Consider the following 143,999-nt stretch of genomic DNA (forward strand, 5'->3'; position numbering starts at 1 on the left):
GCAAAAGATAGATGAAAAGGTAGAGAAATTGCTAAAGGCCAAGTTCATCCGGGAAATCCGATACCTTAAATGGATATCCAATGTGGTAATGGTCCCAAAGGCAAACAAAAAATGGAGATATGCATCGACTTCACGGAATTGAACAAGGCCTACCCAAAGGACAGCTATCCCCTGCCGAAGAAAGACCTTCTCATCAATGCCACATCAGGGCATGAGGCATTAAGCTTTATGGATACGTACTCAAGGTATAATCAGATCAAGATGTGTGAGGCTGATATCCTGAAGACATCCTTTATAACTAAAAGGGAATTGTATTGCTATGAAGTAATGCCCTTCGGGCTAAAAAATGCAGGAGCCACTTACCAAAGGTTAGTGAATAAGATCATTAAGGAGATGATCAACAAGACTATAGAGGTACACATGGATGACATGCTTGTGAAAATCCTGAAGGCGGAACATCATATCCAGGACCTAGAGTGAGCATTCCAAGTACTGAGGGAATATGGAATGAAGCTAAACCCAACAAAGTTCGGGTTCGGAGTAACATCAGGAAAGTTTCTCGGCATCATCATCTCGGAAAGGGGGATTGAAGCCAACCCGATGAAAATATAGGTCATCCGAGAGATGAATTCCCCGCAGAGTGTGAGGCAAGTCCAGGAGCTAATGGGAAGAATCATCGCCTTGGGTTGATTTATGTCTCAATCAGCTGACAAGTGCCTCCCTTTTTTCAAAACCCTGAAAGGATCCAAGAAGTTTAAATGGACAGAGGAGTGCGAGAAGTCTTCGAACAGCTGAAGGAATACCTAGTGACACTCCCGCTGCTGACAAAGCCAAACACTGGGGATACTTTGCAGCTATAGCTAGTTGTATCAGTAGTGGCAGTAAGTGCAATACTGATAAAAGAAGAGGAAAGTCAACAACGACCAATATACTATGTCAGCCAAACCTTGCTATATGCAGAAACAAGGTATAGGAAGATGGAGAAGGTGGCATATGCCCTCGTGATAGCGGCCAGGAAGCTAAGACCCTATTTCCAATCGCACACGATATGTGAGCTCACGGACCAACCTCTGAAGAAGATACTGTAGAAATCGGATATGTCCGATAGATTGGTAAACTGGGCCATAGAGTTGGGGGAATTCGACATCCAATACAAACTAAGGACCACATTTAAAGCACAAGCCCTAACAGACTTCATAGCCAAGACAACGCTCCCACATGAACCACAGGAGCCTGCCGAGGCTTAGACAGACAAGGCTTGGGTATTGTATGTGAATGGAGCATCTAACAGGATGGGAAGTGGCGCAGGAATCATATTAATTAGTCCCAAAGGTTTCAAAATTGAATACGCCCTATGGTTCGACTTTAGTGCCTTCAACAATGAAGCCGAATATGAAGCACTAATAGCTGGAATTATTCTGGCACAAGCTTTGATGGTACAAGAGCTAGTGGTGCACAGTGACTCGTAGCTTATAGTACGACAAGTGAATGGTGACTATGAAGCAAAGGAACAGAGGATGACAGAATACTTGAAGAAGGTGCGAGAAAAAGTGGTAGCTTTCAGGGAATTCGAGGTAAAGCAAGTACCATGGTTAGAAAATGCTAGCACAAATGCATTGTCGCAATTAGCTACCTCAGACTACATAGAACTAGGACACTCGGTATATTTTGAAGCATTACCTCAACCAAGTACCAAGAGTCCCCAAGAGGTATTGCCCGTTAACGAGAACGGCCCCAGCTAGATGGATCCCATAGTATAGTACTTGAAGGAGGGAGTGCTCCCAGAGGATAGGGACAAAGCAAGAAAGGTACGCATAAGATCAGCACGATTCTTACTGAAGGACGAAACGCTATAAAAAATAGGGTTCACCACACCATACCTCAAGTGCTTAGACCCTATCGATGCAGAATATCCTCTCAAAGAGGTGCATAAAGGAATATATGACCAACATCTGGGGGCCTAGGCCTTGGCCCACAAAGTGTTGCAGCAAGACTTATTCTGGCCGACCATGAGGAAAGATGTCAAAGACTTCATCAGGAAGTGCGTGAAGTGCCAAATGTTTGCCCCATCCCTCGACAACATCCCACCGAGTTTTCCTCCCTATCAAGTCCTATGCCATTCACCATGTGGGGAATGGCCATCCTGGGACCATTCCTGCTGGCTATGAGGCAAAGAAAATTTATTGTGGTGATAGACTATTTCACCAAATGGGCAGAAGCCCAAGCACTAGCCACAATAATAGAAAAGAATGTACGAGACTTCTTCGAAAGGGCGGTGGTTTACCGATTCGGCATACCCAGAGTGATAGTGATAGACAATGGAACCCAATTTGCCAATCCAAATTTTGCCTCATTTTGTGAAGCCCTCAGAATCCAGCACAGGAAGACATCTGTCGGTTATCCCTCGACCAACAGACTGACAAAGGTAACAAATCGTATATTGCTCCAAGGAATAAAGAAAAGATTGGATACTACAAAGGGACTATGGGCAGACGAACTACACAGCATCCTCTGGGCTTACCAAACAGCAGAAAGGTTAGCCACCGGAGAAACACCCTTCAATTTAACCTACGGCACAAAAGTTGTACTCCCAGTTGAGATCGGTGTTATGACTCACTGAATTCAGTACTACGACGAAGGCAAAAATAATGAGGCACTTTGGGCCAACCTAGACCTCTTATATGAAGTACGAGAGGACTCACAGAAAGGATTGTAGCTTACCAACAAAAGGTGGCAAGGCATTACAATTCCAAAGTCCGAAGAAACGAGTTTAGAATGGGAGACCTCATCTTAAGAAGGGTAGAGATGTCGGACCTGAAGCATCAAGGGAATTAGCTCCAAATTGGGAAGGACCTTACAGAGTCACCAAGATAATATGACCAAGCTCCTATCACTTGGAGACTACGGGGGGAGAAAGGGTACCCCAGTTATGGAACTCAAAGAACCTGAGGAAATTCTACCAGTAGTAGTAGCATGAATATTTACTTATAGTTATTTTTTGAATTTTTAAATTCTTAGTATTTTTTGCTTTTTAAGCACTCCCAACTTATGGTTTCTCATCCCGAACTGTTTCGGAGGATTTACATATAAAAAAAAAGTTAGTTCACGGTAATCGATTCTGGGTAATGGCTACTACTAAAAAACATACCCTCGGTTGGGAGCTCAGGCCAAAGCCGAGCAAACTTGATCGAAGGGTCTTCCCTCGGTTGGGTTCAGGCCAAGGCTAAGCAGACCCAACCGAAGGGTCCTCCCTCGGTTGGGGGCTCAGTCCAAGGCCAAGCAAATATGATCAAAGGGTCCATCCTCGGTTGGGGGCTCAGGTCAAGACCAAGCAGACCTAACCAAAGGACCCTCCTTCTACTGGGAGCTCAGGCTAAGGCTGAGCAGACCTGGCTGAAGCCACAACTTGGTCCTACACTTTAGGAATTCCCTTCATTCACAGGCTTTGAGATAGCCGGAGGGTTCATCTGAAGTTGCACAAATAGGGAAAAGGTTGTCAACACAACAAGTACCTTTCAACCTTCAGGCAAGATAAATGCTTCTACGGTTGAAGCCAAAGGGTAATACAACACAGAAAAATCTACCTGTGTAAAAGCTTCAGCCTTCATGATCCTACCATCGGGCTAGATGCATTCCTAGGTCATACCTCATACTCAGGATTGGCCGAAGCACATATTACACTTGGAAAAATTACTTGCATGAGAGCTTTGGCCTTCATACCCGCCTTTGGGCCAAAAACTCCTTGGTCGTCCCTCAGATTCGGGACTAGTCATTAGGATTACGAAGAAGGAAAAAGTGAAGTTACTATGAGAAGAAAAAGAATCCAAAGGGAAAAAGGTGTTCATTCATCAAAAAAGGCCAGAAGGCCAAAGTTACATAAAAAAGGCCCGAAAGGCCACAGTTAGGAGAAAGAAAGAGAGGCCAAAGGCCTCAGATTACATAATTAGGCCCAAAGGCTGAAAAAAAAAACCAAAAGAAGAGTTTTATAGAACATCCCTCAGTAGAATAGCCTCATCCTTGGCGGGGTTGGGGATGTCTCGGTCAGAGCCATCGTGGCCTGCGATTGGAGGAACCTCATATGGCAGCTGAACCTCCTCCTCCGCATTATTGTTCTCCTCCTCACTGGCCACCTTGGTAGTGGCGGGAGTTGCTTCATCACCCTCATCCTAAAAAATGAGGACACTCCCTTCAAAGGAAATCTCAGAATGATGTTCAAGTATCTAGTCTCGAACCTCGATGGTGCCCATAGTGTACCCAGGAGCAGCGGCACGCTTGACTTCCTCCTGAAACTCCTTAAAACCCTTGTACCAATTGACCCCTCGAGCTTCGACTTCCTGAAGCCTCACAGTCCTTTGCGCCTTCAGCTCAAAAAGCTTATAGTCGCAATCCTGACGAGTCTAAAGGAGGTCAGCCTCCAGATGCTCCACCTTCTCGAGGATGGCATGCTCATTCTCGAGAGATGACTTCTCACGTTCAGACGCCTCGAGGTCACTGGCCAGTGCCTCGGCTCGGATAGTTAGCTGGCCCACTTAGTTCTGAGCCTGAGTAGAACACCCACATAGTCAATTGTAAAAAAAAATGAGGCAAAAAAAAGAGGGAGAGAATATAACAGAAGGTCGAAGGTTACCCCCCGCCATATAAATGCAGGCGCTGGTGATCATAGCAGCGGTCCCTTGACCCTGGGCATCGACGGCATCCCTCGAAAGGCTACCCTTCTACACTAACTCACGGGCTACCCGCCCAACTGCCAAGGTGACATCCTCCTTGACAGACCACCAAGGGATGAAGTCTACTTTGGCTCAAACTCAGCTCACCCCCGGACTTTGAAAGTCGGCCTCAGGAGAAGCTACGCGAGCAGGCGACACTATACGACTTGGGGTAGCAAGGGCCTGGATAGCATCGGGAATTGAATCCTCAACCCTGGATCTCTTCCTAGAGGGGCCCTCGGAGGTTGAAGCTCCCTTCTTCTTTTTCTCCTTCCTCCTCTACTTCAACTGCGCCTCACATGCCTTGGCTTCCTCCACCTAGGCCTGCCTCTCAACGGCAGCGGCCTCAAATTCAGCCCTAGAACGTTGCACTATAGTAGGAAATGGAGAAAATTAGTACGAAGCACGAAGGATCAAATTCGGGCAAGCCTAGGACTCACCCAGGATAAGCCCGAATCGAAACAAGATGGCATCCGACTGAAGGCTATCAGACTCGACGGGCGGACTCCGAGGCTTGTGTTTGGCCATCACCAAGGACTTTCCATCTGTCCCGAAGAGGGCTGGCATGCAGTTCACATCCCTAAGGTTAAGGATGTCCCAGACATTACCAAAGAGAAACCCCTCTGACGAGCCCACATAGAAGAATTTGAACTTCCAGCCATGGATCGATGTGGGGTACCCATTCAGTAGCCTGATATCTTTCCGAGGGCTAAAGTAATACTAGCCCGGCTCCCCCTTACTGGCGCCAAGGCACAGATAGTTGATGAAGAGAGGGAGGGAAAGAGAACTCCACAGCCAAGACAAGTAGACAATGAAACTTAGAATCTGTCGCCACCCGTTCGGAGTTAGCTAGGTGGGACAGATACCATAGTGCCGAAACACTTGGTAGAAGAAAGGATGGAAAGGGAGCTGAAGGCCGGCCTTAAAAGCCTGCTTGTAAAGACAGAGCTCCCCAAGGTTCCTATAGCTAGCCCTGTCTATGGGTTTTGGGACCCGAAGGGTAAAGGCCTTTGAGATACCACAGGAAGCCCTCAACTCCCCGAGCTCCGCCTTGGTAATGGAGGATACGATGTTTCGAGCCTCCATAACAAGGGCATCTTTGTTTTAGGCTTAGGATTCCAGAATAGCCTCCCTGAAACCCCATCGTTAGAACTACCTTCGGACCCCCAGGGGGTGGTGGAGGGGGAGGAGTCCCGAGAAGAGGGTGAATCAGAGGACATTCCTCGGACACGACCTGGACTAATAACCCTAGGGTTTGATACAGTCCCCTCGAAGGACGAAGCCTCACTACTGAAAGAACTTGACATCGGAACTTACTTATGACCCTTGAACCGAAGATGAAGGGGAGAAAAGGAAGACCGAAGGATGAAGGCTCTGGTAGGAAAGTAAAATGGCCAAATTAGGGGAGCACACACTATTTATAAGCAAGAAGGCATCGATCTGACACCCTAAAGCTCATTAATGAGTAGGACACGTCATCAATTGGGGTTCCCGAGGCCCACTCGAGTCAGACGCATGAGTAAAACACCAAGTCTTGGGGCTACTCTCTGTTAGGGGCTCAGGCCAAGGCCAAGCAGACCTGACCGAAGGGTCCCCCCTCAGTTGGGGGCTCAGGCCAAGGTCGAGCAGACCTAACCGAAGGGTCCTCCCTTGGTTGGAAGCTCAGGCCCAGGCTAAGCAGACCCGACCGAAGGTCATTCCTTCGGTTGGAGGTTCAAGCCAAAGCTGAGCATACCTAACCGAAGGGGCTCCCCTTGGTCAGAACGAAGGCTGAAGCCGAACAGAAAGGACCGAAGGAGCATTAAAAAAAAAAAGGAAGAAAGCCGTGGTTACTCCTACTGGAAGGGCTTCCCAGTGGCAGTAAGGGGGCTTCTGATATGCTCAAATTGGCCACCCAATAGGGTGAAGATGCGTGGTACCCAACTATAAGGATATGCACAAATACCCACTATAACCACGAGTCTGGAGATCAGTAAAGTGGGGAGACTTGAGTATTCTTCAGGTGGTAGAGACGCACTAGGACTTTAACTACTTGAAGAGGAGAAGATACCCGAATAGGGAATATTCCCCATGGAGGTAGGGAGACGTGAGGAGAGGGTGCCTCCAAAATCGCCTTACGTTCGTGAAGGAGAAGGAAGATGTATCCCAGTGGGACTCGACAAAGAGGTAATCCTATAAGAAGGAACCCAGAAGACAAAGCGAGGTAAGTCAATACGTTCACACCATTACTCTTCTAGAAAAACTGTTGTGCAAGTCTCTAACTTGGGCGTTGAAGGACTAATCCCAGAGCCACCTCCGGGCCTCTGCTTTCTGTGCTTGTGCAAGATCAACGCTCAGCCTTCCATAGATTCTCGGTAGCAACACTTCCCAATCGTAGTGTTTTGGGGATTTATAATCTCTTTGAGACACTTAATCCCAACAACTTCTTGTGTGGCTAATCCCTTTAATGACTAGTGTCCCAATCAGTCCCTTTAATGACAAGTATCCATCTATGATGTATCCTTGCATACTAGTCTCTTCGTAAAACAATATAACGGACTATAAAGCATGTAATTTTACAAGACGAGGATCCTCTCCTATCTATCTGATGAGGGTATTTCTTCCCAACCACGGCACTGGCAGAGATCGTCCTGACCAATGATGCACCTCGGCCCTCCATCTGGCAGTGCTACCTCCTCGGCATCCCGACAGGCCATGCTGCCACCTCGACATCTCATTAGGCTATGCTGCCACCTCGACATCTCATCAAGCCGTGCTACTACCTCAGCCCTCTATCAGGCCGTGCTGCCACATTGACCCTCCATTAGGCTGTGCTGTCACCTCTGCCCTCCATCAGGTCGTGCTACCACCTTGGCCCTCCATCAGGCTGTGCTGTCACCTCAGCATCCCATCAGGCCATGCTACTACTATGGCCCTTCATCAGGCCGTGCTACGGCCTCAGCCCTCCATCAGGCCGTGCTGCCACCTCGGCCCTCAATCAGGCCATGCTGTCACTTCTGCGCTCCATCAAGCCGTGCTACTGCCTCGACCCTCCATCAGGCCGTGCTTCCACCTCGGCCCCCCATCAAGCCGTGCTACCACCTCAGCATTTCATCAGGCTGTGCTGCAACCTCGGTATCTCCTCAGGCCGTGCTACTACCTCGCCCTCCATCAGGTCGTGCTACTACCTCGGCCCTCAATCAGGCCATGCTGCCACCTCGGCCCTTAATCAGGCCTTGCTGCCACCTCAACCCTCCAACAGGCCATGCTGCCACCTCAGCCCTCAATCAGGTTATGCTACCAGTCACCTCTGATCGACCAACCTATCACCTCGGCTCGGCACAGTCAAGTAAGGCACCCAGAAACATGCACGCATCCACTCCTACATTTAAGGGACGTGATCCCTAATCACGGGGGCAAGACTTTATCCACTACACATCATCAGAGGCGTCCACCCCTCTCATGACTTGCACTTTCGAGATCAATGGAAAATATTCTCAGAATATGCCCTGGAACCCAGAATATTCCCAGAATTATGAAGCCACTCCCCTCAAGGACTCTATGCCTAAACAGGACTCTCCACAAATGCCCTTCCTTCTCTCTCCATCAGCAGCCTATAAATACCAAGGTAAGCCTCCATCATAAAGGGATGGATCACTCACTCCTTTTACTGGAAAAGCTCTCTTGAGCATTTTCTGTGGAAAGATCTGACTTAGGCATCAGAGAGTCTCCTATCGCATCAGCCTGGCTCTCCCCTGTCATATCTTCTGTGCAGGTCGCTGGAGCACCAGGACCTGCAGGGAAGGTCATTCGGTCAATTTTTATCACATCAGATTGGTGCCGTCTGTGGGAATCGATTACACAAAGTCACCTTGGACCAATGCAATTAAGGAGTGAGAAGGTCATTTTTTCTACGACCCGCGAGTTACCACTTGGAAGTCCCCATTCACCACCAATGGCAGAGCATGAGAATGTCCCAGTAGAGACCCCTCCATAAGGACCCTAACAAACCAGGCATGATGCGCAAGTTGCCCAAGGAGAGGGGGATCAGCGCGAGCAGAACCCTCATGTCACACCCCGTTCACACTGAACCGGGCCAGTGACCGGGTTAACCCAAACCTGCCAGGATCATCTGATACCGTATTCCACCACAGCATACACACAACTAATAAAAGCTTATCAGATCAACGGAAGACTAGGTTTACCTGTGAATATTCCCATAATACTTGATACCCGAATTGTGATACAATAGTTATATACATTGTGGGCCCGAGGGCATGATATTTACACAATAAAAGTACAATTCACATATCAAGTACATAAAGGAAACCATCAAAATAATCATAGTACACAGCTCGGCTCGGTATCAAAGGCTAGAGCTCAGCTCGGCATCAAGGTTTTGAGCCCAGCTTGGCATCACATGGTAGAGCTCAGCTCAGCCTCAAAGTGGAGCTCAGCTCGACATCAAAACTGCGGTCCCGCAGCACAACACTCACACGGGCAATCAGTGTCGTGCCCTAACTCCTCATGGGCCCACCAGTCCTCTTCAGGGAACTCGACTGTGGGACCCATCCCATGCTCCTCAGATGTATGATCTGCAAAATCATCTAAAAAGGGGGTGCACATGTGGGATGAGCTCACTAGCTCAGTAAGTGGTAAGATGGACCACACAGCAGTCCACACAGCAAAACACATCATATGCACTACATGCTATGCAATACATTTTAAATCACATCCACCTAAATAACATTACTAAGTCTTCGGTTTAGTGCTACTACAGCCACAGTGCGCGTATACTCCGGGTACAAGCCGCGAACTCCATCCTGCGATACGCTCATAGGGCTGTGGGAGAAGGCCCACCGTGAGTACTCAGAAAAGTAAAGACAAGGCCGTCCATCGGCTCTCAACAGAAAAGTAAATGACTGAAATTAAAGGTGCTGACTCCAGCAATTTAAAAGCAGTACGATTGGCCCTCTTGAATGTACCATCGGGGTTGCCGACTGTCCTATTGACCCGCCGGGCGTTATGTCTAACCGCCACAGTGACCCGACAACCGTGACCACTGCTTCCCCCTAAATGGTAACCCAACACCTTAACCCCTGTTGGGAAGGGTCGTAGCACGGGATGGTGAAAATCCTAAACCGCATGCTCCTATATGACAATAGTACGATTGCATAGTGCCTCTGCGTCCCATACCACGGGCCACCAATGCACTCGTTTCCAAGCAAGCTACGGCATCTAGTCTATCAATGCGTTATGCACAATGATGTCAACATTCAATCACATAAGCATCTCATCAATTGGCATGTAGAAAGTAAACATAGCACACATGCATAACAATGTGAGGATGACTAATCTACATAGCATATACATGATGGCATGACTAGACTAGATACATTTAAATAAATGCCAAACAATGCCTTGAAACAAGGCCAAACATCCTCTCCCCACTTACCTGTAGCGTACAAGGATTCCCGTTCGGTACGGGAGAGATCCGGTGCGAAACGTATAGGATTTGGTGAACCTAACATGATATAGCGGGGTTAGTACTTCACCATTTTGGAATCAAAATTAACACGATCCGATGACAAAATCATGTTTAGAACGTTAAAAGAAGGTCGCACGTCTGATTTGGGTCCAATCGGACGTAAGAATCACCTTCGGGGCCACACAGGTGGGTCAGACAGGTGGGCTGTCTGGCCCACCGGTTCTACCCACAGGTTTGGACCGGCGGGTAGGCTGGCCCACCGATTGGTCCGTCGGTCTGGCCTGCTGATTGGGCTAGGGGGCCCTGCTAAGACCGGTGGGCAAGGTGGCCCGCCGGTGTGGCCCGCCGGTGTGGCCCGCCGGTGTGGCCCGTCGGTTGTGCCCAAAGGCCCTGTCCTCTCAGGTGGGTGCTCACAGGCGGGCCAGATGGCCCACCGGTCCTACCCACCGGTTTTGGCGGGAAAACTGCTATTTCTTCCCAACTTCCTCCATTCTTTGGGGATTCAAATGGGGGCTTTTCCCAACCCATTCTTCACACTTTCAAGTCTTATAGGATGGCTCTAACCTAGATCTAGGTTAGATTCAAGTGATGGGAAACCATCTTACCTTCTTTGCTCAAGAACAACTTCAACCCTCTAAATCACTTCAAACCCACAATGCTTCTTCCACCTTGTCAATACCTCTTCAAATCCTTCAAGATCAACACATAAATCATCTATTAAACCTTAGATTCATCATTTCAAAGGGGATTTACAAGATCTCAAGAAACCCTACTCGAATCAAGGGTTTNCAACTTTAAACCCTCCAAATCACTTCAAACCCACAATGCTTCTTCCACCTTGTCAATACCTCTTCAAATCCTTCAAGATCAACACATAAATCATATATTAAACCTTAGATTCATCATTTCAAAGGGGATTTACAAGATCTCAAGAAACCCTACTCGAATCAAGGGTTTAAGCTTGGGTATGGTGAATGTTCAAGGAACCCAACTTTGCTTACCTCTAAATGTAGATCTAGAGTTGAAGATCACTCTCCCGGCGCCGGAATGGGAAGATCAAGCTTCGGCGCCACTGAAATCCTTCTCTTCTTCCTCTTCCTTCTCTTCCCTTCTTCTTCCCTTTCTTTTCTCTCTCCTCTTTACTATCCTCACCAACGTACGGGTGTCATAAATGAAAAGAAAAGAAAATCATAAATGCTATATATATACTTCCTAAATAACTAAATAGTGCACATGGATGGGTCACTCAGGTGGGTGGGTGCGCCCACCTGTCCGCCCACCTGAGGGCCAAAACTTGGGATTTTGATAGAGTTCGGGCCTCGGCGCGAACCCCACCCTAGCATACGATGTAGTATACGTATATACCTTAATATACGGCTACAATACCTACTTTATCAGTACATGGCCTTATGGTAGGTGCATGTACACGGCTTGGGCACTCTTGTCTCTTCTGGCACTGGCTCGGACTTGTCGGGCCAGCCAGTGTTTAAGGTCACCCTTGCCATCATAGCCCATAAGGAACCCGCTCTAACTCCCTCTGGTTCGGTTCTTGCATGGTTAAACCGGGTCAACCGCGTAATCAGACCGGGTTTAAGAAGTAGGATATTACACTAGAGGTAGCTTAAACAGCTCAGAGTGATCCGATTGGTTGAAGATGGCATCAGGTGTTTGGTTCTGTAAGTCTACTTCTGGAGCTTCTATTTTTAATGGATCAGATTTTATCTTTTAAAGAAAGTTATGAAGTCACATATTGGTTCATTAGGATATGATCTATGGAGTGCAGTGGCTAATGTGAGTGTAGACTCTAGCATTGACTCTAGGGTTAGAGAGATCATTTTGGATGGATTAACAGACAGTGTGAGTGTCAAAGTTAGTTCATGCATATCAGCTAAGGCGATGTGGGAGAGATTACACAACCTATATGGAGGTGAGCCAACTATATCATAGTCCACATTAGAGATTAAAAGCAGATGTTCAGATAAGTGCTACACTAGTGGATCTGAGTGTGTTGAGGCACATATTACTACAACTCAAGATGAGATCAGAAATGATTTGAGAACACATATAAAGGAGTGCAACTTCATTATTGCAGCATTAGAAACACAAGTCATCAATAGAGATGAGAGATGTAGAATCCTTGAAGAGGCAGTCACCGTGTTGAGAGCACAACTGTCAGAGCTTGATGCTTCTTGTATCTCATAGAACGATCGAGTCCAAAAATGACTCTCAGGTTATAAAATCTCTTGAAAATCAACTGAGAAAGCAAAGTGAGTTGTGTACTAGTCTTGAGTCAGAGAACTTTGTCTTGAGAGAGAAAATAGATGTGCAATCTTGAGTGATTAAAAGAGGTAATGAGATTTCAAATGATTTTAAGAAGTTAAACAAAGAATTATAAGTAGAGATCATTTCACTACAAACATAGTTGGCTAAGTTGCAGAGGAGACATTCAGCCACTCCACCTGTGGTTGTAGAGATGGATAGACATCTAGCTCAGTCTGCAGAATATCAGAGACTACCCATCATCAGCTTTGGTTCTATAACAGAGCAGGGTGAGTCATCAGGGAAGGCTATAGAGACAGTTGAGATCAGACCACAGAGACAAACTACAGGAAAAACATAGAAGAGAGCTCAGAGGAGACAGAGGAAGAGAGAGAAGAGACACAATAGTGAGATGAGATCTCCTACACATCAGGCACAATGTGGAGGTAGTCCACAAGATACAAAGAGTAAAGGCAGAGGCGAATAAATAGTCCAAACAGGGAATATAATCAGAGTTGGTGGTTATGACAGATTTTACCAACAGAGACCAGTTGAGCATGGCAGGTTCAACAAGTTCAATTATTAGAGGCCTATGCAGATGATTCCCAGGTAGAGTCAGATGGCTCCCACCAACAGACATAATGCTTCACCCAACTTGCATAGGCAACCAATGATGCAGTCATATTTTCATAGGTATTGCCACAAGTGCAGTGGGTATGGGCATAGGAGAGCAGAGTGTATATCTAGATTAGATTCCAGCTATAGAGGGAGGATTCCCATAGCATCACTGGGTAAACAACTAGTAGAATGTCTTAGATGCCACCATCATGGACATTGGGCCAAGCATTGCAAGGCATTGGTCTTCCCTCAGCTTGTACAAGAGGAGAGAGACTATCAAATCTCTAGAACCAGAAAGTTAAGAAGTGGTTGTAGAAAGTAAGTCAATGAAAGACAGTCTAAGAAGCATCAGTCATAATCTAGGGGTGAGTCTTAGGTGGCTTTGTATAGTGTATGAAAAGTGAAGGATATACAAAAGGCTGAGACATCAGTAAACAGAATCTGAAAAATAAAGGGAGATGTCAGTTCTACAGTTGTGCAGGAAAGATTTAGAAAGGGAAGACCATCAGTTGGGAAGGTAATAGAGAGGTCTACAATTGGGTTGGTTGGACAGAGGTAGAGACTGAAGAAGACAATAAGTGAGCAGAAAGGAAAACAGAGTAGTAGGAAAGCTTCTGGTGAGAAGCAAATGTATAAGACCAAGGCAAATGGTCAGTTAGTTTGGAGAGAGAAGTACATAGAGGTGTGTGCAGTCACAGTCACCACCCTCACACCACCTAAATAGGGTATAGGAGTGGGCACACCTCCCAGGCACTAGGTGTAGTCAGGTGCACAAGAATGGGGGAGCTCACTAGATGGATATTAGTGCCCCCAGTAGGACTCAGATTATGATAGTAAAGTTCCTACAATAGTGCTTGGATTGGAGATATCAGTTGAAACTTAGTGTAGTTCTCTTGAGTATTTGCATCTTGATGGAGCAATCACCAGATGAGCAGTTCAGTGTCAGTCAGAGGACAAAATAGTTGAAGATGTTAGTGATGGTCAGAGGTATGCAGTTGTGAGTATGGCAGCCAATAATTAGCTTTTGTATGTATCAGTATGGGTCAGAGATTCAGTTGGTATCAATCTCAATGGTAGTTGTTAGAGTGTAGTTTTGTATGATCATGGTGATTGTTTGACTTTGATAGAGTTAAATATTTCAGCACTAGTGACAGAGAGAATGATATGTTGACTAGATGCAGAGATTTATGACAGGAACCTGGTGAGTTGAGCAGTTGTATACTGTAATTTGTTGTTGATGATGTATATCCAGTTGAGGCAACACTTATCCAATGAGCAGTGTTGAAGCAGATATGAGGTCAGTTGAGTAATTGAGATTTCAACTCATAGGATAGGGAAGATGTGTATGGGCACTCCTATAGATGCTTGTATCCCACACTGGGAGAGATTGCTTTAGAGAGAGATATTATAGTTCTTTGATACTGAAGTCAAAGAGGGAGAGTTATTAAGTTGATGCATTGATTTTGAAGAAAATTTTAGCTATCAGAATATTCTTGGCTTTGTTAGTGTATAAAGGTTTCAAGGTCTATCAGATGGATGTCAAATCAATTATTCTGAATAGAAACTTGGAAGAGGAGGTTTACATAGAGCAACCTGATGAATTTTAGCTGAGTGAGGATCACACTCTTATTTACAGATTGAAGAAGGCCTTGTATGGTTTGAAACAAGCTGCAAGAGTATGATACTCTAGACTAGACTCTTACTTGTGCAAGTTGGTTTTTAAGAAATGCCTAGTGGATAGTAATCTCTATATCAGAATTGAAGAAAGCAATCATCTTGTGGTGGTTGTGTATGTAGATGACATCATCTTTGGGAGTCACTGTGAGTTGTGTAGAGATTTTGCAATGAGGATGCAACATAAGTTTGAGATGTTCATGTTGGGTGAACTATCATTTTTCTTGGGTTTGCAGATCAGTTAAAAGAAGGAAGGTACCTTTATATCTCAGTCTAACTATGTGAGGGAAATGTTGAAGAGATTCACTATGGAGGATTGCAAGCAAATCAGTACACCTATGATGACTGGTGTGAGTTGTGTAAGAAAGATGACTCTCCATTAGTTGATCATACCTTGTATAGGTCAATGATTGGTAGCTTATTATATCAGCTAGTAGGCTTGACATCTTATAAGATGTGTGCATGGTAGTCAAATTCCAAGCAGGACCAAAGGAGACACACGTGGCAGCAGTGAAGAGAATTTTTAGATATCTGAAGAGGACTAGTGAGTTTGGGTTATAGTATCCGAAGGTTAAGAGCTTCAGTTTGTCAGCTTTTTTAGATGTAGATTGGGCCGGATGTGTGGATGACAGGAAAAGCACCAGTGGTGGTGCATTCTATTTGAGGAGCAGCTTGGTGGCATGGCACAATAAGAAACAAGAGTCAGTCTCTCTTTCAACTTTAGAGGTAGATACGCTGCAGCTACGTCCTGTTGTACACAAGTATTGTGGATGAAGCAGATGTTAAAGGATTTGAGTGTGGAGGTTGAGCAGGCAGTGCCAGTGTATTGTGACAATACGAGTGTTATCAATATTTCTAAGAATCTGATGGTGCATTCTAGAATGAATCACATTGTCATCCAGTATCATTTCTTGAGAGACAAAGTGATGGAAGGTGAAGTAAGGATGGAATTTATTCCCACAGCAAAACAGGTGCCTGATATCTTCACTGAACCACTTTTCAAAGATCAATTTGAGTTCCTTAGATAGAAGATGGGATTGGTGGTTCTTCCCAAGCACTAGGGGATTTGGGAGAGGGGGAGCAAGTTGCTTGATGTTGCTACCCCTATATTAGACTCAAGGGGAGTCCATTGGTTTCACCCTTTGTACTTGTTGTCAAAGGGGAAGAGAGTTACTCATCGAAGCTTTGGAGTGTATTAGTGATGAGGTGGTTGCCAACAACTCCAAAGGGGGAGATTGTTGTTTTATAGTTGTCCTTGTTGGTAACCCGGCCACGTGGCGATGATGACGTGGTCAATTTGGGTGACATAGATGAAAATGATGACATGGCAATGTCCAGTATCACCGATGAGATAACAGAGCCGCTTGGTATACATGGAGTGGTTTGATACATCCTTAGTATGTGATGCGGGTTTCTGGGTCAAAACTGGTAAAATTAGCCTACTTACACTCAGGGGTATTTTTGGTAGTAAAAATGACATTTTTGAAAGACCATTTCCTCATGAAAAAGATAGATTGTAATTTATCTAGTCCAGTGCATTTGATTTCGTCGTATTTTGATCCCGTATGAAGAAGTTACGACATTTGTGATAGTTAAGAGTAATTTTGGCATTGAAGATGAATTTTTTAAAAGAAGTGTTCTCTATGTAACAATATGAAAAAAATCATATCTTTCCAAAGATTCTGATTTCATCGTATTCCAATACCGTATGAGGAAGATACGTCATTTGAAAGGTCTAGGGGCATTTTGATCATTTTATATGGTTGAATCAGATATCAGTTCTTCCGGAAAGTTTTGAGCGTTCAATCGCAGATCCAACGCACTTTGTTTCATCTCGATCGGATATCGTATGAAAAAGTTATGTGTTTCCGTGAAGCCGGTTCAAAAATCCGAACCAAAAATCAACAGACTGCTCTCAGTGATGGGTGGATTTTCCAGAATTTATTTTTGAAATTTCAGGGCCTTTGTGCAATTTTAATATCTTGAAGGTTTGAGTTGATAAGGGGTTTCTGGCATTGAAGTTTATGGGAGTAGGGGCTTAACTGCCATTTAAAAGAATCAGTAAGATCCTTAATAGACGGCTCAGAGTAAGCCACGTAGGCTTGATTCCCATCTAAGGATGCTCACGATTTGGTGCTGGATCGGACGCTTAATATGCTTGCATGAGGTTTTTCATTGGTCGGATTTATCAAGAACCATATGCTAGCGCTTTACAGGATCAAGTTACTACAATGTTACGCACATGTAAAAAGTGGCAATGATAGATGTTGTTTCCAATGATCTCATGAGATCTGATTTAAACCTGATCTAAAGATCTCAATCCAAGGGCTGGAAAGCCGCATTAACTTTATGAGACGTAGTCGACAATCCACCGTGAATCGCGCCGATCGAACCAATAGGATGTCGACAACGCTTCTGACCACTGATGCAAGCATTGACTGATGACGTCATCTGATCCTAGATCTACGGTTCCTGTTCACTATCTGTTATCAGAATTCAACGGCTCAAATTATTAGATGCTCTTTGATGAGATCTACGACAAGATTTGAGCCCCTATTGCGCGCGCCGCCGGTGTAGCATACTCCTCTCCTCTGAAGATTCCATTTCTTGCTTTCTGGTTAGCCCAACTTCAAAGGGCTATATCTCCCTCATCCTAACTCCGATTTGGGCGATTCAAGTTGAAGATTCTTCATCTCTCCAAGCTCTACATGCCTAAGGGGAGAAAACAAAGAGGAGAGTTGCAGAGGTAATAAAATATTTGAGTTGAAACTCAAAGAAGGCTTAGGCATTGAATGCAAAACCTATAATCTCTTGTACTTGATCCATAGCCTCCATTAGAGACTTGAGAAGCTGTTGGAAGCCACAGTAGCAAGCTTCATTGGTGCTAGCCAAGAAAATGGAAGAGAAAAGAGAAGGAGGAAGAAGAAAGGGAAAAGAGAAAAGAAGCCCATTCATACTTGTGTGAACCATTGTTGAGCCATTAGAGCTATAACAAAGGAAGAGAGGAAGTGGAAAGAAAGAAGAGGAGAGATGGTGTGCCTTGATGAAGCTAAAGAAGCTCATTCATGCTTGTGTGAGCCATTGTTGAGCCATTAGAGCTCTAACAAAGGAAGAGAGGAAGTAGAAAGAAAGAAGAAAGTAGAGAAGTGGTGTGACTTGATGAAGCTAGGGTGAGCTTCCACAAAAGGAGGAAAGAAAAAGAAAAGAAAGGAAAGGAAAGGAAAGAAGAAGGAAAGTATCTGTATCACACACTCACTGCCAGAGTGTTTCAAATACAAACTGATTTAGTTCTACAGTGCACTTGAAGATTCCAATTTCTTCATCAACTTAGGGGAGATTGAAGATTCTAGTGGACCATCAGAGTTCTCGGTCCCATCTTCAGAAACTAGTGATCGGAGACATTACAGAGTTGTAAGCTATTCTACACTCATTGACCTACGCTTTTGATTTATTGTATTTCCATATGCTTAGCTAGGTTATAATGCCATAGACCTATGCTATGTAGGATATCATTGTAGGGCATTGTTATAAGCCCAACCTTATCTATGTAATTGGTGTTCAGTGGGTGCTGGACATAGGGACAGTATGTTCCTTGGTAGTTACCACTACCTAAACATATCTGCCATGGGTGTGGCCTCTCAGGTTATTTTGGAAAAATTGGGGTGAAGACCTAGCCTTTGTAAGTCAAGGGTGGAAACTGGGAACGTGTTCCCTTGGCTGCGGGTGCAGTCATAATTAGTATTGAGTAAATACTGAGCTCGAAAGTGGGCATTACTCCGAGCATGTAGGCAACTAGCCGAAGCACATATTTCTTGTGTTGTGATTGTGCATGCTAGTATTGTATTGTAGATTGAAGTGTATGCCTACAGGATGGGTGTGTACATCTGGTAGAGCTAACCACTTGGTGGTGCAGTGTGGATGCACATACGACTATGTGTATGTAACAGTGATTGTTGTGTGGGGTTTGTGAGTCAGCTTTCAGCAGCAATACATGTTATGTGAGTAAGCTTCATGCAGCAATGAGAGTTATCAAGAGTTCACATAGTACCTCTGGGCAGCATCAGTCGACTGTGATTGAGAGTGAGCCACATCAGCTAGTGACTTGGTAAAGAACCAGCTGAGGGAAAGTATCTGGACACACTGATTCACCCCCTCTCAGTGTCAGCCGGGACCCAACACTTCTAACCAGGGTAGACCTTCACATCACATGGCCACTGTGCCATTCCTAAGATATCCCAGATGGCTTTATCCTAATGCTCTTGCTCCTATTGTCCCGAAAGTGTTGCCACAGACTCTAGAACACAACATGGACCTTGGCCACCCTATACAGTTTGACTGTGTGAGTGTCTTTGACCTTCCTTCTATTATTTGATTTGAGTTTCTTTTCTTTCAATTGATGTGATCTTTTCCATGTGTCCCCCAAGGCCTATGCTGATCTCTACCGGGTGCATCACGATCTCTACATACGGTTATATGAGGTGACCACGAAGATGGTGGCTTAGGTATCCCATCTTCCCCTTGTCAGTTAAATGGCCAGAGTACCTAAAAGATCATCTCTATTTCATTCCCCCAAGTGCCATTTGGTGTTTGGTCATTAGGTCACTTTCTTCCACCTGTGATCCTTCAAATCTATTCCCCCAAATTCAACCCTGTCAAGAATCACCACCCAGCAGCAGTTATCAAGGCTAGTTCATTCCCCATCCTTGATTTGTCTAAATAATAGTCTCAGTGCAATGAATTTGTAGAGGTAGGATGACCAAGTTAGGTTTGGTTATACTCATGTGTGTGCACGCACGCACACACACACACACACACACACACATATACGGGTGTCAAAATTGGAATCGGAAACAAAAAAAGAAACTAGTTTCGGACCGAATACCTTGAACCGAACCAAACCAATTATAATATGGATACATCCTGGATCTAAAATGAGTGTTTATAATTCGGTTTGATCTAGATTTGGATATATGTCAAGAACCAAAGGTTGTAATTGAAACCAAACCAAATAACTTGATGTAACTTTTTTCGCTTTTTAAAAACTAAACATCTGACTTAACTAAAATAGAAATCTGACGTAATTAATCATTTAAATTGTTTTATACAGTTATTGTGATACTCTACTTTTTAAACCCAGTCTAATTACAGGGTTGACCCGGTTTAACCATGCAGGACCCGAACCGGAGGGGGTTAAGGCGGGTTCCTTATGGACCATGATGGCAATGGTAACTTTGAACACCGGTTGGCCGGACAAGTCCGAGTCAGTGCCAGAGGAGACAGGTGTACCCAAGCCGTGTACATACACATATCATAAGGCCATGTACGGATAAAGCAAGTATGTAGTCGTATTCTAAAGCACATACATACAATATACCTTATGCCGAGAGTGAGATTCATGCCGAGAGTCGAATCCCATCAAAATCCCACTTGTTGGCCAATTTTTGGCCCTCAGGTGGACCGTCACAGGTGGGCGCATCCGCCCACCTGAGTGACCCACCCATGTGTCACTAATGATTTTAAGAAAGTATAAATAGTAGGATCTGTGTTTTTTTTCAATATCTCATTTATTACACTGAATAGTTGGTGAGAAGATTTAAGAGGAGAGAGAAAAGAAGAGAGGAAAGAGAACGAAGAAGAAAGGGGAAGGAAGAGGAAGAAGAAATGGATTTCAGCGGCGCCAAGGTTTGATTTTCCCATTCTGACGCCGGAAGAGTGATCTCCAACACGAGATCTACGTTTAGAGGTGAGCAAAGGCTAGGTTCCTTAAACTTTCACCATACCCAAGTAAAACCCTTGATTTGGATAGTTGTTCTTGAGGTCTTGTAAATCTCCTTCGAGATGATGAATCTAAGGTTTAATAGATGGTTTATGTGTTGATTTTGAAGGATTTGAAGAAGTGTTTCCACGGTTGGAGGAGCATTGGTGATTTTGGGGTTTTTTAAAGAGTTCTTGGGCAAAGAAGGTAAGATGGCTTCCATTCCTTAAATCTAACCTAGATCTAGGTTAGAATCCTCTTATGAGACTTTGAATGTGTGGAAAATGGGTTTGAAAAAGCCCCATTTGATTCCCCAAAGGTTGGGGAAGGGTTCAGGGAAAATGGCATTTTTTCTACCAAGACCGGTGGGCCAAGTGGCCCGCCTGAGAGGGCAGGCCCTTGGGGCCAACCGGCGGGCCCAACCAGTGGGCCGACCGACGGGCCAACCTGCCCGTCGGTCTTAGTAGGCCCTCGGGACCAACCGACAGGCCCAATCGGTGGGCCGACCTGCCCATCGATCATGACCAGTGGGTCGACCTACCCGCTGGTCATGACTGGTGGGTCAAGATAGGTGGGCTATCCGACCCACCCGAGAGACTCCCAACGTGATTTCTACGTCCGAACAGACCCAAAACTGATGTACGACCTTCTTTTAGGATTCTAAACATGATTTTGTCATCAAATCTTGTTAGTTTTGACCCCAAAGTGGTAAAATGCTAACCCCGTTCACTTATGATAGGTTCACCAAAACTTACGCTTCTCGCACCAGATCTCACCCGTACCGGGCGTGAGTCTTTGTACACTACAGGTAAGTGGGGAGAGGACGTTTGATCTTGTTTCAAGGCTTGTTTGGCATTCATTTAATTGTATCTAGACTAGCTATGTCATCATGCAAATGCTATGTAGCTTAGCCATCCTCATATTTTTATGCCATGCGTGTTGTGTTTATTTTCTCAATGTCAAATGGTAATGTGCTTATGTGATGAATGTTGACATCATTGTGCATAATGCATTAATAGACTAGATGCCGTAGTCGGCTTGGAAACAAGTGCAATGGTGGCCCATGGAATGGGGTGCAGAGGCACTATGCAATCGTACTATGTCATATAGGAGCATGCGGTGTAGGATTATCATCTTCCCGTGCTACGACCCTTCCCAACAGGGGTTGAGGTGTTGGGTTACCATTTGGGGGGAAGCAGTGGTTTCAGTTGTCGGGTCACTGTGGCGGTTAGACCTACGCCCGACTGGTCATTAGGACAGTCGACAACCCCGGTGGTATATTCAAGAGGGCCAATCGTACTGCTTTTAAATTGCTGGAGTCAGCACCTTTATTTTCTGTCATTTACTTTTATGTTGAGAGTCGATGGTCGGTATGCTTTACTGTTCCGAGTACTCACGGTGGGCCTTCTCCGACAGCCCTATGGGCGTATCGCGGGATGGAGTTCGCGTCTCGTACCCGGAGTACACGTGCACTGTGGTTGTAGTAGCACTAAACCAAAGACTTAATAATGTTGTTAGGTGGATGTGATTAAAAATGAATTGCATAGCATATAGTGCATATGGTTGTGGTTGTTATGTGGACTACTGTGTGGTCCTTTTCACTTATTGAGCTAGTGAGTTCATCCCACGTGTGCACCTCTTTTACATGATTTTGCAGGTCATCAACTTGAAGAGCACGGGTCGGGCCCCACAGTTGAATTCCCAGAAGAGGATTGGTAGGTCCCCGAAGAATTAGAGCACGGCACGGATTACTCGTGCGAGGGCTGTGCTGCAGGACCGCAGTTTTGATACCGAGCTAAGATTTCTCTTTGAATTTTTGGCGATCCCTTTTGTGTACTTGATATGTAAATTGTATTCTTTTTGTGTAAATATCATGCCTGTGGGCCCATATGTACTTTACTATGTATTACAATTTGGGTATCAAGTATATTGGGGGAAATTACAAGTAAATTAAGTCTTCCGCTGAACTCTTGAATGATTTTCTTAGTTGTGTATATGTTGTGGTTGGTTACTATATCAGATGATCCTAGCAGGTTTGGGTTAACCGGAGTTAACCCAGTCACCGGTCCGGTTCTGTTTGAACGGGGTGTGACAACGGTGGTATCAGAGCGTGATGCTCTATTCACTCACAGCATACCATATAGACCCCATAGAATCTATAATAGGAAATGGGATTGGGTAAATGTAAAAACTTTAAAGAGTTAAAAGCCAAAGAAAGAAAGTAATAATAATAGTTGCATTTAGCTAACGCATTTCATGGCATGCATTAGAGAAGGTTTATTTGGAATAAACAAAAGATTAGTTATTTGATTCCATAACCCATTGAGTACGTATTTAACGAAATTTCGGTAGCATAACGACACTACAACAAGATTTCCAAAAATTTTTCACACACAAGCTCCTGATAGACAACAGATATATATATATATATACTAATAAGCAAAATCAATACAAAACCAACCACAAGTCACCAAACATCATCACAACACCATACTAGCAAGTCCAATTACAGAGAAGGAAAAAGTACAAAGAAAAATAATAATATGAACCAAATAGAGACAAGTGAAGAGCTGATGTAGACGGGTGAGCTAAGTTCTCAAAGACCCTCGTCATTGTCCAACTCTACTACTCCGTCCCTCCTAGGTCTTGATCTAACATTGAGCTGACGGTCGTAGTAATCAAACCTTGAGTTCACCAGCTGTACATCCCTTCGGAGTCAGGAAAAATCCGTTGAAATGGCGTTGGCCATTGTATCCAAGTCCTCGCCCAATCTTAGGAAGGAACTCTCTAAGGTAGCCTGCCTTTCTAAGATGTTTTCCTCTCTAGAAGCACTCTCATCTAGTCTCCTTAGCAGTTGATCTTGCCTTTCCTTCAAGGCCCTCATGGTAGTCATCATGCCCTCAAAATCAAAGGTACCACTCTCAGGTGGTGGGGCTCTATGTTGTGGGCCCGCAGCCCTAGTGAAGCCAGGATCAGCTCCTCTCGACTCAAGAGGCTCCTCCTCAAGGATGTCCTCGTCCACAAAATCATCCTCCTCACCCTGAGGAACATAGTCCTCATCCTCCTCACTAGACTCCTCCTCCATGGGAACATCCTCCCTAGGGGCAGCCCTCCTATCCCTACCTCTCTGAGCTCCTGCTCTCTGAGGTACATCCATAAGAGTGTGAAGACCCATCCTCAATAGATTCCCCTTGTCAAACTTATCTGCTAGCATCTTCCCCTCCTCACCACTCAGGTCCACCCCAAAGAACTCAAAGATCCTGGTGAGGATCATGCCATATGGAAATCCTCCATCCTCGAGGTGAGAAGTATGGTGCTCCATGGTTTTGAGGATGACGTAAGGCAAGCACAAGTGCTCGTCACCCCCCCTCTAAAGCCTTATAAATGCAGAAGGCTAAGAAGGCTGTCATGAAGCCCACCTGGTTCTGGTGACCTCCTCTGGGGAGCAAGTTGAACTGGACCAAACGGGCAAACACACGAACCTCTGGGAAAAATGATGTCTCGGAATCCGGACGCTCCCTGCTACCGTAGATGGTCTCATAGATGTGGTCCGGTGTCTCCAAACTCAAGAACGGGCCCATGGGCTTACTCCTAGGAGGACTGTAGAAACGGTGTCCAGTTGAAGAAATACCCAAAATGCTAGCTAGGGTGTCCACAGTCAGCTGAATGTCCACCCCCTTCACCATACTAGTTATCGCATACTCTTCATACTGGTAGGAAACCTCCAGGTTACAGTATAATCTACGAACCATCTGCTCATAGCACGGACGGTCTATGTGGAGGATAGACTACCAAACCAATGTGGTGAACCTCTCCTGATGTTGAACCTTGTGGAAGTCGCCAACTACCACAGTCTTCTCCATCATCACAGACCTCTTCAGGAAGGCTTGCCAATTGGTTGCTGCCTCTGAACAGCGGAAGAGTTCCTCATCGTAGTCGGAAGGATCAAAATAGGCAGGTCTGGGTCGCCTTGTGTGAGGGGCTAGAGAACTAGTCCCCGCACTCTTTCATTTAGAAGCGGTGGTCTTACGCCGAGTGCCAGAGGATGCGGGCTCTTTGCCTTTGCGAGAAGACATCCTGGCAAGAAAAGAGGAGAAAGAATGGGTGAGCAATAAGAGGAAGCCCAAAACCTAATTCTTGCAAATCAAAAACGGGACAAGCAAGGAATGAAAAAAAAAAAGTCTAGGGATGGGATGCATGGTAAGTGATAAAACAGGAAATGCATGACCAGTGACAAGATAGAAATTATGGCAAAACAGAGATGCGATAAAAGGCATATAAAGCATGGTAAGTAAGGAATGATAGAAAAACCCCAATTCTCAATTGCAAGTTCAATCTAAGAAAAATTTAAAAGACTCACAATAGAGTAAAGCTTGAAGCTACATGTCTAAGATTGAAATGCTATCGTAGTGCAATCTAGAATATGCAAAAACATCTACTATTATGATATTGAGGTGAAAGGAATCCACAAGTATGAAGGGATGGAAAGAGAATCAAAGAAATCCAACACAAAGAGATGGATTTTTATGGGAAGAAATGGGATTTCAAGCATACGTGACTTTCTATGATCTCTACAACATGTCAAGTACAAATCAAACATAAGGCATTGCATTTGAGTTATTAATTGGGAAGAAAAGAGCAGAGATTGAAGAAATCCCCAAATTTGAGAAAACTAGGGCACGGTTGGGGTTTTCTCTCAAAAATTGAGAAGTAAATCCTAAAACTAGAAATAAATCACAGAGAAAACATCACATTCACATGAAATCACTGTTCTATGGAAAGAAACACGGAAAAGAATTGAGATTGAAGACTACACATGAGTTCTACCCCCAAGGTACATGTTCTGAGAAGAAAATGGGGAAGAGACTTACTTGGACGTGGAGGGGTTGAATCTTCCCAAAAACCGTCGGATCGTTGAGTGAGATCGCGAGTGGAAGCGTCAAGGAGCTCTCAAAAATCGCCTGAGAGAGAGAGGGAGGAAGAAATGGGAGAAAAAGAGGAACAGGGGCTTAAAAGCCCTATTCATATTTCTGCTCGGGTCGGACCGGTGGGCCGACCGGTGGGCCAACCTGCCCGCCAGTGGCAGCCCGCCGGTTGAGAGAAAAACAGAAAAAAAGAGGGACAATGTGGGGGTATTACTTGAAAAAAAAAAGTCATACACTATAATATCCCCGTGCGTTGGCATATGATTATGTGCCGATATAAATTCTGAGGTGCTTAACAATTGTCGTGTGTGGTATGTTCCAGGTGCAAGGACACAATGGTACGTACTAGATCCAAAAGCAATGCACGAGGTACCTCGCGCGGTCCTCGTCCAGTCGGTCAACCGCCGAATCCCAGAAGGTCTCGCTCTATGGGGCAAACCCCACTTCCACACCCTCTAGAACCTTTTAGTCAAGGTGTGGCACAAGGGGACCCACCTGTGACTACACTTCCGGACCCTCCACCGGTCATCACTCCGGGTGATGTTGCTACCATAATTCAACAGTCACAGCAACAAATGCTTCAACACCAGTAAGCATTTATGACTACTATATAGCAAGAGTTGGACTTTTCTCAAACAGGTCAACCTCCCCGGATACTTTCTCCACAGGACCCGCCTGTAGGATCTGGTACGGGGCCACAAGTGGGAGGTACACCTCTAATTCAACCATTCAGCGTTCCTCCGTATGTGGTGCCCCCTCCATACCCTTACTATCCAGCTTATGCTTCCAACTACCCGCCGACGAATAATACGTCAAAGGTAGTGGAGTCATTCAAGAGGAAATTGCCACCTGTATTCTCTACGGTGGGATGTGATCCTCTGGAGCCAGACCAGTGGATCCAAGAACTGGAGAAGATATTTGAGGTGATTGAGTGCACTGAAGCACATAAACTTATTTGTGCGGGGTTGCAACTGAAGAAGAAGGCCAACTCTTGGTGGCAAGCCTCCAAGCCCATATTGTTGGCTACTCATCCGGAACCCACCTGGGAACAGTTCAAGGAATTGTTCTTGGCCAATCATTACCCACGTAGCTTCAGGGACCGCAAGGAGATGGAATTTATGGCCTTAACTCAAGGGAGTAAGACTATCCTTGAGTATCAACAGCAGTTTGAGAGCTTGTTCCATTTTGCCCCTAGGCATATGAGGACAGCTGAAGAAAAGGCTGCAAGATTTCTGAAGGGTCTAAAGGCATCCATTGGGTCTGTACTTGAGGTCTTAGATTTGACAGACTATGGCCAGATTGTGCAGAAGGCTAAGACCATGGAAGATAAGCAGAAGGGAGAACAGAACCTCACACCAGGATTGTGGAAGAGGTCAAATCCATTTCTGGATATGGGCAAATCCTCCAAGGCATACCGTGGGTCGTACAGTTCTGGGCCTACATATAGGCAGCCCTATAGGCCATCTGGCTACCCTCCTCGACCAGCTGGTGGTTCGGGCTCTACATCTTTTCGCCCGAACACTAATATGGTGCCTACAGGCCCAAGGCCGCCCCGACCTCCATCTACAGCGGGTCAAGTGCAGCGGGTCGACATCACAGATCCGTTGCTTTAACTGCCATTCCTATGGGCACTACACTAAAGATTGTCGGGTTAGACCAGCCTTGCCCTCCAGTCTGCCCTATGCGTTCTGACCTCCTTTAACTCGGGGGAATCAACCGCAGGGAAGCATGTATGCCCTATCAGCTGACGAAGCTGAGGCCAGCACGGAAGTGGTAGCAGGTACATTTTAAATTTAAGAATTTCCTTATATTGAATATTGATAACCTGCTGTACTTATATGCACTGTTACACTAGGTGTTCTACCTATATCGGGCATACCAGCCTATGTCTTATTCGATTCAGGAGCTACACATTCATTCATATCTAAGAGATTTGCTGGGAAACTTGGTATGTCACCCAGGACCCTAGATCATGGGATGATTGTTAGTGTGCCTACTGGTAAAGTTACACAGTTGAAGGAGGTGTATGGGCAGTGCCCAGTGGAAATCAGTGGTAAGAAATTGGATGCACAACTCATTAAGTTCAATATGCAGAATTTCGATGTTATACTGGGCATGGATTGGTTGTCGGATCATCGAGCTAATGTGATGTGTGCTGAAAAGCTGATTAGGGTGACAGATGACGAAGGAAGAGAATTGGTATACCGAGCAGATAAAATGAAACGGGCTAAAGAGGTCCTCGTCTCCGCTCTTCAAGCGGTAAAGTTGTTGGAAAGTGGATGTCAGGGTTACTTAGCATCTGTACTTGATGTGGATGCAAAGGTTGCACCCCTAAAAGAGGTAAAGGTGGTTAAAGAATTTCCCGACGTCTTCCCAGAAGATCTGATGCATTTATCACCTGATAGAGAGTTGGAGTTTGCCATAGACTTGATTCCTGGAGCAGCTCCAGTATCTAAAGCTCCATACAGGATGGCACCAGCCGAATTGAAGGAGTTGCAAATGCAATTGCAAGAATTATTAAAGAAGGGGTTTATTCGCCCAAGTGTTTCACCTTGGGGTGCCCCAGTATTGTTTGTCAAGAAGAAGGATGGCAGCTTGCGTATGTGCATCGATTATCGGGAATTGAATAAGCTAACCATTAAGAACCGGTATCCATTGCCATGCATTGATGATCTGTTTGACCAACTACAAGGTGCAAGGGTATTTTCAAAGAAGACCTTAGATCAGGCTATTATCAGCTCAAGATAAAGAGCGGCGATATACCCAAGACAGCATTCAGGACTAGGTATAGGCACTATGAGTTCCTAGTGTTATCTTTTGGGTTAACCAATGCACCAGCAGCTTTCATGGATTTAATGAATCGAGTATTCCACGATGTCCTCGAGAAATGGGTAATTATTTTTATTGATGACATCTTGATCTACTCTAAGACAGAAGAGGAGCACACTCAACACTTGAGAATGGTGTTACAAAGGTTGAGGGAACAACAATTGTTTGTCAAATACAATAAATGTGAATTTTGGCTTAAGCAAGTTGGATTCCTGAGACACGTAGTGTCTAAAGCCAGAATCGAGGTGGATCCTGATAAGGTGAAAGCAGTAGTAGAATGGGAAAGCCCTAAGAATGTCACTGAAATTAGAAGCTTCTTGGGTTTGGCTAGGTACTACCGGCGCTTCATTGAGAATTTTGCTCGGATCTCAGCACCAATGACCAAGTTAACCAAAAAGGGTGTGAAATTTGAATGGGTAGAGGAATGTGAGAAGAGCTTTCAGGAATTGAAGAAAAGATTGGTGTCGGCCCAAGTGTTGATCATTCCTGAAGGCACAAGTGGAATGACAGTCTACACTGACGCATCCAAAGTTGGGTTGGGTTGTGTTCTCATGCAACGCGGAAAGGTGATAGCATATGCTTCCCGACAACTAAAGGAGTATGAGAAGAACTACCCCACTCATGACTTGGAACTAGTCGCAATCATTTTTGCCCTAAAGATTTAGCGACATTATCTGTATGGGGAGAAGTGTGAGATATATAGTGACCACAAGAGCCTTAAGTACTTTTTCACCTAAAGAGATTTGAACATGAGGCAGAGGAGATGGCTCGAACTCATGAAGGATTATGACTGTGACACTCAGTATCATCCTGGCAAGGCTAATGTTGTGGCTGATGCATTGAGTCGGAAGGCACAAACTGTGTCAGTTTTATGCATAGCAGTCAGCCCACCACTCATACAAGAGGCGACACTAATGGATGAAGCTCTCTTATATGAAGGAGCAACCTTAGAGCTTGAACGTCAACCAGAAAACCTTAAATGGTTGACTGTATCCCTAGGGCTCTACAGGTGCATCCGACTATTAAACAAGAGGTGATAATAAAACAACTTTTGGATCCTGAATTGCAGCGGATCAGAGTTAAGGTTCAAGATCAAACAATGAACGACCCGGATTTTGTTTTAGCCAGCAATGGGGCATTACTGTTTCGAGGCAGATTGTGTGTGTCCGATGATTTGGATATACAAGACAAGATAGTGCGGGAAGCACATAGGTCTGAGTACTCACTCCACCCAGGAAGTACAAAGATGTATAAAGACCTCAAACAAAATTACTAGTGGCTAAGCATGAGAATCACCATAGCCCTATATGTGGCGACTTGTCTTACATGCCAGAAAGTAAAAGCTGAGAGGCATCGACCTTATGGTACTCTTCAGCCACTGCCAGTACCAGACTGGAAGTGGGATAGGATTACAATGGACTTCATCACCGAACTACCATGCACACCTAAGGGGATGGATGCGATATGGGTGATAGTCGATCGGCTTACTAAGATGGCTCATTTCATTCCCATCAAGACCAAGTCCTCTATGGCCAAATTAGCACAACTTTATATGGGTAACATAGTACGTTTGCATGGAGTGCCAGTAAGCATTGTATCAGATAGGGACCCAAGGTTCACTTCCAGATTTTGGAAAAGCTTCCAGCATGCCTTGGGATCATAATTGAATTTGAGTACTGCTTTCCACCCACAGACCGATGGTCAGTCGGAGCGAACCATACAAACACTAGAAGACATGCTCAGGGCATGTGCAATGGAAATGTGTGGTAGTTGGGAAGAATATATACCCCTTATGGAGTTTGCCTATAACAACAGTTACCAAGCTACAATTGGGATGGCTCTGTATGAGGCGTTATATGGTAGGAAGTGCAGAATTCCTCTGTATTGGAATGAGGTAGGCGAACGCCGAATGTTAGGGCCTGAAATGATACAGATGACTTGTGACAAGGTCGATGTTATTTGAGAATGGATTAAAGCAGCTCAGTCTCGTCAAAAGAGCTATGCGGACAACCGTAGGAAGGACCTTGAATTTCAGCCAGGAGAAAAGGTATTTCTCAAGATCTCTCCTACTAAAGGGTTGCAAAGATTTCATAGAAAAGGGAAGTTGAGCCCGAGATACATTGGCCCATTTGAGATCTTAGCTCGGGTAGGCTCAGTAGCCTACATGCTTGCTCTGCCACCTTCACTCGGGAATGTCCATAACGTATTTTATGTATCCATGCTGAAGCGATACGTTCATGATCCATCTCATGTTTTACCCGTGGAACCTGAATATCTAGAAGCTGATATGACATATACAAAGCAGCCAACTGAAATCTTGGACCGAAAGGTGAAAACCCTTTGCAACCGCTCCATTTCCTTCGTAAAGGTGCGATGGGCTAATCATTCACTTGAAGAAGCATATTGGGAGAAAGAGGATGAAATCCAAGCCAAGTACCCTCATCTTTTCGAACAACCAGGTACGCCAATTTCAAGGACGAAATTTTCAGAAAGGGGGGGCAAATGTGATACTCTACTTTTTAAACCCGGTCTAATTACACGGTTGACCCGGTTTAACCATACAGGACCCGAACCAGAGAGGGTTAAGGTGGGTTCCTTATGGACCATGATGGCAAGGGTAACTTTGAACACCAGTTGGCCGGACAAGTCCGAGTCAGTGCCAGAGGAGACGGGTGTACCCAAGCCGTGTACATGCACATATCATAAGGCCATGTACGGATAAAGCAGGTATGTAGCCGTATTCTAAAGCGCATACGTACAATATACCTTATGCCGAGAGTGAGATTCATATCGAGAGTCGAATCCCATCAAAATCCCACTTGTTGGCCAATTTTTGGCCCTCAGGTGGGCGCATCCGCCCACCTGAGTGACCCACCCATGTGTCACTAATGATTTTAAGAAAGTATAAATAGCAGGATTTGTGTTTTTTTTTCAATATCTCATTTATTACACTGAATAGTTGGTGAGAAGATTTAAGAGGAGAGAGAAAGAAGAGAGGAAAGAGAACGAAGAAGAAAGGGGAAGGAAGAGGAAGAAGAAATGGATTTTAGCGGCACCAAGGTTTGATTTTTCCATTCCGACATCAGAAGAATGATCTCCAACACGAGATCTACGTTTAGAGGTGAGCAAAGGCTAGGTTCCTTAAACTTTCACCATACCTAAGTAAAACCCTTAATTTGGGTAGTGGTTCTTGAGGTCTTGTAAATCTCCTTCGAGATGATGAATCTAAGGTTTAATAGATGGTTTATGTGTTGATTTTGAAGGATTTGAAGAAGTGTTTCCATGTTTGGAGGAGCATTGGTGATTTTGGGGTTTTTGAAAGAGTTCTTGGGCAAAGAAGGTAAGATGGCTTCCATTCCTTAAATCTAACCTAGATCTAGGTTAGAATCCTCTTATGAGACCTTGAATGTGTGGAAAATGGGTTTGGAAAAGCCCCATTTGATTCCCCAAAGGTTGGGGAAGGGTTCAGGGAAAATGGCATTTTTTCCGCCAAGACCGGTGGGCCAAGTGGCCCGCCTGAGAGGGTAGGCCCTCGGGGCCAACCAGAGGGCCCAACCGGTGGGTCGACCGAAGGGCCAACCTGCCCGTCGGTCTTAGCAGGGCCAACTAACGGGCCCTACTGGCGGGCCAACCTGCCAGCCGGTCTTAGTAGGCCCTCGGGTCTGCCCGCCGGTCATGACTGGTGGGTTAGGACCGATGGGTCGACCTACCCGCCGGTCATGACTGGTGGGTCAAGACAGGTGGGTTGTCCGACCCACCCAAGAGACTCCCAACGTGATTTCTACGTCCGAACGGACCCAAAATGGACATACGACCTTCTTTTAGGATTCTAAACATGATTTTGTCATCAAATCTTGTTAGTTTTGATCCTAAAGTGGTGAAATGCTAACCCCGTTCACTTATGATAGGTTCACCAAAACTTACGCTTCTCGCATCGGATCTCACCCGTACCGGGCGTGAGTCTTTGTACACTACAGGTAAGTGGGAAGAGGACATTTGACCTTGTTTCAAGGCTTGTTTGGCATTCATTTAATTGTATCTAGACTAGCCATGTCATCATGCAAATGTTGTGTAGCTTAGCCATCCTCATATTTTTATGCCATGCGTGTTGTATTTATTTTCTCATTGTCAAATGGTGATGTGCTTATTTGATGAATGTTGACATCATTATGCATAATACATTAATAGACTAGATGTCGTAGTCGGCTTAGAAACGAGTGCAATGGTGGCCCATGGAATGGGACGCGGAGGCACTATGCAATCGTACTATGTCATATAGGAGCATGCGGTGTAGGATTATCATCTTCCCGTGCTACGACCCTTCCCAACAAGGGTTGAGGTGTTGGGTTACCATTTGGGGGGAAGCAGTGATCGCGGTTGTCGGGTCACTGTGGCGGTTAAACCTACGCCCGGCTGGTCATTAGGACAGTCGGCAACCCTTGTGGTATATTCAAGAGGGCCAATCGTACTGCTTTTAAATTGCTGGAGTCAACACCTTTATTTTCTGTCATTTACTTTTATGTTGAGAGCCGATGGTCGGCATGCTTTACTTTTTCGAGTACTCACGGTGGGCCTTCTCCGACAGCCCTATGGGCGTATCGCAGGATGGAGTTCGCGACTCGTACCCGGAGTATACGCACACTGTGGTTGTAGTAGCACTAAACCAAAGACTTAGTAATGTTGTTAGGTGGATGTGATTAAAAATGAATTGCATAGCATATAGTGCATATGGTTGTGATTGTTGTGTGGACTGTTGCGTGGTCCTTCTTTTCTCTTACTGAGCTAGTGAGCTCATCCCACGTGTGCACCTCTTTTACATGATTTTGCAGGTCATCAACTTGAAGAGCACGGGTGCCCCACAGTTGAATTCCCTGAAGAGGATTGGTAGGTCCCCGAAGAATTAGAGCACGACACGGATTGCTCGTGCGAGGGCTGTGCTGCGGGACCGCAATTTTGATACCGAGCTGAGCTTACTCTTTGAATTTTTGGCGATCCCTTTTGTGTACTTGATATGTAAATTGTATTCTTTTTGTGTAAATATCATGCCTGCGGGCCCACATGTACTTAACTATGTATTACAATTTGGGTATCAAATATATTGGGGGAAATTACAGGTAAATTAAGTCTTCCGCTGAACTCTTGAATGATTTTCTTAGTTGTGTGTATGTTGTGGTTGGATACTGTATCAGATGATCCTGGCAGGTTTGGGTTAACCGGAGTTAACCCAGTCACCGGTCCGGTTCTGTGTGAATGGGGTGTGACAGTTATAGTTATAGTCTAAGTTTAAAACCCTCTTTTGTTGGGGAAGACCAACGACCTAGTGAATGAGTATTTGTATTCTATCTTTTGCATAGCAAAGCCAAATTTAAAACTAGATATTGGAACTAAAAAAGAACCGAATATAAAACCCGAATAGGAACGAAAACCGTATCAGAATCGGTCAGGTTCAATACGAGTATCGATTTTTAGAACAAGACGGGACCTAGTCCGGTTCTGGATTATACTAACACTCGTTGGAACCAAAACCAAAACCAAAACCAAAACCAAAACCAAAACCAGATTGAATACGTAGTTCCGAACCAATTGACATCCTTAAACACACACACACACATTGATGCATTCATATTATGATCCCCATCTCCCGCTTGTCATCAATCTGCATGTGGAAATACATTTGACTAGATTCTCGAACCATTCGAGATATGTTTACACTTATACATCTCCTTACATTATTACAGACATTGCCTACAATATACACATTAAACATGCACTTCGCAGCTTTCAGACCTAGCAACCTAGCCTAGGTGAATTTGCATTCAAGCAATAATGTCATATAAGTTAGTATCTAGAACTATTTAGTAGCAATATTTTCCTAGGAGTTGGTTTATTTTGAAAGAGACCAGTAATCGGCCAAGCGGGGTTGGGTGTTGTAGTTACAATGAGGTTTTTGTGAAGTATCGTGGCTATTTGCACCTTCGTCCTCTCCCCTTTTGCCATCCAATCCCTGTTCGGGAAGGAAAAGGAAGGGTGTCAAGAGCAATATGTCATTTGATCGTATCTTTCCTTTAATTGTTTTAAGTCACCCCCTCTAGGACCCGCAAAATGTTTAAAAGGGTTCCCCCTGCGAGATGGAAAGCGTTGACTTGCAATGGTAAGGCAATTGGTCCTCCTAGATATATGGGTCGGTGTCAAATTATGTTTTGGGAAGCTTTTACATGCCTAGTACCACCCAACAGGAGGCCGATCTCGTTTTATTTTACCTTTTTTTTTTTATTAACAGATATATTTGTATGTAGATCGAGTTCTAATCTAGGTATCTAGGCCAAAAACAGTAAAGCATACATTGATTATGAAGATAAAAATAAGGGTGAGTTGGTATAAGGATAATTTTGTTTGGAACTGTTTTCAATATATATATATATATATATATAATTGGGATTGGACCAAAGCATAATTTACGTGGCTGCCTATGTATCCTTATTAAGGATCAAATCAATGTAGTTCTATCAATATGGATAATGCATGTATATAGAACATCGGGGTGGGCCAAACTTAAACATAATGTTGTCAGGTTGCCTACATACCCTCACTGGGGATTAGGTCTAACATGGTTCCAAATAATGGATAGTATATAGATAGAAATCCCAATTTGGCAGCATAATGGGTTAAAAATGGATACTTGAGGAAAAATTAGTTATAGGAATTTTGCAATTACAATAGCATTAATATAATATCATATATTACTTATTGAAATTTGAGCATTATAGCGGCATATATGTAATATCTTATATATTTATAGAAATCCAAGCATTATACGTCATAAATATAATCTTATATTTGTATATAGAAATCTAACCATTATAATGGCATAAAGTATAATATTAAATGAAATGGGAAAGGAGAGAGATACTTACCTCTTTGGTCCTAAATAGGGGGTGCAGAGTAGTTTTACAGAATTCCCACGCTCTCTTTGAACTTCTAGTGAAATTCCAGCCCCAAGGGTGCTTTCATCTTTTCGCAAATGTTGTGTAGACGATCGGATTTGGCCTATCTAGTCGATTTAGTAAGTAGATACCAAATAATTCTGTCCATTGGGAAGTAGTGAAAAGGGTTATAAATTACATCAAAAGAACTAAACATTTAAAATTATGTTTTCAAGCGGAAAAGCTTGAGGTTATTAAATATTCCAATGCTAACTTCGGAGGTATAGAAATGACTGTAAGCCCTCCTCTGGTCATGTAATAATATTAGTTGTTTCTTAGGGTTGCAAAAAACAAGAGTGTGTTATAAGGCACACATAGGATTGCTTGTAGAATAGTAAGTACTCATGCAGTCTGGATTATAACGGTTTTAATGGAATTTGGGATGGATCTTGTAAATGATCCACTGAATTTTTTTTTGTGATAACCAAACAATAATAAGCCTGATACACAGCGAGGCAAACACCTCAAAGGAAAAACACATAGAAAATCCAAACCATTGTACATGAGATATAGAAGAAAAATGTTGAACTTTTTTTTATCCCTACCTTTGATGAGAAAAATGTGAAATTAAAATAACCTATATATCTAAGAAAGATATGGTAACCGATCCCCTTAAAAAGAGAGTTCATTCTGAAGTCTACGTTAAACATATAAATTATGTGACTTAGGGCAATCTAAGTTTGGAATTTGAACTAAATGTTTAGAATATTTTTGGGCCTTACAATAGTCCAAGTATAAAATAGAAACTGATTGCTCCTCATCATGGAAATTAAAAATTTTATAAACATTGTGCTTGAAATGGGAACATAATAGAAATATCATAACATAGATTCTTGGAAATTGAAACTTGAAATAAGAATGCAAATCCTGGAAATGGGAACTTAGAATGAGCATTTAGCCAACATGGCCAAGTGAGAGATGTTGATGGTGTGACCACGTTGATCTCATCTAATGGAATCTTGTTGCAATTACGTAATAAAAGGGATAAGAAGAAACTGGGGGAGGGAAATTCCTTATTAACTAGGTTGTCATTACTTTCCTTTCCATTGTTAACAATAAAAGCCTTTTTAAAGATAGACTTTGGAAAGAACTAGAATCAATCACTGTGAAGCCCTAGATTGCCCAACATCTGAATCTAGATAACACTACTATTTTTCTCTTGTGTTCTTAATCTGCAAACAGGATATTCATTGGCGGAGTAGATCTTCGTTCATCACACACACAGCAACTTCACTAGTCACTTGGCAAACAAAATAGATGGATGTTCTATTTTACACATCACTAGTCGAATTTCAACTAGAAGCAGGAAGTGCTTAGAAAGTATTTTTAAGGTTTCGCAAACAAACTAGGAAGTGATTAGAAAGTGTTTGTACTTTTTAAGGTTTCATAAAAGAAAAATTGCCATTTCATTGTAATAGATCTATTGCCATTCATGTAATTTTCTTACTCCAAACTCATTTTTAGGCACTTTCTGTTACGTGCATAAAAGGGGAGATGAGATAAAATAGAGGGAAAAAGAATAATAAATCATATAAGAGAAAATAAAGAGGGACGTAAAAGAAATAGGAGAAAAACTAAATGATTTAGCCTTACAACAAAGCCAATGGTGAAGCCTACCTTATCTCATTTGAGATAATTTTTGGATTTCAATATCTATCTTTGTTCCTTTACTTTTGCTAATAAATAGGCTAAAAAATAACCATAACACCATACTCCACCATACTGCACTCATCTCACGATTTTACACACAATATAACCACCACCCACTACATAATAGCTTACCAATAATTAAATAACTAAACAACTAAAGATTCCTAAATATCATACTACTCTACCCTACAACTCTTAGCCATCCATGGCTTGGATGTAATAATATGATTGTATAACTTTCTCTGTTTGTTTAGAGTTGAAATTTCCAACAGCTGTGGTGGGATATAGGGTTTTCTCTATTTGCCAATTGGCAAGTGGTCTGACATCAAAACAATTCAAATATCTTCAAAGGCATTGGTCTCCAAGCTTCGCATATATTATATACAAATATGAAGACAAAAGTGTCCCCCCCCCCCAAACTCTCTTCTCTCGAGGCATTCTGATTTCCATGCTCTCAGATTGTTTTGCATTACATCTTTTTCCCAAAATCAGTCAAAAACTTAAAAGCCTTCCGGAATCAACATGATTGATAATTGCCAAAAGCTTCCTTAAAATGATAACAGACCTTAAGTACCAACATACTTTTCCTTGAGAGCCCCTAAGGACATATTTTTTTTTTTTTGGGGTGCGGGTGGGGGTGGGGGTGGGGGGGAGAGGGTAAGGGACTATCTACCAACAGGGAAAAAATACGAAAAAAAAAGGGAAGGACGTAAATTGAGACAACCCTCAACGTAATTGACATGGTTATTGACCAAATCAATTTAACTGATTATGTTGATCTGCTTTGGTTTCAAAATGAAGCTATATGGCAGCTATGCATTATTCACACCAAGTATGGGCAACAGCATCCTTTACCAGCATGCTTGCACTGCTTCTCTGTCATCTTGCATTGGCAGTAAGCATGTCAGTAGAACCTTCTCAAATTTCCATAAACCGATTTCCCCCTCTTTCTATCAATATGTGTTTCCTTGTGCATCTTCTAAAATGTTCTTTTTTCCAATTGGCGCAATTAATCCCTGAAGAGTACTGGGACCAATGTCATATTTACCATCACCTGGTTTAGAGCTCCCAACTGTAGATCCTTGATCTGGAATCCCTATTGCAGCCTCCTCATCCATGGTATTGCTTTGTTCAGCAGTGTCCTCTGCAACTCGAACTTTGCTCTTGTCATCTTCCTTTGAACCCCTATTAATATGATAAAACCCAAGGTGAACAATACACTACACGTATATGTGAAAGAATCTGTAAATTCAACTATTAGACCATTTCCTTAGTGTATTAATGGCACTCATGTGTGTCTTGACAGAAGAGGACCATGAGATCCTTCATACCAGGAAGTGCATGAGTGACCACTAACACAGATTTGCATAAGAAATCTGCGATAAATCAATTATTAAATCCTTATCATTATTCCCCAGCAGCATACTCATGCATGTCCTGACAAGATGAATCATAGCATCATAACCATCTGGAAAATTTTAACTGCTTCAGATCTGTTACTTTCTTCTAGACAGCTGAAAAGATCGTCCGGTCCAGAAAAATATATGAATACTAAAGGTCACAGATATTTCATCAGGCCAACTTCGGTATCAGAGATACTCTTAAGGTCCAAAGACCCTTCATGTGCTACATATTTTCCCTATGCTCACTGGGAGACCATAAAAATTGATTACAAGATGGGTAGCCTCAAGTTCAGCCTCATGAAGAAATAAAGAGATCCATAATTAAAAGAACATAGAAGGCAAAAAATTTCTCAATGAAAGATACCATGAATAGATAATGAGTCCAACAGCAACGGCAGCAAAGGAAATGAAGTACATCCAGTCAACCTGAAGCAAATAATATTTCAAAGATAAGTCATTGCAATAGGTTTTTAAGCATTTGAAAAGGATACGATAAAGTGCTAAAACGACACAATCAGATGCCACACCTTTTCACCATATGCAAAGATGCGAATCAAGACAGCCCACATGTCTGAGCTAAGCAGAGAGAGGTTTAGCATGGTGGACCCATTATGCTGCACAGAGAAAAAGAGAACATCAGGAAATGGTTCTGTAGTCGGAACGTTAATACATAACTTAGCATGCAACTATATATAACTCTACCCCTGCACTATACTAGTAAGCATATCATGGGGTGATATGATTCAACCCAAGGCAAAAGAAAAGATTTCACCATAATGCATTTCCTTATTGATATTCTCTAAAATATTCATACATAAGAGAAGGCTGAATATTAGGTCAACTTAACGGACTTCAGCATATTCCCCTAATCATTCCATTTGTTTGGACTATCTAGTAGGTTTCTCAACTTTGAAACTAAAGTTCCCTCATTTTCATATTTAGGAAACTAGAAAATATCTGTCAAAAGAGGTCTGCTCATGCAGAAACTGAGGTTGGAGCCCAGTTTAATAAGGGAAACAAAACCATGCAACCAGATTTAAATCCAATGGACAGATTTCAAGTATTGCAGGTTTCCTTCTTGAAGAAGGAAACTGAAAACTCAGAGAGAGTCAGAATTCGATAGCATGGTTTTCAATGGTTCAGATCTGACTCTAATAACAATCTGATCCATTGAATATTCAGTACTAATAATCCATTACCGTAGCAGAAATCAGAACCAGGAATATCTTTCCAGAAATTGAGATTTTAAGAAATTGAATGCAATTAGAATTCTTCAAATCGATAGAGAAAATAAGGTTTTGCAGGCAAGACTGAGATTAGAATAAAATCCAGAAATCAGACTAGAGGAAATAGGTATTAATAGAACAAAAATGCCAAAGGTTACAAACGACTTCAAACTCACCCCTCCCAGCACCTTGCATAAGCGGGACCAGTACTGGATAATGGCCCTTTAATAGTATCTAATCAAAGCAAACGGAAACTAAGAGAAGGGAGAAACTAGAATGCGCAAGGTTTAGAAATTGAATTTATTGACCGGAAAATGATGGAAGACCTGAACAGAAATAAGGGGAAAGATAAATTGATCAGGAACACCCCACTCCTGCCGGGTTCACTACTGAATCCACAGCAGATATAATTCTTGTATCCCCAAGAGCCAAGACTCGTACCACAGATGCAACCCCGAATCCACAGACCCAAAACAACAGCAATGCTTTATTCATTCATGTCAATCAATGGAGGATGTAAGGCCTTCTTTATAATACTGAAAACCCAAATAAAACAGAAACAAAACAGAGACTCTAACCACCCAGCCAATCAGTGGGCTGTGTTAGGAGTACTAGACTGACTCAAATACTTTAACTAACAAAAAACAAACTTCAAACTGACTGTGAAACTCCTCCAGTTGATATCCTGTGTAGGAGGTATTCTTAACTGACGAGGGAACTTAATAAAATGATGATAACAACTTGAAAACAGGACTCTAATTATAGTAACCTATACCAGCCTGACTACTAACAGAAGTCGATAAGCTCGTAAAACAAACAAGGTACTCTAATTCCAAAGCCGGGAAAGACGTCTTTATTCCCTTTAGAGCCTACATTTCTGGTACGATTCTTTGGTTGCGAAATAAAAAATTTAAATAATAAGTTCTGGTGTTTTAGGAGAAAATTCAAACCGCAGGCCATTCTAGCCTGTTTTCTTTTTTTTCTTCTACTGACATGGCTCGGAATCTGCATCATCATTACATCTTGGGCTCATGGGACGAGTCATATTCAAAAGCATTCAGTTGTTGAAGTAATCACCTAGCATAAAACATTGGACAAGTGCAGCTGTGCATACCTTTAGCAAGATGGGCACAAATGAGTAAAAGAGAAACATTGCCAATGCAAAGCCAATAAAAGGAAGCACCTGTAACCAAAGATCATCAAATCAAATTCTAATTGGAAGCATCTTCCAAGTCCATCATGACATGGACAAGCATGGAAAGAATAGAGAACATAGTAGAACTTCAAATCAGACAATAAACTACAAAACTGAATTACACCAGAAGAAATCAATCAGATGGCATTGATTGGAGACAAAAAGATGCAGAGAACTTTAATGCCTGAATTGAATGTGCACTATGTCAGCACCTCGTCATTGATCTAAGAATTTGCATGTTGTACATTGTGAGATGGTCCACATAACTGATATGTTCAAACTAGATTAATATGACTTTGTAACCAGTTCGTTTGGTTGGTCTGGCTCTATAACGCCCCAACCCCACACTAAACCACAAGATTGTCCGCTTTGGGGCAAACCCCTCACAGCTTTAAAATGCATCATCCAAGGTATCAAAGTACACCGCGGAGCAATACTGTCCTCTTTGAGGCCTACCTTATCGGATAATTTCTTGACCCAAGGATCTCACCACCTCCTTTCTTGGCTTCACCCCTCAAGGTCGTGACCATGGAAGGGGTGCTTGAGGTCATCAACTAGCCTAGTCTCTTCCCCCTAATCGATGTGGGTCTAAATAGTCTTCCCCCTCAAAGCCTCTCCCATTTCTATGTCATGCCCAAGAAATAGCCCAAATCTAGTGAGCCCCAAAGGTTGGGAAAGAAACAGTAAAGGCGTTGAGAAGGCATCTCTTCAGTTTCTTGACCTTTGAGGTTATCAACTAGCCTAGTCTCTTCCTCCTAATCGATGTGGTTCTAAAGAGTCTACCCCCCCCCCCCAAAAAAAAAAAAGCCTCTCCCATTTCTATGTCATCCCAAGAAACAGCCCAAATGCAGTGAGCCCCAAAGGTTGGGAAAGAAACAATAGAGGAGTTGAGGAGGCATCTCTTTAGCCCCACATCGGCTAAGGGAAAATGCTAAGCTAGTTGATAACCTCTAGCACCCCTTCCATACTCACAATGGATTTTAAAGTTGTGAAGCCCATAGGCCAAAGCGGACAATATTGTGACTTGGTCTAGGGTCGGGACATTATAGCCTTATGTTTTCATTCTTTCTTTTTGGACGATCCTGTTTCTAATTATTTTTTTCAATAGGTTTAAACATTTATAAAATTGCAAGTTCTCTCTGCACCACTAAACTTCCTTTCTTCTTTTTCCTCTTTCCATGGCTCTTTAGTCTCAACAGATAAGGATTTTCTATTTATCTGATGCACTTCAGTTGTTATGCTCACAAAAAGGATAATCTTAATGGCCAATAATGTTTCAAAAGTTACCGTCGAGCATAGTTATTAAGGTGGTAAGGCGATAGAGGCATCTGAGGGTCTTTTAGAGCGCCTTAGCGATAAGATGGGCATAAAGCATCACCTTATTGACTAAAGCGTTCCTATGTAATTTTTTATTAAACCATTCTATTTTACTCAAATCCTAGTTGAATCCTATTACTCATATGCTAAATAAATATTAAAGGTTCATGCTTCATACCAATGCAAGATATTTATTAAGAAAACAAATCAATAAAGTGAATAAACTAAGTTCATCTTCATCAATCATCAACGGCAATCTCAACTTGGAAGGAAATAGAGGGAACGAAAGATTAGTAGAAATAATAAGCAGTAGGAAGAATGGGAATAGTAGAAGAAAAGAGGGAGGAAATATCACATGTGAGAAGAAAGATGAACAGAACTAGGCAGTAATAAACTAATATATAGATGCATATACGGCTATAAGCATATTGAAATATTGAATTAATTAATTAAAAACAGCAGATTGAAATATTGAATTAATTAATTAAAGAAGAACCACAGGAATGACAGAAGAAAATGAAGAAGAAAGAAGAAAAAAAACAGAACAGGTATCGTATGCAGAAGTTGCAGAACAGAAGAAGAATGAAGAACAAAATAAGAAAGAGAAAGAAGGGAGAAGAAAGAAGAAGGGAGAAAAAAAAAAGAGATAGGTATAGAGCTCACCGTAGTCTTCAACAGAGTGAAGAACATAAGAAAAAAAAATCAGGTACTTAGTATGAAGAACAGAAGAAGAATAAAGAAGAATGAAGGGGGAAATAAAAAAGACAAGTATAGAGTTAATCGTGATTCGTGAGTTAATCGTAGGTTGAAGAAGAGAAGAGTGAAGCATAGAATTTTAAAAAGAAAAAAGGGGTACTGTATGAAGAAGTGAAGAATAGAAGAAGAAGAAAAAAAAAAAAAAAAGGTACTGTATCAGAAGAAGAAAGAAGCAAGAGCGAAAAAAAAAAAAAAAAAAAAAAAAAAAAAACTCACCGTAACATGAATAAGAAATATGATGAGAAAAAAAAACCAAAAACGAACATGTAGGTGGTTGTAGATGGGAGAGCCAAGGAGACCCTAGATCGTGGTCCAGTGACTCCTCCATTGGAGAACAGGCAAGATGGGGTTGGCCAACGGCGCTCCTATGCGAAGGCCTTAGGGTAGTCGTCTTGGCCAGCCATGGACTCCCTCCTTGATCCGATTCAGGCTGGAAATATTCGCAGAGTGGTGATACCGCAAAGAGATTATGAGCCCAAGAGGCAGATTTTCTGATTTGCTCTGATCGGCAGGGTTAAATTTTGGCTGATTTCTTAGATGCGTTGAGAAAAGAAGCTAGAGAGAAGTGGAATTTAAGCCAAGAGGTGATTATGCACCCGTTGGGAAAGGGCTTCGTTATCTTTCAGTTTCAATGCGAGGGAGACAAGGCAACCGTATGGATGAGAAGCCCTTTTAGGGTTGAGGAACAGGTAATTAGATTCCAGCACAGGAAGCCGGATTTTAATATCCACGAGAAGCAGTCTTTTGCAAAGTTTGTCTGGATTCACTTTCCAGACCTACCGTTGGAATATTGGCATGAGAACGTCCTTCTGTGGATAGGAGGACGAGACAAGGTCTTCTTGGTTATTTTGCGAGGGTGCTTGTAGAGATTGATATTTTTGAGTCGGCAGTCAGAGTGGAGGAAGTCCAGGTTGAAAGGCTTGAACCTGGTACCAATCAAGTTTTCGGTTTCTGTCAGAAGGTGATCTATGAAGACAACGTGGAACATTATGGTTAACTGCAAGCGTGTCGGACATCTGGTCTCCAGTTGCAGGCAGCGAAAGCAAGACGAGGAAAAGCAAGGTGTGCTAGAAAAATCTGCGCAGGTTTCAGGGGCAATATAAGTAGAAGATGGAGTCAACTCATGAGATGTTAACTCGGAAGATGCATCTCAAATTAAGAATCATTTATCGCCACATCAGCTGATTGCTTTTGATCCAGTATCAGATTTAAATCAGCAAAATTCAAACTTACCTATCGTTGAGGGAGGAATTCAAATTTTATTGGAAACTTCCCTTAACAGTCCGTCTGGGATAGGTAAGGGCGTTGATCTCTCTATTTTTTCTCCACCAATTATAAAAGGTGAGGTGGAAGGATTGGGCGTGGAATTTGATGGGTCAGACCTATACCCGTGTGACGAATTGAAACAAGGTTTGGCTCCAGCTCCGCTAGGTTAGGCAGCTTGCTTGAGGATGGCAACTGTGGAAAGGGCTCCTCTCAATGAATCACGCTACCCTACACGAAGGTTGGGTAGGGGTAGGGGTAGGGGTAGGGGTAGGGGTGACGATAATGGAGGGGACCATGTTCATGCTGAGTTGGGAGTGGAACACATAGTTTCCTCAATGCCTGAGGTATGCAGCTCAGGTAGGGCGATCTCTATTATCCATTCGGAGTTTATGGCTATATACAGGGCGGTGGTGGCAAAGGAGAAGGAACCTAGAGGCTCGTTAGGTGGAGTTATGCAGAAGAAGAAAAAGGGAGGTCAGACTAAAAAGTCTGACAAATCTTACCCAGCAAAACTGTGATCCATGAAGGTCATGTACTGGAACATTTGGGGTGTCAGGAAGGCTGCTGGTGTAGGTGCCTTACGATTGATGTTGAAAGAACACTCTCCGGATGTGTTGTGCTTGGCGGAACCCATGATCCAAGTGTGTAAATATCCCTCTTTATTTTTTAGTAAATTGGTTATGACGTGGATTTTTTACATAACGAGAGGGATGGGAAAATCCCTAATTTATGGATAATTTGGAGGCATAGTCTAAATCGTCCAGCGGTAGTGGCAATGTCTATGCAACACATGTCAAATTGTTATTGAGTGGTCAGGTAGTAGTGTGGGTTTCTCCTTTGTGCATGCAAGCTCTTTCAAGGTTAAGCGTCGCAGTTTGTTGCTTGACTTGGAGCATCAGGTATTTGCTTTAATTCCCTGGTCAGTGATTGGGGATTTTAATGCTACCTTGGCATCTAATGAGAAAAGAGGTCCTGGAATTTTCAATCTTGGATCGGCAGCTGAATTTCAGGCCATGGTGGATGTTTGTGAGTTGCTTCCGATTCCCTCGCAGGGAAAGAAGTTTACTTGGACAAACAATCGCATGAGGGGGAATGTGACAGCAGTTCTTGACCGTAATTTTGTAAGTGGCTGGACGTCTTCAAGACTATGAAACAAAGGGTTTTGGTATCTTCTATTTCAAACCATGTTCCTTTGCTGGTTATCTCTGACGATGGTGACGAAGAAGCTGAGAACTTGGTCACGGGCTGCTTTCCCCAATCTAAATGAAGAGGTGGAGAGGGCTATGCTAACCTTAAAAAATGTTCAAGACATTATTGAGGTGGATGGAATGTCGGATGATTTATTTAACAAAGAAGCAGATGCAAAGACAGTATTGTTTAAGGCGACTCAGCTGCAGGACAAGATGTGAGCAGAGAAGGCGAAGCTGAAATGGATGAAGAATGGCAATTAAAACTTCAAATTCTTCCACCTTTCAGTAAAATTGAGACGTTCAAAAAATCAGATTACTTCTTTGAAGGAGGATGGCTCATGGGTGACTGATCAACAGGTTATCGCTTCTTATGTCTCAAATTTTTTCCAGAAATCTCATGAGCCTTTATAAACAATAGCTCATATTGATTTGTTAGATATTATTCCAACGGTTTTGGGTGAGGATGAAGTGGCTGGTTTGGACACCCTCCCTAGCAAGGAAGAAATAAAAGAGCGGTATGGGCAGTGAAATTTTTTTTTGTGACTAGCTGGTTACCAAAAGGCATAAATAACTGCTTTATTACCCTTATTCCCAAAGTTGACGGGGAATCATCTTTAGATAGATTCCGCCCAATTTGTATGGGAAACTTCCATTGTAAGGTGATATCTAAAATTATGTCCTCAAGACTCTTGTCTCTTTTGCCAAGATTGATCTCAGAAGAACAGGGAGCATTTTAAAAGGGGAAGATCATATCGGCAAACATCAGTCTGGTATCCGAATTATCAAACTTAATGCATTCAGTTGTAAGGGGAGGCGGAATGGGGTTGAAGTTGGATGTTCAGAAGGCGTATGACTCCCTATCTTAGGATTTCCTCTTTGCAACTCTGAAGAAATTTGGCTTTTCCGAAACTTGGATTTCTTGGGTTCACCAGTTTCTGCTCTCTTCAAGGATCTCTGTTCTGCTGAATAGAGGCCCTGTTGGGTTTTTTGAGGTGGGTTGAGGTTTGCATCAGGGTGACCCCTTATCCCCAATCCTATTTATTCTGGCAGAGGAAGTTCTATGTAGAGGCGTTAACGATCTAGTGAGCAAGGGTTTGATAAAGCCTCTTCCAGGTCCTCAAGGTGTGGTTACTCCTTCCCACTTTTTATTTGCTGACGACATATTTGTTTTCATGAATGCCTCTGCGAAATATGTAAGGAATATTCATTATTTTATGGTTAAATATCAGGCTTATTCAGGCCAAAAGTTTAATCTAGAAAAAAACAGTTTATTTTTTGGAAAAATAGCTCCCCACAGAAAGCATTTTATTACAGAATTTTTGGGTATCTCTTTTGCAAGAATGCCCACAAAATATTTGGAGGTTGAGCTCTTCAAGGGAAGAGTGAAAAGAGATTACATGTTACCTCTTCTGGATAAAATCAAGAAAATGTTATCAGGCTAGAAAGGAAGACTCCTCTCTATGGCGGGTAGGGTGGAACTTGTAAATTTTGTCATTTCCAGTATCCCTGTTCACAATTTTGGGATATATTGGTGGTTAGGGAGTACAATCCAATTGGTAGAGAAGTGGATGCGCAATTTTATCTGGTCAGGAGATATGGACTTGGGGAAGAAGATAGTTGTTAAATGGGAGGAAGTCTGCAAACCCAAAAGGGAGGGCAGCCTTGGTATAAGGAAATTGAAAGATGTTAATTTTGCATGCTTATGTAAATTAGCATGGCAAATTAAACATGAAAATTCCTTGATGATTAATTTTCTAAGTGCCCGTTTCTTGAAGGCAGACGGATCTCTAAAATCTGGTCATATTTCTTCATCCATATGGTCAGACATCAAGAAGGTTTGGAGGTGGATTGAGTCTCATGAGCAGTGGACTGTTGGGAATGGTCATCAAATCAAATTCTGGATAGATAGCTGGTTGGGGAGTTGATGCAGTTGGGCGATGGAAGGGATCTTTGATTTGGGATTTTCTTATTTACTTTCCTTTTTTAGGTTTAGAAATTAGTTTGAGGTGTTTTAATTTAGATTGGATTTTATTTTCGTTGCTATGTAGGTTAGTTTCCATTAATTATTTGAATTTTTTCTTTATATTAGACATGTAATGGATGGAGGAATGCAGTTTTTTGAAGAATTGAATGAATTTGAACAATGATGTTTTGGTTGGAAACCATGGCTGCCGACCCTCTTTTCCTTCCTCTCTGAGACTCACTGTCTTCTCCCTTCTTTTCTCTTCTTCCTTATTTCATCTTCTTTTTTCTTTTCCTTCTTTTCCTTCTACTTCTTGTTGATTCTCTTTCACAGCCCCTGTTATGGGCAATAGATTACAGCTCCAAGGAATCGACAGTATCTCCCTAGACACAAGTGTTTTCACCTCCAAACTTTGGGGCTAGAATCACCTTCCCAAGGTGACCTAACAGCATAGTTCTCGTGACCAGATTCAGTCTCTGTGGTGAGCTTCACGACCAAGTTTAGAATTGGTTCCCCTATTACCGCCTGACCTGAGTTGCAGAGACAACACAGCTCCTCTTCGTTCCTGTTTGTAGTGTTTATCAGTCGGATTCAAGAGACCTTAAGGTTGGCCAACTTCGTTTGGAATTTCAGGCCAATCCGAGACTTGTCGAAGGAGCCCCGTCGATTTGAAGTTTTTCTTCTTCTGCTGGTTGCTGGTTCTGTCGTGAGGTTGAAGAATACAACATAAAGTAGGTTTTATTCCTTATTTCTGTTAAATCCCAGCATTACCCCTATCTTTGTTTCTATTCCCCACTTTCTTTTGTCTATTTGCCATTCCTAGTTTTCCCCTACCAAATAAGTACTAATCACCTTTATGTCCCACCCATATTTAATTATCTAGACCCTTGCATATTCTGATTATTTACAAGTCTGCCACTCCCTTTTAAAGTTCCATATATTTACAAAACTTCCATTACATTTTATATTTTGAGTTAACTACTTTATTGTGGGCCCTAAGCGATCCGATTTCATTCCTTGGAACCGAGATCCGCATCAGGAGTAAGTCTATTATCAAGATGGCTGCAATGTAGATGGACACTCTTAGTATAATGCAAGCAAGGGTCTCAGATTTCATAAGTCAAGGTGAGTGGTGCTTTCCTTTGGTAGAATCTGATTTTTTTATGAACATTTTTGATCAAGCAAAGACTATTAGGATTTCAGATGTGGTAGACAAATGTCACTGGGGGCTAACCTCAGCATGTGTCTTCACTCTGAAATCGGCGTGGAATAAGGTGAGAAAGGAGGAGCCCAAGGTGGGTTGGTGATCTGTGGTTTGGAACGCTCAGCTTCAGCCTAGACAAGCTACATTTGGATGGAGAATGATCAAAAACAAATTACCAACTAATGATAATGTTAAAAAACGTGGAATTCAGTTGCCGTCGCGATGTTGTTTATGTGGTTGTGAAGAGGAATCAAGAAATCACTTATTCTATGAGTGCTCTTTCGCGACATATTTGTGGAAAAACTTTTGTGCTTGCTTTGGGGTGAGATGGCCTAGATTTGGTGGCATGGAAGCCTTAATGGCGTGGTGGAAGACTCAAGTGGTAAAGGTTACTTTTAAGGGTTTGTGGACGAAAGGTTTTATTCTAATCCCTTATTTTACCTAGCTGGAAAGGAATGGAAGAAGGTATGATGGAATCAGTAAATCAGTAGATCAGTGTTTCGGTTTGGTGAGAAGCGAAATTAGTTCCCATTTGTTGGTGCATTCAGGGTCAGCCATTTCCATAAGTGACCTTCTGAATGCTAAAAATCTGGGTTTCTCAGGGCACCGGAATAAGCCTCGGGAATTATTCGAGATATATTGGTGTCCTCAGGATGGCTGGGTGAAAATCAACACTGATGGCTGCTCTATCGGCAATCCAAGGAACTCTGGAGCAGGGGGTGTCTTAAGGAATGAGAAGGCTCAGGTGGTAGGTAATTTCGGAAGCTTCCTAGGCGTCAGAACGAATATAGAGGCGGAGTTCTCGACGGTTATGATTGGATTAGATGTTGCGCAGCAAATGGGTGTTCAACGATTGTGGATTGAATGTGATTCAGTGGCGGTTGTTACCCTCTTTTTAAAGAAACAACCCCCATGGACAGCTTGTCAAAGATGGAGTAACTGTTTTTCCTACTTGAACGAGGTGGAGTGGAAGATAACCCATTGTTTTCGCGAGGCGAACTCGGTTGCTGATTTTTTATCGAAATCAGCAGCTCGTTTTGAAGTTTCAACTCTGGTTTCTACTTGGTCGCCTTTGGTGAAGATGGACTTAGATATGGATGCCTATGGTCGTCCTAGGTATAGGATGTGCTAATGTGCATTTGTATATTTCTGTTTTGGGTTGAGATTGTCGGACGTTGTTTCTTGCTGATGGCAATGCCGAAGGTGGGTCCAGTGGTATCGTCTTCTCTTCCAGTGGGAGGGGTGGCTTTCTTGTCCCCTCCTTGATTGTACATATTATTTCTTTTTATTTCTTCTTTTTTAATATACATGATTTTTAGTGGAAAAAAAAAAAGTCTTTCAATGTCTTATCAAAAAGAGGGGGTACGATTGTTCGCCAGAGTAACCTCACTGCTGCCGGAAAGAAAGAAGAAGCCGGAGCAAGATCGAAGGAGTTCCTGGGGGGTACGATTGGTCGCTTGGTTCTTCCTTCTCAAAACCCTTGACTCAAAAGTCCAAACCCTTTGTGAGAATCGTGTTTTGGTTTTTTTGGGTGGAGTACCTTAGTTTTTAGAAGTTGATCCAATGCATCTCAAGTGCATTCAAGACCATACACCTACCAATCAAAAATTGATATTTGGAATCTATCTAAAGTAGTTTTAAAAAAGGATTAAATAATAAAATGTTCATAAGGTGCCCGCTTTGTGTTTAAGGCGTCATACAGCGAATGAGGCATAGCCTTATAGCATAAGGCGGTCACCTTTCATACCCAACATAAAGCGGCTTACTGCCTTAACCTCTCTCAACCGCATTAGCGCCTTACCAGCGCCTTACCAGCGCCTTAATAACTATGCCGTTGAGATTTCAACCAAGTCCTGTTTTCTACCATAAAGATAGGGTGACCATGACAGAAAAATCGTGGAAATTTCCTTTCTGTTTTATATCCATTCATATCCCTATCATTGATCTTACAAGGAACATACGTTTCTCAGCTTAGGTTCAAATTCACATTCACTTGCTGAATCCCAATGACCTTGTAGGCCGTAGACTGGCCCCTATGGAATATTTAACCTCCTCCTTTATTTTTCATTCCGCCTTATTTTAAGATAATTTTATTTATTTGCTGATCTATTGACCTCCAAGAAATTTTTAGATATCTACTAGACTTCCTTGTGTCACTCGAAGCAATTGGATCTACTGAAAATTTTTATTTTTTTTAATTGGCGCATGCACGTGCACGGGAGAGAGAGAGGACTTACTGCCCCAGCAGACCATTGGATTGACTGTAACTCCTGACGCTCGAGTATGCTTCTGTAAAGTTCATTAGGGAAATTCAAAATGAAAATACTTTCTATTGCATATTATAGTGGGTCATGACATAAAAAAGCTAGAAAACTCCATAGAAGTTAATATGATCCCATGTGATGTAATATCATTGGAGCTGGAAGGATTTTTATTTTTTTTTCAATTAAGAAAAAAAAAAAATGTTAAAATCAGTTTTAAAGAGAAACTATGAAGTCCAGGATACATTTGGCAAGCACTAACAATAGCTCCAAATAAGCCCAACATTGCCATCAGCTCAACTCTGTCAGCATTTGTCACTAGAAACTCCTGCACGAAACATAGGAGTAGTGTTACTATGGTGTTGCTTTAAAAATGTAAAATTCAGTTTTTTTTTTTTTAATAAATAAAATGGAGGTTAACTTCAGTTTGAGCATCATTGAATGAAAGAGCATGATTGACTCCAAACTAGAACCATATGCAGCGTAAAAACTAAAACAGGAAAATGCAGGAATGTTTCTGATATACACAAATAATTGGCTTATATCCGACAGTACTGCAGAGTGCAGTGGTAAAAATTAAGAATAATTACTCATCATTTGAAAGAAAATTGCACTAGAAAGACACATGCAGTGTGTTTGCTTCAATACTACAGAAGTGTCAGGCAGAAGTGACCCTGTAATGAATGCATGATCTGTTGAGATTAGTGGTTCTTTACTACTTTACTGCTGATAGGGTACCCTGGGGTTATTGCTTTTATGTATAAATAAGGGTATTGTAGTTTGATTTATACTAATGGGGGGTGTTCTGGTCTTTGTAACTTATTCTCTTTTTCTTTAATATCTAAGGTACAGCTCATGGTGGTAGATTATTCTAACATACTGTGATTCTTTGTTTTCCCCTCTCATCATCAACTTTTTCTTCTTTTTCTTCTTTCTTTCTTCTACCTTATTCTCTTCTTATGCTTGACTTATACTGATTTCTTACTGTTTTGGTATTATTACATGGTGTCAGAGCATTAGGCAACCAATAGCTTTGATCCTTACCTTTCTTTTGAGGGTCTTCTTAAGGCCTTCTTCCTTATGACTTTCAGCAACCTATGCTGTTCTTGTTTAGTCTGAAACCCCAGTTTATAACACATGACAACTGGGGTTCCTATGGTGTTGAAGACTACTACAAGAATGCCTCATCTATGCACATGAAAGCTGTTATTTGCTGCTGATTACTACAAGTGGCAGTACCCAGTTATTTGCCCTTTTGGCTGCACCTTGGATTGAAGATGTCCCCATCTAACTGTTAAGTGGTTGAGAGTTTTTGGGGTTCATTCATATGGCCAAAGGTCTCTTATTGCTCCAACTTTGATGCTAATCAGATGAGTAGATGGTTGAATCTTGAAGAAATATAAATCTGCAATCTTGGAGTTTCTATTTTGGTGCATCTACCTATTCTTTACATCCATCCAGTGCATTGCCCTTATATTTTGGCCTTATTTTCTTTACATCTACCCCCTACTCGACCTGGTCCTTGGGCAGGTTGTTGGTTATCTATTGCAGTATTGGCCCTTGGTGGTTGCTTTATTTTCATCTCCTATAGATCATTAGTCGATGATCTAAAGATGATATTCTATTGCTGTTTTGTGTTGATTGTGATTTCTTAACTGGTTTCTGGTTATCTACATTCATCTGTGGACTTTTTTGAGATCCTATATTGGTATTTGGTTGGTTCCTCTTGTATTGTTGTTGCAGCCCTTGTTTTGTTATTATGGGTGATTCTAAACGTCCTACTGACAGTGTTAATATCAGATTACTACCATTATGCTCGACGGAGCTTCTAATTACTTACTTTGGACTCAAACTGTTAAGGTGTATATTAATCATGGTTTAAGAACTCAGCGAGATCTCGCAATATGAAAATGGTGAGACAAGATGAGAGGCGATACACAAATTTTACATTATCTGGACCAAGATCTTGCCAAATACCTTGGTTCGACTCGGTTTCGCCTGAACCAGACCAAACCATGCATTAAACATACCAAAACTCGACCATGTCTCGTCGAAGATTCTGTCTCACCTCTCTCGCCACACTTTGAAGAGAAAACCCCTTATACTTGGGGTTTTGGTGGTTTTGTTGACAAATATCACTTCTACTCTAGATTGGAGCTTAAAGATTGGAGAAAATCACTTTGTCATCAGCATTTGGAGATACTTTTCTTCACAAGAAGAATTTTAGATAAAAAAAACCTTCTCAACCCACTTTTTTTATTGAAATATTATCCATAGTTGTTCGTTTACATTTTTCTTTTGATATATGATGCATATAACACTAATCTATGGATCATGGAGGAAGAAAACATGCTTGGACATCAGTAACAACAATATGGTGGTTATGATGATATAGCCTGACACTCATTTTAGTACTAAGAGTCTAGGTCTCTAGGATGAGTCTAACATATCTACATGTGTAATGTAATACGTATTGTACTTATGTAGTTATGTGACTTATGTCATTTCAATGTATGTACATGTGACTCATCACTCATTAGTCATCAATGTTAATTGTTAAACAATTAAGTAATTATCTATGATGTCTTTTAAATTCTTATGATTATTTACACTTTTTAAATTCATTATATGTGTTCTAACTTCTAAAAGTATTACATGTTGTGTGGAATGTGGATTATGGAATAGATCCTACTAGCCTAGGGTCCGAAAACTACTTACATAGGGTACGAGGCCAAATTTCTATTTTGGATTTGATTAAAAAAATGATTGGGGAAAAAAATGCAAGATCTCGCTATTTTGACTTAGCGAAACTAGGGGCGAGGTCGAGATATTAAACCTTGATATTAATGCTAAAAGGGAAATTGGAGTATTTGACTTCCTCCTCCTGCCACCATTAATACAGAGTACAAAATTGGACACATAAAACGACACACTTCTAGAGTGGTTATGGAAGAGTATGAACCAACTAGTGCTGCCAATGTTATGTTCCACACTTCAACTAAGGGAGTGTGGGATTATTTGAAGGAAAGCTTCTCTCAAGACAAGAAAATGGCTTGTCTATGATTACTATGGGAAAATCTTCATGTTTAAACAGGGAGATCAGTCCGTTAGTGAGTATTATGGTGCCCTTGACGGTATGTGGGAGGAATTCAATGTCTACCAACCCCTAAGTGCTGATTTAGAGTTGTTGAAGACACAAACAGCTAAGTTTCAAGTTACAAATTTCTCATCTAGGTTAATCACATCCAATTAAAGGGTAGCAACTTTCTCCCATTGAAATTCAGCGCGTTAACCACACCTTCCTCTACCTCATCCCCCAAAAAGAGGGTGCTAGTTCCATGCCTGATTTCAGACCAATATCTCTTTGCAACCTTCTCTACAAATTCATTGCAAAGATCTTGGCTAATAGCATCCAGGTTGTCATCGACTCCCTGGTTAGTCCCAACCAGTCGGCCTTTATTACTGGCAAGAGCATTGCTGACAACATCATGCTATTCCATAAAATTGTCAGAGGGTTTGACCGCAAGTCGCACTCTTTTGAGGCCCTCCTCAAAATTAATATCCAAAAAGCCTTTGATTCTATCCACTAGGATTTCATTGAGCAAGTTCTCCTGGACATGTTTTCCCCCCATCCTTTGTTCATTGGATTCATTCCTGCATCTCTTCCCCCTCCTTCTCAGTCCTAGTCAATGGCAGTCCAATGGGTTACTTCTCCTCCTTAGGTATCCGCCAAGGCTGCACTCTCTCTCCCTTCCTCTTTTCCCTTGCCTTTGAGGTTCTTTTTTTATCCATCCAGTCCTCCACAAACCAGCACCTTATCTCCCCGATTCCCAAATGCAAATCTCTCATGCTTACCCACCTTGCCTTCGCAGATGATCTCATGATCTTCTTGAAGGCTGACCTAGTTTCCATCTCCTCCATTGTGTCCTCCTTCCGGCATGTTGAATCCCTCTCTGGCCTTAAAATTAACCTTCTCAAAACCAGCCTCTTTCTCTCTAGTGTTTCTGATCCCTGTTGATGCAGTTGCACGATCGACTTAGAAAAAAAATCTTTTGATTTGATTTTATTTTGTTTTAGAAATAATTTCCTATGAAATTAGCTAGCTTCTAATTTTAGAATAGTTTCCATTTTCAAGTAGTTTCCATTAATTGTTTGATTTTTTTTCTTTATATTAGTCATGTAATGGATGAACTCAGTGGTTAGACTTGATGAATAGAAATTTGGTTGAATCTTTTTTTTGGTTTTGAAACCATGGCTGCCGACCCCTTCTTCCTTCTCTGAAATTTTCCCATCTCTTTTCTTCCATTCTTTTACTTCCCTTTATTTCTTCTCCTTCTTTTTTTTTTAAATTTCTGGTTTTTCTTCCCTTACCCTGCTCCGGGCGACAGTACCATGTCTGAAAGGAAGCTTCACTGAAGCTTGGTCTCCAATCGAATGACCCTGAGATTTGGGTGGACTGAAGGACCCTCTTAGGCGATCAGAACCCTAGGGTTTCTCCCCTCAAACCATCCTCTGTATGAACAAATCAACCGATTGCAGGTTCTGGTTTTCCCTAATACCGCCAGGTCTGAATAGCAGGGGTTACTGTACCTCTTTGCTTGCTGTTTGGGGTCTTCTCCTATTGGAATCACGAGATCAGAAGATATCCAAGCTTCGACTACAAATTTTGGGCTGAAACAATGGACCTGGAAGGGCCTCTCACTACCCCAACTTTCACTCTTGCTGCTGTGTTATTGCTTGTGTCGTGAGGTTGAAGACAACCTCATAAATTAGGTTTTACATCCTTACTTAATCAAATTCCAGATTTACCCCTTATCTTCTCATTTAACTTATTTTACTTCTTAGTTCCAATTCTACCCCTCCCTCATCACATATTATTCCTTGTTTGCCATTTACTAGCTTGGTGACTTATAATTACAATTCTGCCACTCTTTATTAGAAACACCAAATTAATTCCAGAACTGAGTTTTCTTTGGGATTAATTCCAGATCTGTCCTCATTCAGCTATTTCACTCAAAAAGGGGTTTTTAAGTTGTGCCTTAAATTACATTACTGCCATTGATTTGTTTAAATTGAATTATTTGTTAATTGTGGGCCCATAAGCGATCTGATTTCAATCTCTTGGAACCCGGATCCGCATCACCTGTCGAGCAATCTCCTTCGGATCATTGGATTATCCCAAAGATCTCTCCCGGTCAAATATTTGGGCCTTCCTCTTATTCCCTCTCGGCTTTCTGCCCACCACTGCTCTCTTATTCTTGAGAAAATAAGGAAGAGACTCCAGCTCTGGAAGGGCAAGCACCTCTCCTACACTGGTCGTTTGGTCTTCATCAAAACTGTCCTTCAATCCATGTCCCTCTACTGGTCGGGTATATTCGCCCTTCCAACTGCCACCTCTAAGTCTATTGAATCCCTCCTTTGCCTTCCTTTATAAAGGCTCTGACTCCTCCAAATTCCTCCACCCCTTAAGCTAGAATAAAGTCTCTCCAAATCTGAGGGTGGATTGGGTCTTCGGAATATCATAGATATTAATTTTTCCAGCATCCTCAAGCTCATCTAGAAGATTGTAACCAGGCAGATTAGTATTTGGGTCTCCTGTGTCTATTCCTCCCCCCTTAAGAACGACTCCCTCTGGACTGCCTCCCTCCCTCTTGATGCCTCCTAGATTTGGCGTAACATTCTGGTAAAAAGACCATTAGCCCTCTCTGCTATCTCCTATTCTATCGAGAATGGGTCTTGTACCTCTCTGTCTGGATCCTCAGCACCTCTCAAGAATCCTCCTTTCCTTGATCACCCCCTATGTCCTCTATTCCTTGGGCCTTTCCAGATTGGCTTCAGCTGCCTCCGTCACCTCCCTTAGGGAGTGGACCCCTCCTTCCTCCCCTCCCCCTCTTGCTAATCTCTGGTCCTCCCTCTCCCCCATTCCCCTCGGCCATCAGGGAAGAGAGTATAATATCTCTTGGCCCCCCTCCCCCATAGGGATATTCACCTTCGCCTCTATTTGGAACCATATTCGTACATCAAGCCCTGTTGTTTCCTAGCATAATCTAACTTGGTTCAAAGGCCACATCCCTCGCCATAGTTTCACTACTTGGCGAGCTCTCTCCAACTGCCTTCCTACACAGTCCTTCCTCCTCTATCGACACATTCCAGTTTTCCTTTCTTGCTGCCTGAAGATACCGGCCATCTCTTTTTCTCTTGCCCCTTTTCCTCCTCTATCTGGAAAAGGGTCCTCAGCAGCTGCTAGCCTTCCCGCAAAATTATCCTTCCCTTGAGTAGAGAATGGATCTGGGTTGATATGACCTTTGGTGGTTCCTCAATTTGTAACACAACAGGGAACTTAGCCTTCTGTGCTACCATTAACTATCTCTGGATGGAGCGCAATCTCCATAGATGGACTTCCAACTCTCGCTCTTTTGAAAAGATTTGGAAAGCCATCTACTTGGATGTCAGCTCCAAACTTAGATGCATCCATCAGCTTAAGATTACTAACTCCCCAAGGAACAGGCTCATTGTTGTCTCCTGGGGCCTCCTCCTCTCTCTTTTATCCCCCCCACTGATATCCCCCCACTGATGTGCCCCCCTTGATGTACCCCCCTTGATGTGCCCCCCCTTTGGGTGTATTTTAGTTAGGGTATCACCCTTTTGTGTGTTTTTCTACCGGCCCTTTGGGTAAGGCTTTTGGGTTGTGTCCCCTCCCCCCACACCCCTTTTTTTATTTTTCCCTTGTATAACCTTTCCTTTGCTTGGTAATGAATTCAGTTATTCATCCAAAAAAAATAAGGCTAGCAACTTGTTGGTGAAAGGGTACATCCTAGGCTTTTAGTTGTATTCAACGTATCATCTCTCCCTCTCATTCAAGAATTGACTCATCCTCTTCTTCCAGGGAAAGTACTGCATTTGTTACTGGTAATGGTGGTCATGGTCGTGGTCGTGGTCATGGTCGTGGTCGTGGTTTTAGCTTTCCTGGTAGAGGTCATGGTTCAGGGGGAGGATGAGGATGTGGCACAAGTAGTCGTGGTGGCTAGTAGACTGATCAGCTTGTCTGATAGTGCCTACATTGTGGAAAGCTTATGGGGACAACATTTGTCCAATGCCGCAGTGTCTGATAGCAATCCTAACATGGTGGCACCTACAGACTCTAAAGTCTATACCTAGTACCTCAATTTGGAGTGAATTCATCAGGGTCCTCATCTCATGATGCTCTCATTACTCAATTACTTAAACATGGCCAGCAGCTTGAGTCATCTACTTCCTCCTTTACTGCTGAACTTGCCCATTTAGGTATCACTGCACTTTTTACTACCTTGTCTCCATCATTATGGATACTATAGACTCCGATGCCTCTAATCTTATGACTGGTAAGTCTAACTTGTTTTCCTCCCTTTCAAAAACTCACTATCCCTTGCATGTTCTCGCTAAGGGTCTTCCACCCAAGTAATTGGTCATGGTAATGTTTTATCTTCTTCTTCATTATCCTTATCGTCTGTCTTTAATTCACCTCATTTACTATTAAATTGTTATATGTTCACCAACTTACCAAAAGACTAAACTAGTCTGTTATTTTCTACACTTCTTATTGTGCTTTTCAAGATTCTAAGAAGATTGGTAGAGGGCATGAGAAGGATATTCTATACTACCTTAATTGTGATCCATCTTCTATGGCTGTTGTTACATCTTCTAATAGTGTTTCTCCTCTTTAGTGGTATCATTGGTTAGGTCACTTGTCATTGTGTAAACTTCAGCATATGGTTCCGAGTTGCAAGTCTGTTTCCCGTCTTGAATGTGAAGTCTATGAGCTCGGAAAGCATTATTGTTCTTCTTTTCCTTCTCATAACGAGTCTAGAAGTCAAATCTATATTTTCTTTACTTCATTCTGGTATTTGGGGTTCTTGTCACGTCAAAAATAAGTTAGATATGTTTGATTTTGTCACATTTGTAGGCGATCATTCTTGTTTAATATGATTCTATCAGTTAAAGGATCATTCAAAGTTTTTATCATTCAAAGTTTTTATCTGTTTTTAAAGCATTTTGTAATGAAATAAAAACTCAGTTTGATGTTTCTATTAATGTTTTTCAATCTGCTAATGCCCTTGAGTATACTCGAACTCGAAATTTTCTATTTTTTGTCTAACCATGGAATGATTCATCAAACAAGTTGTTCATATACTCCCCAGTAGAAAATGGAGTTGTTGAAATGAAAACCAGCATTTCTTGGAGATTTCTCAGTCATTATTAATTCATATGAATATGCCTAACAGTTTTTGGGAAGAGGTTGTTTTAACCTCTTCTTGTTTAATTAATTGCATTCCTTCCTTCACTCTTAATAATCAATCTCCTATGTCTATTGTTTTTCCTAATTCTTTCTTGTTTTCTTTGCCACATCGTATATTTGGTTACAGTTGCTATGTGCACAATTTGAAGCTTAGCTACTGATAAATTGTCTCGCTGGGCTATCAAGTGCATTTTTATCAACTACTCTTGTACCCAGAAAGGATACCATTGTTATGACCCTATCACTCACCAGCACTTTGTTAGTGCTAATGTTAAATTTTTTGGAAATACTCCATTCTTTCTATTGAGAGTCATGATTTAGATACAGCTACTGCCAAATTTTCTGCCTATTCCTTCATTGATTCTTCTTACTGATTCTTTGTCCAACCCTTAGAAAGCACCACTACGACTGTATCAATGCCATCCCAAGCCACTTCCTATGATTCCTGCTCCTACTCCAGTGCCCTCCACTCGGTCAGACTCTTTGCTTGTTCCTGCCCCTTCATCTGACGACTTGCCAGTGGCTCTACATAAAGATACTCGTTCATGTACACAAAAATCCATGGTCGCTTATCCATTGATATGTTGTTTCCATTTCTTATCTTTCCTCATCTTTACATAATTTTTCTTTGTTTTTATCTTCTCATTCCATTATTAATACCATTAATAAGGCTTTATCTCATCCTTGATGGAAATTTGCTATGGATGTGGAAATGGATGCCTTGCTTTCTCATTGGGCTTGGACCTTGGTATATTTACCTTCAAGTGAGCACCTAGTAAAGTGTCATTAGGTGTATACTATTAAGTATAACCCTAATGACTCTGATGGTGTAGAGTATTTTGAGACTTTTTCGCTTGTTGCCTATATCAATTTCGTATGTGTGCCTATCAAAATGCCTTTTTGTATGGTGATTTGCATGAGAAAGTGCGTATGGAGCAACTTTCTGGGTATGTTGCTCAGGAGGAGAATGTTGGTTAAGTTTCCTAGAGAATGTCGTTTAAGTTTGTTGACTTCATAAGGCAATTTATGGGTTAAACATTAAACTAAACCTTAGGTTGACAAGTTTAGCTCCATTGTTACCAAGTAAGGATTTACGCAGTGTTACTTTGATCACTTAATCTTTGTTCGTCAATGGGACTCCAAAGTGATTGTGTTAATTGTATACATTAAAGATATTATTATATCTGGTAACAACACACTTGATATTATAGAGGTGAAATCCTATTTACAATATTTTCAGATGAAAGACTTCGGCTTTTCAGCTATTTTTTTTTTTTGGAATTGAGGTTTTTCATAGTTGTTCGCTACCGCTTCACCTAAAAGCTCGAACCTATAGAGAAGTGCAGCATAAATGTTACATCAATACTCCCCCACACATACAGGCCATCTTGGGACCATGCAGTTGACATACACATGCCCACACATGACACTGAGTACAAAGAAGTGAAGGAAAACTCCCTTTAGCACTTCATAGGAGTCGAACACTCGAACTCCCTGCTCTGATACAATGTTCACTACCGCTTCCTAAAAGCTTGAACTTGTACGGAAGGGCAACATAATGTATACATCAACACTAGCAACAACGGGGTCAGTCTCTCTCAAAGAAAATATGTGCTTGATCTTTTGACTGAGACTGGTACATTGACATCTAAACCTGTTGATACATTGATGGATCCACATTAGAAGTTTGGGGCTAATGATAGTGAAGAACTTGCTGCATATCGGTACAGGAGGTTAGTTGGTAAAATATTATCTTACTGTTACTAGGTCAAATATATCTCTTGTTATGGGTGTTAAAGTCAATATATGGAATCGCCTAAGAAGGCTCATTGGGAGGCTTCCTGTCAGATTTTGAGGTATCTTAAGGATGGTCTAGGAAAGGGGAAGCATATTGAGTTGGTTGGCTATTCAAATGCAGTTTGGCTGGTGTTGAAGGTGATAGAAGGCCAACTACCGGCTATTGCATGTTTTTGTGGTATCTAGGTACATAGAGAAGCAAAAAGTAGACTAATATTGCAAGGTCAAGTGCTGAGGCTGCGTATAGGGCTATAGCTCATACTACAGCTGAGTTGATGTGGCTAAATGCACTTCTTCAGAACATTGCTTTTCTTATTACTAAGCCCACAAATATGTTTCGTGACAATCAAGCTACTATCTTCATTGCCAGCAACCCAGTCTTCCATGAGCGGACAAAATATATTGAAGTGGACTATCATTTTGCATGGGATCTGTAATGAGAAAACTGATCTCAACTCTGTTTGGTACTTTTGGTGAGCAACGAACTTGGTACGAGCCGTAAACTCAAACGTCCTAAGTTCGACTCACACTAGGCACACCTTGGGCCACTCACACAGGGGTGTTTAGTGCTCTTCATAGCTTTTAGTGAAAGTTGAATGGTTCTCATTCAACCCCGGTATGACCCGGTTCATGTGGTTGTGGGGTCAGTATGGGTCCGTGGGACTAGTCAGGCCGAATGCCTGGATACCTATCGTTAGCAAAATATATATATAGGTACTGCTCACAGTGGTAGATTATTCTAACCTACCATGAGTCTTTGTTTTCCCCTCTCAACATCAGCTTCTTCCCCTTCTTTCTTTCTTCTACTTTTTCTCTTCTTCTGTTTGACTTTTATTGATTGCTTTCTGTTTTGGTATTGTTACATGATCAAACTCTATGCTGGACTTTTTCCTACATTAGTGCGAAGTGGAGCTTAAAACTGAAGTTGTAGAATTCTATCCAATTCGCTTCATTTTGATTGCATCAATCGCAAGTCCTACTGATACTGAAATTGTAGATTACATCCAATTCGCTTCATGTTGATTTTATCAATCACATGTCTTATTGACATACTGACTAATGATCATACCCTTTTAATAGCACTAATCTCAGGACCAAAATGAACTAAGCATAGCCGTTTCTCAACAGACAAAGTCAGAACTATTCTCATCCTTAAGGACCAGAAACAAGAAATCACTTTTTTTCTCATTATATAATAAGAAACCACTTTCAAAAACCATATTAGAAATAAATAGGGGAAGTATGTGTCATTACAGTACACTTTGGAAATATGCACACCAATTATTGAAGTTTCATATGGTAGTTTAATATATTATGTTGGCCATGAGCAATCAATGGCATGCTACAAGGCCAGATAAAGTTTTGCATAAAGCAATCTAAGACTCAACCATAATTAAGATGATTTTATTGCATTTACTAAAAATTGGTTGAAGCAAGTATAACATCTTAAATATCAGGACATTCAAAAGTATCAAAAACATGGTTAGCCGAGATATACTTCATGTTAAGATATTCAACTTATTCTAAACAATCAAATCATGGTAGGGATTCAGTAGTGTCCATAACTCTTTCCTTTTCGGGAAAGAAAGTAACTTGTCAATATTCATAAAATGAGTAGCACTGACTATTTCCCACATAAATCAAGGAAATATACCATTGAAAGCAGTATATCTGTTTTGTATTGACATGTGATGCATAGTTGGCCAAAACTTAGGAGATCTTGGGATCAAAAGCATATTACTGAAAAGGACCAGCACATTAGGTTTTATTTCATTAAGAACTGCTCCAAATTTATTTTTCCCCTCCAATGTGGTAGCGGATTTTTTTTATCCTCTTTTCCTTTATGGGGGTGGGGGTGGGGGTGGGGGTGGGGGGGGGTGGAGGGGATGCCTTATAGAGGTTCCTCCCCCACCCAGCCACCCCACTGCCTTCTGTTTTTTGGGTCCAATTTAGAGCTCAGAGCTTCATTCCCTATCACAAAGCTTCTTTTCCATGCCACTAATTCTTTTTCTCATAGTGCCCCCCAAAGGATATAACGTTTCAGATACACTATACAATTTTTTCACTATCCTCTCAAGACTTTCTGATACTTTCTTTCCATGCGTATTGAAATGAATGTTTTAACACTTGAAATTTCCACCTGAAGTGGCTTTTGACTTGGATATATCACTAGATCATACTTCAAATAAATATGTAAATCTCAGGAAAGAAGTTCATAATATGCTATACAGAAATAGAGAATATTAATTCCAGCAGTTCTTTTCGTCTATGAAATTTCACTATGCTGAGCACTGTTCTGTTCACATCATCAGAAACTTCCCAACAGTTTTCTTCACAAAAAGTATTTTATCAGCCATAATTTATTTATATGTACTATCCACATACAGGTAGCTGGCCTCATTTAGTTGGGAAAAGTCTGAGGTGTTTGCTTGTTTTATCCACATACAATAAAGTTTCTCCAACAACTGTCGGAACATGTTAGTGATTTGGTTGAATGATTCTTGAAGGCTAATAGAATCAAAGTCTCTTGAGCTAAGTTCAGCCATAGCTCTGATATCAATTTTGATGTCTTTTCAATCACCTCGCATTAGCGATCAGAAAACAAGGGAGAATCCAGAACTGCAGCCAAAGAGGAATGGTTTAAATTGGAGAAAATAGATAGACAAGACATAAGTGATCAGATCTAACTCAACCCTTGATAAAGATCTATTAAGTATGGATGACAACACAGTACGCTTGTATTCGAATACAATTGCTAGATCTCAAGTAATGAAGAAGTTTCAGAAAGTAGAGTTTAGAAACTGGAGATATAGAACAGAAATAGAAGGTAGATTCTGAAATAGAAACTCAGACAGAAAGTACAAAATGAAACCAGAAATTTAGAAATTCGATGAATTCAGAAATAGGAACTAGAGTTCAAAAAGTAGAAGCTTGCAAAAATTACCAACCAGAATGAGAAGTAATGTTGGAACAGAATAAGTAAGTACTGGGAAATTGAAATGGTAACATGGAACCAGATTAGCAAATAGCAAGTGAAGAATATAACACCCAACAGCTAAGCACAGCAAGCAAGTAGGAACTAGTAACTGAAGGTATGAGAAGATCCAGAAACCTGAGATTTAAGAAACAGAATAGCAGGTATCTTTTTCAGAACTAACTAGGAAATTCCGCCATGAAACAGAACAGAAAAGATAACCTGAGGTAAGATTACTGCAACTGAGGAAAGAATAAAACAGAAAAACCAGTTGGTAGAATAAAAGTCAAACAGCTGAACAGAACTGATTAGTATGCACAGAATTAGGGGAACAAAACAAAACTGACCTTGAGAAAGGAGAAGAAAAAAAAGGAGGAAGAAAGGATATGGACTAGGACTCCCACCTATAACGCAACAAGATTTCCATTGCATCTCATAAGAGCATTCTTCTTTCACAGAAGAAACAAGCATAAGGTATAGTGTATTTTCAAAATTGTGGGGTGGTATGATCCCCTACTCCTTGATTTATAACCTTGCAACATTACAAGAAAATAGTAACTGATGCAGTGGCATTATCATGACTGGACCAACATGACCCGATCTGAAAACCCAGACCAAAGCAGAACCGGCCCAACCTAGGTTTTTGGACCAATAAGGGTTGGACGGGGTTTTAATTAGTTATTTGGGGTTATTATTGTAAATTGCAATTTGTTTTATTGTTTTATTGTTTTGGTTTCTTGAGTTTCCTTGTTTATGGCTGTTTCCAAAGTAGAGTAGGTTTTCATTATTTTGTTTGGAGTTCTCTTTATATATGTAAACCCATAGTTTGGAATGAGGATAGAATGGAATGAAAATGATTTGAGTTGTGAATTGGCTGCTGCCTACTGTGAGGGTCGAACATGTTCAACTGCTGTTTCTTCTCCTATCTCAGTTGATCTTGGTTGTTTCCTCATCTCAGTTGCTATCTCTTCTCTTTTCTCTCCTCTCTCTTCACTTTCTTTCTGTTACAGTTTTTAAAACCTCTTCCGATGTGCTCTGTTTTCTGGGGATTAACTGCAGCCAATAGTTAGGGATCAATCTCCCTTGCCTCTCTTCCTTTCACCCTGAAACTATGGGAGGTGTTTACTTACCTTGGGGCGATTCAGACCCTAGAGTATTATCCCCCGTCTTCCACTTTAGAAAATACTTTCTAAATAGGCTGTTCCCCATCTTAGAGATTTTACATTAAATCTAAATAGTTTGGATATGGTAACACTTTAACACCAAATCTCTCATATGAATCCTTAAACATACCATTCTAGCTAAGATTTGTGATAAATCGGACTATAAAATGAAGACCCTCACACCTAAAACCAAATGCTGTCTCCACAAAGTTCTGGACTACCAGCCAAATTATTACAGTAATTTAACAACGCATAAAACTAAAGTTTCCAATTGTCTTTGCTCTACCTTTCTGAAAGCAATCTCTTTGGATCTTTCCCTACCTTTCACAAATCTAGCAAGACCATGAAAAGGTTAGATAGTAAATTGTATGGCTAAAAACCATGAATTAGACTATTTCCTGTTATATTTCTGTTTCCATTACAAAACAATCTTCAGGAGTGATCTGTGTTGTCAATGGCTCTTAGCACGTAACTACTGGATAGATTCTTTCCTCACTAGAGACACTACACACTTGTCAGTTTGACCTCCTCAGAAATTATGAGGTAACTCAAAAACATGGATAAGTTACTGCTTACGAAGAAAATATGACAATGAATACTGGAATTTCAGAACCACAGCACCATCTCCCCGCAGAAAAAATTAGGCCCAAACTTTGCTATGACAAGCACAACAACCAATGTGCCCTTGAATCTACTGAAAGTTTAAGGTTTTCAATCATGGTTAGTACAATGGTAAGGCTGCTCCATCGACCTAGTGGTAGTAGGTTCGAGTTGGGAAACAGCCTCTCTGAAAAGCGGGGGTAAGGCTGTGGCCGGAGCCTCATGCACTTGGTATGGCGCTTTTTAATCATGGTTATTTCAAACAGCATGCTTATACAAGTATAGAAATTAACATGGTCATAAGACCTTTATTATTTATATATACTGTAATCATGTATTATCCTCTCGATTTCTACATGGCACAACTTCTTCTAGTGCCCTAGTAGAAAGCATCAACTTTTAACTTCTTTTTTTTATTGGGGGTGGGGAAGCCATAAAAAATGTTAAATATTCATTTTAACAATAAAAAGAACATACACGTCCAACAGTGAGAGAGAAAATAAAGTAGCTTACCTCACTAACATTACTGACTGCATAAAGCACAGACCCAGCAATCACAAGAAAATCTCCTTTGACAGGGCTGCTGCCAGCTACATGCAATTAGCTAGAAGTTATATACTTTCAAATGAACATTAAATAACTAAAAGTTGCACAGATTTATGACATAGAGATTATCGTCACTTCATATTAGAAATATTAACATCTACAAGTGCAATTGTAAGTAAGAAACTATTTATAAAGTTAAAAACCATTGCGCTGCAACCCATGAAACAAAGACATGGTGACCCTTTCACCTTCCGAGGCACAATTGACAGATATTGACAGTGGATGGTTATCAGGCTACTCACTTACATTCAACAACAAAAACAGAGAGAGAGAGAGATACTTTGATCTTGGTCCATTAAGCCTGTACCAACATTAGCCACAATGGGAAGCTCTGACTGGGACCAAACTCAATAGCAAAAAATTATACATATTCTTCATCACAAAGATCCATTCCTTCAGTCAAATAGGGATACTCAGATGAGTGATGCAGATTGGCTTTGAGGACAGTGAACAGACTGTCTTCATTCCAACAAGAAATCTGATTTCCTCCATAACTTATCTAATGGGTTTATTCTTCAATTCCTGCTACTACATTGACCAACTCATAAAATTGAAGAATTCTTAGCTTTAACACAGGGTATGAGAGGCCTAAAAGGGATGATATGTTATTTTGTTTTAGCACTTGTAGAGAAAGGCTATTTAGGTCTGTTGCATATGAATCTTCCCACTTCTGATTCTTTCTTTGCAAAGGACATTGGTGAGATGAATGTACAGTAGAAATGTAAATTTCAATATTATAATCTTTACTGCATTCTTCTGCTGCAACCTTCTTTGTTGTTGTTTTCTGGAAAAGGAAAAAGGTGTATATTAATAAGCATCTGTCACGTTATCCTGAAAAGAAAACCCTCTCAGTAATTTTCCTGATGCCACAGTCCATTTGCTACAAGACAGATATCCATGTAAAAGGAAAATCTTCAGGTAAAACCAAGGTTTAAACTATCGGTATTGGGTATCATATGTGAAGGGCGATTTCAAGAGACGCAATGTATCGGAGAGATGCAAGATACGCTAGATATGTATGGAAATGGTCAAGAAACATATGGAAATGCCTAGTATAAATACGGTTTTGAAGCATAAAACACTATAAACAAGGTAGTATGTAAAATATATAATATATTAAAGGGAGAACAAAGTATGACAAGACAAGTGCATTCAGTTTATTATATATAAAGGATGAGGTTTCTTACATGAACTAATACCATTTCTTTTGGTATCACATCGGCACCTTAAAGATACAATATGTACTGATTAGTATTGGCGGATACGAAGGATATTTAAACCATGGGTAAAACTAGTACAAAAAGTGGGATTTTACCTGAAATTTCATTTTGCATGATTTTTTTTACCTGGAATAATATGGAGCCGAAAGAAAATTCACACACCACCAAGAAACTAAAACTTAGATCCAAGGTCCAAAATGTAACAAAAATAGTGTCATACATCCCCCCATCCACCTATACATGCATAAGAAACACCCTAATATATGCCAAAGGAGAATAAAGTAGCTTTATACTAACAAAAAAGTGTTAAGATTGTCCTTTAGGTCCAATCAAACCCAAATGAGAAATATCACATCTTTGCACTATTAATCACTAAGCAACAAATGACTCACCCAAGATAACAGTCAACTGAAAAGCAAGGCAGGTCATATAGGCATAAAATTAGCAAAACCATAGATAGGTCAAGAACTAATGTGATGGTGGCAGCTGCAATGAATAAAGTAGAATACAGTTTACCAGATCTGTCTTGTGTATGGACATCTGAAAAAATAACCATAACGAGACCAGTAACACAAATTGCCACACCAGCAAACTTTTTCAGCCTGTATTTTGTCTTCAAGAAAAACCAGGTAAGGAATATGACACATGGGATTGTCCAACAATCGAGCAACATCACACTAGTCAGAGACGTGTATTGATAGGCCTTCACCACTGCATGTAAGAGGAAGGTGTGTTCAGTTTCCAGAATGATGGATTTGGTAAAATTAAGAGACAATCTATCTAAATACTTAAAAGGAAGAGGTGTGCAGGAAAAAATATATACCACAAGGTGTATATATATAAATATATATATATATATCTTTACAGGACAGAAAAATACCACAAGGCAGTGGCATTACATTTTCTTTTGAACATTGAAATTACTTATTAATATTTAAAGTTCCACCACTAATCTCCCATTCTGAATCTTATCATTACAATCTGCTCCTGAAGATTGCACTTAGGTAACTATGTAATAGGTATGAGTGTTTGAATCAAGACACAAAGTGATTGCATACCGCCACAACAATGCATTTTCTAGATTTTTTTTTTTTTTTTTTTAAGATAAATATACAATAAGAAAGTCAGGGAATTTGATTTTATATTTTGATCATAAAGGAAACCAAAGTATAGCTTCAGATGATTTGGACCAAATAGCTCAGACATTTATGGTTATGCTCATGAAGAAAGAAAAATAGCTCAACTATTTCAATGAATTTTTCAAAAAAAAAATCAGAGTTCAGGACTTATCCACTTAGTCGTACAAAATAAAGCATTATGCTATGCCAACCAGTTTTCCATCATAATTTTTTATTCATGGGTTCTCATGCTTATTACAAAATCTCAGTTAATTTGGGTATCATCAGGCTACAAAGATAGTGGTTTAAGGCCTGGAAGAGCAACAACAAACAACAACATCCAAAACCTTATCCCAACTTAATGGGGTCGGCTACATGGAGATTCCAAGCAAGGACGAGCACGAGAATCCATACAAAAAGATTGACGGGTTATGGCTAATTATAATATGTTGAATGGGGTAATGACTTGTGTCTAATATGAAACCAGCCTTCTTTATTTATAACAATGGAGAGAAGGTTCTAGAGAATTAAAAATACCATTAAACCCCTTAGGGTCCATTTGGTAACTGACATTTTCCCTAAAACCTATAAAAACCCATTATTATAACACTCCCCCTCAAGTTGGTGCATAGATATCACATATGCCCACCTTGCAGATAATAAAATGAAACATCTTACTACTAAGACCTTAGTAAATACATCAGCCAGTTGTTCATTATTGGGAACAAAAGGCACAGTGACAAAGCCCATATCCAGCTTCTCTTTGATGAAGTGTCGATCGATCTCCACATGCTTGGTTCGATCTGTTGGTGTATGATGTCTTACATTCCATCACAGTTTAACCCAAGGAGTACTGGTGCAGCGCCTCAACAGGCAGGACGGTGGTCCCGCGAGCCGGTTAGAGGGCCGTAGGGGTTGTAAGGGGGCAGGAGGCCCCTTGCATAGCAAGGGGTGTAGGGGGCACAGCCCCCTGCTCGAATTTTTTATTAGAGGACAATTGTGTACTTTTCGGGGGTTTTTCGCTATATATTTGTAGCGAGGATTTTTTTCTCTATAATGCAAGCAATACTGAGAGGTGTGAGGGACAAGCGCTGTAACCCTATTCTCCATTGATAGTAAAGCAAGATCATATCTCACCGGGGACGTAGGAAATCTTGCCGAACCTTGTAAATCTGTGTGCATTGTTTGTTCTGTTTTTCATTATCTTCTGTATCGTTTTAGGGTTACGTTTCTACAAATTGGTATCAAAGCTCTAGGTTTCCGTTTTCTAAGGTTTACTATCACGATGGCAGGGAAATGATCGAATGTCAAGTATAACATCGAGCGGTTCAATGGAAAGGACAATTTCACTCTCTGGCATCAAATGATGAAGGATCTTCTGATACATCAGGGTTTAGCGAAAACGTTGTTGGGGAAGTCGAAGAAACTTGCAAAAATTACTGACGAAGATTGGGAGGAGATGGAGGAAAAGGCAGTAAGTGTTATTCGATTGAATCTTTTTGATGATGCCCTACAATATGTTGTAGGTATCAAATCTGCATCGCAGTTATGGGCGAAACTTGAAAGCATCTATATGACGAAATCCTTAACGAACAAGTTGTTCGTGAAAAAGCAATTGTATTCTCTACAGATGGAGGAAGGTACGAATCTATTAAAGTATCTTAACATGTTCAATTAGATCGTAAGTAAACTTACAAACCTGGAGGGTAAGATCGAGGATGAAGACAAGGTGTTACTGTTGCTGTCATCGCTCCCAGAATCATATGATCTCTTGGTAACCCTCGAGATGGAAGAATTCGCGGCTGCCCTCATGTCCAATGATACAAGGAAGAAGGTCAGTAGTACGAAATCTCAAGGAGGTCTTTTTGGAGGTGACAAGGAGCAAGCAAGAGGGAGATCAAATCAGAAAGGATCTGGAAAGAGTCGATCGAAATCAAAAGGGGCAAAGACAAAGGTCTCTTGTTATTATTGTAAGAAGGAAGTTCATCTGAAGAAACGGTGCTTGAAGAGGAAGGCGGACTTAAAGAAGAAAGGTGTAGATAAGGCATCTGAGGAAGCTAGTGTGGCTGACAGTTCAGATGGAGATGGAGATGTACTCCCTATATCATCAGGTAAGAATCAATCTTCTGATTCTTGGATTTTAGATTTTGGATGTTCATATCACATGTGTCCACATAAGAATTGGTTTGATACATATCAACCATATAATGGTGGGTCTGTCCTAATGGGGAATGATGTTGTATGCAAGACCATTGGGAGAGGCACTATCAATTTCAAGATGTTTGATGGGATAGTAAGAACTTTAGCAGATGTGAGACATGTACCAGAATTAAGGAAAAACTTAGTATCTTTGGGGGCACTTGACTCGAATGGGTGCAAGTGCATAGTAGAAGGTGGAGTTCTCAAAGTTATTAAGGGTGTCATGGTTGTCATGAAGGGACAGCTAACTGGAAATCTATACAAACTCATAGGGAGCACAGTTACAGGTGGAGCATCTGTGACTACAGATGCAGGATCTGATACAAATGATACCTATTTGTGGCATATGCGGTTAGGGCATATAGGAGAAAGAGGATTGATGGAGCTTCATAAAAGGAAACTGTTGAAGGGAGTGAAAACTTGTAAACTGAACTTTTGCAAGTATTGTGTGTTCGGGAAACAATGCAAGGTTAGTTTTAAAACTGCAAAACATAAGAGTAAAGGTGTGCTTGATTATGTACATAGCGATGTATGGGGTCCTTCAACAACAAAATCTAAAGGTGGGGCAGAACACTTCGTGACCTTTGTTGATTACTCAAGGAAAGTTTGAATCTACTTCATGAAGCATAAAAGTGAGGTGTTCACTAAATTTAAGGAATGGAAGGCTGAGGTAGAAAGGAAGACAGGAAAGAAAATTAAGTACTTGAGAACAGAAAATGGAGGGGAGTACACGTACAAGCCGTTTCTAGAATTGAGCAAAGCTGAAGGAATTACACGTCACTTCACGGTTCCAAAGAAACCACAGCAAAATGGTGTAGCTGAAAGGATAAACAGAACACTTCTAGAAAGAGCTCAGAGTATGAGGTTGAATGCAGGGTTAAGTAAGAGATTTTGGGCAGAAGCAATGAATATGGCATGTTTTCTAATCAACAAGTCTCCATCAAAGGCGATTGATTGTAAAATTCCCGAAGAGGTATGGACAGGAAAACCAGTTGATTACTCTATTCTAAAAATATTTGGTTGTCCAGCCTATACATATGTTGAGAGTGAGCAGCGTTCCAAGTAGGACTCAAAGTCTAAGGAGTGTATCTTTCTTGGTTTTAAGAAAGGCGTAAAGGGATTCAAGTTGTGGGATCCAAGTTCACAGAAAGTTATGGTTAGTAGGGACGTTGTGTTTGATGAGTCTCATATGGTGAAGTCAAATTACAATTCACAAGCAGTTGATGAAAATAAAGAAGGCTCTACTGTGCAGGTGGAGTTAGGTGAGTCAGAAACAACAAGAGAGTGAGTCATCAAGTGACTTACCAAGACAACAGGAACTAATAAAAGTTCCCTATATTGTGGCAAAGGGTAAAGGGAAGCGTACTCACAAAGCACCTGTGAGATACAGGTTTGAGGACATGGTTGCCTATGCCCTCACTGTAGGTACAGGTGATCCATCTTCCTACCATGATGCTTTGAGTGATGCACAACATGATAAATGGATGGCACCAATGATGGAGGAAATAGAGTCTCTACAGAAGAACAAGACTTGGTTGATTGTGGAAAAACCCAAGGGAAGAAAAATCATTGGGTGTAAATGGGTCTTTCGTAAGAAAGAGGCAGCATCTGAGAAGGAGCGTGAAAGGTATAAGGTCAGACTTGTAGCCAAGGGCTATGTACAGGAGAGGATAAACTACAATGAAATATTCTCTCCAGTGGTGAAACACACTTCGATCAGGGTACTACTTGCTTTGGTGGCCATGTATGATTTAGAGCTTGAACAGCTTGATGTGAAGACTGCATTTCTTCATGGTGACTTGGAGGAACAGATTTATATGGAGCAGCCTGAAGGTTTCAAGGTGCAGGGAAAGAAAGATCATGTTTGTCTGCTTAAGAGGTTGCTTTGTGGTCTTAAGCAATCTCCTAGGCAGTGGTATAAGCGCTTTGATTCTTATATGATGAAGATTGGCTACACAAGAGTGAGTATGATAGTTGTGTTTATTATAAAGTGTCAAGTGATAATTCCATTATTTTGTTGATGCTTTATGTTAATGACATGCTCATTGCTACAAAGAACAAACATGATATAGTCTTTTTGAAGTCTTTGTTGAGTGCTGAATTTGAGATGAAGGATCTTGGTGCTGCTAAAAAGATCCTTGGCATGGAAATCCTTAGAGATAGAAATGTAAGTAAACTTTGGGTAACTCAGAAGAGGTATATTGAAAAGGTGCTAAAGCGTTTCAATATGGAAAAGGCCAAGCCGGCTAGCACTCTGTTAGCCAGTCACTTCAAGTTATCTGAAAGGGAATGCCCTACAACACATGAGAAGGTGGAGCATATGTAATGCAGGAGTAGATTACAAGTAACTAACTTTGCAGTTTATAACCCCAAACAATACAAATAGGAGCAAGAAACAAAGAAATAATACTATCAAATAAACCCTCAAGGATACAATACCCATATAGGAGCAAAACCAGCCCAAAACCCAACCCGATAAGAGAGAGAAAAACCTTCTATAGAGCTGGAGAGAGAAAGGTGTGGCCAGGTTTGTAGGAGTCCGATTGAGTTTCACTCTTGGGTGTAGATAGTACCTAGGGAGGGTACAAAAACCCCCAAAATTGAGACGATTCTAACAGCTGGTTGTGAAGTTACAAGCTTTCTTGATTTTCTGACCTAGGAGAGAAAATTGAGAAGAACCTTCAATAACAGCAGTTGAACGCTTCCAATAGTGACTAGGTAAGGATCGTGGGACCCTTATGAGGCCTGGAATACCCTGATTGAAGACCTAGTTGAACAGAGTGCAGAAGAGAGAAAGAGAGGAGCTCGATCTCTCTCCTATTCCCACTAGGATTCCTGGTCGGTTCTAATTTCTACAGACTTTTATCAAAATCTGAATTATATCTCTTGAATGGTACATCAAATAAAATAAAAAAAGAAGAATAAAATAGATGGGGGGTTCAGAAGGGTGAAAGAAAATAAAGGAAGTGGTTATCTCAACCTAGGCTTCTCACCCACAGCTATCTCAGCTGCTCTAAGCATTTAGTTGCAAACTTTCTTTCATTCAAATCTGTCTAATAATAGTACATATGCCTCTCTATTTATAGAGGGGAAGTTTACAATCATACTAATACTAGGAGCTAGTTTCCCAATAGGACTAAACACTCCTACTACAACTAGGAGCTAGTTTCCCAATAGGACTAGACACTCCTACTACAACTAGGAATTCAAAATAGGACTAGGACTTGACTTTATGACTCCAATATGAAGTAGGACTAACTAACTAATAGTCCATATAAGACTTTACAACCAACTAATGGCCTAATGGACCTTTATTGAATTAAATAGCAACTAATTAAACTAATGAATAAAATCCCGTTTTCCTATCTTCTACCCATATTTTAGGCCTATTAAAGTGGCTCATTTCAAAGAAAACCCATGAGATCAAAGGCCCAACACATACATAACACAACCCAAGGCTTATTTGTAATAAAATAAGCCCAAGTGACTTATCTACATCAACTCGCCCTCTCTTAGAAAAAATTCGTCCTCGAATTTTGTAGAGTGTGAGGGTGATCATATCATGGGGCACATCCCTCTTCAAGCTGTAGAAAAATTCAGGTAGCTCTTCAACTTCAAGATACTTTAATGGGATGACAAACTCCACATGCTCAACTTCAACATCTTCGGATGTATCCATAGGGTCATCTACATATGCACCTTTGATCTCTTCTACCTTCAATGCAACATAAAACTCTTTTGGTTCATCTACCTGGTGGTTCTTAATCGGTTCCATTGATGGTTCAAACACAACTTCATTCTTGAACTCCTTAGGATCTTCCTCTTGGCTGTTCACAATCATCACAGTTGTTGTAGTGTCAAGTTCCCTAGTCTCAACCTCATTGTCCATTGTGGCAACCTTGTTGCTTTCTACTTCTCTCACGTGAGTCACGTTGATGGGAACATCAATGACTAGTTCTTCCTCAAGAATAGGAATGGCTGGAAAAATTTTAACACTAACCTCAACTTTTGACTTTAGTTCACTGGTCAGAGGTGTCTTCTCTTGTTATTCCTTTGCAATAGACGCTGATGATTCCTTCATGCTCTTGTTAATTATGGGTGGCTTTTGGACATCTGGTGGAATGAAGTACCTGCTTCGTTCATGCTCAGATAGGTACATGCCTGCCAACTCATACTGCATCTCATCCCACATTCTAGGTTTACATTCTTGAGCTTGAAGTTGCCTTTCACGGACTTTCCATTGCATTCGAACACAATCACTCATCTGGGAACATGCATATTGGCGTTTTTGTGTCTCTATCTATTAAGTTGTAGTTGTCAAAGTACATGTCAAATTCACGCATCCATTCAAGGAATTCCCCATGAAAATAACGTGGCTGATCATTAGATTGGGCAGCAGTGGATGTATTCTAATGGGAATCTTGTGGAGGGAAGAGCTTTCTTTGGAAATACACAGGGAGGTATTGTGTCACTAACTCGTACTTCATCTCTTCCCAAGTCCTAGGCTCATGTCCTCGAACTCGGAGTTGTTTTTCATGGACTCTCCACCAATCTCTAGCATGACCAATCAACCGGAAACAAACAACTTGAAGCTTTTGTGTCTCTATCAAGTTATAGTAGTCAAAATATTCCTCCAGAGAATCTAACCAATCAAAGATGTAAAATGTATCCCTTTGTCCAACAAAGTAACGAACTGATGGAACCATCTTCGGTTAGGCCCTGATAGATTGTTTGGAGCTATCTTCAACTGTAGTTCTGATACCACTTAATGCAGGAGTAGATTTAACTCTGCAGTTTATAACCCCAAACAATACAAATAGAAGCAAGAAACAAAGAAATAATACCATTAAATAAACCCTCAAGGATACAATACCCATATAGGAGCAAAACCAGCCCAAAACCCAACCCGATAGGAGAGAGAAAATCCTTTTATAGAGCTGGAGAGAGAAAGGTGTAGCCAGGTTTGTAGGAGTCCGATTGAGTTGCACTCTTGGGCGTAGATAGTCCCTAGGGAGGGTACAAAAACCCCCAAAGTTGAGAGGATTCTGACGGCTGGTTGTGAAGTTACAAGCTTTCTTGATTTTCTGACCTAGGAGAGAAAATTGAGAACCTTCAATAACAGCAGTTGAATGCTTCCAACAGTGACTAGGTAAGGATCGTGGGACCCTTATGAGGCCTGGAATACCCTGATTGAAGACCTGGCTGAACAGAGTATAGAAGAGAGAAAGAGAGGAGATCGATCTCTCTCCTATTCCCACTAGGATTGCTGATCGGTTCTGATTTCTGCAGACTTTTATCAAAATCTGAATTATATCTCTTGAATGTTACAACAAATAAAATAAAAAAAGAAGAATAAAATAAATGGGGGGTTGAGAAGGGTGAAAGAGAATAAAGGAAGTGGCTATCTCAGCCTGGGCTTCTCACCCACAGCTATCTCAGCTGCTCTAAGCATTTAGTTGCAAACTTTCTTTCATTCAAATCTGTCCCTCTCTATATATAGAGGGGAAGTTTACAATCATACTAATACTAGGAGCTAGTTTCCCAATAGGACTAAACACTCCTACTACAACTAGGACCTAGTTTCCCAATAGGACTAGACACTCCTTGTCACACCCGGTTCACACAGAACCGGACCGGTGACCGGGTTAACACTGGTTAACCCAAACCTGCCAGGATCATCTGATACAGTATCCAACCACAGCATACACACAACTAAGAAAGTGTTCATCAGTTCAGCGGAAGACTTAATTTACTTGTAAATATTCCCATTATACTTGATACCCAAATTGTAATACATAGTTAAGTACATGTGGGACCGTAGGCATGATATTTACACAAAAGAATACAATTTACATATCAAGTACACAAAAGGGATTATCAAAAACACAAAGAATACAGCTCAGCTCGGTATCAAAAGTAAAGCTCAGCTCGGTATCAAAAGTAAAGCTCAGCTCGGTATCAAAAGTGAAGCTCAGCTCGGTATCAAAACTGCGGTCCCGCAGCACAGCCCTCGCACGAGCAATCCGTGTCGTGCTCCAATTCCTCGGGGACCCACCAATCCTCTTCAGGGAATTCAACTATGGGGCCCGACCCTTGCTCTTCAGGTTGATGACCTGCAAAATCCTCTAAAAGGGGTGCACACGTGGGATGAGCTTACTAGCTCAATAAGTGAAAAGAAGGACCACACAGCAGTCCACACAACAATCACAACCATATGCACTATATGCTATGCAATTCATTTTTAATCACCTCCACCTAAACAACATTACTAAGTCTTTGGTTCAGTGCTACTACAACCACAGTGCGCGTATACTCCGGGTACGAGCCGCGAACTCCATCCCGCGATACGCCCATAGGGTTGTCGGAGAAGGTCTACCGTGAGTACTCGGAAAAGTAAAACATGCCGACCACCGGCTCTCAACATTAAGTAAATGATAGAAATTAAAGGTGCTGACTCCAGCAATTTAAAAGCAGTACGATTGGCCCTCTTGAATATACCACCGAGGTTGCTGACTGTCCTAATGACCAGCCGGGTGTATGTCTAACCGCCACAATGACCCGACAACCGCGACCACTGCTTCCCCCCCCAAATGGTAACCCAACACCTCAACCCCTGTTGGGAAGGGTCGTAGCACGAGATGATGATAATCCTAAACCGCATGCTCCTATATGACATAGTACGATTGCATAGTGCCACCGCGTCCCATTCCACGGGCCACCAATGCACTCGTTTCCAAGCCGACTACGGCATCTAGTCTATTAATGCATCATGCACAATGATGTCAACATTCATCACATAAGCATATCATCATTTGGCATTGAGAAATAAACACAGCACACATGGCATAAAAAAAATATAAGGATGGCTAAGCTACATAGCATTTGCATAATGACATGGCTAATCTAGATACAATTAAATAAATGCCAAACAAGCCTTGAAACAAGGCCAAACGTCCTCTCCCCACTTACCTGTAGTGTACAAAGACTCACGCCTGGTACGGGTGAGATCCGGTGCGAGAAGCCTAAGATTTGGTGAACCTATCATGAGTGAGCGAGGTTAGCATTTCGCCACTTTGGGGTCAAAGCTAACAAGATTTGATGACAAAATCATGTTTAGAATCTTAAAAGAAAGTCGCACGTCCGTTTTGGGTCCATTCAGACGTAAAAATCACGTTGGGAGCCTCTCGGGTGGGTCGGATAACCCACTTGTCTTGACCCACCAGTCAGACCCACCGGTCAAGACCGGCGGGCAGGTCGGCCCATCGGTAGAGCCTGCTGGCTGGCCCCGAGGGCCCTGCTAGGACCGATGGGCAGGTTGGCCCGCCGGTCGGCCCACTAGTTGGGCCCGCCGGTTGGCCCCGAGGGCCTACCCTCTCAGGCGGGTGCCCTCAGGCGGGCCATTTGGCCCACCGGTTGGCCCACCGGTCTTGACGGAAAAATGCCATTTTTTCCCAAAACCTTCCCCAACCTTTGAGGAAGCAAATGGGGCTTTTCCAAACCCATTCTCCACACATTCAAAGTCTCATAAGATGGTTCTAACCTAGATCTAGGTTAGATTTAAGGAATGGAAAGCCATCTTACCTTCTTTGCTCAAGAACTCCTTCAAAACCCCAAATCACTTCAAATCACCAATGCTCCTCCAACCTTGTAAACACTTCTTCAAATCCTTCAAAATCAACACATAGATTAAACCATAGATTCATCATCTCAAGGGGGATTTACAAGACCTCAAGAAACACTACCCAAATAAATGATTTTACTTGGGTATGGTGAAAGTTTAGGGAATATAGCCTTTGCTCACCTCTAAACGTAGATCTCGGGTTGGAGATCACTCTTCCGGCGTCGGAATGGGAAGATCAAACCTTGGCGCCGCTGAAAACCATTTCTTCTTCCTCTTCCTTCCCCTTACTTCTTCGTTCTCTTTTCTCTCTTCGTTTCTCTCTCCTCTTAAATCTTCCCACCAACCATTCAGTGTAATAAATGAGATATTGAAAAAAAAACACAAATCCTGCTATTTATACTTTCTTAAAATCATTAGTGACACATGGTGGGTCACTCAGGTGGGCGGATGCGCCCACCTGTGACCGCCCACCTGAGGGCCGAAAATTGGCCAACAAGTGGGATTTTGATGGAATTTGACTCTCGGTACGAATCTCACTCTCGGCATAAGGTATATTATACGTATGCGCTTTAAGATACGGCTATATACCTGCTTTATTCGTACATGGCCTTATGGTATGTGTATGTACATGGCTTGGGTACACCCGTCTCCTCTGGCACTGACTCGGACTTGTCTGGCCAGCCGGTGTTCAAAGTCACCCTTGCCATCATGGTCCATAAGGAACCTGCCTTAACCCTCTCCGGTTTGGGTCCTGCATAGTAAAAACGGGTCAACCGTGTAATCAGACCGGGCTTAAGAAGTAGGGTATTACACTCCTACTACAACTAAGAATTCAAAATAGGACTACGACTTGACTTTATGACTCCAATATGAAGTAGGACTAACTAACTAATAGTCCATATAGGACTTTACAACCAACTAATGGCCTAATGGGCCTTTATTGAATTAAATAGAAACTAATTAAACTAATGAATAAAATCCCGTTTTCCTACCTTCTACTCATATTTTAGGCCTATTAAAGTGGCTCATTTCAAAGAAACCCATGGGATCAAAGGCCCAACACATACATAACACAACCCAAGGCTTATTTGCAATAAAATAAGCCCAAGTGACTTATCCACATTAATATGTCTCAGGTCCTCTATACTAGCGCAATTGGGAGTCATATATGCTATGGTTTGTAGCAGGCTAGATTTGTCTCATACAGTCAGTGTTGCTAGCAAATACATGAGTAATCCAAGGAAGGAGCATTAGAATGCAATTAAGTGGATCTTCAGATATTTGAGCAAGACTAAAGATTTAGGTGTTATGTTCAATGGTAAGGGAAGTTCCACAGAATTGGTGGGTTATATTGATTCTGACTATGCCAGTGATTTAGACAAAAGGTCTACTACAGGGTATGTATTTACATTGGCTGGTGGGCCTATATCATGGAGGGCGATGCTTCAGTCTACATTTGCATTGTCCACTACAGAGGCAGAGTACATGGCGGCAGTTGAGGCTGCTAAGGAAGGACTCTGGTTAGCTGGATTGGTTCGTGAGTTGGGGTTGGAGCAAGGAGGTATAGTGTTACATTATGACAGTCAGAGTGCCATACATCTTGCAAAGAATCAGGTGTTTCATACAAGGACAAAGCATATTGATGTGAGATTTCACAAGATCAGGAAGCTTGTGTCAGAAGGTAGTATTCACTTGTGAAAAATTTATACAGATCTCAATCCTGCAGATATGTTTACCAAGCCAGTTACTACATAGAAGTTCGAGTCCTGTTTAGACTTGATTAATGTTACTCATTGTTGAAGATGAGGGGCACACCAAATAGGTGCGGGTTTGTACCTCTAATGAGGTACGGGGATGAAGACATCTATAGGATATCTTTACAGGAGATTTGACAGAATTCAAGCCAAGGTGGAGATTGTTGGCGTATGAAGTCTTGTATTCCGTCACAGTTTAACCCAGGGAGTACTGGTGCAGCGCCTCGACAGGTAGGACAGTGGTCCATCTAGCCGGTTAGGGGGCCGTGGGGGTTACAAGCGGGCAGGAGGCCCCCCTGCATAGCAGGGGGTGTAGGGGGCGCAACCCCCCGCTCGAATTTTTTATTTGAGGGCAATTGTGTACTTTCCAAACTAGGGTTTTCCGCTATATATTTGTAACGAGGGTTTCTTTCTCTGTAATACAAGCAATACTGAGAGGTGTGAGGGACGAGCGCTGTAACCTTATTCCCCATTAATAGTGAAGCAGGATCTCATCTGACCGGGGACGTAGGAAACCTTGTCGAACCTCGTAAATCTATGTGCATTGTTTGTTCTGTTTTTCCATTATCTTCTGCATCATTTTAGGGTTGCGTTTCTACACGATCATACTGGACAGGGTTGTGAGCAATGCTAATGGAAGATTTGCTGTCATAAAAGAGCTTCATAGGAAGGGTAGCAGGAACAGCCAAATCAGTGAGAAGACCATGAAGCCATAGGGGCTCACAAATGCCATGTGCCATAGCACGGAACTCTGCTTCAGCATTTGAATGGGCAACCACAGCTTGCTTCTTGCTACACCAACAAAGGTACAATAACTAGTAGTAGACCTGCGGTCATCAGGGGAACCTACCTAATCCACATCAATGAAGGCCTCCACCCTAAGGTGATCATGAGGAGAAAAAAGGATGCCACATCCTGGGGCAGATTTTTAAGTACCGGAGAATACGCAGCACAACTTCCATGTGAGTCGAGTAGGGATCATGCATACACTGACTAACAAAGCTGACGGCAAATGCTATGTCAGGGCGTGTATGAGAGAGATAGATCAACTGCCCCACTCATCTCTAATAGCTCCCCTTATCTGCCGGATCACCTTCCTTGCTATTCAGGTGACTATTAGCTTCAATAGGAGTGTCTGTCGGCTTACACTCCAACGTGCCTGTCTCAGAGAGAAGATCAAGCACACTTCCGTTGAGACAAGTAGATCCCACGAGAAGACCTGGCAACTTCAATGCCGAGGAAGTAACGAAGTTGTCCTAGGTCTTTGATCTTGAATTCCTCACTCAAGTATCTCTTGAGGCAAGAGATTTCTGTCAGATCATCACTAGTAACAATATCTACATAAACTATTAGGATAGCAATCTTCCCATCAGATCTCTTGATGAACAAGGTGTAGTCGGCATTGCTTTAAGAGTAACTTATAGCAACCATAGCCTTATGGAAACGTCCGAACCAAGCACGAGGGGATTGCTTTAGCCCATACAGAGCACACTTAAGCTTGCATACCTTCCCTTAGGTTTTGGAGCAAGTGAACCCATGAGGAATGTCCATATATACTTCCTCCTCAAGTTCCCCATGAAGGAAGGCATTCTTCACATCTAACTGCTGGAGATCCTAATCTAAGTTGGCAGCAGCATAAGACAAGATAACACAAATTGTGTTCATCTTAGCAACTGGAGCAAAAGTCTCCTGGTAATCAATCCCATTAGTCTGTGTGAAGCCTTTGGCAACAAGTCTGGCCTTGTACTGATCCACTGTAGCATCAACCTTCTGTTTTACTGTAATAAACCATTTGCACCCAACTGTCTTCTTTTGTGAGGGAAGACACACCAGATCCTATTTGTCATTCTTCTTCAGAGCCTGTATCTCTTCAACCATAGCTGCCCGCCATTGTGAGTCTGCACTCGCTTCCTGCCAAGTATGAGGAATGGACACGGAGGAAAGAGAAGACACAAAACTATAGTAGGAAGGAGAGAGTGAGTCATAAGAAACAGTTTTAGCAATAGGATGTAAAGTACAAGATCTAATGCCTTTACGAATAGCAATAGGCAACTCCAGAGACTGATCAACAAAAGGAGGAGAATTACCAGGGTCCAAGGGGACAAGATCAGGCTCAAGAGGAGACGACCAGCATGGTAGGGTAGATGCTGGATGTGTAGTGGTCTAAGTCTGCTCTCTAGGACTATATACACGTATCTCTCGATGAGACGCAATAAGAGAAGTAGGAGGGTCACTCTCCCCCTGAAACGGGATACTAGCCAGGATAGCAATTTCAAGAGACGGCGGCACATCTTTCACAATGGAAGGAGCCTCCCCCTGAAGAGGTGTCGCAGTGTAGTATGACATAGATTCGTGAAAGAAAACATCCATAGTCACAAAACCAACGCCGAATAGGAGGATGAAAACACCGATAGCCTTTCTGAGTAAGAACATACCTCAGAAAAAAGCATCGGAGCACGAGGATCAAACTTTCCATGAGGATGATGATCGCGAGCATAGTAAACACTACCAAATACCTTAGGAGGAACAGGAAAAGCAGCGGAACCTTGGAGAAGATCCAAAGGGGAGTATAAGGCATAGACCCAAGAAGGTATTCGGTTGATAAGAAAGGAAGCAGTAAGAATTGCGTCACTCCAGTACTGGGGACGAACATGCATCTCAAACATAAGAGAGTATGTTACCCCACAAAGGTGACGATTCTTCCACTCAGCAACCCCATTCTGAGCCGAAGTATCCACATAACTAGTCTGATGAATCATCCCATGATCAGAAAGGTAAGCTTGAAAGGACCCTTCAAAGTATTCACAGCCATTGTAGCTTCGAAGGATCTTAATGGTAGCACCAAACTAAGTCTAAACTATGCGGTGAAACTGCTGAAAGCAATAGAAGGTCTCAACCTTGGTCTGCATCATATAAACCCAAGTAGTCTAAGAATGACAATCAATAAAAGAGACAAACCACCGATAACCATTGACAGACACATAGCAGGATGGACCCCAAATATCAGAATGTATCAATGAAAAAGGAGTGGCACTTTTATTTCCAAAAACAAAATAAGTGATTCGAGTTTGTTTGGCCAAAACACATGCCTGATAAAAAAACTGACTTGAATTACAATTTTTAAAGGAAAAATTCTAGTTAAAGTTCCCAAAGGGGGGATGTCTCAACCAACAATGCCACTGCAGTAACTCAGAGATGGGAGGTGACATAAAAGATGTCTAAAGAGCCTGATCAGAGACCAATGCCGAGTCATCATCAAGCAGATACAAACCACTACATATCCTACCAGAGCCAATCGTTGCCTTTGTCACCAGATCCTGAAAAAACACAATGAGACAGAAAAAAGGTGACTGTGCAATTAAGATTGGAAGTAAGACTACTAATGGACAAAAGGTTAGTGGGAAAAGAAGGAACATGCAATACAATAGAAAGGGATAAAGAGGGGGTACAGCTAACAAAGCCCTTCCCCAGAATAGTGGAATAACTCCAATTTGACCTTACCATTACCAGGATAAGTAGTGTACTGTCAAAAAAGAGACAAGCGGCCTGTCATATGATCAGAAGCCCCAGAGTCTATAATCCAAAGGGTAGAAGAGACAGACATAGTATGGCCATAAAAGGAGATACCTAACCCAGAAGGGGTGGAATGAGCAGAGCTCGCAATAGCAGATGCAGGAGAGTCTGCACGTGTCAAGAGGCATCGGAGGCCAGTAAGCTTGTCAAATGATAGCGAGGCTACTGAGGAGCTAAGAGCAGAGTCAGGGCTCTCATTATGGTTGGCCTGCCCAGAAGTACCAGTATAACCCTTCCCTCTCCCTTTTTCAAATGTATCAGCAGGATGACCATGAAGCTTCCAATAGTACTCCTTGGTGTGACGCTCCTTCCCATAGTAATCGCACTTCACTAGAGTCCTAGTAGAGGAGCCACCAGACTATGGGGCTGCACTAAGGGACTAAGTGCCAGAAACTAATGCAGATCTCTCAGTAGGAGTGACAGCTTGCTGTGGAAGCATAGTGGTACGTCGACTGTCCTCAAGTTGGATCACAGCACAAGCTTGATCCAAGGTAGGAAAAAGGTCACGACTCAAAACCTAGGACCGCAACTGATCAAACTCCACATTTAGACCTGCGAAAAAGTCATAGACCCTGATTTTGTCCTCACTTCTGAAACTTGATGACATCTTCAGCAGTGGAAGGAGTATACTCATAGAAATCCAACTCAGTCCATAGTGACCGCAACTCATAGTAGTACTGTGACAGAGTGAGTCCTCTCTACCTCAGATCACGAACCTTCTGGCGAAGCTCAAAGACCTGAGCATCATTCCCTGCCTGGGAATAGATATCTTGGACAGACTTCCAGATCTTTGCAGCAAAGTCAAGAAGGAGATAGCCACGCGAAAGTTGTGGCAACATGGAGTTGACAAGGAAGGCCATAACCAAAGAGTTGGCAGACTGTCACTTGTCAATCTCAATACTGGTGGTCGGACGCTTCGTGTTTCCAATGAAGTACCCGTAATAGCCACGAGACTTGATGGAGATACAGACCGAGCGTGACCACATAAGGTAGTTTGTGCCATCAAGCTTGATAGCACAAGAAGGAAAGGTAGGAAGAGCCGTGGTGTCTCCGCCAATATAAGCAGATGAGATGGTAGACATGGTTGCTACTCAAGGGGTTTATGTAAATAGAAGAGACACTAACCGGAGATAGAGAAAGCACCAAAATAACCAAAAAAACTAGAAAACCAAAAAAACTAGAAAACCCAAAAATCGATAAAGGGTAAAACCCTGAGAAAACGATTTTGGGGATAGCTTTAGAACAGAGACCTCAAATGAAAAAGTGGTTGGTACATACCACCACAAGGATAAGAGGCACCAATCGCAATAAACATCAAGACAAACGGAGCATCGAGAGGGAAAAAGGCATCCCGACAATGAGAAAATGTTCTCAGGGAGAAAACCCTAAAAAAATGACAAAAAAAGGGTTCTAGGTCTCTCATATCATTGTAGAAGAGAGTCTACGAGCCCAGTGAAAGGATGGGTGGAGGCTAGAAACCCTCTTGGTGGTTTAAGAAGCTCCCACCAAGAGAGATGGAGGGAGGCGCAGATGAAGGAGGCGTTGGGAGAGAGGGAGAGAGAGAGAGAAATGAGAAAGAGGCAAAGAAATGGAGAAGAGGGAGAGCCCTTAGGATTTCGGATCCTAAGGCTCTGATACCATGTTGAATGGGATAATGACTTGTGTCTAATATGACACCAGCCCTCTTTATTTATAACAATGGAGAGAAAGTTCTAGAGAATTACAAAGACCATTAAACCCCTTAGGGTCCGTTTGGTAACTGACACTTTCCTTAAAACCCGTAAAACCCATTATTACAACATAATAAGTGTTGGCTGTCAACCTGATGCACCACTACAAGGCCAGGAAGAGCCCCGTATATAAAAGACTTGGAGCTTCAAAGGAGAAAAAACCTAAATTCAATTCAATAAGCCTTATCCCGACTAAATGGTGTTGAATTTCCAACATTTAAATCTATTTTAAAGTCATATTTGTGGTCAAACCAAAACCATCCAAGTCTTTTTTTTTTCAGCATTTCTCCCTTGGTAATCAGCAATCTACCCTTTATTCTTCTAGGTCCTTTATTTGTACCATATTGCCTACCCTTACAGGTGCTTTTTTTTTTTTTTTTTTTTTTTTTTTTTTTTGTGGGTGAATAAATAATTCATTACCAAGGAGAAGAAGATAAATACAACCCCTAAAGAGGGGGGAGAGGAAAATAAAAAAACAGAACCTATCCTCTAAGAGAAGGAGAGTTTCGGATAATAGAACTAGAGAGCTCCCAGGAAGCTACAATGTGACAATTTCTTAAAGTGAGGCTACAAGAAGAAAACACATTTACAATCTTGGCTTTGACATCAAAGGAGATGGAGGCCCAAATATTTCCCAAAGGCCGAGAGTTGGGGTTCATTTCTTATGATTTCTCTGCATCCAGATTTGATTTATGGTAGCACAAAAAGCAAGCTTGCCTATTATATCGTGTATGGACTTCCCCTGAAAAATCATATCCATCCAAATCTGCTCCCTCACAAAGGGGAGAATGACCCTGTAAAAAGGCCAACATTTGGCTAGGACCCCTTTCCAGATAGAGGAGGAAACAGGGCAAGCAAAACCTCAATATCCTCAAGCTCGGCTCCACAAAGGTAACACTGAGGAGGGACTGGAATTCTTCTCTGGATGAGAAAAGCCTGTGTGGGAAGGCATTTGGTGAACACTCATCAGGCTGTGAAGCTTTGACCGGGGATATGATGCTTGAACTAGATGAGCTTGTGCCAAGGGGTAGGAGGGCATGAATCCTGACAAAGTCCCAAGCCGCCCTAGCACTAAAGAGAGCTGAGGGGGAAGGGGACTAGCGGATAGAATCATGCCTGAGATGTCAAATTCCAGAGATGACCGGCAAAGAATTCTAGATATCAGAGATCTGATCTAAGGAGGGTGTCGGGGGAGACCAAAAGCCAAAAGATAAGATATCCGCAACTAACGCATGCCTAGGTAGTTCAGAGCTATAGATGGTCTTAGCACTTAGGATAAGGGAAAGAACACCCCTAGGAGGCTAGGGATCAAGTCAGAGATAGGTAGAGGACCTGTCAACAATCTAAGTGGACATAGCTCCAGTTACAGTTGGCCTAATAGTATTGATCTTGCGCCACACCCAGGATGCATCAGCAGAGGGGCACAAAGTCCAAAAAGAGTCTGATCTAAGAATGGTTGAATAATCCCAATCAACCCATGCACTTTTTTGCTTAAGGGCCAACTTAATCAATCCAGCCATGTTGACATCCCTGATGCGACTCAAACCCAAACCCAAACCCCCTTCAGCTTCCGGAATGCAAACAACCGCCCAAAAAAGAGCCGAAGGAATCTATTGCAATCACTGCCTTTCCAAATATTTGAAGCAAAAGTGAACTCAAGCTTGGAGGTGGTTTTAGGCAAACCAAAAATGCCAGACCAATATATATATAGGAGGCTTGGAGGACTGATCTAATAAGCTCCAATCGGCCTGCAAAGGAGAGGAGCTTGCTTTTCCAAAGTTAAAGCTGCTTTCTAATAAGGTCAAGCATGGGCGTACAGTGATGGGCAAAGAGCCTTGCTGGGATGAGAGTTAACCCAAGGTACTAAACCGTGAACTGTCCAATGGAAAATCCAGTATTCTCAACCAGAGAGGCCTTGATATCCTCAATGACACCACCAAGGAAGACAAGTGATTTGGCAGGGCTGATGTGGCAACCCGACATTGAAGCACAATGGTTCAATCATTGCATAATGGTATTAATGGATGAATCATTTGCTTTGAAAAAGATCATCAAATCATTCGCAAAGCAAGGTGAGTAGAGATAAGCAGTTGATCAGTGGCCAATCATAGACTTTTAGAGAGCATTGCCAAGCAGAATAGATAAGGGGAACGGCGGCATCCCTGACAAATTCCCGCGGAGGAGGGGAAGTATCTAGCTAGGCTTCCATTAATCAAAACCAATAAGCGGGGAGAAGCAATACATTGGTGGATCTAATCAACAAAAATTGGCGAGAATCCCATCTCAAAGAATCAAAAGCCATGTGGATGTCAATCTTTATGAGGGCTGCTAAGGAATGGGATTTTCTGTCAGAGCCTCTAATAATCTCATGATAGAGGAGTATGTTGTCTGCAATACTTCTACCTGAGATGAAAGCCAACTAGTTGGTACTAATAAGGGATCAATCACAAGCTTGGTTATGTTGGCAAAAACCTTGGCAATGAACTTATACAAGAGGTTGCAAAGAGAGATTGGCCTGAAGTCATTCATGAATCTGCTCCTTCTTTGGGATGAGGCAGAGGAATGTGTGGCTAATACCTTTGACCTGGCTAGGATTAAAGAAGAAACTCTTATTGCATTGATCAAATCCTCTTTGATGATGTCCCAGAAAGAGGAAAACCCCCATATTAAAGACATCAAGACCAAGAGCTTTGCTTGCTTTGTGGGATAAGTTAGCAGTCTCAATTTCCTCAGCAAAGGGAATAGCCATAAGCAAGCTTGTCATATTATTAGAAATGAATTTGGTTATAAGATCATCCAGGATCGGATTGCCTGGCAATGACCATGGATTGAACATGTTCTTGAAGTAGTCAACTACAACATCTTTTATCTCATCAACTTTGAAGACTTGGATTCCATTTGAGTTGGTGAGACTAGGGATGGAATTGAAGTTGTTTCCAACTTCCAAAGAATGGTGAAAATAAGCCGAATTAGTATCACCCAACTCCAGCCAATTCATTTTAGCCTTTTGTCTCAAAAAACTTTCCTCTTGCAAGAAGAGAACAAAGGTTTGCAGATTCAATCTTTTCCTCATCAGCCAGGGATGGATTCATGATCAGTCTAAAGCTGAAACTGAATGGAAGCAAGCTTATTTCTGCAGTCAACAACTTGAGAAAAAATATCCTCGAAGGAGTTAGTATTCCAAGCCTTAAGGGCTTCCTTCACATTCCTAAGCTTTCTGGCCAGAGCAAGGAGGGGGGTGGAGAAAGCATGGACAGGTTTCAGCCAGGCTTCCCAAACAATGGAGTGAAAATCAGGATGTGAGGACCATATGTAAAAAAAATTAATGGGTTTTGGCCCAAAGAAGGTGTAGGGTTGGATTAAGAGGGAGGTGGGGCTGTGATCGGATATGACAGGGTTTCAAAAACAGCATATGAGAAGAAGGGAAAGAGGATAGCCAGATTTCATTTACCAATACTCTATCCAATTTACAAGCAATGTAGGCAGTGCCAGATCTTTTATAGTTCCAGGTATAATTGGAGCCCAACCATCTAAGGTCATCAACTGTAATATCATCAACACATTTGGTAAAATTCATCAACATTTGCAATATTGATAGCACCTCCACCTTGTTTCTCATAACTGAACCGAACAACATTGAAGTCCCCACATATCCCCCAAGGATGGGAACCAATCTGACCAGCAATGCGAATGTCATTCCAGAGGACCTCTCTGTCAGCCGCACAGTTACAGGCATAATTGGATGAAAGGAAAGAGGAGAAGCTGCCTGCAGAGTCCGAAACAGAGAGGTGAAGAAGTTGCGAGTGGAAGATAAAAGGGAGACAGATAGCTTAGAATTGTCCCAGAGAAAATAGATTTGGCCATTAGGGTGGTGTGAGTGATTGGTAAAGAAAGACCAAGCAGGGGTAATATTGATGGCAATACGGGCAAAAGAGGATTCCTTTACATGAGTCTCAAGCAAGCAGCAAAAGGCAGGACAAAGGTCCTTAATGAGGAGACAAACAGCAGCATGCTTCAGAGGGGAGTTCAGACCCCTGGGATTCCAAACTTATCACTTACAGGATTCACCCCTATTAAACAGCGGTTGTTCAGACCACTGGCAATGTTAAACATGCGCAAAACATCTCAACCACTTTCCATCAACTTATCACTTACAGGATTCACTCCTTGGTTAAACAATAAACTGATTACATCAATTATCCTAAAATGATACCACTGTACAAGCTAATTGTGAATTTTTGAAGAAAAAACATATAAATTAAAATATTTTATGAGCAATACCATGAGGCATAAGTAAATAACATCAACAAAATCACTTGAATTGAAATACAATGTGAAAATTTTTTATTCCATATGACTAACCAAGATAGTTGGCCTCCACATCTACTATACCAAGGAGTATATAATAATACCATTTTGCCTGCATAAATAAATTAAAAAAAAAAATGTAAAGTCGGTGGAAAATAAGAAGAAAGAAAGTCTTGTAGCCTCAAGGGGGTTATAATACATTCTGAAGCAAAGTTATCACAAACTAATTCAACTTTGCTGAATTAAAGAATAAAGAGAAAAAATGAAACGAATAACTGAAGGCATCATCTAATTGAGTTGTTGACTTTAATAATTATTTGAGAAGTGATTGAGTTTTTTTATTTAAAATTTTGTTGGAAGATATTTGTTATTGTAGTGGTTGACATGAGCATGATCATTGTAATTTCCCTCTTCTTCTTCATTTCTCTCCAGAAGTACTCAGGTTTTTCACAAACAGGAGGCTCATCACTCTCAAATAACATTAAAACACATTATTGTGGGAAAGATTCTAGGAAATCCATCCCTCTAGCAAAAATGAAGGTAGCGTACCATTTTCCAGCCTTCTGGTTTCACAGACCCTGATTTTACTTCACAGATAATCCTTCAATAAACTCTTTTCTTTTCTTTCCAAGTACTTGTTATGCCAAATACACCAAATACATTTATGTCTTTTTCTTTTTTTTTTTTGGTGAAGCCAAATACATTTATGTCAAATACATGTTATGTCAAAAGTAACTGAGTATTATTATTATTTTTTTCATTTTTTCCTTTTCCCTTTTCCTAAGCAAAAGTTAATATGTTCATACACGCACTTAGATATCTAATGGGGCAAAGATGATTCAAAAACCTTGAGGATTAACCAGAGTCATTACTGGAGTACAACTGGGGAAAAAGTCATCCCTTTTTTCCACGACTTTTTCCCACAATTAGCAGTACAGAACTGCAGAAATAAAAAAATGAAAAAGCTTCAGGAAAATAAGAAACATCAACTTTTATGATCAATTCCATCATTATATTGTGTTTGTGTGTGTCCGTCTAGAGAGAGAGAGTAGAAACCTTGAGTCCTTTCCTTCGGTGGATTAACATGGCTCCATAGATAATAGCCAAAAGCACATAATTGGCAAAGGATTGTGATGTTGGTGCGTTGATTCCTAAACAAATACAAAACCCACACAAACACGAACTGAATTACATCTCTCTCTGTTTCCATAGCTAATAAATTGAAATTCAGAGTTCAATAATAAAGCATCAACACATGAAACTACAGAAGAAGAAGAAGAAGCAGAACTCGAACAGCAAAAGAACCATAAAAAAATAAAAAAGAAAAACGAATAAAATCATTTCCTTCAACACCCAGAATAAATAACTGAACAAACGAATAGAAACACACAGAAATGTCAAGATTGACATTGGATAAACAAGTCATAGATTAATGAACTACCCAACAATTCATTGGCCTCCCAACACCAATCACAACAAAAGATGTATCTCGGAAATTTTAGAGATGAAATCAAATGGATTCAAACACAGACCTCTTCTGGCAAGCTCTGAAGATGAAAAACCCGTCGAAGTGATCAAAAGCGACAGAAACTGCCCCAATACAAGACCCAGCAGAGTCTTCTTTGTCCACAAGTCATTGAAACTCACCATTCTCTCTCTCTGTGTATGCAAATCCCATAGAAAAACCGCCATTAGCAGAGTCGTGGGACTGTAACAGAGACGGCGATAATTACGCTTTACAGTGAGAGTTACCTTCTGAGCTAGCCCCTAAGAATGCTGCCATGCAGCAACACTATATAATCACAAAGAGAACGAGTGACCCACCAATGCATCATCATCATATCTAAACCAACGGTTCTGGGGAGTTTCAGATATGGCAAACAAGTTTTCAACCGTTGAATTTGAGCAGAGCAAGTGACGGGGAGAGAGAGAATTCAAGAGGTTTGCGTCATTTGAGCACTCAGTCACTCTACTAACCCATGTTGTTTTGGTTCTGAATATTGTTTAAAACTGTTTGATTAAAAACTCTAGGATGACGTTCTCATCAACTATTTTTTTATTTAAAGAAATGAAAGGATATAAATTAGCTGCCCAGGAAGTCAAAGTTGTCATGGATTACAGATTTTGTGGTTAAAGCTTTTGCAGCTATTCTCCTAAGTAAACATAGGGTAATCACTAACATGTTTAACAACAAAAGTTGGAGTAAATAAAAGATCCTCCTTTTATCAAAAATAAATAAATAAATAAAAGATCCTCCATTTATAGCCAACTAGTTATAGTGGACCATGATCACATAAAAAAATTGTTAGGAGTCATTAACATGTCAAAACCAGGCACGTCACATCACACCTCCCGTATTGCCCACCCTTGCTTTTATGCTTCTAGTAGCCCAACTAAGATCCCCTTCACTGTTGCATCAAAAGCCTCTCCTGTCATCAAATAATGAGCAAACAAGAATAAGCACTCATTGTTAAGGAAAACAGTTGTGGTCCACCCAATCACATCATTTATTGATACAGAAGTTGTAATAAGGATGATTTTATGAGAGAGTAAAGCAATGCAAGTGGAATATTCAGTCGCCAACCCATCTAATTCAATAGGCTCATGTTGGCTCAAAATAGCTAATTGGCCATTGTTGAGCCAATAAGGCTCTGTACTGTAATGTTCTAAAAAATGGGTTCTAATGTTTTTTTATTTTTTTGAAACAGAAATGAGGTAAAACCTGTATGGGAAGCCCGGTTCAATTTCTTGTTTTTTTGAAATGAACCGGGCATTTATGAGACTTTTGAATCCTTTTTTTAGAGCATGAAATACTTGCTTTTCACTTTTAGAATTGATTCTGAGCAAAAGGCGCCGAAACATATGTAGCACTTAAGTTATGAAGGGTAAATGGGGAAATTACCCTCAAAACATAACAAAAGTTATGTTTCAAGGTAAACCCTAACCCCACTTTCACTTGAAGAACATCTAGAGAAGAAAAGAGGAGAGAAGGAGGCAAGAAGCTCTGCTGAAACGAAGAGCACGGACTACCATCTTCGATCTACCATCTTCAAGGTAAACGAAGATCTCTCTCTCTCTTTCTCTTTCTCGTTCTCTTTCTCTCACTCTCGTTCCCTTTCTTTCTTGATCTCTTCTCCCTCTTCCTCTGTGCCTTCATCTCTGAAAAATCTAAACTTTTTCACTCTCTGTGGGCCTACAAGGTAAGGCAACTAGGTGTAGAAATCAGAAGAGATCAAACCAGTGAGACTATTACCAGACAGATCGAGGGTCTGGAGGCTCTGCCCTACCCATGATTTTTTATGAATAAGAAAAGCTCTCTGCTACTGATTTTGTTGATTTCTGACCCTGTACTGTTGTGAGATTTGGTAGCGAAGGCCTGGTGGTTTCCAAGTTAGGCTCTGGCGGGATTCAAAGCCTTCAATTAGATGGATTCCTGATTAATTATCTCTCCCATCTCTTCTCTATCTTTCCTCCATCAAAATCAGGTCAGAATTCTGAAATTTTCTCTCCTGTGATTTCTAATTTTGTTAAGAACTCTCAGCTTTGATTTCCAGGTTGGTCCTAGACTTCTAGTTCTAGTTATTGAGTTAATCATAGTTAATTCCAGTGGTTTATGCTATCGATTTGCTCAGTTAACTACTAGTTTCAGTTCGGTTTATTTCTCAGTTTTCCTACGGATTTTAGGAAACCTAATTCAAGTATACTTCTTTAAACTCTGACTATTCTGATATTGTTTTCTATTGCTAATTACCAGACAGATCGAGGGTCTGGAGACTTTGGCAGTACTGCAAAGATTCAGGGATCTGTCCAGAAAGCATCATCATTGGGAGAGACAGACCGATCAGGCGATTCTCCCCTTCTCCTTTTCTTTACTCCTCTTTGTCTCCTTGATTCTTTGTTGCTCAGTACAAATTTTAATCCTTCTTATTTGTTCTTTGATAGGGTCTTTCCTTAACAGTTTTTTGCTCAAACCCTTATTTTGTATTCAATGGATGATGGGTTTTGAAACTGTTTCTGACATCGCAGGTGATTCTTTCGAGGGTATACGGAGATTGAGAGGTTTTCAGCCATTTGAGGTAACTGAACATTCTTTCTTGTGCAATATTTTAGCTTTTTCTACGTTGGGTTTTCTTTTTCTGATCCTGAATGTGTCACGTTGAATGAGCTGATTGTTCAGGTAAAACACCTTCTTAGTGCTTTTGAATTGGGATTTATAGTAGGTCTATCATGGAAATGTTTATTATGTCGTCCCTCTTGTTTGGTTCTATAAATTAGTTTCTTCCTCGTTTGAAAGCTATTACCTTTAGGAATCTCTCTCTCTTCCCCCCCACCCCCCAAAAAAAAAAAGGAACACCAATTGTTGAAGAAAGATGATCTTGGTGAATAAATGGAAAAATAATTTATGGAGTTTTGCTTATCACAACAGAGAAGTGGCTTCCTTCCAACAATTCAGAGATTTATCAGAGTACTTTTCCTTTATTTGTCTAATTTCTATGCCCAATTAGGATTAAGAAGGGGTGGGGGGGGGAGAAAGGGGAAAAATCTACAACAATGAGATTTTTGTCTGTCGCAAAAATTCAGTAATGAGATTTTATGAAGATTACTATTTTTCCCTCTTGCATTAATTAGCACATTTATTTATCACCCACCTTGGAGAGAGTTTAGATAAGTAATGGAAGCCAAATTTGAAAAATGAGGGAGTTTTTAATTCTTTAACCCCTTCTCCTTAAACATTGGTTTTTTCAAAGGGATGATTATTGTGGAACATAGGGACTATATAATATCTATTTGGCATATATTTGAAGAACACCTGAACTTCATGCTCAGAGGTCGAATCCCTAGCTTTAGGCTTTGTTTGACTTAAACTGCAAAAAGGAATAGTATTGTTCTCCTATCTATTTGGCCATTATTTACCTCAAAACTTCTACATTAATTTGATTCCTTGGTTTTCTCTTTTTTACTGAAAGGGATAAGGTCATATATGTAGCATTGTGGTAGAAGTCCTTTTGAAGTGGCAATATAACATCTTTCTAATTTATTACTGGAGTGAATTGAAGTGAAGTTTTCTTGTGAATGCCACTGGTTCATTTTAGTACAGCCCAATATGTATTCAAAACCTCATTTTAAGGCCTTTGAAAGCCCTGTGTGAGTAAGGTCATAGGGGTTTCATAGATTAAGGGTTGGGGTGCCTTGGTGAAAATCAGTGTTTTCAATTTGGATTTTAAATTCATGTTCTTTTTTTTTTTGGTAAAATAGTGAGAAAATTGCAACTTCAAAACAAGCAGTTAATGAGACTGCAAAATGGAGCCAAGCAAATGTAGACACCCTTATTGTTCTGATGGTAGAGGAAGTTAAGAAAGGAAATAGGACTACTTCGACTTTTAATAAAGCTGGTTGGAACAACATTGCCAATAACTTCAAAGAAAAAACTGGGGTCAACTATGCCATTGTACAGTTGAAGAACAAAGTGAACAAACTGAGGCAGGATTATAGTCAGTTTAAGAAGCTATTGGAGACAACTGGTTTTGGTTGGGATACTGCTTCAAGAACTTGTACTGTTGATGATGAATCCATCTGGGAATCGCATATTAAGGTATGCTCAATTTGTATTTAATTTGAGTATTTTGAAATGCCAGGATATATCAATTCAAGTATTTGATTATGCGTATTTTTTATTTATTAGGATAACCCTACTTGGGCACGATTTAAGAAGCACGGACTACCACAATGGCCAGAACTATGTATGGTATTTGGTGATACATATGCAGACGGCGAAGGAAGTGGGACTCAAACAACCGTGTTGGAAACTTTGGGGGCCGATGATGCTAGGAATATGATTGAGTCTTGTGATGAGTCAAGTTCCGCTGATGAAGTTACTCCATTAGGTGATACTCAAACTGAAGCAGTGGAAAAAAGGCCAGCTACTAAGCATAGGCATGATAGGACTCCAAATGCGAAAAGGAGGAGGAGCAAGTCTAATGATTGGTCAATGGCATTCAAGGCAATTCAAGATATGAGTAAATTAAGGGTAGAACGAGATGCGAGCATGTCCACTGCTTCAACCCAAAATGCGGAACAGATGTATGGGATTACTAGGGCCATGGAGGTGCTTGAGTCAGGATATGAGTTAGATGAAGCACTATACGAGAAAGCACTTCGGAAGTTAATGGCTGACCCGCAATGGAGAGAAGCATTAATTTCCTGCCCTCCTCATCGGAAGTCAATACTCCTTCGTACCCTTCAGTAGTTTGCTTCTTGAAAAGTTCTTTTAATTAGATAGATTGATAACTCTACTTGGATTGTGCCTTGACCCTACTTTTAACTTTGATGGTTTGCTATGTTTTCCTTCACTTTTTAAGATGTTATGGATGACTGTGTCTTGACTTTTTTTATAACTGTAGTATTTGATGTCCTGAATATTTGTTCATTGTACCTTGACACTACTTTTAACTTTGATGGTTTACTATGTTTTCCTTCATTTTTTTAAGGTGTCTTGGATATTTGTTCAAAATTATGGTTTGATGTGTTTCCATATTTCTAATTTTATATTATAGGAATGGATCAAAGAATGATTGCATCTAGGGAACACATTGAACAAATGGAAAGGGATGACACTGATGCAGAAATCATGATGTGTATGATGTTGTTGATGAAAGCACGTGATTCATTATACACTAGAGAGCCCATACGAGATAGTAAATTGACAGGACCAGAGCGAGTGAGTGAGGTTCTAAACGGACATGTAGACAGATGCTATGAACATTATAAAATGGAACGCCATGCCTTCCTCAACCTTGAAGCATTAATGCGACAACGTGGTTGGTTGGAAGATAGTCAATATTTAAGAGTGGATGAGCAGTTGGCAATGTTTATATCTATCATTGGTCACAATGATAGGTATAGAGACATAGCAGAACACTTTCAGCGTTCTCTTAACACTATAGGTGAACACTTTAAGAAAGTGTTTCGTGCTTTCATACTACTAGGACAAGAGAATATCAAACCTCCAAACTTCAGTCACTGCCCTAAACAGATTCTTGAAAAACCAAAGCTCTATCCTTTCTTCAAGGTATGTTGCTTATAATTAAAACAATGATTATGTTGTTTTGTGGTTATACGTGGTTTGATTTGATGAATATCCATGTATTGGTACTAGGACTGCATTGGCGCGATTGATGGCACTCATGTTAGTGCTTCTGTACCTCTACCCAAACAAATACCGTACAGATGAAGGAAAGGAGATACAACCTGGAATGTTATGTGTGCATGTGACCTTGACATGAAATTCACTTTTGTGTACGCTGGTTGGGAGGGTTCTGCAAATGATTGTTGAGTATTCAATGAGGCATTGAATAACCCTAAATTTGAATTTCCTCATCCTCCACCTGGTACATTCTAAATCTTAACCTCACCAGTTGATTATGCTATATTTTACATATTGTGTTGATTCATTACTTTTCACTTTACGTGCTAGGTAAATATTATGTGGTTGATTCTGGTTATCCATCTACTACTGGGTTCTTGACACCGTTCAAAGGACAAAGATACCATCTAAATGATTATAGGAATAGACGTCCAAGGACAGCAGTAGAGCTATTTAATAATAGACACTCTTCTGTTAGGAATGTCATAGAGCGCAGTTTTGGTTCTTTGAAGAAGCGCTTTCCAATTCTCAGCAAAATGCCATGTTTTCCACTGAACACCCAAACATGCATCGTCATTGCTTGTTGTGCACTTCACAACTTCATTCGGGAGGAAGAAATTGTAGACAAGAATTTTAAGGAGTTTGGTGAAAATTGGTGGAATCAGGAGCCTGAAGAAATTCAAGATTATGTACCATCGGCTCACATTAGTATAAGCTTAGCAGAAAGAAGAAAACAGATGGATGATCTTAGGAAAAAGATTGCAAATGAGTTAGTTGTTAAAGCCGGAATGGCTCAAATTACATGATTACATTTTGATGATTGGATTTAAACTTTGAAGTAGTGGGACATGTTTTGCAGTTAAGAATTAAGTTGGAAGACCTAATTTATGCCCTTAAGTTCATAATTAGATACTTTAAGAATTATGTCAATACTTGAATTTATTCTTGTTCATATTTTTATGTTATTATGATAGATCATACTTTTGTTGAAACATTTCATATTTCATATGGCAAGGAAACATGGCCAAATATTTCATATTTGAAGTGAACACCATGTTGTTGATATGGAGATATTCTTATTTGTCTCATTCAACTTAAGTTATTTGGGTAATAATGATTTTCATAACTTAGAATTTATTAAAAAACCATTGACTATCCTTAGATTTTATTTAAAAATCACAACTTTGACACCCATGGTGAAGATGGCACTTTATGTAAATATTGGTCTCTAACAGAAACGATTCTGTTAAGTACGAACCATACATGTTTCTGTTTCTTTCAAGTTACAAAATCAATTTTTTTTTTTGCGATTACCATACAACATTTAAGATGCATAATCACTCCAAAAAAATAGAAATGCAAAAAAGTGTGCTAGCCCCAAAATCATGTTAAAAAAACAGAATCGTTACAGTACAGAGCCTAATATACTTGATCCAAGATGAAATTTGGATTCGGCCTAGATGAACCAAAAGTAACTGAATTTCGATGTGTCCACATAAAATAGTAGGTAATGATAAAAGTAGTAAAAAAAATGTTTCAAGTCACTGGAATTCAACTTGTAAATTTGGAAGAAGTACATTATTAAAGAAGGAAAGGAAAAAAAAAATCAAACATTCACTTTGCAGTCCAAGAGGACCGGTACCCCATATTCTTCTTGAAAATTCGGATGTAAGGAAGACATGTTGAATGTCCTCCTGCCCACCAAGACATAGATCATAGGTAGGATCTAAGTCCATCCAAGTATGCAGGAAGGCTTTGGTCGGGATCCCTTGTAGAGCCAATCTCCAAAAGAACAACTTAAATTTGGGGTGTATATTGAGTTTCCAAAAATATCCCCACCACGGAGAGCAAGGTAATAAGCATGCACACCTGTTATGGCATTCAGTGGAGCTAGTTATTAATTTATTCTGAAGAAATCGAGCTGCAATCTGAGTGGTGAGAATCCATTTTTTTGAAAGGTGGCACCACCATCTATCTTCTTCATTAGAAGTATGGATATATAGCAAAAATCAAAGAAGATAGTGATGAGGGAAGAAAGTTATTAATAAATTCCTATTCCAATGGAGATTAGTCAAAAACATACTAACTTATCCAGGTGATTACGGGTTCAGAAGATTATCAATGTAAACATTTTTTTGAATTAAAGATCCAAGGGTCATACCAAAAGAAAGTATTACAACCATTTCCAATTTTCCTGAAAACCATTTGCTTAAGAGTTGGTACGATACTTACAATGGCATTCCAGCAAGGAGATCCTCTAGATTTAAGAGTTATATATATATATATATCAAAAATAGACCTTTGGGAAAAATATTTTGCTGCAAGAGTTTTGGTCCAAAGGGATTCCTTGTCAGTAATCATTCTCCATCCCAATCTTAGTAGAAGAGCTTTGTTCTGAGTTTCAGAGTCGCGTAAGCTGAGGCCACCATTTTTTTTGGGTTGGTAGATTCTTTTCCACCCAATGGTGTGAATTCTTCTATGTGAATCAGAGTCATTATTCCAAAAATACATGGTAATATTATCAATTTTCCTGCACACATTCTTAGGAAACCTAAAACACATCATAAGATAAGATGGGATAGAAGATAAAACATATTGAATGAGAATAGTTCTTCCAGCATACGACAGAAGGTTCGCCTTCCATGTTCCAAGTCGTTGCTCAATCCGTTGAATAACATTGTGGAAGGACAAAGATTTGGTTGATGATGGAAAAGTTTGATCCCAAGGTATGAAGAATATTTGTCCATTTCCTTGATACCGATAACTTTACAAAGTGAGCTCTTATCAACAGGAGAAATATTCGAGCTAAACACAAGCCCACTTTTCAAATTTAATTGTTAAACTAGAAAGATTAGAAAAAAAAAAAAAGAAAAAAAGATCAAGAATACATTTGATAGTAGAGAGACCATGTCACGCCCCATTCACGTAGAACCGTACCGGTGACCGGTGACCGGTTCCCTCCGGGTAACCCAAAACCATCATGATCATCTGATACAGTAACTACAACACAACATGCCACATATAATCATGGAAATATAATTATGTAATTTAGCAGAAGTCTTGTCATGTATAAATACTTGTAAATCCTCATATACTTTTGTTATCCAAACTGTTATATATAGTATATTTACATGTGAGCCCGTAGGCATGATAATTACATAAGAAATAACAATTTAATTATCGAGAGCAAAAAATGGGATATATATATATATATATATCAAAAGAAACAAATAGGAGAATTGAGTTTGGTGATAACTAGTGTTGCCCCCACAACACAACACTCGCACAAGCATCCAACTCCGTGATCAAATCCTTCTGAGGCCCACCAATCTCCCATTGGAACTTCACTAGTGGTCCCTGCCTTCTGTTCCTCTACTGGGAATCCTACAAAATCATCTAAAAAGTGTGTGTACGAGGGGTAAGTTCACTAGCTCAGTAAATGAAAAGAAACTCACATAAGCAATTACAAATCAAATGATATTATATGTATGAGATTCATTTTAAATCTATCCACCTAAGCAACATTACTAAGTCATAGGTTACAAACTACTCACAACCACAGTGCGCGGATGCCCCGGGTTTGAGACACATTCTCCATCCGGCGATACGCCCATAAGATTGTCAGAGAAGGCCAGCCGTGAGCAATCGAAAAAGTATATCGTGGCCGAACCACATTAGAAATGTAAACCGTGGCTGAACCATAGTAGAAAATAAAAACAGTATAATTGGCCCTCTGAATATATCACCAAAGTTACCCACTGTCCTAATGATCAGTCGGGCGTACTTCTAACCACCACGGCGGTCCGCGATCGGTGCTTCCCCCCAATGATAACCCAACACATAAACCCCTGTTGAGAAGGGTTATAGCACGAGGGGATCTTAAATCCTAACCACATACTCCTATATGAGATAATACGACTACATAGTACTTTCGTGTCCCATTCCACGATGTATCAATGCATTTGTTTTCAAGCCGGCTACGGCATCTAGTTTACCAATTTACCACATGTCCAACTCATCATCATCATCCAATAATTTAATAAATCCATGCTCACAATTCAAGGCAAGAAACAAGTATTTTGAATTCAGGGTAACACATGTCAATTCATAAATGCATCTTATAGTAGACAAGAAAAAGCATGAAGATGGCATTCATAGATGGCATGACGATATATATTAGATGAGGATAATGCAATAAACATTCCCAAAATTAAGATCAATCTCCTCTCCCCACTTACCTATTCTAGTAGGAGAATACACACACACGGTACTGGTAAGATCCAGCGTGCGAAGAGGAATGTCTTGAAACCTAACACATATAAGGAGCTTAGAATATGTCCATTTCGAAACTATAAAATGTCGTAAGATATGTCACGACACATTTACTAATGCGAAGAAGGTTGTTGATGAGTTTGAGCTCAAACGGAGCTCATTTGGACTACAGGTGACTCATACAGGTGGGTGGGGTAACCCATCTGTGCAGACTCCCTACGTAGACAGCACTTAGACACACACAGGTGGGTGCGACAGATGGGTCTGGTACCCCTCGATCCTACCCGCCGGTAGGACCTAGGGCTAACCCAAAATCAGTGGGTGCTACCAGGCTTAGAAGCCCAAGGGTGACTGGTGGGTTATATTGGCAGGTCTAGGAACCAGTCGGTCTTACCGCCTATAGGCCTAGAAGCCCAAGTAAGACTGGGGGGTCACACTGGTGGGTCTGACTACCCGCCGGTGCTGCCCACCAATGTTCAGTGGGTTTTGCTGTACTTCTTCTGTTCTTCATTCTTCCCCTTAGGAGTCCAAGGGGGTTGTTTTAACCTCATTTCTCACACATTTTAGGCTTCATCCACTTGAATATATCATAGATCTAAGTTCACATCAAGGTTTTGGGGAGCCAAATCATACCTTGGCTCAAGAAACCCCAAAACTTAAGATCCTCTTTCCCAACTCAAAATATCACCAAAATACTTTCAAATTTTGGTTTCCTTCCTTAAACCTTCAAAGAAAATCACATAAGGTTTCTATTAACCGTTTGATTTGACCACACACAAGAGGGTTTCGTCATATTCTAAGGGTTTATGGTATTACTTACCTCAAAACGCAGATCTCAAGGCACCGATCACTATTTCGAAGACGAAAAGGTAAGATGCGGCTTTAGAAATCAAGGGAGAATGCTTCTTCCCTCTTCCTTCCCTTCTCTTTCCTCTTTTCTCCCTCTTCTTTACTCCTCTCACCAAACTCTTGCTGAAATCATAACTAGGAGAGAGAGGGAAGAATAAATGCTATTTATACCTTGGGTTATAAATATCTACTAGGGCCTATTTGGTTTTGTCCCTCTATGGACCAAAACACATTAAATAGTGATATCAGGCAAAGTAGCTAGAATTATCGGGCACACATGACTTCATTACGATGGGGAACCCGAAATACACTTGCTCACCAAGTTGGGCTTGTTGGGACCCACGTTTCCCCTACAGGTGGGTCACACTGGTGGGTCTCGTACCTACTAGTGACCACCCACCAGTTGGCCGAAACAAGGCCAATCTTGCTGTATATTGGTGAAAAATGGGTTCTTTCACATATCTCACTCCCGTCACCTGACCAAGTTCTCGAATTCCAATAAGATCTTATACCTTTCTTATTAGTACATGGCTTTATAATACGTGCAAGGGCATGACTTTGGTGTGCGAATCATATCAGGTACTAGCTCAATCTTGTCCGACCACCCTACACTTGACATCACCCTTGTTGTCATACACCATAGGGCACCTGTGTCAACCCTTTTAGGTTCGGATCATCCAAAAACAAACTGAACCAACTGATCAATAAACAGGGTTTAGGGAGTAGGGCTTTACATCCCTCTTTAAAAATATCATCCTCGAAATTAAAGTTACCTGGTAGTCCGAATAGATGGGGGTACTTAGCCTGAATTTCATCTTCTTTCTCCCAGGATGCTTCCTCAAGTGAATGGCTGGCCCATCGCACCTTTACAAAAGCGATGGATCAGTTGCGAAGGGTCTTTATCTTCCAATCTAGAGTCTTAGCAGGCAGTTCTTCATAAGTCATATCAGCCTCCAAGTACTTTGGCTCCACAGCTAGCACATGCAATGGATCATGAATATATCGCTTCAACATTGAAATATGAAATACATTGTGAACGTTGCTGAATGAAGGCGGAAGGGCCAGCATATACGCTACTGAGCCAACCTATTGCAAGATCTTAAACGGGCCAACATATCTTGGACTCAACTTGCCCTTTCCTGTGGAACCTGTGTAAACCCTTGGTAGGAGATAATTTAAGAAATACCTTCTTGCCCACTTGAAACTCAATGTCTTTTCTGCGGTTGTCCGCATAGCTATTTTGACATGATTGGACCGCCTTAATTTTCTCACGGATGACATCAACCTTATCATATGTCATCTATATCATTTTCAGCCCAAGCATTTGCCGTTCTCCCACATCATCCCAATATAAGGGAGTTTTGCACCTTTTGCTATACAATGCCTCATATGGAGCCGTTCCAATTGTGTCCTGATAGCTATTATTATAAGCAAACTCTATAAGAGGTATGTTTTCTTTCCAACTGCCACTCATTTCCATTGCATAGGCCCTAAGCATATCTTCCAGTATTTGTATGGTCTATTCAGATTGCCTATCAGTTTGTGGATGAAAGGTAGTGCTTAGGTTCACCTGTGTTCCCATGGCATGTTGGAGGCTCTTCCAGAATTTAAATGTGAACCTTGGGTCTTTGTCTAATACTATACTCACTGGTACTCTATGTAAGTGAACTACATTTTCCATGTAGAGTTGTGCTAATTTGTCCATGGAGTAGGTAGTATTGATTGGAATGAAATGGGCAGTTTTGGTAAGCCTGTCAACTATCACCCAGATTGCAACCATTCCCTTGGGTGTACGGGGTAGCCCGGTGACAAAATATATGGTAATCATGTCCCACTTCCACTCCGGTACTGGGAGTGGCTAAAGAGTGCCATAAGGTTGATGTCGCTCTGCCTTGACCTTCTGACATGTGAGACACTACATATAGGGCTATTGTAATCTTCATCCCTGGCCACTAGTAACTTTGCTTAAGATCTTTATACATTTTGGTGCTTCTGGGATGAAGCGTATATTCCAAACTATGTGTTTCCATCACTTTCTTGTCTTGTATCCCCATGTCATTGGGTACACACAACCTGACCCTAAACAATAGTGCTCCATCATTGGCTATTGTGAAATCAGGTTCGTCCATCCTTTACTCTTGGATTTTAACTCTAATTTCCTGTAACTCAGGATCTAAGGGTTGCTTTATAATCACCTCATGCCTGATAGATGGCTGTACTTGCAGGGCCGCCTGAGATAAGGTCAGTTGCTTAATACTATCTGGCTGCTACTCAAGCTCTAAGAATGGTCCTTCATTTAAAATGACTTCATCCATCAACATGACCTCATGTTTAAGTTGTAGGCTAGTGGCCAATAAGCAAGTGAGACAGTCTGAGTTTTCTGGCTCAATGCATCTGCCACCACATTGGCCTTACCTGGATTGTATTGTATGTCACAGTCATAATATTTTATGAGCTCCAACCATCTCCTCTGTCTCATGTTCAGATCCCTTTGGGTGAAGAAGTACTTGAGACTTTTGTGATCACTGAATATTTCCAACTTCTCCCCATATAAATAATGGTGCTAGATCTTCAAAACAAAGATAACTGCCGCCAACTCCAAATCATGAGTAGAGTAGTTCTTCTCATACTCTTTCAATTGTCTAGATGCATACGCCACTACCTTACCATGTTGCAACAACACAACCTAGCCCAGTTCTGAAAGCATCGGTGTAGATACCACCTGTGCCTTCTGGAATTATTAACACTGGGGTTGACACCAATCGGCTTTTCAACTCTTGGAAATTGTCTTCACACTCCTTAGACCATTCAAACTTCACTCCCTTTTTGGTTAAGTTGGTCATTGGGGCGGTGATTCGAGAGAAATTCTCGATGAAGCACCGGTAATAGCCTACTAATCCTGAGAAACTTCTAATCTTTGTAGCATTCTTGGGTGCTTCCCACTCTACTATTGCTTTTACTTTTTCCGGGTCGACCTCGATCTCATTCTCAGACACTATGTGTCCTAAGAATCCAATTTGCTTCAGCCAAAACTCACACTTGCTGAATTTTGCGTATAGTTGTTTCTCTCTCAACCATTGGAGTACCATCTTCAAGTGCAATGCATGCTCCCCTTCAGTCTTTGAGTATATCAAAATGTCATTGATGAAAACGATGACCCACTTGTCAAGGACATCATTAAATACTCGGTTCATCAGATCCATAAAAGTTATTGGTATATTGGTTAACCCAAAAGATAGCACTAGGAATTCAGAGTGGCCATATCAGGTCCTAAAGGCTATCTTGGGTATATCGCTACCTTTTATCTTAAGTTGTAGTAGCCAAATCTAAGATCAATCTTTGAGGACACTTTGGCACTTTGCAGTTGATCAAAGAGGTCATCTATGCGTGGCAATAAATACTAGTTCTTGATGGTTAATTTGTTTAATTCCCGGTAATCAATGAACATACGCCGACTTCCATCATTCTTTTTAACAAACAGAACTGGAGCACCTCAAGGAGAAACACTCGGGCGTATAAATCCCTCTTCTAACAAATCCTGCAACTGAGTCCACAACTTCTTTAGTTTGGGTGGTGCCATTCTGTATGGAGCTTTAGACATTGGGGCTGCTCCATAAACTAAATCAATAGCAAACTCTAACTCTCTGTTGGGGGGTAGCCAGGTTAGATCATCTGGGAAGACATCGAGAAACTCCCTAATTACATTCAATTCTTCTAATGGTGTGACTGTCATGCCCCATTCACATAGAACTAGATCCGGGTAACCTAAAACCACCAGAATCATCTATTACAGTAACCACAACATAGCAAGAACAAGTAATCATGGGATATAATAATATAATACAGTAGAAGTCTTGCCATGACTAATACTTGTAAATCCTCGTATACTCTTGATACCAAAATTGTCATACATATTACAATTACATGTGGGCCTGTTGGTAAGATATTTACACAAAAATTAGCAATTTAACTATCGAGAGCACAAAAGGAAAAATATACCAAAAGAATCAAATGAGTACAACAAGTAGAATCAGCTACTGTTGCCCTATAACACAACCCTCAAACGGGCAACCGTCACCGTGATTGAATCCTTCGGGGACCCACCAATCTCCCATTGGGATTTCATCGGTGGGACCCAGTACGTGTTCCTCTATTGAATAGCCTGCATAATCATCTAAAAATATGTGTACACGAGGGGTGAGCTCACTAGCTCAATAAATAGAAAGAAAGATGCACATAAGCAATTACAAATCAAATGATACTATACGCATGAGATTCATTTTAAACCTATTTTACCTAAGCAATAATTACTATGTCATAGGTTACATGCTACTCACAACAACAATGCGCGTATGCCTCGAATATGAGACTGGTTCTCCATCCTGCGATATGCCATAGGGTTGTCGGAGAAGGCTAGCCGTGAGCACTTGGAAAAGTAAATCGTGGTTGAACCACAATAGAAATTAAAAGTAGTATGATTGGCCCTCTGAATAAATCACCAAGGTTTCCAATTGTCCTAATGATCAGTTAGACATACTTTTAACCACCACGGCGGTCCATGACCGACGCTTCCCTCAGTGATAACCCAACATGTAAACCCTTATTGGGAAGGGTCGTAGTATGAGGGAGTGTGAAATTCTAACCAAATGCTCCTATATGAGATAGTACAACTGCATAGTACTTCCGTGTCCCATTCCATGGTGTACCAATGCATTTTTTTTCAAGCTGACTACGACATCTATTCTAAAAATCCTACACATGTTCGAAAAATCATCACCATAATCCAACATATGATGAATCCATTCTCAAGATTCCAAGCATGTAACAAGCACTTAGAAAATTTAAGAATGCAACATGTTCAGTTTTAAATGCATCAACATCAATCAAGCATATGCATGAGAATGACATTCGTAATGCCAAGATAATATATGGATGCATAGGATGCCAAAAACACTCCCAAAATAAGATCAAAGTCCTCTCCCCACTTACCTATTCTTGTAAAAAAATCTACATTCGTGATACGGGTAAGATCCAAAGTGAAGATGAGTGTCTCGAAACCTAGCACAGATAAGGAGTTTAGAATGCGTACAATTCAGGACTATAAAATGAGGCAAGATATGGCCTCGACGTATATAACATCATGTAGAAGCTTGTCGTCGAGTTTGAGTTCTATTGGAGCTTATTTGGGCAATATGTGGGTCATACAGGTGGGTAGGAGAACCAACCTGTGCAAACTGCCCAGACAGACACCGCACAAACACAGACCGATGGGTTATACTAGTGGGTTTAGCACCCGTCGGTCCTATGCATTGGTAAGTCCAGAGGGAACCAGAGGGTGCTACTGGTGGGTCAAATACCTATCGGTCCTACCCACTGGTAGGCCCAGAGGCACTGGCAAGACTGGTGGGTTCACACCAGTGGGTCAGGCACCCGTCGGTCTTACTCACCAATTGACCCAGAGAAGACCGATGGGTCACACTGGTAGGTGTGGCACTCGTCAGTCCTACCCATCGGTGAGGCTAGAGGCCCATGTGAGACTGGGGGTCACTCTGGGAGGTCTGACGAGCCACTGGTGCTACCCGTCGGTATTCCACAGGTTTTGCTGTTTTCCTTCCTTTCTTCATTCCACCTCTTGGTAACCCAATAGGGTGGTTCCCACTTCATTTCCCACACATTCTAAGCCTCGTCTACCTGATTATTCCATGGATCTAAGTAGTCATCAAGATTTGGGGGAAGAAATCATACCTTAGCTTGAAAGACCCCAAAACCTAGGATCCTCTTTCCCAACTCAAAATGTCACTTCAATAGCTCCCAATCTTTATTTTCCCTTCCTAAATCCTTCAAGGAAATCACACAAGGGTTCTATTATCTTCCAGATTCAACCACACACAAAATGGTTTCATCACATCTCAAACGCTTACCTCAAGATTTAGATCTCAAGACACCGGTGACAATACCGGTGGCAAAAAGGTAAAACGTGGCTACGAAATCCAAGTGGATAGCCTTCTTCCTACTCTTCTTCTTCTTCTTCTTTTCTCCCTCCTCTTTACTCCCCTCACCAACCTTTGCTAAAAATCATAAATGGGAGAGAGAGAAAGGTATAAGTGCTATTTATACCATGGCCAATAAATATCTTCTAATGTCCATTTGGTTTTATCCATTTATGGGCCGAAACACACTAAATCGTGTTTTCGGGTGAAGTAGCCGACATCATTGGGTATACAAGATGTGCTCACCCAGACTAGGCCTGTTGGGGCCCACATTACCCCAACAGGTGGGTCAACCTGGTGGGTCTCGAACCTACCAGTGACACCCACCAGTTGGCCAAAACATAGCCAACCTTGCTGTATTTTTTGAAAAAGTGAAATCTTACGAGTATCTCTCTCTCACTACGTGATGTTGACTAGGTTCTTATCATTCACATATGATAGCATACCTTTCCTATTCATACATGGCCTTGTGATATGTGTAAGGGAAAGTCTTTGGCGTGCGAATCACTTTGGGTACTGGCTCAATCTTATCTAGCCACCCTGTATTTGACATCACCGTTGCTGTCATACACCATAGGGCACCAGCATCAACCTGTTCTGGTTCAAATATTGCAAGACCAAACTGAACCAATCGGTTAATAAACTGGGTTTAAAGAGCAGGGCTCTACATCTACCCCCCTCTTTAAAATTTCATCCTCGAAATTTAAATTACCTCGTTCTCCAAATAGGTGAGGATATTTAGCCTAGATGTCATCTTCTTTCTCCCAGGATGCTTCCTCAAGTGAATGGTTGGCCCATCGCACCTTTACAAAAGCAATGGATTGGTTGCAAAGGGTCTTTATCTTCCGGTCCAGGATCTCAGTGGGCTGTTCCTCGTAAGTCATGTCAGCCTCTATGTACTTCGGTTCTATAATTATTACATGTGATGAATCACGTACATACCTCTTCAATATTGAAATGTGGAATTATTATGTACATTGCTGAATGATGGTGGAAGGGCCAGTATATATGCTACTATGCCAACCCGTCTCAAAATCTCAAACGGGCCAACATATCTTGGACTCAACTTGCCCTTCCTATGGAACCTGTGTAAGCCCTTGGTAAGAGAGATTTTCAGGAATACCTTCTCCCCCTCTTGGAATTCAATATCCTTCCAACGGTTGTCAGGATAACTCTTCTGAAGGGATTGGGCTGATTTGATCTTCCCACGGTCCAAGCATTTGCCATTCTCTTGCATCAACCCCATATAAGGGAGTTCTGCACCTTCTATCATACAATGCCTCATATGGGGCCATTCCAATTCGTGGCTTGAAAACTATTATTATAAGCAAACTCCATAAGAGGTATGTTTTCTTCCCAATTGCCACTCATTTCCATAGCACAGGCTCTGAGCATATCTTCTAGTATTTGTATGGTCCGTTCTAATTGCCCATCAGTCTGTGGATGAAAGGCAGTGCTTAGGTTCACCTGTGTTCCCATGGCATGCTGGAGGCTCTTCCAGAATTTAGATGTGAATCTTAGGTCGCTGTCCGATACAATACTGATTGGCACCCCATATAAATGAACTACATTCTCCATGTAACGTTATGCTAATTTGTCCATGAAGTAGGTTGTCTTGATTGGAATGAAATGGGCAGTCTTAGTGAGTCTATCAACTATCACCCAAATTGCATCCATTCACTTGGGTGTATGGGGTAGCCCGGTGACAAAGTCCATAATAATCATATCCCATTTCCACTTCAGTACTAGGAGTGGCTAAAGAGTGCCATATGGTCAATGCCACTCTGCCTTGACCTTCTGACACATAAGACACTGTGCAACATATAGGCTACTGTAATCTTCATCCCTAGCCACTAATAACTTTACTTAAGATCTTTGTACATCTTGGTGCTTCTGGGGTAAAGCTTGTACTCAGAATTATGTGCCTCCTTCACTATCTTGTCTTGTATCCCTATGTCATTAGGTATACACAACCTACCCCAAAAATATAGTGCCCCATCATCGACTATTATGAAATGAGGATCGTCCATCCTTTGCTCTTAGGTTTTAACTCTGATTTTCTATAACTCAGAACCTATGGGTTGTTTCATGACTATTCATACCTGAGGGATGGTTGCACTTGTAGGGCCGCCAGAGATTTGGTTAACTGCTAATATCATCTGGCTGCTGATCAAGCTCTAAGGTCAATCCTTTATTCAAAATGATCTCATCCATCAACATGGCTTCTTGCTTAAGTTGTGGGCTGGTGGCCAAATAGGCAAGTGATACAGTCTGAGCTTTCTAACTCAATGCATCGGCCACCACATTAGCTTTACCAGGATGGTACTGGATGTCATAGTCATAATCTTTCATAAGTTCTAGCCATCTCCTCTATCTTATGTTTAGATCTCTCTGGGTGAAGAAATACTTGAGACTTTTGTGATCACTGAATATCTCACACTTTTTCCATACAAGTAATGGCGCCAGATCTTCAAGGCAAAGATAACTACTGCCAGATCGAGATCATAAGTGAGATAGTTCTTCTCATACTCCTTCAACTGTCTAGATGCATATGCCACTACCTTGCCTTGTTATATAACAATGCAACCTAGCCTAACTTTGGAGACATCAGTGTAAACTGTCATACCACCTGTGCCTTCTGGTATCGTCAGTACTGAGGCTGACACCAATCGTTTCTTTAGCTCTTGAAAACTGCTTTTACACTCCTTTGGCCATTCAAACTTCAGCCCCTTTTTGGTCAAATTGGTCATTGGGGTGGCGATTAAAAAAAAATTCTCAATGAACCGCCGGTAGTAGCCTACTAATCCCAAGAAACTTTTGATCTCTATGGCATTCTTGGGAGCTTCCCACTCTACTATTGCTTTTACTTTTCCCAGGTCAACTTCTATCCCATTCTCAGACACAATGTGCCCTAGAAATCCAACTTGCTTCAACCAAAATTCACAAGTGTGAATTTTGCATATAACTGTTGCTCTCATAATCTTTGGAGTACCATTTGCAAGTGTTGTGCATACTTTTCTTCAGTTTTTGAGTATATCAAGATGTCATCGATGAAAAGGATGACCCACTTATCAAGAACATCATAAAATACTTGATTCATCAGATCTATAAATGTTGTTAGCGCATTAGTCAACCCAAAAGACAACACTAGGAATTCATAATGGCCGTACTGGGTTCTAAAGGCCATCTTGGGTATATCACTGCTATTTATCTTGAGCTGATAATAACCAGACCTGAGATCGATCTTCGAGAATACTTTAGCACCTTGTAACTGATTGAAAAGGTCATCTATGTGTGGCAACGGATAACGGTTCTTGATGGTCAATTTGTTCAATTCCCGATAATCGATGCACATACTCAAACTCCCATCCTTCTTCTTGACAAACAGAACTAGGGCACCCCAAGGAGAAACACTTGGGCGTATAAATCGTTTCTCTAACAAATCCTGTAACTGAGTCTGTAACTCCTTTAATTTGCGTGGTGCCATTCTATATGGAGCTTTAGACACTGGTGCTGCTCCAGGAACCAAATCAATTGCAAATTCTAATTTCCTGTCAGGTGGAAGCCGGGTTAGATAGTCTGGAAAGACATCGAGGAACTCCCTAACTACATTTAATTCTTCTAATGGTATGACCTTTGCTTATACATCTTGTATTAAAGCTAGGTAGCCCTGGAATTTGTCTTCAAAAAATTTTATCAAGAACTTCTCGAGGTCGTTATCTTATCTGCTTGATACACGAGCTCTTCACCATCATCACTTACTACCTTAATTTGCTTCTCAGCACACATGACATTTGCTCGGTGAGTAGATAACCAATCTATGCCCAATATAACATCAAAATTCTGCATATTAAATTCGATAAGCTGAGCATCCAACTTCTTCCCACCCATTTCAACGGGACAGGGCTCATATACTTCATTTAATTATGCCACCTTGCCCATGGGTGTACTAACAATCAATTTACTTTCTAGAGCCCTGGGTATCATGTCAATCTTTCTAGCAAATCTTTTAGATATAAAAGAATGTGATGCACCAGAGTCAAATAATACATAATCTGGTATACTCGAGATAGATAGGGTACCTGCTACGACATCGTGGCTTGCCTCAACCTCTTCAGCTGATAAAGCATACATTCTTGAGGTGGACCACATTGAGTCAAGGCAGGGCTATAAGTAGGAGGCTGACTCTGCACCACAGCTGATTTGTACAGGCAATCCTTAGCAAAATGCCTTAGTGAATGGCAAACATAGCACCTGTTCAGAGAGGCTTGCACTGGTACTAGTGCCCTCTATATCTGTCCCTGTATAGTAGAAGGATAAGGTGGCCATGGGGCCGTAGGAATCGTGGTAGTGTTCAGGGGAAAGGAAGTAGCACCCGATCTATTGGCTGGTCGGGGTATGTATCCTGATGACCTCTAGGGCTACTGATATGATGGACCATAATTATATGGCCCACGGAAACTCTTATTTGGGCTACTTGAATCTACATAGGGATTGGATCTCTTCCAAAGTCCAGGTGTGGTGGTAGACTCTCTCTTCTGCTTGTCTTCTATAATCTTGGCCTTCTGGACAATTTGTACAAAATCAGTTAAGTCCATGGCCCCCAAAATTTTGCCAATAGATAATTTTAGCCCCTTCAGAAATTTTTTTGCCTTTTCCTTCGTTGTTTTCATGTGTGGAGGGGCAAAGTAAAACAACTCCTCAAACTGCTGCTGGTACTTAAGGACAGACTTGTTTCCCTGAGTCATAGTTGAGAACTCAGCTTCTTTTTGATGTTTGAAACTGATGGGGTAATAATTCGATAAGAACAATTCTTGAACTGGTCCCATGTTGGTTTTGGATGGGTTGCCACTAAAATAGGCTATATTTCATACATATCAGAACGAAAAGTTAAATTAGTTGATTGAAAAATCCTTTAGAGGAGTTGAAGGATAGGAATAGACAAGATTCATTTCCTATACAGTACAAATAGAATCCGACCACCCTTCATTTCTTTGTATTTACATATTCCATTTCTTCACTTCCGTCTAATTGACTTTCTAGATCCCTCTAAGTTAAGTTAGAGGCCTTCCACCATGAATCAGCTTCATTCCTTAACTGTAACCCAGCACAGATGAGCTTTTGAGGTTCTGTACATTCTACCACCTTAAATATCTTTTCCATCTCTTGGATCTACCGATCTGGCTCTAAAGGGTCACTCCCCACCTTGGTGAAGATAGGTGGCAAATGTCTCTTAAATGACTCCACCACCTTTGCAGTAGTGGTTGCCGGTGGATAGTATAGAGGATAAGCTGGGTAATATTGGTACGGGGTGGCACCATATATGGAGGGGTGCCATAAGGAGGAAACCGTGGAGTGGCCACAGGTGGAGTACCCCCTTGTTGTCCTGTGGTGGTACGATAGGTGGTGCACTCCCTTATGTCTCAGCAGGTGGTGCTCGAGGAGAAGCACCCCCCGGTTGAACTCCTACACCCAGCACAATAGGAGGATCTTGTGGAAAAGGTAGCCCACGAGGGTGTTGACCCATTTGTATAGGGTGCAATTGTTAGTGCACAACATCCATGAATGTCTGCGGTTGTTGGAGTAACTGTTGTTGGAATGCTTATTGCAACTGTTGAATAAGAGCCGCAATATCATTGGGAGTAACAACAGGAGGATCCAGAATTTCAGATGTAGGTGAGTTCTCAACTATATCTTCTTGTCTAAGACTCACCTGTGGTCAAGGTCCCCGAGGGTTAGGTAGTCATCCAACAAGACGAGAACCACGTGAGACACCTCTGGCACTACTACCAGATCTAGTACGTACCATGATGCTTTGTACCTGGATTACATCAAGATTTGGTACAATTAAGTGCCACATTTATTTCATGTAAGCACAAAATCAATGCACATCATGCCTCCCATTTCGTATACCTAGTGCATTTCATCATCATAGCACACACCCCAAGCATTGAGTTTCAAAAGGTAGCATAATTATTTCACATAAGCATGTATGAAGATGAATTGCACATTAGCTCATATTTTATGCAAAAATAGGTCCTACAATGCTTGAATAACAATTCCCAAAAAATTGGGATTTTTGGCCTAAAACCCCACATTGGTGGGTTATACCGGTGGGTGGGCTGGGTTCATGACCCGCCGGTGGTGACCCGCTGGTTGCCCACGCGGTTCTGTTTTGAAGGGCAAAAAGCCCTCATTTTCTAATCATTCTCTTTCCTCTCTTTTCCCTCTTTGCTCCAAATTGTCCAAGGCAACCAAGAGGATCAAGGAGTCCTTCACAAGCCCTATTCACGCCCACCCATTCGGATTCAAAGTTTCTCAACTCCAATCTCAATATCAAGTAAGTGGGTTTTACCTCTTTCTCTTTGGGATTTCGGTTGTTTTTGTTCAATACCCTCAAAAATTCATTTTCTTTTGATTTCTTCCAGCTAAAATTGAATGTAGTATGTGGGTATGGTGTTTACTTCACGAATCTCAACTTTAATCATTCATATATGTCATATCTATGGATTGATAACCCTATTTTTCCTGAAATTCTTACTGTTTTAGGGTTTTACCATTTTCTCTCTCCTCTCTTGCACAATGTCTGATTCAATGAGTCTATATACTCACATTTGGTTGCATAATAGTAGTAAGAATATCACATTGCACATATGCATGACTTTTCTCTCTTTGGTATGAATTTCCCTCATTTCTAGGTTAGGGTTCTTGAGTAAAATTGGGGTTTTCCCATGTTTTGACCTCAAATATGTTGTGATATGTCTACTTGTATGAAATTGAATCCTCTTTCACACATCATTACCGAATCTCTTCAATGTTATGCATATCCTTGGTTTATACTCTTTTCTTTATGAATTTTCCTATTTCTTCCTTTGGAAAAATCTGCCAACGCTTTGAATTGTTGCTAACTTTGGCAATTTCATAAATCCACCTTTTAGGTAGATGCTTTCCTTTCTCATATCATATTTGTATGATGCTTCAAGTATTATGATCCTATGACATTTACTTGTCAATGTGTGGTTTGTCAATCTACCACTTATATATGATTACATTGTGACTATGGCCTTTCACTATAGGCCCTTTTTTTTATTTTTATTTGTCATGCTACACACATTGCCCCCACTGTGTGCTTTTCATGAGTGTTTTTCCATTTACTTTTCTCTTAATGCCCTTATCTTCCTAATTACTCTCCTTTCTCACTTTTATAACTATTTATTGAAAACTTATCCATTTTCTTATGTCTTCTTCCCGACTTTTGCAGGATGTCTTCCCGCAAAGGCAAAGGAACTGCTTCATCATCCCAGAGTGGGTATGCCTCTAGTAGAAAGAAGAGGGGTGCTACCGCTAGTTCTTCTACCCCTCGAGATCGGCCTAGTAGAGACATTTCCAAGGACCTAGAGGAGTACTATGATGACACCTTCTGCAGCCTTGAGGCTGCACTCACTTGGAACACCTTCTCCAAGAGACCCGTTCTGATGGAGAAGACTGTGGTGATTGAAGACTTCACTCGAGTTCAAATGCTTGAGAGGTTCACAGCCTTAGGTTGGGAGGCTATGTTATCTATCGACCGCCACTACTACCCTAACCTCATCCGAATGTTTTATTACAACCTTGAGGTGGTGTATGACAACATGATGTATACCCTCACCAGCAAGGTGAAGGGTCAAGACATCAGGCTCCCGATTGACTTGTTGGTTGGGATTTTGGGTATCTCCTTAGAGGGTACCTGGTACTATTGCCGTCCCAGGGTAAGGCCTTAGGTCCCCACATGAGCGAGACCCTCCAGAAGCATGTCTAGAGGACCATTTGTGGCAATGCCATCCTTCCCGAGTCCGAGACAGCCTTCCTCGCTGAGGTCCGAGTCTTCAACCGCTTGGTGCAGTTCAACCTGCTTCCTTGGACTAGGAACCGAAACCAGGTGAACTTTATGGCTGCATACATAGCATATTGTATCTACACTACTCTGGGGAATCCCCCTCGCTTGTGCCTCTCATACGTGATTATGAAGACTATGGAGTACCACACAACCCACCTCTTTGATGGTAACTACCCATATGCTCGGTCACTCACCAAGATCTTTGAGCACTTTCAGGTAGATCTTGAGGGTGAGGAGGGTAGTGCCCCCTTAGACCGATTTGCTCGGGGCATCTTACATAAGATGAAATTATTTCACCTGATGGAGCCGACAGTGGGGGAGGCAGCCAGAAGAAGGGTGATGAGGAGGAAGATGACGAGGACTATATGCCTGAGGCGTGGAGGATGATGATGTGGAGGTGGAGGAGGAAGTCCCCATCAATGTGGCTCCTATTAGGAAACATGTCCACACTCCTTACTATGTTTTGGTGTTAACAAACAAACATACATCTTTAACTTGGTTTGATAAAATGTGATTAGCTTGAAGAAAGTGTAATTAGTTTGAAAAAACACTTAGAAGGGTCGAATCAAGACATCAAGGTTTGAACTCATGTAGACATGACCTTGAAGCTTCAAGACATTCAAGACCGAAGATGAAGACATCAAGACCCAAAATGATGAAGACATCAAGACCCAAGACGAAGACCACAGGAAAGAGAATATATTTTGTAATTTGTACACACATTACATATGCACGCACCTCATGCATCATACTAGAATGACCTTAGGTGGTAGAGTGCAATATGCTCTAGTAAAACTCAGTGAAAACAGATTGACCTGACTCAAGGGCATTTTGGGTATCCTTACAGTTAATATCAGGAAATGGACCTTCGTAAAAGTTGTAGGAAATCGAGTCATGATTCCCACACAACTAGTTTTAGGTTAATCCGAGGTCGAACCAAAAAGTTATGGTCAAATCACTGACGACAGCTTAGTATGATAGAATTCTGACATAATAGAATCTGTCAAGCTGGCGGTCGATCGGATAGAAGTACCGTTGTCACACCCCGTTCACACAGAACCGGGCCAGTGACCGGGTTAACACCGGTTAACCCAAACCTGCCAGGATCATCTGATACAGTATTCCACCACAGCATACACACAACCAAGAAAGGGCTCATCAGTTCAACGGAAGACTTGGTTTACCTGTGAATATTCCCATAATACTTGATACCTGAATTGTGATACAATAGTTAAATACATGTGGGCCCGAAGGCATGATATTTACACAATAAGAGTACAATTCACATATCAAGTACACAAAAGGAATCATAAAAAATAATCAGAGTGTACAGCTCAGCTCGGTATCAAGGTTAAAGCTCAGCTCAGTATCAAAGGTTGAGCCCAGCTCAGCATCAAAAGGTAGAGCTCAGCTCGGCATCAAAAGTGGAGCTCAGCTCGGTATCAGAACTGCGGTCCTGCAGCACAGCCCTCGCACAAGCAAGCCATGCTGTGCTCTAACTCCTCAGGGACCCACCAGTCCTCTTCAGGGAACTCAACTGTGGGACCCACCCCGTGCTCATCTGGTTGATGACCTGCAAAATCATCTAAAAGAGGTACACGCGTGGGATGAGCTCACTAGCTCAGTAAGTGGAAAGATGGACCACACAGCAGTCCACACAACAAATCACAACCATATGCACTATATGCTATGCAATACATTTTAAATCACATCCACCTAAGCAACATTACTAAGTCTTTGGTTTAGTGCTACTACAACCACAGTGCGCATATACTCCGGGTACGAGCCGCGAACTCCATCCCGCGATACGCCCATAGGGCTGTCGGAGAAGGCCCACCGTGAGTACTCGGAAAAGTAAAATATGCCAGCCACCGGCTCTCAACATAAAGTAAATGACTGAAAATTAAAGGTGCTGACTCCAGCAATTTAAAAGCAATACGATTGGCCCTCTTGAATATACCACCGGGATTGCCGACTGTCCTAATGACCAGCCGGGCGTAATATCTAACCGCCACAGTGACCCGACAACCGTGACCACTGCTTCCCCCCAAATGGTAACCCAACACCTTAACACCTGTTGGGAAGGGTCATAGCACGGGAAGGTGATGATCCCAAACCGTATGCTCCTATATGACAATAGTACGATTGTATAGTGCCACCGCGTCCCATACCACGGGCCACCAATGCACTCGTTTCCAGGCCGACTACAACATCTAATCTATTAATGCATCATGCACAATGATGTCAACATTCACCACATAAGCATATCATCACTTGGCATTTAGAAAATAAACACAACACCCATGCATAACAGTGTGAGGATGACTAATCTACATAGATTTTCATGATGGCATGGCTAGACTAGATACAATTAAATGAATGCCAAAAAATGCCTTGAAACAAGGCCAAACGTCCTCTCCCCACTTACCTGTAGTGTACAAGGACTCACGCTCGGTACGGGTGAGATCCGGTGCGAGAAGCGTACGTTTTGGTGAACCTATCATGAGTGAGCGGGGTTAGTATTTCACCACTTTGGGATCAAGATTAACACGATCTAATGAAAATATCATGTTTAGAAACCTAAAAGAAGGTCACACGCCCGTTTTGGTCCAATCGGAGGTAAAAATCGCGTTTGGAGCCTCTCGGGTAGGTCGGACAGCCCACCTGTCTGACCCACCAGTCAGACCACCGGTGGGTAGGTCAGCCGCCTGGTTGGCTCACCGGTTGGCCCGTCGGTCTGGCCCATCAGTTGGGCTCGAGGGTCCTGCTAAGACCGGTGGGCAGGGTGGCCCATCGGTCGGCCCGCCGGTTTGGCCCGTCGATTGGGCCCGAGGGTCCTGCCCTCTCAGGCGGGTGCCCACAGGCGGGCCAAATGGCCCACCGGTTTGGCCTACTGGTCTTGGCGGGAAGCTGCTGTTTCTTCCCAAACTTCCCCCAACCTTTGGGGATTCAAATGGGGCTTTTCCAAACCCATTCTTCACACATTCAAGGTCTCATAAGATGGTTCTAACCTAGTAACCTAGATCTAGGTTAGATTTAAGGAATGGAAAGCCATCTTACCTTCTTTGCTCAAGAACTCCTTCAAAACCCCAAAATCACTTCCAATCAACAATGCTTCTCCAACCTTGTAAATACTTCTTCAAATCCTTCAAAATCAACACATAGATCATCTATTAAACCTTAGATTCATCATCTCAAGGGGGATTTACAAGATCTCAAGAAACCCTACCCAAATCAAGGGTTTTACTTAGGTATGGTGAAAGTTTAAGGAACCCAGCCTTTGCTCACCTCTAAACGTAGATTTGGTGTTGGAGATCACTCTTTCGGCGTCGGCATGGGAAGATCAAGCCTCGGCGCCACTGAAATCCATCTCTTCTTCCTCTTCCTTCTCTTCTCTTCTTCTTTCCTTTCTTTTCTCTCTCCTCTTTACTCTTCTCACCAACGTCCGAGTGTCATAAATGAGAAAAGAAAAAGAAAAACATAAATGCTATATATACTTCTTAAATGACTAAGTAAGCACATGGGTGGGTCACTCAGGTGGGTGGATGCGCCCACCTGTCCGCCCACTTGAGGGCCAAAACCTGGCCAACAAGTGGGATTTTGATAGAATTCGGCCCTCGGCACGAATCTCACTCTTGGCATAAGACGTAATATATGTATGCGCCTTAATATACGGCTACATACCTGCTTTATCTGTACATGGCCTTATGATAGGTGCATGTACACGGCTTGGGTACCCCCGTCTCTTCTGGCACTGGCTCGGACTTGTCGGGCCAGCCGGTGTTTAAGGGCACCCTTGCCATCATGGTCCATAAGGAACCCGCCTTAGCTCTCTCCGGTTCGAGTTCTGCATGGTTAAACCGGGTCAACTGTGAAATCAGACCGGGTTTAATAAGTAGGGTATTACAACCGATCTATCGGATAGAAGTACCGATTGATCGGAATAGTCCGAGACCATAGATGGTCGACCGGTTGAAAGTCCTGATCCACTGATGCCTCCTTGGAAAAGCTCCAATGGCTAGTTTTTACATCAACGGCTCTTTTCGATCTATCGGCTACCAATGGCGGTCGATCGATGGTCCCAAAATACGACCGTTAGAGCCTGATTTCCTGCCTAAAATACTTCACTAAGCTCACCTATAAATACCCAAGCTGCTCTTAATTAAATATCAATTAAGAAAGAGCATTAAGAGCATGATTGTAAGCATTCAAGAGTCATTAAGATTATTCTATCCTACTTGAGCTATTCGACTATTCTAATCCCAACAAAAAGCTTAGGTCTCAATCGAGTCCTCCACTCTCTCTTGTGCAAGTCAAAGCCATAAGAGAGGACTTTACAAAAGGTGCATCATTCATCTCTCATTCTTATCATTTGCTCCACACTTGAGGTATTTCTCTTATTCCACTACTCCTTATTTATTTCTGTTTTTACAATTCTAGACTGTACTTAGGGTTGTAAGGATTCTCTTATCCTAAAAAGAGGAAGGTGTCTCTCTACCTCCAAAAGAGATTGTAAAGGCGTCTCCCTGCCTGTAAAGGGGTCTCTCTGCCTGTAAAGGGGATTTATAAGGATACTCTTATCCGTGAAAAAGATTGTAAAAGTTTTCTTCCCTACCTACCGTACTGAAAGGGAGAACTAGTGGAATACCTTACAAGAGGATTCTTGTAGGGAGTGGACTAGACTCGGATTGAGTTGAACCACTATAATTCTCGGTATTGTGTGATTGTGCTTGTTCTATTTTATTTCGTATTTCTTATTTACAATCACACTTAGGACAGTACTTCAAAAAGAGTCAAAATTCCACTAGTATAACCTATTCACCCCCTCTCTAGGTTATTTCAATTGGTATCAGAGCAGGAGCTCAAGTTATTTAAGACTATATTGTCTTAAAAGTGAGTCAAAGACCATGGCCACATTCCAAGGACCACCAAAAGGCATGAACGCCTCGAGACCCCCTTACTTTAATGGAGAGAACTTTTTCTTCTGGAAGTGCAGATTCAAAAACTTTGTGTGTGGTCACATCCTTGTATGGAGAGCCATAGAGAATGGACCATACACCATCACCAAAATAGTTGATGAAAAAACAGTACCAAAAGATGAAGGGGAATGGACATCTGAAGAGATCACTCTCATCCAGTACAACTTCCTTGGAATCTAATTCCTTCAGTGTGCTCTCAACAAATAAGAGTTCAACTGAGTCATAGCATGTGACACAACAAAAGAGATTTGGGATATGCTTCTTGTCACATATGAAGGTACAACAGAGGTAAAGGAAAGAAAGGTAGACCAACTTGTTTTTTATTACGAATCCTTCTTTATGAAAGAAAATGATTCAATAACTTCTATGTTTACAAGATTTACTGACATTGTGAACAGTCTCAAAAGTTTAGGTAAAACTTACACTAACGCTGAAAAAGTTAAGAAAATCTTAAGAGCCTTGTTGTTTTCTTGGAGACCCAAGAAAATAACAATAGAAGAAGCCAAAGACTTGACAAAAATTTCTTTGGACTACTTGCTTTGATCTCTACAAACTCATGAAGTAGAGTTGAATGCCGGGCAAACCAAATCCTAAGAACAAAAAGAGAACCATAGCTCTAAAGTCATCTCAGACTATCGAAGAAGTAAGTGATGATGAAGAAGATGAAGAATTCGATATGGAAAAAGAAATTTCACTCATCATGAGGAAGTTCAACAAGTTCCTCAAAAAGAAAGGAAGATTTCAACACAAGAACAAATCCTATGGGGAAAAAGGTACTTCTACAATTGAACCCAAGGAAAGATCTTCTAAAGATATAGTATATTTTGAGTGCAGAAAGCCTAGACACTTCAGAAGCGAATGCCCACATAAAACAAAAAAGAAGGCTTATGCAGCCACATGGGACTCAAGTGATGAAGAGGAGAAAAGTGAATTTGAACAAGAGTTATGTCAGACTCAATCTGAATCCTTAATAAGGGACCCTAATGAGGAACTTCAAGAAGCCTTTGAGGCCTTGTATGAAGAAAGTCTCAAATTAGAGTCTAATAAGAAGGAACTTGAAAAAGAGGTTGACACACTCAATAAGAGAGTGGATGCACTAACCTCAAAGGTGAGTGAACTGGAGAAAGAAAACTTCAAGTTGAACTCCACCCTTTGCACCTTCACCCAAGGGCAAAGGAACCTTGACAATCTTCTTGGATCTCAAAGGAAAGGTCAAAATGAAAGAGAAGGAATGAGTTATAATGGACAAAATCCATCTAAGAGAAAAGAAAAACAAAGTGAGAATCCAAGAAGGGGTGACCAAAGAAACCAACCATTCACCTCTTACATCAAATGTGGTTTTTACAAAAAGACAGAACATTCCATAAACCAGTGTCACTCTAAGAAAAGAAAGAACCCCAACTCTCAAACTGAGAAACCAAGAGTTAGCCATGCCTACTACTACACACCCCTAAGAAGGCAATATAGGTCTCAAGAAGACTCTAGACCTATGCTTAGGTATAGAAAATCCCAACCTCAAAGAGAATACTCTATTAAGAGGCCCCAAAGACAATACCAAAGGTATGAGAACTACCCTCAGGAGACTTATAGACCACAAGGAAAATACCAAAACTAAGGATCCTATAGACCTCAAAGATACTATACTCCTCAAAGATCAAATGGATCTTATGAACATCAGAGGATCCAAAGAAACCTAAAGTCATCCCAAAGGCAGAACCAAAGACCTAAAAAGTAACAAAACCATTTGGGTTCCAGTAGGAAAGTTTGACACTAACAATAATGGACCCATGAGATTATGGCGACCAATGTACGATTAAATTATATTATAGGTTTTCTTGAAGAATAAGGTGGTAGCCGAATGGGTAATCGACAGTGGATGCTCCAAACACATGACATCCAACAAGAACCTATTCTCAAGCTTACGGGACTATGATGGAGGATGGGTCTCCTTTGGAGATGATAGCAAAGGAAAAATTACTGGTATTGGAAAAATAAGACTTAGAGGTATTTCAATCTCAAATGTTTACTTTGTGAAAAATCTGAATTATAACCTCCTAAGTGTAAGTCAGTTATGTAGCATTGGATACAAAGTAGAATTTAATGTCTCTCATTGTTGCATTAAAGATGGAAATGATAATCTAATTCTAAAAGGGTCTAAGAAAAACAATATCTATGTTTGTATGCTTGAATGCATGTTTGGTTTGAATGCATGTTTGGTTTCTAACCATAGTGAGTCATTATTATGGCATAGAAGACTTGGACATGTAAATGTCAAGTTGATTCAAACCATTGCATCCAAGGATCTTGTGAGGAACCTCCCTAAAATCAAGTATGAAATAGATAATTTCTGTGATGCTTGTCAAAAAGACAAACAAACCAAAGTCTCCCACAAGTCAAAGAATATTGTCTCTTCCTCTAGACCATTGAAACTACTTTATTTAGACTTATTTGGACCTATCAATGTATCTAGTATGAGTGGTAAAATTATACATTTGTAATCGTTGATGACTACTCTAGATACACTTGGACTGTTTTTCTGAAAAACAAAAATGATGCCTTCGATGAATTTGCAACTCTATGTAATAGATTGCAAAATCAGAAAGGGTATACAGTAACCTCTATGAGGAGTGACCATGGAGGAGAATTTGACAATATAATTCAATTGGACTTATATTGCAACAAGTATGGAATTGACCATAATTTCTCTGCTCCTAGAACGCCTCAATCTAATGGGGTTATTGAAAGGAAAAACAGGTCACTATAAGAGACGGCTTGGACTGCTCAATGAGTATTCCTTGCCTAAGTACTTTTGGGCTGAAGCTGTAAATACAGCTTGTTATGTACTAAATAGGATAATTCTTAGACCTTTACTTTTCAAGAGCCCTTATGAACTGTACTTTGGTAAAATGCCAAAAGTAGACTACTTTAGAGTTTTTGGGTGTAAATGTTTCATCTTAAACACTAAAAAATATCTTTGAAAATTTGATATGAAATTTGATGAAGGAATATTCTTAGGATATTCACTCAACAGTAGGGCATATAGAGTTTTTAATAAAAAGTCATTAATGGTTGAAGAATCTATGAATCTACGATTTGATGAATCATTGCCTAATAACTTAAGCAAATCTCTTGTTGATGATGATGACACCATGTTTGATGAGCTTAAGAACAAAGTTAATGATATCTCTCTTGATGATTCGAATGATGTTACCATAAAAAAAGTAGAAACACTTCCTAAGGAAGTCATCCCTCATAAGAATCATCCTTTAGAAAACATTATAGGGGATCTAGATGGAGAAATCCAAACTAGATCTAAAACCCGAGAGGTATGCAATCACACTACATTTATCTTAAGGATCGAACCCAAGAACATAGAAGAAGCACTAAAAGATAGTGATTAGATTATTGCTATGCAAGAGGAGCTTCACCAGTTTAAAAGAAGCAAGGTATGGGAACTTGTCCCAAAACCTGACCACCACACCATCATTGGTGCTAAGTAGGTCTTTCGCAATAAACTGGATGAAGATGGGAACATAGTAAGAAACAGAGCAAGATTAGTAGCCAAAGGGTATAATCAGCAAGAGGGAATAGACTATAATGAAACCTATACACCAGTAGCAAAGTTAGAGTCCATTAGAATGCTACTAGCTTTTGCATGCCATAAGGACTTTAAACTATATCAAATGGATGTCAAAAGTGCCTTCTTGAATGGATACATTCAAGAAGAGGTCTATGTAGCTCAACCCCCTGGTTTTGAAGACCCTAAGTTTCCAAACCATGTCTATAGACTTAAGAAAGCCCTGTATGGCCTCAAACAAGCTCCTAGAGCTTGGTATGAGAGATTAAGTACTTTCTTGATAGAAAATGGCTTCTCAAGGGGAAGGATTGACCTAACCCTATTCGTGAAGAACTTGAAGAATGATATACTCATTGTTCAAATCTATGTAGATGATATTATCTTTGGCTCAACCAACGAGAGAATGTGTACTGATTTCAGTAGCAAGATGAGCAATGAATTTGAAATGAGTATGATAGGAGAGTTAAATTTCTTCCTTGGACTTCAAATGAAACAAACTGTTAATGGAATTTTCATAAACTAAAGCAAGTACACCAAGGAGCTGCTAAAAAACTTTGACATTAATAGTAAAAAATCTTCAGACACTCCGATGAGCTCATCCTTGAAACTAACCAAGGATGAAGATGGCATTTTTGAGGATGTAACTAGATATAGAGGCATGATTGGGAGCCTTCTATATCTAACAGCAAGTAGACCTGACATCATGTACAGTGTATGTGCATGTGCTCGGTTTCAAGCTGATCCCAAGAAATCTCACCTCCCAGCTATAAAAAGAATTTTTAAATATTTGAAATGCACTTGTGATGTTAGGTTATGGTACCCCAAAAACCAACCCCTCTTAGTCAGCTTTTCAGATGCTGACTTTGCGGGCTGCCATATTGATAGAAAAAGTACCAGTGGTACCTGTCACTTTCTTGGCTCTTGCCTTGTCTCTTGGTTTAGCAAGAAATAAAACTCCGTTGCTCTATCTACCATCGAAGCCGAATATGTTGTAGCTAGTAGATGCTATTCCCAAATCCTTTGGATGAAGCAAACTCTCCAAGACCTTGGAGTGAGTTTCGAATCTTATCCAATCATGTGCGATACACCAGTGCCATAAACTTGAGTAAAAATCTCATTTTATACTCAAGGGCAAAGCACATTGATATTCAACACCACTTTTTGTGAGACACCATTCAAAATGGCGATGTTTCTCTAGAATACATTGAAACCGCGAAACAATTCGCAGATATATTCACTAAACCACTAGGTGAAGAGCATTTTAGTTTCCTAAAGAAGGAGTTGGAATTTGCAACCCATTTGGTTGAAAGATTAAACATTCTTTCATGCATATTTATTCCAAAAGCCCAGACTTGAAAAATCCCTTCAAAATTCACAATTTTCTAGGTTTTCAAGAAATTCTGGAATCTTTCGGTCGACCGCGTCAAATCTTCTGGTTGACCACCACCATCTACCGGTCCAATCAGTGCTGCTGAAAAATCGATTCCTAACTCCTTTAAAATCGATTTATTGAACCATTTTGTCTCATTTAAAAAACCCCTTTTAGTCTAAAACCCTATTTCGACTATTCCTCTCCCAAAACCCTAGCTTAGAACTCATTTCTAACATAGATCTCTTAAGATCTTTTCCCTTCCCTCTTAAAAACCCTTGCATATCTTCTCTTCTTATGCCCTTCATCATCATGGACTCTCATCGCCCACACGGAGCCAAGAAGACAGTCGCTCAAAAGGGAAAACGGAAAGCCTCTGACAAAGATATCTGGTTCTCCTCCTCCATTGCTCAAGAATCATGGGATCTCTACATCTCTCGACACATAGAGTAAGGTAGAACCATCAATTCTGACTCTTTATCTAGGTATGACATCAAAGACCTCTTTGATGCTTTGGGATGGGGGAACATTCTCAAACTAGAGTTCAACTATTATCCCCACCTAGTCAAAATATTCTTTTGCAACTTTACCTTCTCTGGTGAAGGTGACAACCTTCTAGCCCATTCCTATGTTAAGGGAGTTCCTATAGATATAGACATTCTGATGTTAGGAAAAATCCTAGACATCTCTATGGTAGGGGAACTCAAATACTACCAACCCAAGACCTATATAGAACAATTCATGGATGTTGACTGTGTGTACTCTAGCATCATGAAGGAATATACTAATACTCATAGGATTAAGGCTAAGGAAATCACTGATATAGGGAGGACTATAAATCTCATCTTCTCCTACAATATCCTACCAAAGAGTGGTCATAGAGATGAGGTCTCACCATTCCATGCTTATCTCACCTACTGTGTCTGCAAGACGGTGAGCATCAATCTTCCTTACATTCTGCTCAAAACCATAATTATCCATGGTGATAGACTTCAAAAGGGAAATCTTCCCTATGTAAGGATGATTTGCCAAATCTTAGACCACTTTCATATGGATTTCTTTAGTGAATCATTTGAACCTTTTCCTCAAGAGATCAGTATTCCCACTAATAGCAAGATGCACCTCCTTCCCAAGAAGACCACTGGCTCCAAAAAGACTGATGCTGGATCCAGCCAGCCATAGCAACAAGAAAGTGATGATATGTCAGCCTATGCAACTGTTGTCGATCTTCAGAAGGTTGGGAACATCATCCTTGCCCAATTGGTGAAGATGGAAAGAAAGCAAAATGAGATTCTCAAGCTCCTACATGAAGACGAGGAAGATGAAGATGACGGAGAAGAAGAAGAAGAGGAGGACGCAGAGGATGAGGATGCAGAGGATTAGGAGTCCTTACTCCTTTTATATAATTTTACTTTACCGATAAACTCTTATTCTGTTTTATCTTGTGGAACTTAGTCTTTGTTTAAGTCTTTCCTATTACTTTTTGCTGAAATACTCTAAGATACAATGTTGAACCTATGGTTATTTTCTATGTGTTATGTTAGTTTAATTTTTTTGGCACATACTCAAGGGGAGCATTTTAATAACTTGTGTAGTTTTGATTCCCTTTTTGTTGTTGACAAAAGGGGGAGAAACATCTATCTTTATAATATCTTTCTTTGTTTACTCTTTCTGGAAATGACAAGTATCTATCTTTGTTTACTTTTTCTGACACTGTATTAAAATATCTTATTGAACTTTACATTGTGTTACTATCATTTCTTGTATTTGGTTATATTGCTTGTGTTTGTTTGTCATCACCAAAAAGGGGGAGATTGTTGGGAAACATGTCCACACTTCTTACTATGTTTTGGTGTTAACAAACAAACATACGTCTTTAACTTGGTTTGATAAAATGTAATTAGGTTGAAGAAAGTATAATTAGTTTGAAGAAACACTTAGAAGGGTCGAATCAAGACATTAAGGTTTGAACTCATGTAGACATGACCTTAAAGCTTAAAGATATTCAAGACCCAAGATAATAAAGATATTCAAGACCGAAGATAAAGACATCAAGACCCAAAATGATGAAGACATCAAGACCCAAGATGAAGACCATAGGAAAGAGAATATATTTTGTAATTTGTACACACATTGCATATGCACACACCTCATGCATCATACTAGAATGACCTTAGGTGGTAGAGTGCAATATGCTCTCGTAAAACTCTCTGAAAACAAATTGACCTGACTCAAGGGCATTTTGGGTAACTTTAGAGTTAATATCAAGAAATGGACCTTCGTAAAAGTTGTAGCAAATCGAGTCACAATTCTCACAGAACTAGTTCTGGGTTAATCTGAGGTCGAACCAAAAAGTTATGGTCAAATCACCGACGACAGGTCAATATGATAGAATTCTGACATAACAGAATCTGTCAAGCTGGCGGTCAACCGGATAGAAGTACCGGTCGATTGGAACAGTTCGAGACCATAGCTGGTTGACCGGTTAAAAGTTTCGATCAATCGGTGCCTCCCTGAAAAAGCTCTAACGATTAGTTTTTACCTCAATGACTCTTTTCGGTCTACTGGCTACCAATGGCGATTGACCCGTGGTCCCAGAATACGACTGTTAGAGCCTAATTTCCTGCCTAAAATGCTTCACTAAGCTCACCTATAAATACCCTAGCTGCTCTTAGTTAAATATCAATTAAGAAAGAGTATTAAGAGTATTATTGTAAGCATTCAAGAGCCATTAAGATTATTCTATCCTACTTGAGCTGTTTGATTATTCTAATCCCAACAAAAAGCTCAAGTCTCAATCACATCCTCCACTCTCTCCTATGCAAGTCAAAGCCATAAGAGATGACTTTATAAAAGGTGCATCATTCATCTCTCATTCTTATCATTTGCACCACACTTGAGGTATTTCTCTTATTCTACTACTCTTTATTTATTTTTGTTTTTATAATTTTAGACTGTACTTAGGGTTGTAAGGATTCTCTTATCCTAAAAAGAGGAAGGTGTCTCTCTACCTCTAAAAGAGATTGTAAAGGCCCCTCTCAAGGGCATTTGTAAGGATACTGTTATCCATGAAAAAGATTGGAAATGTTTTCTTCCCTACCTACCGTACTGAAAGGGAGAACTAGTGGAATACCTTACAAGAGGATTCTTGTAGGGAGTTGACTAGACTCAGATTGAGTTAATCCACTATAATTCTCGGTGTTGTGTGATTGTGCTTGTTCTATTTTATTCTGCATTTCTTATTTACAATCACACTTGGGAGAATACTTCGAAAAGAGTCAAAATTCCACTAGTATAACCTATTCACCCCCTCTAGGTTATTTCATCTCCACCATCTCCAGGTGGCCCCTTTGATTTTCAGGGCATGCTTGAAACGTTGAAGGTACTTCAAGAAGGCTAGGAGAAACTCCTGACGGGGCAGGCAACCATTCAGGAGACTCAGGTAAGCATAATCATGGATATAGATGATTTGGACAGTATCGTGGAATCTGCTTCCAGGGACATGGCAGAGAGCCTAATACACCTTCAGGGGAAGGTGGATTTGGTGAACCGCCGATTTGACTACTATGACCACTGCTTGGGTATCAACTCAAGATCTCGGGTGGAGCAGGTCATCAACTTGGATGACAATTGATGGGACTACTGGCCTGGGATGATTTTCTTTTCTTTCTTTCTGCAATGTGACTTTGGAACTCTATCTTCTTTCCTTCTTTTCTAATTATCATTTTCTTGATTGAAGTCTTGGAAAGGCTCTTTAGTGTGTAGAAAAACTTCTATTGTGATTATGTATCTCTCTTATGTAAAACTTTTTGGTACCCCCAACTTATGAATGCATTATGGTAAAATTTTCAAGTTTTATGTACTTTCAGATTTTATATGAAGTCTTTTATGTTTTCCCCAACCCCTTGTCCTATTTTGGGTTTCTAAGAATTTAATCTTGCAAGCTATGTGTGATTAGAGCATTGCACTTTGATACCACCATTGTCATACCCTATTCATATAGAACCAGACCGGTGACTGGGTTCCCTCTGGGATATAATAATATAATACAGCAGAAGTCTTGTCATGACTAATACTTGCAAATCCCCATATACTCTTGATACCCAAATTGTCATACCTATTATAATTACATGTGGGCCCATAGGCATGATATTTATATAAAAATTAACAATTTAACTATCGAGAGCACAAAAAGGGAAATATAAGAAAAGAATCAAAAGAGTATAGCAAGTAGAATCAGCTACTTTTGCCTTGCAACATAACCCTCACATGGGCAACCATCACCATGATCGAATCCTTCAGGGTCCCACCAATCCCCCACTGGGGTTTCATCGGTGGCACCCGACATAGGTTCCCCTACTGAATAGCTTGCACAATCATCTAAAAAGGTGTGTACACGAGGGGTGAGCCCACTAGCTCAGTAAATGGAAAGAAAGACGCACACAAGTAATTTCAAATCAAATGATACTATATGCATGAGATTCATTTTAAACTTATTTCACCTAAGCAATCATTACTAGGTCATAGGTTACATGCTACTCACAACCACAGTACGCGTATGGTCCAGGTACGAGATACGTTTTTCATCCCATGATACGCCCATAGGGTTGTCGGAGAAGGCCATCCGTGAGCACTCAAAAAATTAAATCATGGTTGAACCACAGCAGAGATGTAAATCGTGACCAAACCACAGTAGAAATTAAAAACAGTACAATTGGCTTTTAACCACCACCGATGCTTCCCCCCAGTGATAACGTAATATGTAAACCCATGTTGGGAAGGGTCATAGTATGAGGGAGTGTGAAATCCTAACCACATGGTCCTGTATGAGATACTACAACTGTATAATACTTCAGTGTCCCATTCCACGGTGTACTAGTGCATTTGTTTCTAAGTCGACTATGGCATCTATTCTAGAAATCCCACACATGTCCAGTAAATCATCACCATATTTCAACATATGATAAGTCCATTCACAAGATTCCAAGCATGTAACAAGCATTTAGAAAATTTAAGAATGCAACATGTTCAGTTCTAAATGCATCAACATCAATCAAGCATATGCATGAGAATGGCATTCGTAATGTCAAGATAATATATCGATGCATTGGATGCTAAAAACACTCCCAAAATAAGATCAAAGTCCTCTCCCCACTTACCTATTCTTGTAGAAGAATCTGCACTCACGGTACGGGTAAGATCCAAAGTAAAGACGAGTGTCTTGAAACCTAGCACAGATAAGGAGTTTAGAATGCGTCCAATTCGAGACTATAAAATGAGGCAAGATATGGCCTCGACATATTTAACATAGTGTAGAAGGCTATTGTCGAGTTTGAGTTCTATTGGAGCTTATTTGGGCAACAAGTGGGTTATAAAGGTGGGTAGGAGAACCCACCTGTGCAAACTGCTCAGATAGACAACACACAGACACAGACCGATGGGTTATACTGGTGGGTCTGGCACCCATCGGTCTTACCCACCGGTAGGTCCAGAGGGAACCGATGGGTGCTATTGGTGGGTCAAGTACTCGTCTGTCCTACACATCGGTAGGCCTAGAGGCACTGGCGAGACTGGTGGGTTCAAACCGGTAGCTTAAGCATCTGCTAGTCTTACTCACCAGTTGAGCTAGAGAAGACCGGTGTCACACTGGTAGGTGTGGCACCTGTCGGTCCTACCCGTCGGTTAGACCAGAGGCCTAGGTGAAATTGGGGGTCACTTTGTTAGGTCTGATGACCCACCGATGCTACCCGTCGGTATTCCGCAGGTTTTACTGTTTTCCTTCCTTTCTTCATTCCACCTCTTGGGAACCCAATAGGGCAGTTTCCACTTCATTTCCCACACATTCTAAGCCTTGTATACCTGATTATTCTATAGATCTAAGTTATCATCAAGATTTGGGAGAAGAAATCATACCTTAGCTTGAAAGACCCCAAAACCTAGGATCCTCTTTCCCAACTCAAAATGTCACTTTAATAGCTCCCAATCTTTGTTTTCCCTTCCTAAATCCTTCAAGGAAATCACACAAGGGTTCCATTATCTTTTAGATTCAACCACACACAAAAGGGTTTCATCACATCTCAAGGGTTTATGGTGTTACTTACCTCAAAATTTAGATCTCAAGACACCGGTGACAATACCAACGGCAAAAATATAAAACGTGGCTACGGAATCCAAGAGGATAGCCTTCTTTCTTCCTACTCTTCTTCTTCTTCTTCTTCTTCTTCTTCCTCTTTTCTCCCTCCTCTTTACTCCCCTCACCAACCTTTGCTGAAAATAAAAAAATGGGAGAGAGAGAAAGGTATAAGTGTTATTTATACAATGGCCAATAACTATCTTCTAAGGTCCATTTGGTTTTCCCCATTTATGGACCAAAACACAATCATCAAGCATACAAGACCTCATTTCAACGAGGAGTCCAAAATACACGTGCTCACCCAATTTAGGCCCATTGGGGCCCACATTACCCCAACAAGTAGGTCACACTGGTGGGTCTCGCACTTACCAGTGATACCCACTAGTTGGCGAAAACATAGCCAACCTTGCTGTATTTTTGGGGAAAGTGAAATCTTACGAGTATCTCGCTCTCGCTAAGTGATATGGACTATGTTCTTATCATTCACATATGATAACGTAGCTTTCCTATTCGTACATGGCCTTATGATAAGTGCAAGGGCACGACTTTGGTGTGCGAATCACTTCGGGTACTGTCTCAATCTTATTTAGCCACCTCGCATTTGATGTCACCCTTGCTGCCATACACCATAGGGAACTGGCATCAACCCGTTCTGGTTTAGACCCTATAAGACCAAACCAAGCCAACCGGTCAATAAATCGGGTTTAAAGAGAAGGGCTCTACAGTGACCTTTGCTTCCACATCTTGTATTGAAGCTAAGTAGCCCTGACATCCATCTTCCAGTAGTTTTACCACCTGTAAGGTAGAGATGAGAACCTCTCTAGGTCATTTTGTCTTATTTGCTTGATACACCCGCTCTTAACCGTTATCACTGACCACTTTAATTTGTTTCTTGGTGCACATCACATTTGCCCGGTGAGTGCATAACTAATCCATGCCCAATATAACGTCAAAATTCTACACGTTAAATTTGATAAGCTGGGCATCCAGCTTCTTTCCACCTATTTCAATGGGACACAGTCCATACACTTCATTTAATTATGCTACTTTGCCAGTAGGTGTGTTAACAATCAATTTATTCTCTATAGCCCTGGGTGTCATGTCAATCTTTCAAGAAAATCTTTTAGATACAAAAGAATGTGATGCTCTAGAGTCAAATAACACATAAGCTGGTATACCTGAGATAGATAGGATACCTGCTATAACATCGAGGCTTACTTCAACCTCCTCGTTGATAATGTATACATTCTCCCTTAAGGCGAGCCCCCTTGAGTCAATGCAGGTCTATAAATAGGAGGTTGACTTTGTACAACAGCCGGCTTGTATGGTCAATCCTTTGCAAAATGCCCAATTGAATTACAAGCATAGCATCTGTTTTGGGAGGCTTACACTGGTACTAGTGCTCTCTATATTTGACCCGGGCAGTGGAAGGACGAGGCGGCCTCGGAACCGTGGACACTATGCTAGTGTTTGGGGGGAAAGAAGTAGTACCTGATCTACCGGCCGATTGGGGCATATAACCCGATGATCTAAAAGGCTGTCGGTATGATGGACCATAGTTATATGGCTCACAAAAACTCTTGTTTGGGTTACCCGAGTTCGCATAAGGATTGGACCTCTTCCAGAGTCCTGGTGTGGTGGAAGACTCTCCCTTTTGTTTTTCTTCCATAGTATTGGCCTTTGGTACAATCTAGGCATAGTTAGTCAACTTCGTAGCCCCTAATATTATACCAATAGACACCTTTAACCCTTTCAAAAACTTCTTTGCCTTCTCCTCCACTATTTTCATGTGTGGAGGAGCAAAGTACAATAAGTCCTCAAATTGCTGTTGGTACTCAAGGACGGACTTGTTTCCCTGAGTCAAGGCCGAGAACTCTGCTTCCTTATGGTCTCTGAAGCTAGTGGGGTAATAATTTGACAATAACAATTCCTTGAATTGTTTTGATGTCGGTTTTGGGTGGGTTACCATCAAGATAGGCTTGGAAGCCTTCCATCATGAATGGGCCTCATTTTTCAATTGCAATCTAGCATAGATGAGTTTGTGGGTTTCTATACATTCTACCACCTTGAATATCTTCTTCATTTCTTGGATCTATCGATCCGACTCTAAAGGATCAGGCCCCACCTTGGTGAAGATAGGTGCCAAGTGCCTCTTAAAGGATTCCACCACCTTTGCAGTAGTGGTTGCTGGTGGGTAGTATGGGGGATAAGCTGGATAGTACTGATATGGCGATGGCATCATGTATGGAGGGGTGCCAAAAGGTGGGAACTGTGGAGTCACCACGGGAGGTGTACCCCCTGGTTGATCTTGTGGTGGTACTGCAGGCGGTGTACCCCCCTGTGCATCTACAAGTGGTGCTCGAGGAGATACACCCCCGAGTTGAACTCCGGTACCTGGCACAACAGGAGGATCTTGTGAAAAGGTTATCCCACGGGGGTGCTGACCCATTTGCATAGGGGTCAATTGTTACTGCACAACAATTATAAAGGTCTGTTGCTGCTGGAGTAACTGCTACCGAAATGTTTGTTGCGACTGTTGAATGAGAGCCGCAATATCATTTGGAGTGAGGATGGGGGGAGGATCTGGGACCTCATGCATAGGTGGGTCCTCAACTATTTCTTTCGGGCTAGGGCCCACCCGAGGTCAGGACCCCCAAGGATTTGGCGATCGTCTAATAGGACGGGGACCATGTGGGGCTCTTCATGCATTACTACTGGATCTAGTGCGTACCATGATGCTTTGTACCTAAATTGCATCAAAGTTAATTATTGATTAAGTGCCAATATATCACATGTAAGCACAATCAAATGCACATCATGCCCCTGGTCATATAATCATTCCAGATTCCATCATCACAGCACGCATCCATAACACATTCCCTTATATAAAGACACAACCAATCCCACACGAGTATGCACACAAATTATCATTCAATAGCTTATAATTCATGCAAAACTGGGGTCCACAAGGCTTGAGGAACAAATCCCCAAAATTTGGGACATTTTGGCCCAAAAACCCACATCGACGGGTTCGACCGGCAAGTGGGCTGGGTTCAGAACCTACCGGTGGCGACCGGCCGATCGTGCGTGGTTCTGTTATAATGGATAAAAGCCCTCATTTTCAAACATTCCTATTCCCTCTCATTTCCCTCTCTTCTCAAGCTCGTTTGAAGTAGCAAGGAGAATGCCAAGAATCCCTTCACAAGCATTCCACTTGCCTATATTTGGATTTAAAGTTCTCCAACATCAACTTCAACTTCATGTAAGTGGTTTTCTCTTCATACTCTCTCTTGAACTATGAGATTTCGTATGTTCTTGCTCAATATCCTCTAAAATTCGCTTTATTTTAATTCCTTCCAACTAGAATGAATCTAGCATGTGGATGTGTCCTTTATTTCATGAATCTCATCTTCAAACACCACCTATGTCACTTGTATGAGTTGGTTAACCCTATTTCTCCCAAATTTTTGTTGTTTTAGGGTTTTCTTATTTTCTCTCTTTTTCCTTGCACAATGTATGATCCAATGAGTCTATCAACTTACATTTGGTTGCACAATAGTAGTGACAATGTCACATTGCACATATGTTTCACTTATCTCTCCTTGGCATGAATTTTTACTATTCCTAGGTTAGGGTTCTTGAGAAATTTGGGGGTTTTCCCTTGTTTTGACCTTAATAATGTTAAGATGTGCGTACTTCTATGAAATTGCAAAGCTAGGACATTCATGGTTTATACTCTTCTCTGTGGAATTTTCCCTTTTTCTTTCTTTGGAAATCTGCCAAATGCATTGTGTTAATACTAGCTTGGGAATTTTCATGACTCTATGCTTTAAGTAATGCTCTTACTTCATGGCCCTTATTTGTATAATATGCATCGAACTCATGACCCCATGATGTTCACTTTGTCATTACATTGTATTTGCACATACACTATTTTGTCAACTTATCATTCATATACGATCACGTTACGACTATGGCATTGCATTATAAGGATTTTCTCCTCTTGTTTGTCATTCACACTAATTTCCTCCTTATGATCTTGTTGCCTTGATTCTCTTTTATCCCTTGCTTCAACCATTTCCTCTTGAATTCTTTATCAGGGTAAGGAGGCTGCCTCTTCTTCCAGGGGCAGAAATGCTCCTAGCAGAAAGAGAAGGGGTGCAGCCACTAGTTCTTCTACTCACTATGCCCGAGCTAGGAGGAGGGCTCCCGTGGACCTGGAGGATTATGACGAGAACCTATTCTGGAGCCTTGAGCCTGCGATCTGTTGGTCTACCTTCTCCAAAAGGCTAGTGCTTATGGAGAAGACTGTTGTGATAAAGGACTTTACTCGGGTTCAGATGCTCGAAAAATTCATCGCTCTTGGCTGGCAGGCCATGCTTTTCGTTGACTCTCTTTGTTACCCAAACCTTGTTAGGATGTTTTATTGCAACTTGGAGGTGAAGGAACGGGACATCTGACTCCTTATTGAGCCGTTGGCGTATTTTAGGCATTTCTATGGAGGACACTTGACATTACTGCCCACCTAGGGGCAAGGCCTTGGGCCCCTACATGACCTAGACTCTCCAGAACCATGCCTATGAGACCATTTGTGGCCATACTATTCATCCCAAGTCTGAGACAGCCTTCAACCCAGAGGTTTGGGTCTTTAGCCACCTAGCTCAATTTAACCTGCTGCCCCGAGCCGATCATCATAACCAGGTACACTTTATGGGGGCTTACATGGCATACTACATTTACATGGCTTTGGGGAATGCGTCACACATATGCCTCCCCTATGTCATCATAAAAACCATGGAGTTTCATACTGCACACCCATTTGATGGAAATTACCCATACATTCGGTCCCTCACCAAAATATTCGAGTATTTCTTGGTGGACCTTCAAGGTGAGGTGGGAAAGTCCCTATCGGACAAATTTTCACAGGGGATTTTGCATAAGATGGAACTATACGATCTAATGGAGGCCACAATGGGGGATGCTGATCAGGAGGAGGTTGATGAGGAGGAGGATATTGATTATGTGCCCGAGGCAGAGGAGGAGGAGGAATTTGAGGAGGAGGTCCCTATCGATGTAGCACCACCATCTCCAGGTGGGGCTTTTAACTTCAGGGCATGTTGGACAGGTTGATGGCATTACAGGCCGATCAAGGGCAGATTCTGAAGCAACAAGAAGAGAGCGTGACCCAAGAGGAGACTCTTCAGGTGGCTTAGGTGAGTATGTCCATGGAGATAGGTGGCCTAGGTGATGCAGTGCACTCAGCCTCCAAGGACATAACTGTGAGAAAACACCTTCAGGAGGAGGTGGATTTGGTGAACTGCCGCTTTGACTACTATAACCGCCGCGTGCATGTCAACTTAAGGTCTCAAGAAGGAGAGGTTATTGATCTAGACGATGATTGAGTAGTGGTACAGCTAGTTTGGAGTGGTTCTCTTATGTGACTGTTGTTCTAGAAAACTATCTTCTTTTCTTTTGCTCTACTTCTTTTTTCTCTCTTATTATGCAATCTCTCTTTTGTTATGTAAACTCTTTTTTGTATGGAACTTTTCAGTACTCTTATTTTTTGAATGCATCATGACGAAATTTTTAAGTTTTATGTAAATTCAGTTTTTATGTGATGTCTTTTATGTTTTCCCCAACCCCAATCCTATTACAGGCTCTACAGGGTTTAATCTTACAAGTTATGTGTGATTAGAGCATCTCGCTCTAATACCACCATTGTCATGCCCCGTTTACGTAGAACTGGACCAGTGATCAGGTTCCCTCTAGGTAACCACAGCACAACATGCCACATATAATCATGGAAATATAATTATATAATTCAGTGGAAGTCTTGTCATGTATAAATACCTATAAATCCCCATATACTCTTGTTACCCAAATTGTTATACATAGTATATTTACATGTGGGCCCGTAGACATGATAATTACACAAGAAATAATAATTTAATTATCGAGAGCACAAAAGAGGATATATATATTTAGATATATCAAAAGAATCAAAAAGCGGAATTGAGTTTGGTGATAGCTACTATTGCGCCGCAACACAACACTCGCACGAGCATCCATCTTCGTGATCAAATCCTTTCGGGGCCTACTAATCTCCCACCAGAACTTCACTAGTGGACCTCGGCACCTGTTCCTCTACTGGAAATCCTGTAAAATCTTTTAAAAAGTGTGAGCAAGAGGGGTGAGCTCACTAGCTCAGTAAATGAAAAGAAAGACACACAAAAGCAATTGCAAATCAAATGATACTATATGCATGAGATTCATTTTAAGCCTATCCACCTAAGCAACATTATTAAGTCATAGGTTACGTGTTACTCACAACCATAGTGCGGATATGCCCCGGGTTCGAGACACATTCTCCATCCCATGTACACCCATAGGGTTGTCGAAGAAGTCCAGCCGTGAGCACTCAAAAAAGTAAATCATGTCTGAACGACAGTAGAAATGTAAATCGTGGCTAAATCACAACAGAAAATAAAAGCAGCACGATTGGCGCTCTGAATATATCATCAAAGTTACCAACTGTCCTAATGATCAGCCGGACGTACTTCTAACCACCACCGCGGTCCGCGACTATTCCTCCTAGTGATAATCTAACACCTAAACCCCTGTTGGGAAGGGTCGTAGCATGAGGGAATGTTAAATCCTAACCACATGCACCTATATGAGTAGGGGTGTCAATTCCTAAACCGAACCGGTAAAACCGGCTGGACCGAACCGATAACAACCCGGACCGAACCGAACCGAAGCCTTATTGGTTCGGTTCGGTTTCGAGTATTGTAACCCCAAAACCAAACCGAACCGCACTGAAAACCGGATGAACCGGAAACCAAACCGAAACCGGCTCAAAACCGAAACCGAAACCGAAACCAAACCGGTAAGAAACCGAAACACTCCAAAATTCATTAAAAAAATTAAAATTTGAATAGTTTTGTATACATTTGTATGGAAAATCGAATTCAAACTAGACAAAAAATCAAAACCAACCCGGTTACAAATCGATTTAAGAAATCGAAGTTCAACAATTCATCATTTGGTTGTTTCCTAATGGCTCCATACCGGTTTTAAAAACCGATCCAAACCGAAATGAACCTAATAAATCCAAACCGGTACCAACCCGAACCCAAACCGCACCGAAACCGATAAATCCTTATTGGGTCTTCGGTCACTTCCAAACTCACACCGAAACCGGTGGAACCGGACCGAAACCGCACCGACCCGGACCGTTGACACCCCTATATATGAGATAGTATGACTATATAGTACTTCCGTGTCCCATTCCATGGTGTACCAATGCATTTGTTTTCAAGCCAACTACGACATCTAGTCTAGAAATTTACCACATGCCCAACTCATCATCATCATCCAATAATTTTATAAATCCATGCTCACAATTCAAGGCAAGAAACAAGTATTTGGAATTCGAGGTAACACATATCAATTCATAAATACATCCTATAGTAGATAAGCAAATGCATGAAGATGGCATGATGATATATATTAGATGAGGATGATGCAATAAACATTCCCAAAAGTAAAATCAATGTCTTCTCCCCACTTTCCTATTCTTGTAGGAGAATACGCGAACACGGTACAGGTAAGATCCGGCATGCAAAGTGGAATGTCTTGAAACCTAACACAGATAAGGAGCTTAGAATATGTCCGTTTCGAAACTATAAAATGACATAAGATATGTCACGACATATTTGCTAACACGAAGAAGGTTGTTGATGAGTTTGAGCTCAAACGGAGCTCATTTAGACTACAGGTGGGTCATACAGTTGGGTAGGGGGACCCAGCAGTGCAAACTGCCCCGGTAGATAGCACCCAGACACACACCGACGGGTGCTACCGGTGGGTCTAGTACCCATCGGTAGGACCTAGGGCTAACCTAAAACAGGTGGGTGCTACCGGTAGGTCTTGGGACCCGTCGGTCTTACCAGTTAGTAGGCCTAGAAGCCCAGGCGTGACCAGTTGGTTATATCGGTAGGTCTAGGTACCCACCAGTCGTACCCGCCTATAGGCCTAGAAGCCCAGGTAAGACTAGAGGGTTACACTAGTGGGTCTGACTACCAGCCGGTGCTATCCACCAGTGTTCAATGGGTTTTGTTGTACTTATTCCCTTCTTCATTCCTCCTCTTGGGAGTCCAAGGGGGTTGTTTCAACATCATTTCTCACACATTTTAGGCTTTATCCACTTGAATATATCATAGATATAAGTTCACATCAAGGTTATGGGGAGAAAAATCATACCTTGGCTCAAGAAACCCCAAAACTTAAGATCCTCTTTCCCAACTCAAAATGTCACCAAAATACTTTCAGATCTTGGTTTCTTTCCTTAAAACTTCAAAGAAAAGCACATAAGAGCACATAAGGTTTTTATTAACCCTTTGATTTGACCACACATAAGAGGGTTTCATCATATTCCAAGGGTTTATGGCATTACTTACCACAAAACGCGGATCTCAAGGCACCGATCACTATTCCGATGACAAAAAAGTAAGATGTGGCTTCAAAAATCAAGGGGGAATGCTGCTTCCCTCTTCCTTCCCTTCTCTTTCCTGTTTTCTTCCTCTTCTTTACTCCTCTCACCGAACTCTTGCTGAAATCACAAATGGGAAAGACAGGGAGGAATAAATGCTATCTATACCTTGGTTGTAAATATCTACTAGGGCCTGTTTGGTTTTGTCCTTCTATGGACCAAAATGCATTAAATCATGATACCAGGTGAAATAGACGGTATTATTGTGTACACGTGACTTCATTATGACAGGGAACCCAAAATACACATGCTCACCTAAGTTGGGATTGTTGAAACTGACGTTTGCCCTACAGGTGGGTCACACTGGTGGGTCTCGCACCTACCAATGACCACCCACCAGTTGACTGAATAAGGCCAATCCTACTGTATTTTGGTGGAAAATGGGATCTTACACCTGTCGTGGACCAAGTTCTCATCATCCAATAAGATCTCATACCTTTCCTATTTGTACATGGCTTTATGATACATGCAACGGCATGACTTTGGTGTGTGAATCATATTGGGTACCGGCTCAATCTTGTCTGACCACCCCACATTTGACATCACCCTTGCTGTCATACACCATAGGGCACCCGTGTCAACCCTTTCCGGTTCGGACCCTGCAAGACCAAACCGAACCAACCGGTCAACAAACTGGGTTTAGGGAGTAGAGCTCTACAGATCATCCTCAGTGGATCGAAAAATAATAAGGGTATCATCAGCAAAAAAGAGGTGAGATTTCAAGGGCATACCTTGAGATTTTGATACCTTTGAAAAGATTGAGATCTCTATAGGTAGATAGTAATCGTGAGAGTCCTTCCATAGCCACAATGAATAGAAAATGACTAAGAGGGCATCCTTGCCTAATACCTCTAGAAGCAGTAATGACTAAAAGCATATCCAAAGAGCTTGATAGACAACGAAGAAGTGGAGATCGATTGCTAAATTAAAGATTCCCATTTGTTACCAAATCCCAGAAATTTAAAGATTTCCAGGAGGTAGTTCCATTCAATTTTTTCATAGGCTTTGGCCATATCAATTTTGATAGCCAAAAACCCCGATTTGCCTTTCGTCTTATTTCAAAAATGGAAAATTTCCTGAGCTAAATCAATGTTGTCAGAAATTTAACGTCTAGGAACAAAGGCATCCTGGCACAGGGAAATGAAGTCACATAGAAGAAACTTTAGCCTAGATGCAAGAATCTTTGCAAGGATCTTATAGGACACAGTACAAGATTGATGGGTCTGAAGTCTGTGACCAAAGTGGCATTAGACTTCTTAGGTATCAAACACATAAGGGTATGATTAAACTCTAAAGGGAGGGTACCTTTGATAAAGAAATTATGAACAAATGCTAAAATATCAGAATAGAGAAAGTCATAGGAATTTCTGAAAGAAAATGGCCTAGAACCCATCTGAACCGGGAGCTTTATAAGGTCCAATAGAGAAAATAGCTGATTTGACTTCCTCCAAAGAAGGGGGAGTGGTAAGCCAAGAAGGGTTGGTTAGGGAGATAGGGGTAAAGAGAGATTCAATGAAAGATGGTTCTAACAGTTTGAGGTTTTGAAAAGCTCCCCAAGAAAAATAGAAAATTCATTGGTAATCAAGGCTGGTTTAGAAACTCTGGATCCATCCAAAGTAGTAACGAAGTTAATCCTCCTTTTATGATGGTTCACCTTAGTAACAGTATGAAAAAATTTTGTGTTTTTGTTCCCATTAAAAATAAAATCATATCTGGATTTCTGATGCCAGAATTTTTCTTTAGCAATAGGGAGCTAATAAACTTTATCACCAACCTAGATAGGTCATCTAAAGGTGGATAAGGGAGGTTTTCAAAAAGAAGAAAATTGGAAAGGTATTGGTGTTTGAGATGGTTAATTTGGCCAAACACTGAGACAAGCCAACTTGACAGTTAAAGATCCAGGGCCAAGGCTATTCCATTTGTCAAAGCAATAGGGAATGAATTCATGGTGGTCAGACCAAGAGAAGGAAGTTTAGAGAGGGAAGAACGAGGGAATAAAGAAAGCCAATTAGTGTCCGCATAACTCTGTCCAGGAAAACCTTAACCAGTGAGGGTGGCATCTGTTTGTTAGACCATGTGAAGGGATTCCTTGAAAGTCAAATTTCTTTAAAACTAAGCGCAGAAAGGGAGCCCCGAAGGAGGCAAGAAGAAGAAGAGAGTTTAAATATCGATCCTCCGAACTTGAGCTGAGTGCAAGGACTCATTAAAATCTCCAATCAGTGCATAAGAGATATGTAAAGGAGAAATCAGTTCAAAGAGTTGTCTCCAGCCCTTTTCCCTGGTGGCAGGCTGAGGGGAACCATAAAGATCAGAACAAGGTTCAAACTGAATGAGGAAGAAAAAAGATCCATGTGACACTTTGTAAGGACCAAGAGAATTTGAAAGAAAAATCCATAAACCCCCTTTTCTTCCTGCATGTCCCGCACTATTAATAAAATGGGACACACCATAGTTTTTAAGTGAGAAAAAAGGGGTGAAGGTATAATGATTTTGATTTTTGGTTTCACAAACAAACACTACATCAGGTTGATTCTTTTTTAGATTATTTATGAGACACCCCTTTGTGAGAGATGAGTGTAAACCACGAACATTCCAATAAAGAATCTTCATAGTTGCAAGAATAGAATTCCACCACAAAGAAAAGACAAGCAGATTAAAACAAAAACGTAATGATAGAAAACAACGAAACAGGAGCATAGATAGTAAGGTAGAACTATTAGAATAGTAAAGGATGCAAAGACAAAAAACAAATGAGACACATATTGTCACACCCCGTTCACACTGAACCGGAGCGGTGACCGAGTTAACACCGGTTAACCCAAACCTGCCAGGATCATCAGATACTGTATTCCACCACAGTATACACACACTAACATAAGTTCACCAGATCAGCGGAAGACTAAGTTTTACCTGTGAATAACTCCCATATACTTGATACCCAAATGGTGATACAATAATTATATACATTTGGGCCCGAAGGCATGATATATACACAAAAAGAATAAAGTTCAAATATCAAGTATATACAGGAAATCATCAAAATCATCAGAGTACACAGCTCGGCTTGGTACCAAGGCTGGAGCTCAGCTCGGCATCAAGGGTTGTGCCCAGCTCGGCATCACATAGAAGAGCTCAGCTCGGCCTCAGAAGGGGAGATCAGCACGGCCTCCAGGGTGGAGCTCAGCTCGGCCTCAGAACTGCTGTCCTGCAGCACAGCTCTCGCACGAGCAGTCTACGCCGTGCTCAAACTCCTCAGGAGTCCACCAGTCCTCTTCAGGAAACTCGACTGTGGGACCCACCCCCTACTCCTCAGATGTATGACCTGCAAAATCATCTAAAATGGGGGTGCACACGTGGGATGAGCTCACTAGCTCAGTAAGTAGAAAGGTGGACCACACACAACAGTCCACACATCACAACACATCATATGCACTACATGCCATGCCATACATTTTAATTCACATCCACCTAAGCAACATTACTAAGTCTTTGGTTTTAGTGCTACTACAACCACAGTGCGCGTATACTCCGGGTACGAGCCGCAAACTCCCTCCCGCGATACGCCCATAGGGCTGTTGGAGAAGGCCCACCGTGAGTACTCGGAAAAGTAAAGACAATGCCGTCCACCGGCTCTCAACAGAATGTAAATGACTGAAAATAAAAGTGCTGACTCC

General features: G+C 41.3%; 3 protein-coding genes across 6 annotated transcripts; 2 read left to right on the top strand and 1 right to left on the bottom strand.

Annotated features, from left to right (window-relative positions):
• Positions 1-37,186: 37,186 nt before the first annotated feature.
• On the bottom strand, positions 37,187-91,552 carry LOC122063319 (solute carrier family 35 member F2-like). Of its 2 annotated transcripts, XM_042627036.1 has the most exons (12): positions 91,338-91,552; positions 91,118-91,244; positions 90,642-90,736; positions 89,640-89,697; positions 67,799-67,993; positions 65,970-66,046; positions 50,893-50,975; positions 50,624-50,675; positions 40,610-40,678; positions 38,797-38,883; positions 38,634-38,695; positions 37,187-38,051 (listed from the first exon to the last, which is right to left on the bottom strand). In XM_042627036.1, exons 2-12 carry the CDS (start codon positions 91,233-91,235, stop codon positions 37,820-37,822), a joined length of 1,128 nt encoding a protein of 375 aa, XP_042482970.1. In that variant the 5' UTR covers positions 91,236-91,244; positions 91,338-91,552; the 3' UTR covers positions 37,187-37,819. The 2 variants fall into 2 exon arrangements, with proteins under 2 accessions (XP_042482970.1, XP_042482969.1); XM_042627035.1 differs by having other exon boundaries at positions 91,118-91,551.
• A 984-nt stretch (positions 91,553-92,536) lies between these two features.
• LOC122063320 (uncharacterized protein At2g29880-like) lies at positions 92,537-95,977 on the top strand. 3 transcript variants are annotated; one of them, XM_042627037.1, is made up of 6 exons: positions 92,541-92,639; positions 92,955-93,070; positions 93,340-93,490; positions 93,612-93,661; positions 94,842-95,178; positions 95,269-95,977. In XM_042627037.1, the coding sequence occupies exons 5-6, from the start codon at positions 94,924-94,926 to the stop codon at positions 95,830-95,832; spliced, it is 819 nt and encodes a 272-aa protein (XP_042482971.1). In that variant the 5' UTR covers positions 92,541-92,639; positions 92,955-93,070; positions 93,340-93,490; positions 93,612-93,661; positions 94,842-94,923; the 3' UTR covers positions 95,833-95,977. The 3 variants fall into 3 exon arrangements, with proteins under 3 accessions (XP_042482973.1, XP_042482971.1, XP_042482972.1); XM_042627039.1 differs by lacking the exon at positions 92,955-93,070 and having other exon boundaries at positions 92,537-92,639; XM_042627038.1 differs by lacking the exon at positions 92,541-92,639 and having other exon boundaries at positions 92,948-93,070.
• A 198-nt stretch (positions 95,978-96,175) lies between these two features.
• On the top strand, positions 96,176-97,567 carry LOC122063321. The gene is made up of 3 exons (XM_042627040.1): positions 96,176-96,654; positions 96,742-96,973; positions 97,060-97,567. The coding sequence occupies exons 1-2, from the start codon at positions 96,184-96,186 to the stop codon at positions 96,814-96,816; spliced, it is 546 nt and encodes a 181-aa protein (XP_042482974.1). The 5' UTR covers positions 96,176-96,183; the 3' UTR covers positions 96,817-96,973; positions 97,060-97,567.
• Positions 97,568-143,999: the final 46,432 nt, after the last annotated feature.

The sequence above is a fragment of the Macadamia integrifolia genome, unplaced genomic scaffold (assembly GCF_013358625.1).
Source record: "Macadamia integrifolia cultivar HAES 741 unplaced genomic scaffold, SCU_Mint_v3 scaffold1292, whole genome shotgun sequence".
In the NCBI taxonomy this organism is placed as follows: domain Eukaryota; kingdom Viridiplantae; phylum Streptophyta; class Magnoliopsida; order Proteales; family Proteaceae; genus Macadamia; species Macadamia integrifolia.

Bases quoted from the DNA above. Each gene is read 5' to 3' on its own strand.
- LOC122063319 (XM_042627035.1), bottom strand. From the start codon at position 91,277: ATGGCGGTTTTTCTATGGGATTTGCATACACAGAGAGAGAGAATGGTG. The intron at 38,696-38,796 runs GTGTGGCATCTG...TATTTGCTTCAG, and splicing joins TCTTTGCATATGGTGAAAAG to GTTGACTGGATGTACTTCAT. The intron at 38,052-38,633 runs GTATCTTTCATT...TCATATTAATAG, and splicing joins GGACTCATTATCTATTCATG to GGGTTCAAAGGAAGATGACA.
- LOC122063320 (XM_042627039.1), top strand. From the start codon at position 94,924: ATGGTAGAGGAAGTTAAGAAAGGAAATAGGACTACTTCGACTTTTAAT. The intron at 95,179-95,268 runs GTATGCTCAATT...TTTATTTATTAG, and splicing joins TCTGGGAATCGCATATTAAG to GATAACCCTACTTGGGCACG.
- LOC122063321 (XM_042627040.1), top strand. From the start codon at position 96,184: ATGGAAAGGGATGACACTGATGCAGAAATCATGATGTGTATGATGTTG. The intron at 96,655-96,741 runs GTATGTTGCTTA...TATTGGTACTAG, and splicing joins AGCTCTATCCTTTCTTCAAG to GACTGCATTGGCGCGATTGA.